General features: G+C 52.1%; 1 protein-coding gene across 1 annotated transcript; it reads left to right on the forward strand.

The window, feature by feature from the left end:
• Positions 1-8,300: 8,300 nt before the first annotated feature.
• Positions 8,301-115,316, forward strand: LOC125171778 (receptor-type tyrosine-protein phosphatase U-like). The gene is made up of 4 exons (XM_047868896.1): positions 8,301-8,327; positions 87,518-87,554; positions 114,479-114,669; positions 115,230-115,316. Exons 1-4 carry the CDS (start codon positions 8,301-8,303, stop codon positions 115,314-115,316), a joined length of 342 nt encoding a protein of 113 aa, XP_047724852.1.
• The last annotated feature ends 28,054 nt before the right edge of the window (positions 115,317-143,370 follow it).

The following is a 143,370-nucleotide window of genomic DNA, read 5'->3' on the forward strand; positions in this document are numbered from 1 at the left end:
GGGGACGAGATGTCTCTTTTTCTCTCCCTCTCACACCTCCTTCCTTCCCCCCACTTTTTCTTCTTGCTGTCTCGTATCTGGGTCTTGCCCCAGTCACACGGGGGACCCTACTGTGTGGTGATCACAAGGCCTTGGGAGTCGGGCAGACCTGGTTCCGATCCCAGCCCCGCCGCCTCCCGGCCTTGCCGTATGATGGGGTCTCTGAGCTTCTCGGAGACTCAGTCCCTCCTTGGGAAACGGGGCTAATCCAAAAGAGACAGAAAGACGGAAAAAGTGCCACTTGGGACACAACCGGAACCAGGCCTCCTGACCCCTCTTCCTCAGCTGCTGTGGTGACGAAGGACCTCCTGTGTTCTGGACCTTTCCTGGGTTGTGTTTAAAAGCCACGTGAAGGACACTGAGGGCATTTTGCTCATTTTAATACCTACAAAGGGGACAGTATGGGCTCGGTGGCTGCATGGCAGTGACAGAGTCATTTTTCAATCCACCCGGGGTAACAGCCCCCTCCCCTCGCCACTTGCCTCTCCCTGAGCTTCTGCTCATTTGGGAGCAGCAGGACCTTACCCAGATGCCCCCCCCCCCATACCAGTGGCCCCTGACAGCCGTCCTGGGACACAGGGGACGGGGAGGAAGGAAGAGGCCGATCTGGAATGGCCCGTCAGTTCTCTCGCTCCTCCCTGTCAGAAAGGTCCGACCCGACCAGCGCTTGTAAAGAGGCGGGAGGCAGCATCCCGTGTTCCGTGCTGCGTGGCTGGCCTTTCACTGGGAACGAATCCCTCTCCAGTGCCAGGCAGCTCGGGGATCCTCCAGCGGCCACAGTGACGCCCGACCCAGGGACGGCCACCCCGTGCCACTTCCTGGCAGAGTGACGGGGGTGAATGGTCTCGGGTGGTTAAGGAAGGCCTCCTGGAAGGACGCGACGTCGGAGCTGAGACAGTCAGAGAATCGCAAGGCTGATCCTCCGGCCCGGGGTCACCCCCTGGAACCTTCCCGAAGTCAAGGCGTGACTTGTTCAGCGGACAGGAACACAGCAGGGGACACGGCCTCGGCCTCAGAGCTGAGGGACCGTGGGGAGGAGTGAAGACGGAGCATAAGCTGAGAGCCGGAGTCCCATCTGGGGGCGGGAGGTGCCTGGCTCCAGCCGAGGGTCCAGGCCACAGCCGGCGCCGCCAGACCTCTTGATCTTTCAGGAGGACAGGAAATCAAATTTTTATGTGTGATATTCCAATGTTTAGACTCTTTTCCAGAAGACATTTTGAGGGAGAAACAGAGCCCACCCTCCAACCGGATACATCCTCCAGGCCACCCTTTTACAGCGCCTGCCCTACTCTGACATCCACACTTTACGCGAGGGAATGAATGGGGCTTTGCTGCCTCTGTCTCTCCGTCTCTCCCAGCCTTTGACACCCCATCTCCATCCCCCGCCTGGCTCTCCCCCTCCTCCCCCTCGGTCCCTGCCTCCTCCCCCCCTTCTATGCCGGGTTTATTTTCAGCACCTCGCAATCCTTCCCAAGCCTCTGACATTTACTCTTTGGAATCAGGAAATTTTCTATTTCTCTCTCCCAGGGTGGGGCTGGCGGAAAAGGTTTCCCCAGGGATCTTACCTGCCCCTCTGGAGATGAAGTGCCGGGGGCAGAGCTGGCTTATGTCAGCCCAGCACGGATTGTGTCAACCAGCAGTTATTAGGCACCCACTGTGCACCAGGCCCTTCTCGTGAGCTACGAGCCACTCAGTGCGTTCAAGAAGCCCGCAGGATTGGGTGAATGTCGGTTGAATGGGGCAGGCGGGTAACAAGTCTAAGGTCACCTGGCAAGTGAGAAGAGCAGGGATGAAACCACACCTCTCGGGCTCCAAAGTCCACTTCCTTTCTCTCTGCTCTGCCTTCAGGTGCTGGCGCCCTTGGGCAGAAGGAGAATTTGGAAGGGAGCCGTTCCAGAAAGGTAACTTCAAAAACAAAGGCACCAAGTTAGGAACAGTAGCGGAGGCTAGGGTAGGGGGGAAGGTCAAGTCCAGGAGCAGGAAGGGACCAGCTCAGCTGCAGAGGTGGACTTGGCCCCGGGCGGGTCAGGGCTCTTTGATCACGAGTGGCGGGAAAGCCAGCTCATCCTGGCTGAGTTTGAAGAGAAACACATTAGCTCCTCCGAGCGGGTGGTCCGAGGGTGACACCGGCAGGGGTGGGGGGAGAAGGGTCTGCTCCAGGTCTCTGTAGCTTCTGGGGGCTCCACACACTCCTTGGCTGGTCGATGGCCGTCTTCTCCCTGTGTCTGTGTCCAAATATCCCCTTGACACATGGACACCAGCCATATGAGATAGGGCACACCCCAACGATCTCGTTTTAACCTGATTGCACCTCTGGGATGACCCTACGTCCAAGTAAGGTTACGTTCTGAGAAGGGGGCGGGACTCAGGACCGGAACACATCACTTTTGAGGGACACCATTCAGTTCATGACTATCGTCGGCTCCAGGTTGTAGCACCACGTGGGCCAATCTCACCGTCCTCACCAGCCACATCGGGGCCTGGAGGAGGGTAGACTAGGTGGTTAAGGGCCTAGGCGTTGAGCCGGAGAAGCGAATTCAAGTCCTTCTTCCGAAGGGGCGGCCACCATGAGGAGGAGACAGCACCCAGGGCAGGGTGAGGGTGGGGGGAGTGGGGCAGGAGGTGCGGAGGGCGGGCTGTGCTCAGAAGAAGGCATTTCCAGCTGGTCTTGAAAGTTGCAGATTTCGAAATGCGACGCACAAAAAGAGAAGATGCTCCATTGAAATGGAGATGTGTTACGGTGGGCATAAAGGGAAGGAGCTAAAACTGCATTTCCTTTCAAGACATGTTTATGTCACTCCTAAAGCAAGTCCCCTAATGAAAGCAGCCCCGATGCTCACTGGGAACGGTGGGGAGGAGGGAGCACCGGGCTCCCGGGTGGAAAGATGCCAGCAGTGATGTGGCCGGTCGCTGGGGGTCCCAGCCGCTCGGGGACACCGCCCGGAGAGGAGGGGAGCCTGGAAGGAGCCAGGAGCCCCGCCGACACCAACTTGCCAAAGTGACCCTGGGGACATCACTCAAGGGCTGCGAGCCTCCTTCCTCACCCGCCTCCAGCAGCCACACTCATGCCCAACCTCCCTTCCGGAGCAGAAGGTCAGGGGTCACCGGACAGCCATAGAGGAAGAAGGGGCACTGGGATTTAGCAACGTGGCGAGCACCTGGGAGGTGGCTGGATGTTTCACCTCTACAGGCATTAGCTACAGGTGCCCTGAGCCCCTGCGGGAGGCCGCAGCACCCAGGGCTCTCCTCCGACATTGCCCCCTCCAGGAAGCCTTCCTCCAGGCGGTGACTCAGGGCCCAGGGAGGAGGGCGGCCCCTTCCCGCCTCTCAGGAGCTGGTGACCCCTACGCAGGACAAAGGGCGAGTCTGTGGGGTTGTTCAGTGGTGAAGTCGGGGAGGGGGGAGGGCAGGAGACTCACGGTTCAGCAGGGATCACCATTTCTCCATGCGGGGTCACTCATCGATCTCTCACAGCAAACCCACACCATCCCCATTCTGCAGATGAGGCAACTGAGGCTGGGGAGGGCCGCGGATGTCACACAGCAGGAGAGTGAGGACGCAGGGCTCAAACTCAGACCTCCCGGCTCCGAAGCTGGTGCCCGGTTCAGCCTCCCACTGAAGGTCCTGATAAGGGGGCATCTCCCCTCCAGCCTGTGTGTTCCGTTAGGACAACGGCTCCACTCCATGCACCTCTGGGTCCCTGTTGTGCTGGTTCCCAAGCTCCAGCCCCACGACCCCCTGCGCCAGCCTCCCCTGGGGATCTCTTTAAAGATTCAGGTTCCTGGGCCCCTCCCGCGGCTGCTGCGTCAGCGCCTCTGAGATGGGGGCCCTACATGCAGTTTTTAAAACCTTCCCAGGGGAGTTGGGTCCAAGCACCGGGGCCCTAAAACCCTAAACGCCACTCCGTCTGACTACGTCTTGGGGCCTGAGGGGCAAGCACGGTCCTGAGTGCATCTCAGGGGCAGGTGTGATCATGAACTTCTACATTCACACAGGCTACCTCCTCCGCCCAAGCTCGCTCAGCTGGTGCTTTTCGGAACAAAGACCTGAACCCAGGTTCTCCCCATCAAATCGCGGCCCCCTCTCGAGCCGCAGACCCCGCTGAATCTTTGCAGGTAAAAGAGAAGTGACGTTTCCTGAGCGCTTACTAAGTGCTAGGCGCACAGAGTTTCTCTCCGCGCTCGCCGAATCGTCGGCCCTCGAACGCGCCGTTGACGGGCTCACTTCCGTGCGCGGGCTCGTTTCAGGCTCAGCAAAAGGACACAAGTGGATCCAGCTCACATTCTACCGCGAGGGAGGCTGAGGCTCAGAGGGGTTAACAGAGGCAGCACCAGGGTTCAACAGGACCGGCGCGGGCTGCTTTGCAAGACACTGGCCAGAGTGGACCAGCCTCTCCCGGGCTCCCAGCCCGTGGAGTAGCAGCGAGGCCTGTATAGACAGAGAGACTTGATCCCATGGCTCAGAGCCTCAATGACCAGCAATGGCCCCCCTGGCTGTGCCAAGGCCCGAGGTCAGGAGCCACGACTGCCGGGAGCGGAAGGAGTCCGGCTGTGTCCGGAAAACCTGTTTTAATGCCTCCTGTGTGCTCCCAAGCTGCACCTTCGCTATTTGCTCCCATCATGGGTTCAAGGCCTGGAACGCCCCCAACCGGCCCGGTGGCCCCTTCCACTGGGGCCCAAGTCCCAGCCACAGCATGGCCCTCCGGGCCTCACGTGGCCGTGCCTCCCACACCCCTCGAAGGGGCACGACTGCTGCCTCGCGCTGGGTAGCTCACCTGATCAGATCGCCCTGCCTCCTGGAAGCTCCTCCTGAAAGTCCCAGCTCTGCAACAGGCAGCAACGCAGAATGAGCAGAATCACCCACCCAGGGGTCCTCAGACATCACCCACATCGGGAGCACCGGTAATAACAAGGGGCGGCATTTACGGAGTGCCCACCGCCTACCACGCCCCAAACAGCAGGATCCTCGGATCGCCTCCCTGAGCCTCAGAACCCCCTGGGAGGTAGGGCTGTTACTACCTGATTATGCGTATAGGGAAACTGAGGCTCCTAGAGTCAGAGGGTTTGCCCAAGAGCATGCCACACGAGTGCTCAATAAGCAGTAGCTGGTGGCACCCCCTTCTCCCTCGCCCCTCCCTCGGATCCAAGCTGACACCTTGCCGGGGTCCCTTTCTGCATCCTAAACTCCTGGGATGGCCCTGGGGCTTCGGAACCGACCGCACCCAGTCCTCACCCCTGCCTGGATTCTCATCACGTCCCGTGATGAATGTCATTCTTCCCCAAGCCATTTTGAGTGTGGTTTCATCGACTCGCAACCCGAGCGTCATCATAGATACGAGGCTCCTGATAATGCGCCGGAAATGTAACGTGATCGTCGCAAGAGATTATCGGTGAAGGAGGCCGGGAGCCGGGAGAAAATAGAAACGCCCCGTCGCCCCGTGTGGTAGGCAGCACCCGCCTCTCCGCCGCCCCGTCTGCTGTCCCCTCTCGCGGCTCTCCGGACGTGTGTTCTGGGTGCCACCCCCCCCCCCCCCCCCCCGCACAGGCGAGGAAACAGATGTTTTAGAGAGGTGAAGCCAGGGGACGACGATGCCCTGGCGAGTGGGGGGGGGGGGGGAAAGGGGGAGGGCAGAGCCCAGAAGCGGCCCCAGGTTGTCTGGCACTGAACCCCGCGAGTGTTCCCCGCATCAGGGAACGTCACTGAAAATCAAACCTAATCCAGCGGCGTGGGGTTACAGAACGACAACGGCCTTTGAATTCACTCATGAGACCGGTCCCTTCTCCTCCCTCGAACGAAAGCAAAGCGGAAGTGGAAGCCGAGGCAGGTGCTTCTGGACAGGGGGGCCGTAAGAGGTGGAGGGTGGGTCACGGGCGGTGGCACAGGTGAGCGGGTGGGTCCTACCTGAGCCCCTCGCCAGCCGCAAGCCCCCCCTCCCCCTCCACGCCCACCCCCACTGGGGAGAGCACACGGGAACACAGAACACAGGCGAAGGAGACGGCTGTGTGCCTGCTCCTGGGAGAGCCCACCCCCGCCTTCCTGGAACAGAGGTGAGCAGTTTCGCCAAAAGAGAAAATGCTTTGGCTCTTGGCGCCCCTGGAGGATTGATCTTTCTCTTTTCATGTGGAGGCTCAAAGGGCCACGTTTAAAACTTTTTTTTTTTAACGTTTATTTATTTTTGAGATAGAGAGAGAGACAGAGCATGAATGGGGGAGGGCCAGAGAGAGGGAGACACAGAATCCGAAACAGGCACCAGGCTCTGAGCTGTCAGCACAGAGCCCGACGCGGGGCTCGAACTCACGGACCGCGAGATCATGACCTGAGCCGAAGTCGGCCGCCCAACGGACTAAGCCACCCAGGCGCCCCACAAAGGGCCACATTTAATCCAGAGAAGGCTTTACACTCGGTTGTTGGCAAGAGGGAGGTCAGCAAGAGCTAATGGGGACTGTCTCTCCCTGTGCGCGTGGTCCCAGCGGCTGCCAAAAGAGGGTGTGAGCGGTGAGAGCCTGTTTGGTGCTTGACCCCGATACCAAGGATGGTGGGGGTAGAAGGGGGGGGCGGTCATAATGGCCCCTAACGCTTTGCTCTGGATTCTTTCTTCCCCCACGAGCTGTGGTGAATCTGGCTCTAACATGCCAGAAGTATGGCCCCCAGGGGTGTGGTCCCATCCAGAGGTGTGGGTCCCCGGGGAACAAAGTCGGTTGAGGACCGCAAAAGAATCCCAAAGGCCTCAGCTCTCTCTGGAAGGGGAGGCGGGTCTGGGAGACTGCCTAACTGTGAGCCCCAAATTCCTCGATTCAAATGCTTTCAAAGGCTTCCTGCAGCCCCGAATGGAGAGAGAGAACTTCTCAACACGGCCAACAAGGCCCTCCCCGGCCTGGACCCCACCTTGTTCCAGCCGCACTGCACCCCGCTCCCCTCCCTTTATCTGCTCCAGTCACACGTGCCTCCCGGTCAGGCTAACCTGCTCAATCCCAGGGCCTTTGCACATGCTGTTCCTTTTGCCTAGAATGCTTTCCTCTCCCCTCTTACTTGACAAAGTGTATCACTTCCTCAGGAAAGTCTTCCCTGACCACTCACTACAGCTGTAATTGTGCATGCATTAGACGGATTGACTTTTTTATATTGTCTGCCCTCACTGTGCAGTCTAAGGTCCAAGGGGGAGGAACCATACCCGATTCTCCTCTCTGTTGTATCCCCCACACCTAGCACAGGGTCTGTCACAGAGTGAGTACCCAATAAATATTGAATGAATGAATGAATGAATGAATGAATTTCAACAGCAGTCACCACATGTAAACATTAATTATCTAAATGTTCAGGCAGTCTCACTAGATTGAGGGATCCCAGAGCTAACGGGTGATCCAGAGAGCACTTTGGGAGATCCAAATTAAGGCAATAAGAGAACCACACATAGGGGCATCTGGGTGGCTCAGTCGGTTAAGCATCTGGCTTCAACTCAGGTCACGATCTCATGGTTCATGGGTTTGAGCCCTGCATCAGGCTCCGTGCTGTCAGCACAGAGCCTGCTTTGGATCCTCTGTCCCCTTCTCCTTCTGCCCCTGCTCTGCTCGTGTTCCCTCTCTTTCTCTCTCAAAAAAAAAAAAAAAAATCAGTATTTTTTAAAAAGAGAGAGAACCACATATCCGTGTCAGGGTGGAGGACAATGGAGGAGAAGGAGGGAAGGTGGAGAGGACAGGTGGCCCATCCCCTTCCCCCTCCCCCAGATTCCCAGAAACACCCCCCTCACCTACATTCCCGGGGGGCAGGGAATCTGCCCGCGCCCGGCCAGTAGATTCTCCCCGTCTTCCTTTAGTAATCGAACCTCAAATTTCAGCTTTGTACCTGGCTGCTCTGACCACATTCCCCAGGGCTGAGGAACCCTTCAGCCCACTCCCGCTCCCTCGAGTCGGGCACAGGTATCCACAGAGCAGGGGAAGGGGGAGGAAAACGTACGGCACCACTGATGGGGATGATGGTTACGAACAGCTGGCTGTCCAGCCACCACCCGTCACACCCACAGGAGAACCGTCGGGCAGGCGGCTCCAGGACGGAGTCCTCCTTACCATAGGGCACGCCCGGCCCTCGAAACCAGCCTAGTGGAGTCGTCAAATAAATCCAACATTTAGAAAAGGGGGGTTGGGTGGGGGACTTCAGCAGACACTTTCCTGAAATGTAACGGTAATAAAAGAGAAAAATGGTCCAGCTTGCTCCAGATCACCGGCGTCGGAGAAGTAATTATTCCACTCCGGTCCTCGGCGACGATGCCGGTGGCCGAGGCACCTGCCCAGGTAATTCATCAGCCTCAGATTTATGGACTCTTCGGAAGCCCCTGTATAAAGTCTCCCCTCCAGTTAACTCGAGACAATGCTATTTAGATTTTGTCAAGATTATGGCTCTTCTCTGCCATCCCTGAGCGGGGAGGCAGGCCCCACGGCGTGTGGCACAACTGAATACGGGTTTGCTGATGCTAACCTCCAGAAAAACATCCGCAAGGAAGCCCGTTGTTTCCAACTGCCCGCAACCCGCCCCCCCACCCCCACCCAGGGCCTTGCTTTCCCCCAGGAGTCGCTGACCTGCTGGTGCCACATCAGGCGAACAGAGAGCCCAGCCGCACGATCATAGACGAAAAGGCTGTGTCGTGTAGAAAGTACCCTGAGCCTCCGTTTCCTCGTCTATAAAATGGGTATCAGACCGTGGGATGCTTGGGGGCTCTTGTTTTCTCTATTGTTTGAAATCTTAAAATGAGTCTATGTTGCTTTTGAACGGAGGAAAGGAAGCACAGGGAAATATACATAAATAAAATGAAGGAAGCAGCCCACACCCCACCAGTCCGCAGCAAGGTCGAACTAGACGCTACTCGGGAAGCCCACGGCACACGGCTGGGCACAGGCTGAGCACACGATGCCTGTTGCTGCCAGGCTGCTCCAATCACTGTGGCTGATGATGGTTGTTGCTGCTGGAAATCTGGGCTCTTGGCAGGTGTTGACTGTGTGACTTTGAACAGAGAGGATGACCTCTCTGATTCATCTATAAAATGAGAAAGACACTGTCTTCCTGTCTAGAGGCAGAGGGATGGACTGAAAGACCTTTTCCTGCCATCGCCAGTCCCAGAAACCCCTTACTTGTGACGGCAGGCTTGGTGGCCTTTGATGTCAGCGCTTCAGGAGGACGGGAGGTCCCGCGGTGGCCCCCTCACTCCTCCGTGGCCCCGCACCTACACTCATACGTTCATCCGTTGGGGCACCCAGGAGCATTTATTTAGCACTTTACAAGCTGTGGCCCAGCCTCCCGGGAGCTCTAAGCCTGGTGGGTGAGGACCACGCAGGGACAGTGGGAAGGGCCGGCTGGGGCTGGGGACATGCAGGGTGGAGGGAGCTCTGAGCAGGGCTTGTCTGCATTGCCCGGGAGGGCGGCAAGCTTCCCAGAAGAGGTGGCATAGAACTGAGAAGGGGGAGGAGGATTTTGTCGGGAGGGGATGGTGGGAGGGGCACTCCAGGCAGGGGGAACAGCCTGCACAGTGGCCCAGAGGCTGGAAGAGTGGGTGGGTGTTCAAGGGGTAGAGCAAAAGGTGAGAGAGGAGGCGGGGAGCCCAGTGCATATGAAAGGGAAACTAAAGAACGCGGCGTGCACTCAGAACGAGGGCCCTTGCTGGGATTTGGGTCGGAGGGGGAGGTGTCCGGGAGGGCAGCCGAGGACGGGGCCGGGGAGGGGACGTCCACACGGGGTGACCAGTATGCGTGAGGGCCTTGGGGGAGGCAGACGGAGGCGTGTTTCGGGACACGGATTGGACCAGTGTGGCCAGAGCAGGTGAGTGAGGGACCAGGGGCTGAACTCAGGGGAGGGCAGGGTCTGAGTGGAGCTGAAGAGCATCTTGTGACCCTGGCTTGACACTGGAGCATTATCAAAGCCCTTGAGGATTCCCGCTGATGAGGCCCCACGATTGCTGGGTGGCTGCTGTGGTGAGTCTAACGGGACCTCTGGACACGGCCACGCCGGCCTGGCCGCTGGGTGAGGAGGCAGCTGCCCAGGGAAGAAGGCAGGACTCCTGCTGCGGGAAAGGGTGGGCTCTTCCTGGAACCCCTCCCTCCGGTTTGTCCCTGTCCCCCACTGCCCCCTCAGGGCCACTCCTTCAACAAGGAAGCACAGGGGCGTGGCTGAAAGCTCTAACTCTGGAGACACACTGATCCCGAATGCTAGCACTGCCTCTTGTGAGCAGTGAGGTTTCGGATGCTTCCGTCACCTCGTAGAGCCTCAGTTTCCCCACCTGTAAAATAAAGGCCGTAACAGTTTCTTCCTCACAGAGTGAAACGAGATAAAGCCTAACACTGTGCAAAGTATACGGTAGGCACTCAATAGTTGTTTGCCATTGTTGGTCTGACAGGAATCGAGCTCCACCTGAGCCCTCTCGGGCCCTCCCTCTGGCTGCCTCATCTCCCCACCCTGAGACCATTGCCTCCCCACCCATGAGGCGGGCTCATGACTTTGCCCCAGAGAAGCCGAGTGTCTCTAGCCCAGCCGCAGGCTTGGCAAAGCTCAGCACCGGGGACGTGGTGGGCACTCGATGCACGTGGGTGAATGGTCTTGTGGGAACAGCCTCCTCCTCCTGCTGCCCAGAGCTGCCTGTGCCTTAGCGGCCACCCTGTTGATCACCAACCCCTCCCTGTCCGAGGTTCCTGTCCCCGGTCTGCAGCTCTGCTCATGGTTCCTTCCCTGAGCCTCTGGCCTGAGCCTGAGGCCTGCTGCCTCCCAAAGATGCCTGCGATATGGACTGTCCATCTGGACAGCCAGGTGCTGCTTCCTGTGGATCCCACCTTCCTGGTTCTCCTGTCTGACGGGACAGCCTTGTCGTTTACCTGGAGCAAACTGTACATTTATCAGGGACAACTATACTGTGAGCTGCAACCAGCTGGTGTCTAGGTCTGAAGAAACCTTAGTCTTCCTAAAGCTAGCTCACGGGCAAAACGTGCCAGCGTCACTCTCCAGATTTCCTGGTTCTGCACGGCATCAGAACAAGGCCATTTCTAGGAAAAAAACAACCAAGGGAAGGAGGTAACAGCCAGACGTGGTGAAAATGAATCATAAACAAATGGCCGTTCACAATAGCATTTTTAATAAGAAAATATTTAGGAACAAATTTAACAAGGAAAAGGTAAGACTTGTGCTCTGAAAACCTTGCCGAGATCAATTAAAGAAGATCTAAAGAGGGTCCCTGGGTTGCTCAGTTGGTTAAGCGTCTGACTTCAACTCAGGTCATGATTTCACAGTCCGTGAGTTTGAGCTCCGTGTCAGGCTCTGTGCGGACAGCTCAGAGCCTGGAACTTGCTTCAGATTCTGTCTCCCTCTCTCTCTGACCCTCCCCTGCTCATGCTCTGTCTCTCTCAAAAATAACTAAAACATTTAAAAAAAAAAGATCTAAAGAAACAGGGAGACGTTTCATGTTCAAGGGCTAGAGGACTCCATATTGTCAAGTTGGCAACTCTCCCCAAATTGATCTACAGATTACATGCAATCCATGTCAATATCTCAACAAGGTTTCTTATAGAAAGTGACAAACTGACCCTATAAAATTCGTATGGAAATCCAAAGGACCAAGAATGCACCAATTTTGAAAAAGAACAAAGTTGGAGGACTTACCCTACCCAATTTTAAAACACACTATGAAGCTACAGGAATCAAGAGAGTGTGACGTTGGGGCAAAGACGGGCAAGTAAGTCAATGGAAGGAAACTGAGAGTCCTCAAATAAGCCATTAAATTCATGGTGAACTGATTTTCAACAAAGGTGCCAAGACAATCTTGGCAAGGACAATCTTGTCAACAAACGGTGTTATCCCCATGAACTCAAACATGCACCTCATGCCATACACAAAAATTAACACACAATGGATCAAAGTCTTAAACGCAAGAAGTAAAACTATAAAAGTTCCCGAAGAAAGCAAAAGAATAAATCTTTATGACCCTGGTTTCAGCAAAGAGTTCTTAGAGATGCTACCAGAAACATGATCCATTAAAAACAACAACAACAACAAAAAATCAGCAACTTTACCTTATCAAAATTCAAAACTTTTGTTTCAAAGGGCACCATTAAGACAATGAAAAAACAAGCCCTAGACTGAGAAAGAATGAAATCTGGCCTTTTGTAGCAACGTGGATGGAAGTGGAGAGTGTTATGCTAAGTGAAATAAGTCATACAGAGAAAGGCAGATTCCATATGTTTTCACTCTTATGTGGATCCTGAGAAACTTAACAGAAGACCATGGGGGAGAGGAAGAAAAAAAAAAGAGGTTAGAGAAGGAGGGATCCAAAACATAAGAGACTCTGAAAAACTGAGAACAAACTGAGGGCTGATGGGGGGTGGGAGGGAGGAGAGGGTGGGTGATGGGTATTGAGGAGGGCACCTTTTGGGATGAGCACTGGGTGTTGTATGGAAACCAATTTGACAATAAACTTCATATTAAAAAAAAAAAAAGAAGAAAAAACAAGCCCTAGACTGGGAGGAGACCTTTATAAACTGCATTCTGTGAAAGGTCTCGTATCCAGAGTATGTCAAGAACACTTATAATTTAATAAGACAAAGGGCCCAACTTAAAAAATGGGCCAAGACTTGGGTAGACATTTCATGAAATAAAATATTTTAATGGCTAATTAGGTAATAATTACATGCTCAAACGTTCGACTAATGACATTAGTTATTAGATAAATGCCAACTAAAGCCAGCAAGGAGGTCCCAATACACACCCATTTGAAGGTCTATAATTTTTTCTGAATGTCTGTAATTTTTTTTTTAAGACACAATACCATAAGGATGCAGAGAAACAGGCAATCTCATATCTAGATCTAGATCTGGGTAGGTAGGAGTGTAAGGTTCACATGGAGGAACCTCGAATCTATTATGCTAAGAAGTCAGATGCAGAAGACTCCATGCCCTAGGGCTCTCTTTATATGAGATGGCCACAGAAGACAAATTTATAAAAACAAGAATCAGACCAGTAGCCGTCTAGGACACCGTGTGAGTGTGTCGCAGGAAGAGGGGAGGGTAAAGGTGGGGCTTAGCTGCAAACACAAGGGCACTGGAGGGGTTGGAAATGTTCTTTTTTTTTAATTTTTTTTTTAATGTTTCTTTATTTTTGAGACAATGCGAGAGACAGAGTGCAAGCAGCGGAGGGGCAGACAGAGGGAGACAGAATCGGAAGCAGGCTCCAGGCTCCGAGCTGTCAGCCCAGAGCCCGATGTGGGGCTCGAACTCACGAACCGCGAGATCGTGACCTGAGCCGAAGTCGGACGCTCAACCGACTGAGCCACCCAGGCGCTGGAAATGTTCTAAAACAGGATTACAGTGATAATTGCACAACTCTGTAAGTTTCTGAAGAATCGTTGCCTTGTACTCTTCAGATGATTTAATTTTCTTGTAAATTATACCTCAGGAAAACAATTTACTTAAAAAATAACTTATGCGTAACTCAGCACCCCACAGAGATGGCTAAATGAAGAAGATGATAAGTAAGGAACACGATTCTCACTCTCCCTTCTCTTTCCCTGCTGGCTCTCATTTCCTTCTGAGAAAAGAGACAGGGGCCAGAGAGCAGCCTCAGGGGTTTGCCCCAGACTTAGCCTGAAGGCACAATGGCGGGACCGTCCCTCTCCTCCTTCAGCTCCCTCTTCTCCCACACCTGATTTCCACCCTAAACGCACTGGCCTTCTTTTGAGACTTCAGAGCGACAAGGTCCTTCCCACCTCAAGACCCCTGCCAGGGACACGTTTCTCTCCCTGTCTAGTTCTGCTCAACCTTCAAACCTCAGCTCAGTTGTCTCTTCCTTAGGAAGGTCTTCCCTGACTGCCCGAGCTGGGCCAGATCCTTCGATGTGTTAATATCATAGACCCGCTTATATCTTTCTCCTTTATATAACACAGGAGCAACTTGGCATTTAGCGGAGACCTCGTTTGGGTCATGTTAGTCCAGTCCCCGTGAAGACAGGGGCCACATCCGCTTTGCTCACCATGACGCCCGAGGGCTCAACACAGTGTTTGGCACATAGCGGATGTTCACTTCGTTGTTAAACGACTCGCTGAGAGTTAAAATTCTAAACTTCTTAAGGTCAAGAGATGGTAGCATTCAACACTTTTTGTCATTCTGAAATATGGTAACCCGTCGCATTAGGTAATTATTACGTTCCGGAACCATCTCGTGTGTGGGAGAGCAAAACAACTACAAAACACTCGCGAAACCTGAACCTGCAGTTTGCGTTTTTATCCTTTGATGGAGTTTTTTTCCCCCCTCGTTAGTCAGGCTAAACAAGGAAAAAGGAAAGAATATACAAATTGCCAATATCAGAATGACCATCGCTATTGGTCCCATTGACATAAAAAAGATGCCAAGGGAACCAGGGAAAAAGTAAATGCACAAACTGGATGATTTACATGAAATGGATTGATCTCTTGAAAGACAAACTACTAAAACCACGGAAAGACAAATAATCTGAATAGCGATGTATCTACTTAAGAAATTGAATCATGGGGCGCCTGGGTGGCGCAGTCGGTTAAGCGTCCGACTTCAGCCAGGTCACGATCTCGCGGTCCGGGAGTTCGAGCCCCGCGTCGGGCTCTGGGCTGATGGCTCAGAGCCTGGAGGCTGTTTCCGATTCTGTGTCTCCCTCTCTCTCTGCCCCTCTGTGTCTCCCTCTCTCTCTGCCCCTCGCCCGTTCATGCTCTGTCTCTCTCTGTCCCAAAAATAAATAAACGTTGAAAAAAAGAAATTGAATCAATAATTATTTCTAAATCCTCCCCCCACCCAAAGAAACCACCAAGCCCAGATGGCTTCACTGGTTAATTCTACTACATGTTTAAGGAAGACGTATTACCAATTCTTCCCAATCTCTTCCAAAAAATAGAAGCTGAAGGAATATGTCCAAACTCATCCTGTAAGGCCAATATTATCTTAATACCTAAAGCTGATAAAAACACTATAACAAAAGAAAACCTCAGACACAATCTGTATATACACAGATATAGACACAAGATGTATATTTGCATCTAAGATAGATGCAAAAGTATCAAGGAAATCCTATCAAATCAAATGTAACAATGTATAATAAGAATTATTGGGGCGCCTGGGTGGCGCAGTCGGTTAAGCGTCCGACTTCAGCCAGGTCACGATCTCGCGGTCCGTGGGTTCGAGCCCCGCGTCGGGCTCTGGGCTGATGGCTCAGAGCCTGGAGCCTGTTTCCGATTCTGTGTCTCCCTCTCTCTCTGCCCCTCCCCCGTTCATGCTCTGTCTCTCTCTGTCCCAAAAATAAAAATAAAAAACGTTGAAAGAATTATAAGGGGCAATCACGTGGGCTTTATTCTAGGTATGCAAGGATAGTTCAACATTTGAAAATCAGTATAATGCCTATTCACCATTACAAAAAAAAAAAAAAGAAGAAGAAGAAGAAGAGAAGAAGAAGAAAAAGGAAAAACGCTTAGCAAACTAGGAATTGAGGAAACTTCCTCGGCTCAATAAAGATCATCTACCAAAAATGCTATAGTTAACATCATACTTGATGCTGAGACTAACATCAAGAATAAGGCAAAGAAATCGTCTCTTACCACTCCTATTCAACATCATATCGGAAGTCATAGCTAGTGCAATGAGACAAGAAAAAGAAATAAAAAGTATATGCATCAGGAAGGAAGAAATGGAATAAAACTGTCTTTATTCATAGATGGCACGATTTTCCTTAGACAAGCCCCCAAGTTCTGCAAAACCCTATTAGAACTAATTAGTATAGAATTAGTCTAGCAGAACCATAGGATATAAGGTCAATATACAAAAGTATTGCTTTCCCATATACCATCAAGGAACAATCAACATTTGAAATATTTTTTATACACCATTGACAACAGCATCAAAAAAAAAATGAAGTCCTTAAGTATAAATCTAACAAAATATGTACAGGATCTTTGTCCAGAAAAGTTTTGAAATGATAAAAGAATTTCTTTAAATAAAAGAGATAGCCGATGTTTGTGGATTAAAAGCCCTGATACCGTTAAGATATCGATTCTTCTCGACTTGATATACAGGCTCAGTGCCAGACCAATGAAAATCCCAGTATGTTATTTTGTAGGTATTGGCAAACTGATTCTAAAATTCATATGGAAGGGCAAAGGACCTAGAATGGCCAGCACAATAGTGAAAAAGAACAAATTTGGAGGATTCACGCTGATTTCAAGACTCGCAATAAAGCGACAGTAACTAAGAGAGCGAAAATTAGACACATAGATCAGTGGAACAGAATGCAAAGCCCAGAAAGACCTACATAAATACAGTTGACTGAGTTTTACAAAGGAACAAAAACAAATCAATGGATAAAGAATAGTCTTTTAGGGGCGCCTGAGCGGCTCGGTCGGTGAAGCGGCCAACTTCAGCTCAGGTCATGATCTCACGAATCTTGAGTTCGAGCCCCGCGTCGGGCTCTGTGCTGACAGCTTAAAGCCTGGAACCTGCTTCGGATTCTGTGTCTCCCTCTTTCTCTGCTCCTCCCCCACTCACGCTCTGTCTCTGTCTCTCAAAAAAATAAATAAACATTAAAAAAAATTTTTTTAAAGAATAGACTTCTCAACAAATGGTTCTAGGACAATTGGACATCCATATGCAGGGAAAAAAAAAAAAGAACCCAGGTGCAGACTTTATATTATTCACAAAAATCGACTCAAAATGAGTCATAAACCTAAATATAAAATGCAAAACTATGAAACTTCTAGAACAAAACACAGGAGAAAAAACCAGGTAACCTTGGGTTTGGCTGCCAGTTTACAGATGCAATACCAAAGTCATCTTACGTGGAAAACAATTGACAAGTCGAATTGGATTAAAATGGAAAATGTTTGCTGTGAGGAAGGCACCGTCTTTAAAAAAATGAAAATATAAAGTAGACATGGGAAGAAAACACTTGCAAAACTCATACCTGGTAAAGGATTTGCATACAAAATACGCAAGAAACTCTTATAAGATGTGTTTTCTTTATTTTTTTTACACTTTATTTATTTTTGAGAGAGAGAGAGACAGAGCACAAGTGGGGGAGGGAGAGACAGAGACAGAATCCGAAGCAGGCTCCAGGCTCCGAGCTGTCAGCACAGAGCCCGACGCGGGGCTCGAACCCACAAACCGCGAGATCATGGCCTGAGCCAAAGTTGGATGCTTAACCGACTGAGCCACCCAGACGCCCCCACAAGAAACTGTTAAAACTCAGCAATAAGGAAATGAACAGGCCGAGGAAGAAAATGAGCAAAAGATCTGACCGGATACTCCACTAAGGAAGATATACAGGTGGCGAGTGGGCATATGAAGGAATGTTCATCGATTGCCACTGGAGAATTACAAACTAACACAACTGGAGATAATACTACATACCTATTTGAAAAGCTAACATTAAAAAGAAATTAAGGATGCCGATTGTTGGCAAAGGTATAGATTAACGGGAAGTCTCACTCATTGCTGGGGGGAATGCAAAATGGTACCACCTCTTGAGAAGGTGATTCGGCAGTTTTTCACAAAGCTGATCATAGTCCCACCTTATGATCCGATAGGCACACTTCTAGGTACTTCCCCAACTGATTTGAAAACGATAACCACACACACACACACACACACACACACACAAACACACACACACACACATTCATACAATATTTATAGCAACTTTATTCACAATTGCCCAAAACTTTAAGGAACCAAGATGTCCTTCAGTAGAGGAGCAGATAACCAGACGGGGCTACACCCAGAAGATGGGAAAGTTCTACAATGATGAAAATAAAGGTGCCATCAAGCCACAGCAAAATGTGAGTGAATTTTAAATACATATCGCTAAATGAAAAGGAGTTTGTCTGAAAAGGCTCCCCTCTGAATCCGTTTACATGACATTCTGGAGAAGCCAAAAACACAGACATGGTAAAGAGATCGGTTTCCTCCTCATACACGATTGCCCATCTCAGAGGCGCCTCAGACTCAGCAGGGCTCCCAGTGTCCCCTCCACGGCTGGGAACCTCCGTGCATGCACCTGCACTCACCCGTCCAGTTCCTGGACTAAAAAACCTAGGGGCCACCTCACCCCCAACACCCAGCCTCTCCCCAGGCCCCGATGATCCTGTCTCCTAAGTGTCTCCTAAGCTGCCTGCGTTACTGCTTTATCTCTGTGTTCACTTGCCCGAGTCCACCTCTGGCACCTCTTATCCACACGGCTGTGCCACAACTGGCGTCCCTGCTTTCTCTCTGGCCCACCCCGCCCCAACGCATTCCCCATCCGTCAGCTGTTGTGATGCTGGGAAAGGAGTTGTGATCACGGCATCCCTCCAATCAAGGATTCTCCCGTGGTATGGTGTTTCCCCCGAGTCAAAACACTCTCTTTGGGCTCTAAAGTCTCACAGGGTCCATCTCGCTTTGTCAACTCACAGCATGATCTCTCTCTCTCTCTCTCTCTCTCTCTCTCTCCCTTGGGCTCTGGCCTCACTGGCCTTCCTCAGATGTGTGTGATTTGAGTGGTGTTATCAACGTTTCTTGACAACGTCGTGCTCCATCCCACCACAGGGCCTTTGTACATGCAGTCGCCTCCTCCCTGACAGGTTCTTGATGGCCTCACCATCATCCATGTCAGCGGCACTCGGGGTTCAGTGACCCGAGCCCGTTCTCCTGCAGGAAAAAAAGAAAGAAAGAAAGAAAGGAAAAGAAAGCTACCGTTGCAACACTGGCCCAGGGACTCACAACCCGCAGACAGCAAAGGTAGCAACAGCTTCTAAAATAAGGAGGACAACTCGAGAGTGACATAAGGGCAGGGTATAAATCTGGTGGGTTCCTGAGAGCTCTAAATCGGCATTATTCACTCCTCACCTGCCTCCTCTGGGTGTCCCCGGGACTCGTTTTCATTAATGCCTTGCTGTGGTAGCTTCAAAGACTGTCACGTCAGTGTGTTATCTGATGTTTTTCAAGACGCTCCACTTTGGTGGAGGATGGCCAGTGGCGGCGGAAGGGGGCAGAGCAGCTGTCCCCCTCCGGTCCCTCGGCCACCCTTCTGTCTGTAGTCAAGCCCCTCCTGGCTGCCTCACCAGCCTGAGGGATGTCAGAGAGCAATGCAGCTGGCAACTCGTCACGGCGGCGAAAACAGAATTCACCCGGGAACTACTGCCCGTGGGGAAAGAGCTGAGCCACACTCAGACCTGCGCAGAGGTGACGGGGTGTTTTAAGGAGAGAATGGGGTGAGGGGGTTGGTGGGAGAAGCAGGGGCTCGAGCAGAGTCAGGGAAGTGGAAAGAAGGAAGGAAGGTGGGTCCCTGCGAACCCCGTCCGGGTGTGCTGAGTGCCATTTATCCAAGCTGGGCCTCTGCCCTCCCTCCGAGGCTGGGAGGCAGGCACCCTGTCGTCAGGTGTCGGCTGGGTCAAAAGTGACTTCCCTGGGCAGCCTTGAGTTTTCTCAGGCAGGCTCTTTGAGAAGGGCCAGGGTCATCCTAGGAATGTGGCCTTGAGCTCTTAGGAAACATGTCAGCGTTTATTCAAGTCTTTATAGGCTGAGGGTGAGGGCTGGTCGAGAGCGAGAGCGGGGCTCAGAGAACCCTGGCTGGTTTGGTCAAGCACAGAATCTTTTTTTAAAAAAATTTTGTTTTCAACATTTATTTATTTTTGGGACAGAGACAGAGCATGAACGGGGGAGGGGCAGAGAGAGAGGGAGACACAGAATCGGAAACAGGCTCCAGGCTCTGAGCCATCAGCCCAGAGCCCGACGCGGGGCTCGAACCCACAGACCGCGAGATCGTGACCTGGCTGAAGTCGGACGCTTAACCGACTGCGCCACCCAGGCGCCCCTATCAAGCACAGAATCTTTATCAGACACCAGGGGCCTTTCCTCGTTCTGAGCTGCCGCCTCGATGCGCTGATGATGCTTAGGACCTGGCTTCATGTCCTGCGGCGTCGGCTCCCCGGATGAAGTTCTTAAACGCCTCCTCTGGGAGTCGACGGTGCGTTTTCCTTGCAACATGGATCTTACGGTTGTTCCCCGACAGGGCCAAGCACGGTGTTCGGCTTTTCGTAGAAACTCGGGAAGAGACTGGCTGAATTGGACAGAACTGGAAACCGAAATGGCGCGTTTTTGAGGGTTGCGTCGGAGCGTGAAAGTAACGTGGTGATAAGTAAAAAATCCTTTACTGCGGGCCCCCGGAGAGCGCAGCCTTTCAAGAAAGGCTTTGGGCAAAGCGTTCCGCAGAAGTGTGGAATTGCCTTCTATTGTAAATAGTCTCTGCTTGTAAGGCTGGTTCACACACACGTGTAAATTATAGAGGTAATATATGATTTGGGTAGAATGAAAACAGGGGAGAGAGAAAGAGAGAAAGGAATAGGGGGTTGGATATACAAGCCTGGAGTTCAGAGAGATGTCCAGGCTGAGAGGTACATTTGGGACCATCAGCATGTGAGTGGCATAGAAAGGCCACAAGTCTGGTGAGGTCCCCAAGGGACCGAGGGAGGATAAGGAGGAGAGAACCAAGGGCAGAGGCCAGGGGACAGTACACAGTTTACAAGCGGAGGAACCAAAAAAAAGAGTCCGCCAAGGAGACATAGAAGGAGCAGCCGGGGAGGTGGCGGGAACCAGGAAAAGTGGGGTCCCAGGAGCAGAGAGAAGGGAGGGCGTCTGAGGGTAGTGAGCAGCTATGCCAAATACTGAAAGCGTCACTGAAAGTTGACAGTTGGGTTCATCGATGCCCAGGTAACCGGTGACCTGGTGACACTGAGCAGATCTGGTGGCGAGGGAGGGGCCGAAATCCAGTTCCAGAGGAATGAAGGAAGGAGGGGAACTGGGGGCTCTTGCTCTACCGTGGGGGGAAGCAAAGGTAGCAGAGAGCTGTGAGACTGACTTACTTGGATTACAGGGTTCGTGCTGGATTTGCACACCGACGGGAATGACCCAGGGGAGATGGGAACAGTGAAAATGCGGGCTACGGGGGCGGGGGGGGGGGGCTGGATCTCGGGCACAAACGGCCTTGGATGAGGCTGGAGAGCTCATGTGGTCAGAGGGTCTCAACACACGAGGAACTTCCCCGAGGCTCTGCCGATACAAGTGGACGTCCCTCCAGACAGTTGTCTGTGCACAAACCAAGATTATTAAAATCATTATCATGCCATTCGTATTTTTCAGCAACCTACTTTCTCTATCCCCAAACGTGCCCTGGCTATTCTCCAAAGTCGGAGCACAGAGGCCAAATTCAATCATTTTAATGGCTGTTTGGTATTCAATGGTATGGATACGCCATAGTTTAAGTAAACGATCTCCTCCTGATGGACAGCTAGATTTCTCCAATTTTTGTTATTACAAACAGCGTCGCCATGAAGATCCTTACGTGGCGTTGTGCTCTGGAGTATTTCAGAATGATCGACTCCTGGGAGTTAAGTGGCTGGGACAAAGGGTACGTGCGTTCTGAATTCTGATAGATGCCTGCTCAAACGTCATCCACGAAGGTTACCCCTGGGAGCGTCCCACCGGCAGGACGTGAGAGAGGGGGTGTCACACGGGCATGGGTGTGGACTTTCCATGGCAGTGGTTCAGCCTGAAGGTGGTGCCGGAACCGTAAGGGGTGAACCACCACAGCTCGGGTCACCTTCGGGCTGCGGGGACGCACCCACCAGGCTGCTCTGGGGCTGGAGGGACAGAGAACTGGATGGAGGGGAGAGAGCGGGGGAGCAGGGGCAGCAGCACAGAACTGGGGAGCGGTGGGTGCCCTGGGGCAGGGAGTCAGGGCTCTGACTGGCCCTGCGAACCTCTCCTGCGGGGCCCCCCCTGGCAAGGGGTTGGGCTCCCCCTGCGCAATCACAACAACCGAGCCCTGCAGGTGCAAGGAGGTAAGGGACGGGAAGATGAGGCCGTAGGTGCTGGGGCAGCGACAGCAGGCTGCCCGCTGACGGTCACCTCCCTCCTCTTCCCTACTGACAAATCCGCGTCTTGTTCATGGACAGAAATTTCCCAGCTTAAAAACCTAACACTCCCCCTCTGCCCGCCGCCAAACCCCACCAACCAGTCAGTCCTGTGACACAGCTCAGGGCCACCGGACAGGGCAGAAGTTGTCACATGGCATCAGCCAGGCTCACCGTGGCCCCCCCACTGCCCGTCCTGAAAGGGACCCCTCGGCCCAGGTGGAGCGGCCGTGCTGGGACCTCAGGGGCCATCCGCACGCGCCGAGGACTCTGAGGGGAAACCGAGGAGGAGGCCGGGCCCCGGGGCATCTTGGAGCTGCTGGGTCTTCCCCGGGGCCCCTGCCTCCTCAGGAAGAAAACCTGATTTGTTTACTCCTGTCGCTCAGGCCCCTCTTACTCTGCGGATTGCCATCCTAACTGTGCCAGTGGCCGTGTGCGGTGACAGGACACCAGACTGGCCTCCAGGAGAGCCGACCCCCCTCCTCTCCACCGCCCGCCAGCTGCGAGGGGCCCAGGGACCCAGCCTTCCCCCGTCGGTTCCCAGGGCAGCGCTCCCAGGACGCCAGCTGGGCGGGAACAAGGGAGGCCAACGTCCCAGAAACTCTTCAAAGGCTTCGGTCCTGGAAGGAGGAGGCGGGGCTGGTCCCAGCTCGGACTGGTCAGCAGCTGACCTTAGACGACCCGCAGCTGACCTCTGGCCCCCCACCGTCTCCTGTTACAGTAGAGAGTGGATGGATATGCCTTGCGAAAGGGCATGCTGTTCAGGGGAGAGGGGCTGTCAGTGCGGAAGTATGACTTCAGGATGGCTGACGGTCCCCCCCGGGGCCATGAGGACCACGGTTCGGGGCTGGTGCAGGCAGCAGGCAGGGGTGTGGTGGGAGAGCACTACCCTGGGAGCCGGGAGCTCTTCTGCTGCATCGCTCTGCCGGCCTTGGAATGCTCCTCCTCTCCTGAGCCTCGGTTTCCTCCCCCGTCACACGCAGGGTTTGGGCTGGATGACCGCGACCGGCCTTGCCATCTCTCGTACTCTGGGAGTTAACTTCGGTGCTTGCGCAGACCAGCAGGGAGGCAGGGCCCAGGTGGACACATCTGCTGAGGCTGCCCATGCAGGGCAGGGGGTGATGAGGGACCCCTTCCCTACTCACCCAGGGCAGGTGCGCTCTGGCCCATGCAGGCTGCCCTGTCTGGCTTGAGCGAGAGTGAAGCTTGCCTTCCAGAAAGTTCTCTGTAATGCAGCAACAGCTCTGAGCAGATAGACCCTCCCGGACGAGCTCTCTCTGGGAAGACCTAAGTCTTCTACTAATGAGCTACATGATCTTGAGATAGTCACTTAGCCTCTCTGGGTCTCCATTGCCTGATCTAGAAACTCGACGAGGGGCGCCTGGGTGGCTCAGTGGGTTAAGCGTCCAACTTTGGCTCCGGTCCATGAGTTGGAGCCCCAAAGCGGGCTCTCTGCTGTCAGCACAGAGCCCACTTCGGAAACGGACCCCCTCTCTCTCTCCCTCGCTCTCAAAAATAAATAAACATTAAAAATAAAACCGCGATGATGTCAGACCAGGTACGTTTCCAAGATCCTTCCAACACTAAAATACAGGATTCTAGACTCGGGGCCAGAACAGCTTTAGCGGATCATGGGAAAGGTGAAATGAGCCAGCCCCGCCCTGTGGATGGTAGGCTTTTCTCCCCCCGTGTTTCATACACTTGCTTTTCTTGTTTCCCACCCTAAGCCCGGCCCCTTTTACTAGTAGAGCTGTGCCTAGAACTTCCCCCTCCCCTAATTTCAGCCCATCCCAGGCTCAGGCTGGGTCAACCTTGCCCCCCCCCCCACCCCGATTGGATGAAACCAATCACCACATTCCCACTCGCTGACCTTCCAGACTGGCTCGGGGGTCGGGACGTGGCCCCTGGAACCAATGGGAGTCAGCTCAAGACTTTGGATCAGGGGTTGGGGACTCTGCCGGCCTCTAGTCTGGATGCAAAACCACCTGCCCCCCCAAGAAGAGGGCCTCAGTACGGCCTTGTGAAGGGGGGAGATGCTAAAACCCACAGAGAAGGCCCCAGCGGCATCATCTGAGCCTCCGAAGCAAGGTCTTGCTAAAGGCCCCTCCACCCATCCCTGAGCTTTTCTCAGTGACATAAAACCAGTTAGTCCCTTCTGAGCTTCAGCCAGGTTGCACTGAAGGTCCCGTCACAGGAAATGCAAGAGCCTGATGGCTGCCTCCCCTCCAGCACCCAAGTCTCCAAGCTGAGACCAGCACAAAACTTTTGCTGCCTCAGCTTCTTCCCCACCCCCGGGGGTGTGAGTTAAATTCCTCTCCTGCTGCCCCTTTTTCTCCATTTTCTCACCTCCCACGGAGGCAGCTGCAGAAACCACCCCGTAATGGCATCTCCAAGGGCGAGGGCACATTATCCCCAGACTCTAATGAACCGAGTAGCCCCGTCATGGCCAGGCCGGCCTCACGCAGTGACCGCGAGGGCTGCCACGTCAGCACCGGGGGTTCCTGGCACGGACGCGCCTTCCTCCGCCTTCCTCCGGCAGAGGCGGGTTTGAGCGAAGAGGCGGCGGGTCAGATTTAAAGCTGGGGGTGGGGTTGGGGGGGGAGAGGGCAGCCACACAGAGCCCCGGAGAGCCAAGGCTCAATCTGGCAGCCGTCTCAGAAACGACCTTGCTCTGCAGATGTGCAGGCCCAGACCTTGTGGGTGCCCTTCTTTGCCCTGAGTCAGGATCTCCCCCCTCCCGGCCCCCAGGGCGGGACATCCCTGCTCTGTCCTGATGCCGGAAGGCCCGGACGACCCTTCTGGCCTCCGGCACCTGCCCCCAGTCTCTCTAAATGCCGAGTCTTGTCTCCCAGCCCCTGTGGTTGGGCCTTTCCCCCGACCCTGAGGGAGAGCCTCGTCCAGATCCTGCGGCTACATCCCTGGTGCCCCCTCCATGTGCACCCATACTCCTGCGGCCAGGTGGTGCCCAGAGCCTCCTCTGATAGTGGGCGATGGGGCCGTGAGGGCTGGAAGCCAGGGCCCCACATCACCCCCCACCCAGCTCAGCACCTCATCTGTGCCCCCCACCCAAGTCACCGGCCACTTCCTTCCCTGAGCACCTACTGTGTGCCGGCCCCATTGGCAGCTTCCCTTCTCCTGTGGTCCTCGCAGCCCCTGTGCAGGAGGACTCATCAGCTCTGCCTTCCAATTGGGGAAACTGGGGATCTGAGAGGTTAAGTCATCACCCCAAGGTCACCCACCTGACCCTAGGGAACCCTGAAAAGCACTCACACACATCCCGGCCCTCCTACTGCCCTGTCTGCAGGGAGATGGTTTTGGGTAACTTCCGGGCACAAGGCCAAATAACAATGCCCTTCTTAAAACCTCCCTGCTGTTGTTCACCCGGAATCATCCGGCTGATCCAGCCAGTGAATGTCAGAGACCATCTCTGGCACCAGAGGTCGGGACCACGTGGCTGGCAGACACGTGTGAAAGCCCAGTCCCACTCCCAAGAGGACCGTAGGGAGGACCGTAAGCAATGGTCGCCTCGCTGTGTTCACAGAAGGCCACCCCACTCCGGACATCAAGGCCATCCTGGGAGGGACTTGCGATCAAAACTGGTTGGTGGAGGTCAGGAGGCTTTGGACGAAGATGTCGGCGGTGGGTGCTAGACTTGGGCAAAAATGCAAGGCCATCATTTAGCTGTTTGGATAAGACACAAAGCCGTCGTGAAATTTTCATTAAACGCTTGCTTGCATAGATAACTGAGCAGGAGACTCAAGGGCACAGACTTCCCCGGGTCTTCTCTGGAAGGAGAGTTGGGGCAGCCTCGGCTTCAGGTGCAGGAACCGTGCGGATCTGCAAACACTCCAGGGTCTGAGGGGCAAAGACGCGTCCCCACCCGTGCCAGCCCCAGGAGCTGCCCCATTATCTATCCTCTCAGGAGAGTCACTTTCTCCCCATCTTCTGCTCTGCTTGGCCCAGCAGGAAATGGCAGGTGAGAGAAGCAGGTGAGAGCAAGAGACAGGAAAGCAAGAGGGGTCGGGGGCTGGAGTCTGGAATCGCGCTGAACCTAAGGTATAAATCGTGAGTCTCCAGCTCGCTGGCTGCGTGATCTTTAGCAATTCACCGGACCTCTTACAGCTCCAATTTCCTGATTGGAAATACAAGGACTGTAATTCCTATATTTTTACAAACGTTGACTGGGGCGCCTGGGTGGCTCAGTCGACCAAGCGTCTGGCTCTTGATTTTGGCTCCTGTCATGATCTCACGGGGTTTGCGAGTTTGAGCCCCGCGTCCGGCTCTGTGCTGACGGTGAGGAGCCTGCTTGAGATTCTCTCTCGCTCTCTCTGCCCCCTCCCCCTCTCACACCCTCTTCTGCTCTCTCAAAATAGAGAAATAAACTTAAAAAAAAATGTTGAGGGGCGCCTGGGTGGCGCAGTCGGTTAAGCGTCCGACTTCAGCCAGGTCACGAATTCGCGGTCCGTGAGTTCGAGCCCCGCGTCAGGCTCTGGGCTGATGGCTCAGAGCCTGGAGCCTGCTTCCGATTCTGTGTCTCCCTCTCTCTCTGCCCCTCCCCCGTTCATGCTCTGTCTCCCTCTGTCCCAAAAATAAATAAAAACGTTGAAAAAAAATTTTTAAAAAATGTTGATTATGTTCTCCCAGTCCATCCCTCCGTGCTCCGCCCACAGCCCTGATAAGTTACTCCCCCACCCGCCCCCAACCTCCACCACCAACCCCTAGTCTGTTAACAGTATTGAGGTGGGCTCCTGGTCCACACTGGACATATTCTCAGGTTTTCTCTCCCTGGAATCTCAGTTTGGAACACGGAGACAGAGTCACTAAGCTACGGGAGCCAGCTGTAGGAGCACATAGCTGGGGGGGTAGAGGCCACCGTTTTGCCACAGCCATGGGAGGCTGGAAATGAACAGAGCCAGTAGACTACATTGAGGAAGAAGAAGATGGGCAGACAGAGCTAGAGATAGGTCATTCTCCAGATGCCGTCAGAGACACAGACAGAGAGACAGGAAGGGTCCGTGTCAGGTGAGCCCAGGCCCCAGAACCCCAGCTATTCTCTCTTCAGTTGGGGTCTGAGGGCGCCCCCGTGTCCTTTCCCTAAGCCATCTCTCCGTGTGAGCTCTTTGGTGGGGGTCTCTGAACCAGCGAGTCTTCTCTGCTCTACATGTCGGAAACCTCAACCCAAACCGGCTCAAACGAAGGAGAAGCCATTGATTCATGTCATGGAAACTCTCAGGGCCAGGGTTGATTTCAGAAATATCTTGAGGGGGGCCTCCAGCGATGTCATCAAGATCCGGCTTCTCTCCATTCTCCTTCACATCGTCTTCGTTCCTGGGCTACACCTAAAATGGCTGCAAGAGCTACAGGCCTTGAACTTCCAAGTTCCAAATTCACAGGTAAGGAGCAAGAGTCTCTTTCTCAGACCCCCCAATAAAAGCCCCATTACATCTCATTGGTTCTGTTGGGTCCTATGCCCTCCCTGAGCCACCCACTATGGCTAGAAAACTACTGCACAGGTTGCTTTGAGCCTTGGTCACATGGCCCACCCTGAGCTATGGGTGCAACCTCATCTACAGACTGAAGGTGGGGAAGGGACTCCACAGGCAAAGTCAGCACAAGTACCCCCAGAGGAGGACGACAAGCAAGCAGAGACGGGCCTTCAAAAGTGAGGCGAGTTCCCCGATGAAGCACATCTGTCTGATTTTCCCTCCTTTTTGCCCCCAAGTTGGTAGCTTTTCTGTACAGCACAGATGAGTACAAGCAAACACTGAGGAAATCTGTATCGATATCTGCTTGAAATGTTGTCCTATGGTTTTACAAAATAGCAAATACCATCGGGGGAAACCGGGTAACGGGTACATGGGATCTCTCTGTATTCTTTTTTATTATTATTAAAATGTTTAAATGAAACGTTAATAAAATCAATTCCCCCACAAGGATGACAAACGCGTGGGGGATCCGTGATGGGATCCCTCTTTCCCTTGTCACCTGGGTGACAAGGAGTCTGGGTGTCCTTGTTCAATGGGCGGGAGGTCTGAGATGCCCTGCCAGTGTGCTGTCCCTCCATTCCTGGGGCCCTTGGCCCATTTGCCGTCCACTCTTCAACATGCTCCTTTCGTTGTTTCTAATGTCATTCCCAGAGTTGATAGCCATACTGAGCGAAGAGGAGCAGGGAAAGACCTCTGTATTATTTCTTATAATTTCATATGGCTCTATAACACCCCCAAAATTAAAAAGTGAAATCAAAAAAAGAAAACAGGGGCGCCCGAATGGCTCAGTGGGTTAAGGGTCCAATTCTTGAATCTCGGCTCAGGTCATGATCTCGGGGTTTGTGGGATAGAGCCCCACGTCGGCCTCTATGCTGACAGCTCAGAACCTGCTTGGGATTTTCTCTCTCTCTCTCTCAAAAATAAATAAACAAACTTTAAAAAATAAAATAAACATATGGGAGAAAAAAGCAATAAAGTTAAATAATACCATCAATCTCATTCGATCGTTGCAGAAAGTAAATTGACATCTGCAAAGGACTTAGCCCATGCCTACCACGCAGGAGATGTGTACTCACTTCTTCTCCAGTTAGGAATGTTGTGTCCCTAAAGGCTTTTGGAACTAAGAGTGTATTTTTAAATATGGTCATTTATTCATTTTGAGAGAGACAGAGACAGAGAGTGGGGGAGGGGCTGAGAGAGAGCGGGAGAGAGAATCCCAAGCAGGTGCCCGGCTCTCAGCACGGCGGAGCCTGACGCAGGGCTCGATCCCACGAACCGTGAGATCATGACCTGAGCCAAAAGCAAGAGTCAGACGCTTCAACCAACTGAGCCGCCCAGGTGTCCCTAGAAAGGTAATTTTTTCATGAAACCCTGAATTTTCTTTTATAGACTGGAATAAATCAATCCAAAAGTCCTCATGGCTGCAGCTGCTGCTACTAACCATAATAACAGCCCTTCTTTGGGAAAATGTAGTCCAAACTCGAAACACCAGCAACACACCCTCCCATCCCTAGGCCACTCCCAAGAATGGGAACAACATTGTTTGGGTGCCCAAAGCAGAGCGAGGCGTGGTCCTACAGACACAGGGGATGGAGAGCCCGGGATGGTGAATGTGCCTCAGGGTCACATGCACTAGGACACGAGTGACGCCATCCACCGTGGGCTGGGGCTCACTGCGTGCCAGGCTCCACGGGTGCGTCATCTAAGTAATTCTCACAACCAATCTCTAAGGAAGGTACTGGTATTAACCCATTTTATAGGTGAGGGGACTGACACTTTGGGAGGTTAAGGAACCAAACCCCAGCCCCTGGCCTGACCCCTGAGCTTACCGTCCCTCTGCTCCCGGGTGTCTGTTCGAGCTGCTTTTAGGGCTCATCTCCTCAACCGCCCCAGGAGGCAGAAGCTGATCAGATCACTGTCCCCCATTGACAGATGAGGAAACTGAGGCTCAGAGGGAGGAGGCAAGTTGCCCGAAGTCGCACAGCAGGGAACTGAAGAGCCCGGCGTGCCTGAATCCTCTATGGTTCCTTCCTCTGCTCCCCGCTTCCTTCCCCACAACACGTCCCAGAGGAAGGCACAGAGCACCCCCTTCTCTCTGGGCGTGCGGGGCAGGGGCTCTCAGGCTCACAGAGAAGCCTCTAGGTGCAGTGCCTCCTGTCCTGGTGGCCAAGCCCCCCTTCCAGGTCTACACCACATCCTCTCTCCTCCTCCTCCCCTGAGCCCTGCGGCTGTTCCTTCTCTGATGTGTCTGCTTTAATTATTACCTTCAAGGAGAGAATCCAGGAGGCGAACACAAAAGACCTACCTCTGATAATTGAAGGTATCATGCCTCCCTTGGATGCAGACAGAGCCAGGGTGGCCCCTGCACTAACATGCCATTAGCCTCTGCCAGGGCGGAACAGCCACCCACACGTGGTGCAACCTCTGTGCCCGCAGAGCTGGGGCCTGTGTGGGGAAGAGGGAACCGTGCAGCCTCAGGGTGGAGGATTAAATTCAGGGCCCTGGGGCTGAGGAGTCAACACTCTGACCGGCAGCGGCTCCAGGTGGCCAGAGAGATGTGGGAGGTGTGGCCACCTTCAGCCCCGGAGACTCAGTCACGCCAGAGCCCGGCCTGGGCACTGCCAGACCCATCAAGGGACGCTACCGGGCATCTCTCAGGACCCCTGCTCCTGACCAGGCACCAGTCCCTCCTGACGTCCTCTGCCTTGGCTATGGGATTCAGTTTTCCTAGGCCTGGCCCTCCGCACCCCCTGGGAGTCCACTGAGGGACAGCCCTCCTGCCCAGTGCCACGCCCTGCTCTGGACCAGAACTGCCCTTCACTTGGCCCTGTGGGACACACCCCTGAGGCCAGCCGCGGACAGGTAGGTCCCAGCTGGCCTGTCCCCTCCCGTCTTGAGAAGAGTTCAGACAGTGAGGTGAGAGTCTGGGCCCCGCCTGCAGGCTCCCTCCAGGCAGTGCCCCCGGAGGGACAGCGGGGACTGCGCGTGGAGGCTTGGGCATCACGCTGCCTGGTGCACATCCTGCTCGATGCTTACTGTCTGTGTCACTCATTCAAGTGGCTAAGCTCTCTGCATCCCAGCTTCCCCATCTCCGAGTGGGAAAAATACCTCCTTTTCCGTCTGTGGACCTCAGTGTCCCCCCTCTCAACTCAAAACAAAGCCCACGTCCACTGGGCAAAATAAAGCCCATGTCACGCTGTCTGTGCTCCCAGCGGGCACGTGAGCTCCGCAGGGCAGGCCAGAGCCCATCCTGCTCAGCACCACGTCCCAGTGCCCCGCACACAGTAGGCTCTCCGTGAACACTTGGAACAGGAATGCACGAGCAAGATGACCTCTGACCGCCCTGCATCCTTCGCGAGGACTCCGTGGCCCAGACGCAGCGGCAGGATTCCCTGGGATTGGCCAGAAAAGCGCAGCGCGGGGACTCCCCTACCCACCCCCCAGCCCTTCTGGGTCACAGCTGTACCCACATGACCTCAGGGTCATGGCGCGTCAGCCTCCTCTCCCCGGCCATCCTCGCTGAGGTTCGTTGGTCAGATCACCTCCCCGAGCCCCTGCCTTCCCTTCTGGAAGCCAGCAGCTGCGCCCGCTTTCCCTGAGGACTGTCAGGAAGATTAAGTGGGTCGTGGACCCAGCGTGCCGGCTCCCGGGAGACACTTCGTAAGTGAGGCTCCGTCTCCTTCCCTCTCCGGTCCAGGCTCGGGCCACTGTAGGAAGTGCGGGAGCAGGAATTTATTCTGCAGCCCGGGCTAGGAACACAGCTGTCAGAGGAAGCCCTGGGCCCTGGTCCCCAGCTGAAACCATCCGCCCTTCTCTGGCAGGATGCGGGGACCTAGTCCTCACTGTGCAACTTGCCTGCGGCAAGTTGTGGCCCCGTCCAGAGCCCCCGCCCTGTGCCTCCCTGTGTGCCACCCTCTGGTTTTCCCTTCCATGGGGATGGTCTCCCCTTCCCTACTGCCAGGCTGCCCCCCCCCGACTCTTGTCCCAGCTGCCACCTGTACCCACTCCCCATTCCCTGCCTCCCCAGCAAGGCTAAGGTCCCAAGGCCCAGTGAGCTCTGTCAGGAAGGCCCATCCGGTTCTGATGCTCCAGGATCCGGAACGTTGGTCCCTTGTGGCTGTCTTCCGCCCTCAGCCACATGGGCCTCAAGCCACCCCTGCCTCTCCCCCGGGTCCCGAGTCTCATCTGCCCACTTGATTCTCCACTTGGAGGATGTTCCGTAAACCCACGCTGAGCAGAGAGCAGAGGGCGGACGACTGGGATGCGGCGCAGAGGCCCCCGCTGAGACCCGTCTCCACCTGCTTGGGGTGGGGGTGGGGCGGCTAGCCGTGGCCGTGCAGATCCGCGGGGCCTGGCCGCGGTGCGAGGGCACGTTTGTCTCTGGTGGCGGCTGCGCTGACATTGGTCATGGGAGGGTGGGGTTTTGCTGGCTCTGATCCGTGCTCCGTGCGCTCCAGGCTCTTCGTGATTGTTGCACACGCCCGTGGCCCCCGTTGGCCGCCCCCACACACTGTGAGAGGTGGGGGAGGGCCAGTAAAGTAGTCCCCAAACTGGGAAGGCATCTCGAGACCGGAGAACGAAGCAGGCGGCTCCATGCAGCTTCCACGGTTTTGTTCGGGGGAACTTACTGACTGGGAGGGTCGGGCGGAGGACAACCCGTGACAGCGGCACAGTTATTCTCCGCAAAATCCGGACCCTAGTGCACAGGTTTCACAGACCAAGGGGACAAGCGGAAGGGTTCCGCGGCGAGATCCAAGGGTCCACGCGCACCGCAAAGGGCTTGCCGTGCTCCTCGTTGACAGCTGGTGGCACCACCTGTGCATCAGGGAGGGAAAAGACTGTGTTCTCTCTACCGGATTCATGGGAGGCCAAAGCAAGTCTTTGGCGGGCAGTTCTAAGGTATGTATATTAATCTCCAAGGCGCCGGGAACATGGAGCCCCAAGAGAGGTCATCGAGGCAACACGAATCAGATGAGTCAGGATTGCCAGCCCTCTTCCACCCACGGAGGAAGGCTGCCCGGGAAGGACACCTGTGACGCTCTGTGCCTCCTGTTCCCTCCATTAGAGCACATCCCATGACATTCACAAAACAGGGTGCCCACTCTATGCCAGGAGCTGTTCCAGCTCCTGGGGACATAGCTCTGAGAGGGACAAAAAAAAAAGACCTATCGCCCTGCAGCTGATGTTCAGTGAGGAGACACACATTAACACTCTAGAGTCACGTGTTGACACGTGCTAAGGGGACACAAAGCAGGGTGAGGGGACAGAGGTGATGGCGTGCTGGTTGGAGGCTGACGTGGCCTCACTGCGTGCAGAGGGAGGGTGGGGACCAGGGCCCGTCCAGCCCGGATCGCCAGCCCAGGCACAGAGCCGGACACGGGCTGGCCCTCAGCAAGCACCTGCTTACCGCACATCTAAGGGAACAGAGCCCCCTCCTGGGGCCCTTGTCCGGGAAGGGGTGGCGGTGGGCAGGGGGGCTGATCTCAGTTCTCCCATCTCCTGTGAGACGTCGCCACACGGCCACATCCCTAGAGGACTGGGGTCCTTGCACCCCCTTTGCCCAATGTCTCCAGGGTTCATTCCCCAGCAGATGGGAAGTGGGAGGGATTGAGGAGAAAGCAGGACTGCCCCCCCCATATCCCTTCTCCAGGCAGAGCCAGCCCCCCCACCCCAGAAGGGAGAAAGCGACTCAGACACCCCCCATGGGGGCAGAGCCGGTGGAGGGTGGGGACCGGAGCGGAGCCATAAATGCTGCATCACAGAGCAGAGAGACTGATCCAGGGCCTACATTCCCCTCTTGAATGCAAATGCAGACATTTGAGGCGGGCAGAGTTCAGCCCCGCACAGGCTCCCGGGCCCTCTCCTGTCCTCCCCTTCATGATGCGAGGCAGCCCTTCATTTTCCTCGTAGTGCCTTTTTCAAGTGCATTGTTTTTCTCCCTTTGATAAAGTGTAATTCATTTAAGGCTCTCATGGCTATTTCATGTCTCCAAAGCATACTTTTCATGGGCAGATCAATTGCAAGGAAACACTTAAAGCTCGGGGAAGTTAGATCCATTAACAAGTGCTAAGTGGCCAATCGCTCACGGAGGGGGGCCTTTGACTAAGACCAAGAAATGATAACTCTGCCGGGAGACCTGGAACAAGGTTTTACGAGCCTTTTCTTTTTCCTCGGTCTGAAATCAAAGCTCGTTTTGGAGACCAAGGAAGACGATCACGAGAGCAGCCAGCCAGCCAACCCTGCGTGGGAGACAGAGAGGCACTGCCAGATCACTCCCCAGAAAGGGGTCTCTGCTCTCAAAGACTGTAAACACGTCTGCAAATCTGTGGCTCCGGGAGCCTTGCCTCATGTGAATCGGTCATGCCCACGCGCACGTGTGGACAGCGGGAACAAGGAAAGGTCACCTCGATGCCCAAGTTCAGTGGGAAGAGGAAGGCAGGTGGGGGGTGGGGGGGTTGTGAATCAGCGGAGACCATTTCTGGAAGAAGAGAAAGGGCCCGGGGGAGAGCAAGAAGGAGGGGCAGACCTCTGCATGTTGGGGTTGGCTCCACAGACTCAAGAGTGCTGCAAGGAGGTAACAGCTAACCCCTCATCTGATGACAGATCCCCTCAATAAAAAATGAAACCTAATGACACAAGCTTCTGGCCACTGGGGTCTTACATGTTCCTGACTCCATGTTAGTGCTTCATATGTATGTGTTGCTTCAGTTAAGTCTATTAATAACCTAGTGGATTAGGTGGTATTATGGCTCCATTTTACAGATGAGGACACTGAGGCTCAGAGAAGGGAAGTCCTTTGCCCTGAAACACACAAGGTGCCGTTCAAATCCAGGTCTGTCTGATGCCAAACCCTAAGCACTGAGCTATTATACCTCCCTCGAACTCCTGTTTGCACACATCCAAGGATGGGGAGCTCCCCACCTTACCCAGTAGCCCATTCTGTCTCTGGACAGCTTTGAATGTTGCAAAAGTCCTTCCTTCAGACTCCACTGAACGCAACTTCTTCCTCTTCCACTTGGCAGTCCGTGCTGTACTTGAAGACATGTTCCCTCCAGAGATGTTTTACCCCAAGGTTGACAAGCCCACTCCTTCAGCGTGCCTTGCCACACAGCCCCCTGACCAAGCCCTGGTTTCCTGTCACCCTTCCGTGCTGTCTGACAAATCTGGACGCAGTTCTCCAGGCAAGACCTGCCCCCACGATCCATCAGGGCCCCGGAACGAGGTTCTCACCCTTTCTGTTGACTCTTCCTGAATAAGGACACATGTGTGGAGATGTGTGGTCATGGACCAGCTAGGTGAATTCTCCTTCATTTCCAACCCTGTTCACCTGATTCTTGTCCGAAATCTACTCTCTGAACTGTAGCTGGAGATCTGGAAAATAAAAATTTTTGAAACCACTTTACCGAGGCATAATTGACATAAAATAAACTGCATTTACTTAAATGTACGATTTGATAGGTTTTGCCGTAAGTTTGCATCACCGCAATCAAGATATGGCAGCTACACTTGGGGTGAACACGGCGTAATGTATAAACTTGTCAAATCACTATGTGGCACACCTGAAACGAATATAACATTGTGTGTCAACTATTCTCAAAATTCTTTCATTATTAAAGGAAAAGGAAAAGACAATGAATTTATCCATCACCGCCGAAAGTTTCCACCTGCTGCTTTGCTTTTTTTAAACAATTTTTTTATTTTTAATTTTTAGAGAGAGCACGAGAGGGGGAGGGACACAGAAGGAGAGAGAGGACAAGCAGGATCCACGCTCAGTGTGGAACCCGACGCAGAGTTTAATCCCACCACCCTGGGATCATAACCTGAGCCAAAGTCAAGAGCTGGCCACTCAACTGACTGAATCACCCAGGTGCCCCCTAACATGCTGCTTTATAATCCCCCTCTCCTGCCTTCTCAGCTCCCCCCATCTCCATTCCCAGACAGCCATGCCTTTGCTTTCTGTCATTAGCGATTCGTTTGCATTTTCTAGAATTGTATGTAAACGGAATCATACGGCCACGTGGTCCTTTATGCCTGGCATCAGTATAATCATCGTGAGATTCATCCGTGCTCTCGCGTGTATCAGTAGCTATCTTATTGCTGAGTGGCATCTCATTATATGAATATGCCAAATTTGTTCATCCACTTACCTACTGATAGACACTGGGGTTTTTTTAGTTGGAGGCTATGATAGTTAAAGTTGCTATAAACGTTCATGTCCCCCTTGAATGAATAGCTAGGAGTGGAAGGGCTAGATCAACTGGCAGGTGTTTCACTTTGTAAGAAACCATCCCACTGTCCTCAAAATTGGTTGTGCCATTTTACATCCCCATCATCAGTATGTGAGCGTTCCAATTCTTCCATATCCTGGACAAAACCTGAGATGGCCCATCTTCTAAACATTAGCCACTCAAACACCCCAGGTCTGTAGAGAGACACTCCATGGTGGTTCTAACCCATGCTTTTCCAATCCCCTAATGACGTTCAACATCTTTCCATGTGCTTACGTATTTACCGTTCATGTGTCTTCTTGATGAAGGGTTCAAATCCTTTGCCTGCTTTTTATTGGTTGATTGTTTGGAGAGTTGAAGAGACACTTCCTCTCTGTCTACACCTCTTTCCCTGCCCTTTGAAATGTGACTCTGCTTCTCCTCTCATCAAGAGATGAGGTCTCTTGGGGCACTTGGGTGGCTCAGTTGGTTGAGTGTCTGACTTTGGCTCAGGTCATGATCTCATGGTGGGGAGTTCAAGCCCCACATTGGGCTCACCTGCTGCTGTCAGCACAGAGCCCACTTCAGATCCTCTGTCCCCTCTCTCTGCCCCTCCCCCCTCACTTTCTTTCTCAAAAATAAATAAACATTTTTTAAAAAGAGAGAAATGAGGCCTCTTTCCCCCAACTCTTTAATCTGGGCTGGCTCTGTGATTTGCTTTGGCTCATAAAATGTGTGTCAAAGTGATATTCCAGTGCCCAGCTATTTTAAAATGTACCCAGTTCAGGGGATTGGGTGGGGTGGGGGAGGGGGGTTGTAATCAGATGTAAGACATACAGACACAGAAATGATTGTCATTAAGAAAAAGGTTTATTTTCCCAAATCGATAGAAACAAGAGGCACAGTATGCCACACAGGGCCACCTGCAGAACCACCAGCATGGGTCAGAAGACAGAAGGAAAAGAGGGGAGATTATGGCTCTGAACCCTGATTTTTTTTTTTTTTTGGTAGAGGTAATGAGCGAGGCAAGACAGGTATGGTGAATGAGTTTAGGATTGGATAATTTGAGTAATTTTGGCAGCTCTGGGCTGTAGGGGTGGTCACCAGGTACACAGTACTAGACCCCTGGGTGATGTAGGGCAGGAGAAACAGTGACTTGGTATATGAGAGTTCAATGTGGTTGGGAGCCTGGGCTCTGGATTGGTTGGTTTTTATAAATGGCACACTTACAGCAAAATCATTTGCTATTTCCAGGAATTAACCCCAAGAGGAGCAGTCTTTCCAGAAGCAGCCTCCAATGCCAGAGAATAAAGAATACAGAAAATAAGAATATATGGTCAATATACCAGCCCAAGAACATATGGTCAAAACATCTTGTGTGCTTTTGCTCCCTCTTTTGAACTTTTCATCCATGAAGATAAGTCTGGGCTGGCCTGCTGTCAGATGAGACCACATGAAACAGAAAGGAGCCATCCCAGCTGAGGCCATGCTACACCAAGGAGCCCCCAACCAATCCACAAGCTGACTATAGGTGCAGGAGTGGGCCCAGATAGAATCAGTCAGATACCACCCCCCAACACGCCCAGATCAGCAGAAAGTGCCCAGTTACCTACACGCCTAGGAACTAAATAACTGCTTGTTATTTTAAGCCAGTAAGTTTTGGGGTGGTTTGTTACACAGCATTAGCTAACTCATACACCCAATCTCTCGCATTGCATAGCTGTTGGACTCAATAGCCTTGTAACATTTCATCTAGTGCCTCGGCTCTTCTCAGTCATCTCTACACCACCATCTTTGTTCCTAAAATTCCGCAAGTATTTCACCCTGAGTAAAGAAATGATAACTGAGTTGTTAGAACTCATCTGCCCCTTTCAGTGCATCTTTCATTCAACCAGTCAACAAATGTTTAAAGTGTGCCCACTGCATGTGCCAGGCACAGAAGAATAGACAGTAAATAAGATAGACATAAACCCTGCCACCGAAGAACTTATAGGAGATATGAAAATTAAATATATAATTGTGGAAATAATTATAGTGTGGCTAATTAGACATAGCATTTTACCCAGAATTGATGACATTTAGTCTGTAAAATACCTGACCCGCAATGCTCGGCCAGAATGTCCACAGCCCACCTTATGAAAGAACAGTTGCTCATGGTGAGGAGAACTCACAGCCACCAGTGATTAGCTGGGCTCCCTTTGCAAGGTGGGAACTCTGCAGCTCCGAATCAGAGGAGTCCCCACACAGCTGTAATTAAGGGATTACGAAGTCCTAGAGAATAGAGTCAGGAGGGCTTTGAAGACAGACCACTAGGAGGGAGAGGTCATGAGGCTGAGAGAGGAAACCTCCATTGGGGTCAGGAAGCCTCAGCACGCCCACCCACACTCTGGTGACCTTGGCCCAGCCCCTTAACTGCTCTGAGCCTCAATTTCCCCATCTGTAGTCCTAGGCCAAAACCACCTGTCTCCCTGGGAATCTGTGAGGGTGGCCTACGTGTAACACATGTGGAAATGCCTAACGCTGTGCTTAGTAAAGATGGGCTGGAACCAAACCTTGTCCACTGCGCCGGGGATGAGACCTGGGACTAGACCCCAGTGTTCTGATGCCCCAACTCCAGCCAGCCAAGCCTGTAGTAGAGGCTCAACCCAGTGTCCCTCCCCTGGGACCCAGCAAAGAGTCATGTCACACATGGCACCTCCCTTAGCCACATACCCTTCGCCACATGCGAAGATGCCAGAATTCACGAGGTGCCCCTCCTGGGGCACGCCTCCCCCAGCTCCTGGCCAGCTTCTTCTCTCCCTCCCCCCACACCCACCGTCCACCCGACAATAGCTGAGGGCATCTGCAGACAGTTGCTAGCGGCTGGTCGGTCCCTCCACGGACACTGTGCATTCCCTATAATGACATCCATTAGTCTGTCTGACATCAACACTGTTCTCAGGTTAATATGTTTAACTTAATGAGACATTATTTTTGGTTAGAAAACTCCTGAAGAAGCATGTTTTCTCCTGATGAGTTAAGCTGATGAGTAGATTAATACCAGGCTTGAAAAGCAGACCTAGAAATGGAGTCTAACCAGCTCCTTTTTCTCCTTTAGGTATGAACTGAGCTTGAATTAATTTAAATTAAACTTGTCATTTCTTAGGGGAAGAAACAGGGAGAAGATCCCCACTCAGCCTGTGATGTGCCCTCCATGTGCCGTTTGTTCCCCTCCCCCAGCCCCAGCTCCAAGGACATGAAAACACTGAGGACCAGTATATGATGGAGGGGCGAGGAGGGGAGGTGCCAGCGCTCGAAAGAGGAGCTCTCACATGGTGACCAAGATGCCAACCACAGTGGACAGAGCTGGGAGTCCATCTGGCTGGTCTCTATCGCTGCCAGCTCTGAGGGGCTCACTGAGCCCAGCACTTAGTAGGCCCTCGATAGATGTTCATTGAATGAGTGCCATCGATGCTCAACAGATGGCTTCTATTTATTCAAGGAATCACATGATCTCAGGAGAGAGAAGGTGCCTGATGTTCCAGATACATCTGGTGGGTGAGCCAGTGTTCATGACTCCTGGTCCTGGGGCCAAAGATGACCCAAAGATCCATGACTTGACCAGCAGACATTCCCACTTCCCTCTCCCCATGGGCACTCAAAGCCACTGCCAGCCGTGAGATGCCAGCCAGTGCACACTGCCCTTTCTCCCAGGAATGTGCTTCTAAGCCACCCCAATTCACTGCTGTGTCTACCCAAAGGTCAGACACAGGAAGAAACCCAGCACGCTTCCTGTACTCACCCTGCTTACTCACCCTGAACAAGTCAGCCCTGTTTCCACTGGACTCAAAGTCAAGAGTAGGGGTGTTTGCTATGAGAGTTTTATAGGCAGAAAGGGATTATTTAAACCTTGTATCTGCCACTCCCCAACTGAGAGAGCTTGAACAAGTCCCTCCTACCACTCTGAGGCTACACTTACTTGTAAAATGGCAATAATGCTACATTCTTCATCAGGTCACTAAAATGAATTAAAGGCAATCACACATATAAACATATTAACACAGTGAGTGCTCAGTGACCATGTGTAAAGACGGATTGAAGGAGCTGAGTATCATCGGGCACGCTGGGATTTTACCTTAAGTCTCCTCTAATCTATCTTCCCTGCTGCTGGTCTGTTCTCCAGCTCAGCTGATTCCACCCCTTGAGCTTGGGCCTTGGGGTTCTCCTGCCCTTTCTGACCCATCTCTTCCACATTCCTGCTCTCCCATCCTGTTGGCTATAGCTGCTCATTCAGGTCCTGACAGCCAGCCCATCTGAGGTTATTATTGAATAATAACCCAACCACAGCTTGAGAATGCTCCAAGAGTTGCCCTCCCCCCAATCATATGGCAATATCAAGGCTGATAGAGAGAGCTTGACTATGATATCCTTGTTGCTGGACCACCCAAGCCTTGCACAGACACAGCCTCAGCACCTTGTCAGTGAGAAAACAAAGCTAGCCCATCATTTATCATTGTTGTCCTGTCCCCAAAGGCACCTGTCATATGTGGTTTCCAAGGCTAAGGTAGAGAGGCCACCAGGATCTGGCACATGGAGAAGTGATGAGGTGGTAGACATGATGATTCCAAGGTGGATGAGGTGAGGTTCTGAAGCCAGCTGAGCCCTCCTCCCCTTTGTTGTGGATGTCTGGTGGCAAGGACTGGCCCTCACTCTCCTCTGGACCTTGGGCAGCAACCATGCTGTCTATACGGCCATGCTGCACCTTGGACAGCAGCCAAGCTTCTATATGGCTTTTATGATGCAAGGAATTGTACATTAATATAGTGGAAAGGAATCTCAAAGACCATCTTAATTTAACAGTCTCTCTTCTCCTTTTACAGGTGAAGAAATGCCAGAAGTGTTGAATTGAATTGTTGAACTTGATAAAATGGTCACTGGACTGAAAGGTCCCAGTCTTAGATCAGCTTTATGTCCCTTTGAGCAAAATAAATCCTTCTATGAGCCAGAGCACTCCTAAAGCCTATGATTCTGGGATGCCTAGTTGGAGACAAAATGCAGGTGATACCGCTGAGTTTCACAGCCCGAATTCTGTCCCCATATAGGGACAAGGGCCCAAGAAGCTTTGAGTCTGCTGACTGGCCCATCATATTTTTGTCCTCGAGGTATTTTATCCCTTCTCTTCTCTTAAGCAGAAGACTCTTGATGAATGGCTACTAAATGTGGCCATATTTGTAACACTAAACTCATTAAAAGTTTTTTTAGAAGACTTTCTTTATCAGAGATCTCATGGGACACTGAAGTGGTATTCAGGTCAAGAAAACTACTCCCAGATTCAAAGAATGTTCCAGCTGGAAGTGCCTTGGCAATTGTTCTATCCAACCCTCTGCATTTTATGGATGAGGACATTGAGAGCCAGAGAGATAAAAAGACCCTTGCCCAAAGTCCATCTGTGAGTTAGGGGCAGAGCTAAAACCAGAGCCAAGACCAGCTCTTGGTCCCCAGCCAACACCCATGTCCACATCCCTCTGCGGGTTCCGGGAAGTCAGCCCCGAACATTCTGATCACATGCCTGGGCTAAAGACCTTAAGATCAGCCCTGCTATGGTGATAGCTAACGGTAGCTGTGATGCCACCATCAACTAGACATCTCTATCTGTCGGCTGCTTTGCACTCATCATTCCACTGACTCCACAAAACTCAACGAAGTAATCCCCAGTATTGTTGTCATGCTACAGGTGAGGAAATTGAAGATCAAAGACAGTTAGCTGGTTGGTGTGGAATATGAGGTACATGACAGTGTCCTTAACTCTGTTCTTCATCTCTCAAGTGCCCTCCCATGCCAGCTCTAGCCTCCCCTTATTCTGTTGACCCCCAAACCTCACCCTACCTCACCTACCCCCAAATCTCTCTTCTCTAGTTGGCGGGGTCCCAAGCATAGCACTTCTTTGAACAATAAGCCAACCTTCCCAGAGTTATCAATATTACTCAAATATTTTATGGGAGATTATTTTAATCCAAGAAAATGCAAATATATAATGGAACTTTTTAAAGATAAGTAAGCTGTCTTTAAAATGTTCTGCCCTGCGGTAGGCTGTTCTGGCCGAGCCCTCAGAGTCCCAGAGCATTCACTACCTCTCTGGGCATTGCATGAAAACTTCTAGGAGCATTACCCTTAACACAAATCGGCATCCTAAAGATCATCCAAGTCCTCGCTGATCCCTAATCCCTAAAGGCCAAATGGACCATAAGACGTGTGACACCTGAGGGACGCCTGGGTGGCTCAGTTGATTAAGCTTCTGACTTCCGCTCAGATCATGATCTCATGGTTCGTGAGTTTGAGCCCCATGTTAGGGTCGGAGCCTGGGGCTAGCTTCAGATTCTGTGTCTCCCTCTCTGCCCCTCCACTGCTTGTGCTCTGTCTCTCTCTCTCTCTCTCTCTCTCTCTCTCAAAATAAATAAACATTAAAATATTTTAAAAAATAATTTTTAAGAAGTGTGACCCCTGAATGTGCCTGGGGAGAGCACTGCAGCCCACAGGAACCACAGCTCAGAGGTGGGGGTGTGCCCAGCGCACTGAGGGTCAGCAAGGAGGCCTGCGTGGCAGGGACTTAGTTGGTAGGTGGGCTAGTGGGGTGTTAAGTGGGGTGAGGTGACAGAGGTCACAGGGATCCTGGGGGCCAATGAAGGACTCCAGCTTTAATCTGAGGAAGATGGGAGCCATAGAGGGTATGAGCAGAGGAAGGATGTGGTTGCACGGGCACTTTTAAAGGCTCTCTCCTTCTCCATGGAGAAGAGACCAGAAAGAGCAAAAGTGGAATTAGAGAGAAGGTTGGGCACCTCCTACCATAATATTCTATGTTTATTAACTTGTCTTAAGAATTATGGGTCCTTTCTGTGCTATGACATCACCCTTGTTCCCCACGCTACCCCCTCCAGTGACTCAGATACCAGCCTCTACAGTCAGATGCCAGGTTCTGTCTGGAGCTCCCCTGTCCATTTCCTCCACTCACATCTGATTCCTTGTCTTTGACTCATAAGAAATGCCAGATCCTATCTCAGATGCTAGTCTGCAAATCCCGAGGAAGCAAGACTACACGTGGTTTATCAAAGACTCTGGGGCTCAGCAGAAGGCCTGACCCATTGGCCGGGTCCCCCAGGAGGTAGACTGGGGTGCATGGGAGGCCTTCCTCCCAACAAAGAGCCTGGGTGGGAAAAGCTGGGTTGGGCCCTGATGACATCACCCAGGGTGGCTTGAGGCTGTGTCTCTGGATGGAGCCAACAGCAAGACTAGGGGGAGGGAGCCCTGCACCGAAGCCCCAGGAAGGCAGCTCTTGGAAGGTAGAATGAGCTGGTGGCCCAGAGGGACCTGAGACCAATCAAGGGTGATGTGAGGTCATGGGGCAGGCAAGAGACTCGGGGACAAGTGTAGGAACAAAGGTGGGCCCCTCACACTGCTACTGGGAACCTAAACTGGCATAACCACGTTGGAAAACCGCAAAAGCCCAATATACGTATAGCTCATGAAATCCAGAAATTCTACTCCTTAAGCATCCACCCAGAAGCTCAGCCACATGTTCGCCAACAGGCGTGTGCAAGAACCTCACAGCAGCACCGGGTGTGACAGTCCCAGACTACTGAGCACCCGATATCATCTCGAGGTACATGGGTAGATATTCGTACCATATGCAAGCGCCAAACATCAATAAGAACGAACAGTGTGCAGCTTAACGCAGCCACACGGATAAACCACACAAACATAATGTTGAACAAAGTGGGAGGAAACAGGACACATAGGAGGACACAACCATGTGAATCCATCTGTATGAAGTTCCAGGACAGACACAGGTAATAGTGTTACAAGTCAAGATGCCGATGACCCGTCCCAACCTGGAGTTACAGTGGCAGGTAGGAGCCCAGGGGGCTCAGACGTACTGGGAACATTCTCTTGCTTGACCTGGTCCCTATCCCACAAGTACGTTTAGATTCAGAAAATTCTTCTAGCCATACACCTATTATTTGTGTACTTTGCTCTACGTAGATTTTACATTACATTTCCTATGACAAAAAGTTTGCTTTACAAAAAGGTAAACCCCAAGGCCTTTTTTAGTGAAATGCCTAGAATATGCCTGAAGGGTAGCAGGGCTGCAGTCGCTCCAGATGGACACGTCCAACATGTGCACGAACCCATCATTCGCTGTTGAATGATGAATGAATGGACGGACAACAGCATGAACCACTGAATAAATGAGCGAACCAAGGAAGAAGAAATGAATGAATGAATGAATGAACGGGATGAAAGAGCGCGTTCATGAGCGAAAGAACAAATGAGCCAATGAAATGAAGAGCAAACAAACGAAGAAATCGCCAGCTGACCGAGTGAGGGACCAAGTGCACAAAGGACCAAGGGAAGAAGAATGAACGAAAGTACAATCAAAACAACGGACCCAGGCACGGAGCAAGGACCAAACCAACATAGGAAGAGGGAAACGAAAGAAGCAATAGATGAATTGGGAAAAAAACCAGTGGAAGAAGCAGTCGAGTGGATATGAAAACCGATAAGCAAATGAATGGATGGATAAAGGATCCCACGTGTCCTGGCTTGCCCAGGGTGGGGAGTGATTTGTCAGAGCAGACATTTCGGGGAAGGTGTCCACTCAGACATCTGGGGCCAAGGGCTTGGCGATTAGCATGTTCCTCTCTGAGAAGGCTCCTAAAGTGACTTCAATTTAGATGTAATAAGAATATGGCTGCACCAATATCACTAAAGCCACTGAGTAGGCCCCTCCCTCCCTGGGATTAACTGTGGGCTCTGTGGGAACGGCTAAATAGAATTGACTACATTGTTTTTCCAATTATGTTCCAGATAATTACCTATTATGTAGCAAACCCCCAGCATGATTTTAATAATCATTATTTAAATAACACATTTTCACTGTCTCCTTACAAATTAACCTCTGGGAGGTGTAATTAATGTCAGCGTGGGAGAGTTTGCTGAGCGGCCCGGGGATGAGGAGAGGCAGAGCTGTGACGGTCCCGAGACCCCCGGGCCGGGTGATGCTGTGGACTCAGGTTTGGGGGGACCTGGGTCCAGGACGGCAGGCAGGCAAGTCACGCCCCCACCTGGGCCTCGCTCACCTGTCCCGTGAGGTGGAGAGGGTTCTCCAAATCCCCACCCTCCTGGGGGCCGGGGTGCTCTGACCGGAGACCCGGGTCAGGGTCAGAGTCAGTCACCCCCCCCCCCCCGACCGTCCTCAGCAGAGAAACAGGGGCTCCTCATGACCTGTGCTTCTCCCCCACCAGACAGAGGGCGGGACCGGTCTGCACACGGCAGGTGCTCAGCACACAGCAGGTGCTCAGCAAACGCTGGTGGGAGGGCCGGCCGGATCCCACCGCGCAGCGGCTTTTACAAGAGGCCTGGAGTCCCTTGCAGGACAAGGAGGTTTGATAAGCAGACAGCAGATAAGCTGATGTCCTCAGGGAGCCTGTCACTGTCGCCCACCGGTCTCTGAGGCTTCTACAGGTGTCACTGGTTCCCTTTACTCCTCTGCAGTCTCCTGTCTGGGTCCTTCTGCCACCTCCTTGCCCCGTGTGCCCCCTCTAACATCCGGGGCCTGAGACGGAGGGACCGCACGGGACGACCGCGTGACTGTGCGGGACGCCAGCGCCAGGGCTCTGACCAGGGGCCCAGGAACTCTGCCCTGAGGAAGAGCACCCGAGGGGGCATCTCGTCTCCTGTCTCCACTACTCTGACCCGCCAGTGACCGGGGTAAATCGTGGGCCTGACACCTGCCGAGTCCCCGCGGGCGCCCGGAAGAAGCTCGTGCCTGACAGTGGGCTCGATGCGTCCCTGCCGCTCCTGCGGACTGAGTGCTGCGGCTGCACCTGTGAGTCGGCGATTTCTGCCTCCTCCCAGAGGGGACAGTCGGAGAAGGACAGTCCAAGAGGGAGGCAAGGCTCCTGTCCCAAAGCTTACATTCGTCCAATAATCCTTGGTCGTCACAAATTGTCCTTAGAGGAAGAAGGTATAAAAAGAAGAGAAAGAAAGGTGGCTCCTTTGAAATGAGATCGGTTTTCCTTTTACAGGGTTGGTGGTGAACAATGAAAATGCCCTTGACCCAGGGGAGGCCGGGTCTTCAGTTATTAAGTGGCTGGAGGAGTCTGGCCATGCTGGTGGTGCAGGGACCTCGGCTTCCTAGACGTCTGTCCCCAGGAGAGTCTGCCCTTCACGGGCTAGGAAGCAAACCTTTGTCCTTTCCATGTCTGCCTCCTGAACGGGTGAGGGAGATCAGGATGGAATCCCCAGGGGGGCTCCAGAGATGACCAAAGGGGAAGAACTTCCTGCTCCCGCTGGAAAAATGAAGGTGGCATAATGATATTTGTATTACCATAAAATTAATTAATGAATACCATAACTGCCATGGGTTGAGAGACCGCTATGTACCAGTGTTCTGTGTATTCACTTACTCAGTCCTCACCACAAGCTCATGAGGTTACTACCACTATTATTCCCATTTTGCATACGAGAACACTGAGGCACGGCATCGAGTCGATGCGAGGAAAGGGAGGTGGGTAGGCTGAACGGCCTGGACCTGGGAGTTAGGCAGGTCAGAGCTCACAGCTGTCTCCGTTTTGCCCCTCACCACCCGAGTGGCCTTGAATAAGTGACTCCGTGCCTCTGAGCCCCAGCTTCCGCTTCTGTGAAATGGGGAGATAGGATATGACCCCTGTAGGGACTGGGGGTAGGGGCTGCAGACATGAGATGTCCATCTCCTTCCCTGAAGCTGTAGTCGATGCCAGGCACCCCATCTGTTGGCTCTGGGCACATTCAGGGCTGGACACGCCCAGAGGAGGATGCTGGTCCCTTCGAAAGAGACGGATTGGCTGAGCCATTCTGCAGGCTTCCCCCCAGGCCCATGGGGCACAGAAGTCCCGGGCACACGTAATCCCCGTGTCGTTTCGGAGCAGGGTCCCGTCCCAGCAAAGGCTAGTGGGCACGCCTGCATTCCAAACATCTTTTCAGCAGCGCAGCCGACTTCTCTCAGTCGAGCCGGGGTCTTGGGTGAATGGAAAGGCCAGATCATAAGGTCACCATTTTAAGAAACCACCAGACTCTGTCCCGCAGATACGGTAACATTCCACGTTTCCACCCGCGATGCGCGAGGGCTCAGTTCTTCCACGTCCTCACCAGTACTTGCTACTTTCAGTTTTTTTCATTTTAGCCATGCTAGGGGGTGTGTGATGCCATCTCATTGTGGCTTTAATTTGCATTTCCTTGATGACTAACGCTGTTGAGCATCTTTTCTTGTGCTTATTGGCCATTCATGTATCTTCTTCTTTGATTACTTTTTAATGAAAAACACATTTGCATCCACACTGAAATTATATTGTCAGCAGTTAATTATCACTTGTCATACAAGTGTGTGCCCAGATTGCGGGTTTAATTTCCATATAGGTTTGCAAATGCCTCGTTCCTCATATTTGACGAGGCCCTTATGAATGAGAGACAGTCAGTGCTGGGAATGATGCTTTTTTTTTTTTTTTTAAGCAGTTTTAAAAATAAATAGGTTCCCTTCGTGTCTGAGTCAGGGTTCCTTGCAACTAACAGAAAACCATTCAGTCTAGCTGAGGCAAAGAGAAATTGTGTGTAGGGGGGCATTTTACCAGGCTTGGGCCGAGCGGAGTATTTCATGAAACCTTACAGAAGACCCAGCCTCACCAGAGCCTGGAACCAGGGCCCGGAAGCCCCGCTGGGACCCTGCGCCCCACCCCCCCCACACACACCGTCTTGGCTTCTCTCTCTGCACCTGTTCATTCTTCTGTCTACAGCCAGCCTCCCTCTCTGTCCTCTTAATGCCCGTCCCTCGTCTCCTGAAATCACATATCCGCAGGTCGAGGGCCAGCAGAGACCGACCTCTGAAGTCAGAATCCATTCCTGACTGTGTTCCATCACCATCTCCTGTGATAGGATTTTTTTTTCTTTTTTTTTCTTTCCTTTTCCCCCCCGGGGCCCTCAGCCCCCAAAACCCCAATCGGGGGGAAAATGGGACCAACACCAGTAGAAAATTCGGAGGCTGCTCAGTGTAAAACCAGAGGCGTTCAGAAGACTATTCCATCCATGCTGGGAGCAGAGATACAGGTATGGGCTCTACAGGTCAAGGGGTGACCACTCATGTCTGACCCTCCCTGCCCAAGACCTTCTTCAGCCCCCCTGCCCCTGGTCAGCCTCCTCGGGAAGGGGGCAGACTGCTGGTCCCACGTGGGCTCCAAATCTCCAGCTAGCGTTTTCACGCACAAAATGCCCACAACGGTCATGGATGGGCACCTGGAAGTTGGTATGAACATTTTCCTCCAACCTGGGAAGAGCCTGGATCCATTAACATGTCCCCGAGATGCCACCAGTGAGCAGCAGGGTACCTGACAGAGGAGAGGCCTGGGCTGGACAGAAGACTGCCTCAACCCTGCCCCTGCCCCTGCCCCTGCCCCAGCCCTGCCCTGCCTCTGTCCCAGCCCTGCCCCAGCCCTACGCCAGCCCTGCCCCTGCTCCTGCCCTGGCCCTGCCCAGCCCCACCTGCATCCCCACCCCCGCCCTGGATGAGGGTCATCCAGGGAACAGGCAACCCAGCCCCTCACAGACCTGTCTCCCAGAGGGTGGCTAAGAGAGAGAACATCACAGCCCCGTTCTACAGCAGGGGCTCAGAGGTCCAAGAAGCAAGTGGCCCAATTCACATCACAGCGGGGCTGTGGGACAGCGCCTTTCCTGACCCCAGGGTGGAGGTGCTCCTTCCTTAGCCAGCAGAGCTTCTGTGAGGGACATTCCTGTGACCCCATTGGCCGGACCAGGAAAGAGGGCTGGTGACTTGATTACTCACCACCGCCCGGTAACCAGTGCACGCCGGGCCTTCCCCGCCGACGGCTGGGACTTCTGGCAGCTTCTGGTTGTCCGGGCAGCTGCGAGCAGGACAGGGAGGCCCTGTTCGCTTTCCTCAGGGCACGTGGGGTGCCCCACACTGGCCCTGTCATTGCCCCCCTCACCCTTCAGGGGCCGCTTGCCTGCCTGATGGGATGACAAGGAGAATGCTGTGGGCAGGTGCTAAGGCTCAGAAGAAAGACCAGTGTCACGGGACCACCTTGAATTGGGGGGGTGGGGGGAGGGATCAGAGGTGAGGAAAGCCAAACCTCCCTGGGCCTTGGAGGATGCATAAGGAATTCAGGACTCGAGCTTAAGTGCCACGGGAAGTCACCCTTGTGTTTTGTAACCTTCTATCCAGCTGCCTTGTGCTGAGAAGGGATGAGGTGGAGAGGTGAGACGGGGCCACCATCCGTGTGGACTGTGCCTGGTGCGGCGGGGGCCTGGGGCCGTGGAGCAGGACAGGGACGGCTCTGCCCTGAGTCTCCCGGTCACCTGGCTGCTTTGGGGAGAGTGACAAGAGCAGGGTCAGGGCAAGAGGCCCCTGCACCGGTCCAGGCAAGACGGTGGAGGGGCCGGGGGGTGGGGGGAGCCAGCAGAGCGAGAGAACGTCCCAGATCTGGGAGTAAGTGAACGGAACCTGAGGATTATTCCCTCCCCAAATATTAGCCGTTATCGGTTCTTCAAACGTCATGCTGTTTCACCCAACGTCTCACGGGAACCTCTTCTAACAAAATAGAAATTTAGAGGATGATGAAAGAAGGAAGAAATCCCTCGCCGTGTTACATATGCTAGAAAGAACGAAACCATCCAGACGTCGGTGGTGGGAGGTTGGTGGGGACATCAGTCCAATGGACTATTTCCAGGAATGGAAGAGACAGAAAAGCAGTCAGAGCGGAGTGTCGGGTGAGGACCCAAATCTGCGCGTGCAGCATGTGGAGGGAGGTCGCGGCCGGGGTTCGCTGAGACCCGCGTGTCCTTCCGGCGCCCCCACAGGACAACCCCACGTCCCCGTCGCCTGCGTGGCTGCGTGGCCGCGAGACCCGCATTGGCCAAGGAACAAGAATAGAGGCGGGGAGAGAACCTTCCAGGAGGGAGCATTTAAGGGTCAGGGCTCAATTCTCCTGTCCGTTCGTCCCTGTCACCAAGACCCGGAAGCACACGAGGACACGCTGACGCCCCAGGACAGTGGCGCCCCGGCAGCCTGGCCCCTGGGTGTTTGTGGTGAGCAGAGCCCTCCCGCCGACCACAGTGGACGTGTGACGGGAGCAAGAAGTGACCCCCGCTGTTCTGGAGGCTTGGGTGCTCCCGCCACACGTCCTAGCTCGCCTGAGGGACGGTGAAACCATGCACGTGGAGAAACAAAGAATAGAGAAAGACACCAATGATTTCATGGCCACCGTCTCTGGGAGGCAGGGGCATCAGGTGACCTACGCGCTCATATTCACCGCTTTGCACTTTCCAGAAGCCTCCCAGCACCTGTGCCTGACTTGCGTCGCCGGGAACGACGAGCATCCTTAAGGAGAACGCGGCCACCGAGGCCAGCCCTGCCCCCGGGGCTGTGGGCGCCTCTCCCTCACCCCTGGCTCCTGCGCCCCGAGCCTCTGTCCTGCCCGATTAGCCCTTCATCATAGACCGTTTCGTTCTCTAATCGTCTGCCCTGCATAAGTTAGCACGGCGTCCACTGTCTCGTCCCCAGACGTTTCATCTCGTGTCCCTTGGCCTGGCTTTCTCATCTCTCGGTGCGGCGGTGGCAGGAAGGGAGCCCGTTAGGGGCCGCTCGGCGCCGCACTCCCTCGGGACCCGGAGTGAGAAGAGCTAATTCCGCGTGCCAGGCGCTGTGTTGAGCGCTTTGCCTGCATTAACCCACTTGATTACTCCAACAGGCCTGCGGTGGAGACGCAGTGGCTATCCCCGCTTTTACAGATGCAGATACTGTAGCTCAGAGAGGTTCAGAAACTCGTCCAAGGGCACACAGCTCAGAAGTGGTGGAGCTGGGCCTTGAGCCCGGGCGGCCTGCTCCCCAGTCCCTGCTCTCCCTGCTTTATTGGTGTCTTTCTATGCCCGGGCCTGTGCCGGGGGCTCCGTGCCCAAAGACAGCACGGGGGCATTTCCCTGCCAGCTGAATAGGGACGGTGACGATAGTCATGGTGACCACGCCCTTTAACGCGCATCGGGGGCTCACCCGGCAGCGGACATTTACCGCACGCGAGGGCGTGGGGTCCGCACACCATCCTGCCACCAGGGACGGTCGCGGTCCCCGCGTGGCAGAGGAGCATCCGGGACACTGACCCCCTGGGTGCCCAGAGTGTCCCCCCGAGCACTGCCCGCAGGTGTCGCTCGAGCCCCAGAGTCTGTGTCCCGCTGAGGCGGCCTCATCCCGTCCTCACGGTAACCCCGTGTGGTCGGTATTACTGTGCCCGCTTCACAGCGGGGAGCCCGGTGAGGCTCGTGGAGGTTAAGCCACTGCCGAGTCGCATGACGAGTGACTGCTAGAGGCTGAGTCTGCATCCGGGCTGGGGGATCCGAGGCTGGTCTCCGCTCATGGCTCTGGGATGAGCAGCCCAGGCTGGGGGTGGGGGCGTCCTCCAGACGCGGGAGAAGCTGCGTCCCTGGGGCAGAAGACATCACAGCCCTGTCACCGCATGCCAGTCCTAGTGAGGGAGTCCCACACTGAGCGTGTCGCTGTGTGACCACATCTAAGTCTGGCCCCTGCCCCGTAAGATGGATGCTTTTCTTACCTTCAACTCACACACGAGGTGACCGGGCTCAGAGAGGTTAAATAACTTTCCCGAGATCCCACAGCAAGGAACCGGCAGAGCCCAGACTGGAAACCAGGGTCGGCCAAAGCCAGTGGCTTAGACGCTGGGCCACACTTCTTCCTTCCACCATGCGTGGGGACTGAACCTCCGCAATCGGGGTTTGGAGTCAAAATATAAGATCACAGGACAGCACTGCTTGAGACGGGGAGAGGGCCAAGGAAAGGAGCCTCAGAAGAGATCAGGATTCAGGTCTTTCTATCTTTCTATCATCTAAGTATCCATCACCTATAAACTCAGGGCTGGAAGGGATCCGAGGTCACCCACACCGGGGGTGTCATCTCAGGCTATCCATTTGAATCATCTGCTTTAGAACAAGCCTGATGCCTACACACCTTCACCCACCCATTGTACAGATGGGGAAACTGAGGCTGGGGAGCCGAAGAAGGAAGAGTCAGCACCAGGACGTGTCTGGGGTCCACCCTGCACTGCCTCTGCGTCTCTCAGCTCCTGGGACATCCCCCCATCGTCGCGCTGACCGCCCCTGAGGGGGGCCCTGGAGACAGGACCCTCCCTGTGTTTGTGCTCCCCTCGCCCTCAGCCCGGTACCTCGCGTGGGACCAAGAGCCATAAGTGTTTGCTGAACCCAACAGTGGGGACAGGGATGCCCTCCCTGGGCAGGCTCGGTCCCCCACCCCACGTGCCTTTGCACACATTGTCCCGGGATGCTTGGTTCTGCCTCACCTTTTTCACTTCTGCACTGAGGTCACCTGCTTCCTGGACTCCCAGTCCCACTCTCTCCCACACTCATTCGAGGCCTCTTCATGGTGTTCATCACCACCTGGCATTGTCCTCTGTGTCCCCCCCCAGACAGCAGCAGCTGAGTCCCCCTAGTCTAGACCAGAGCCTGGGGCACGTCAGACACTCGGCACGCTGTTGGCTGGGAGAGGGAATGAGGGAATGGGCCTGTTTCCCCAGCTGGAAAAGGGGGAAGTCACCGTCTGTGGTCTTCAGGGTCTCTCCCAGGCCGATCCCCCACGGGCTCCGTGTCTCTGGGAAGCCGGGAGGACCGGAAGGCTGGAGAGGTGGCAACGGGCGCAGGCCCGAGTGCGTGCAGGGCTGGGCCGCACGTTTGTCCCACACCGGGCGCCCCGGCTCACGTCGTGGGGCTGGCCGGCAGCCTCCAGTGCAGTTATTAAATCGTGATGCGCCTGTAGGTGTATAATTGTCAGAAGCGGCTTTGCATATGTTGGTAAATCTATAAACGTGGAGTATAATTATCCATCGTTAACATACGCTTACGTTCTGCGTAAGCACATATTGTTTCCCCACGAATGCAGGCTGCCAAGTCGCGACCCGGACACCGTGACACCAACCATCACTGATGTCACAGAAGGGGTCCATTCGTCGTCCTGGAGGGGAGGGGCAGCCGGGACGGTGGCAAATCTCCCACCAGGCGCCCCGGGGCCCTGGAGCTCCGGAGGGACAGAGGGCAGGGTAAGGAGATAGGTCCGGCCCCGCCACCAGCCTGGGACCCTGGTCACAGCCAGCCGGGTGGGGAGGGGTTCCTTGAGCACCTGCCTGTGCCGGCTCCACGGGGCCCTGCAGTGAGACAGGGCACGGTGGCTGGAACCTGACGATCCTGGAGCCCCGTTTGCCCTCCTTTGACCTGGGGTCACCCTCCCGAGCCTCAGTTTCCTCGGCTGTGAAATGGGGATGCAAACAGCGCCCTCTTCACAGGCGGCTGAGAGGATTAAGTGACCGAGGACGTGTGAAGGGCGCCCGGCACACACAGGAAGTGTTCACTCGTATGAACTCATCTTCCTGCCATTGTCACCCCCAGGACTGTCACAGAGGAGGCTCCCTGGGCCCATTTTGCAGATGGGGCTAATCACTGCAAAAACCCATTTAACAGCTGTTAACATCCCTTCACACCAGGCGCCTACACACACGACCCTTGTCCCCTTCACGACCTCCCTGCTGGGCAGGTGCCGTCACGGCCCCCACTCCACAGGGGAGGAGGCCGTGCCAAGGACTAGATGCCACAGCCCATGGAGGACAGAGACTCAGTGCAGGGCCTTCTGCCCCCAGGGCCTGGGCTTGGCCCCCACCCCAGACCCCACACTGCCCGGGACACTGAGTCACAGCACCGATGAGAAGGTGGTGCACACGGGTGGCCACCTGCCCAGCAGCCCGTCCCCCCTTCCTTCATTCACAGAGCCCTGGGCTTGTTCTGCAGCCACAGGCTCAGACCCGGTGGGCCTCCCCAGCCCAGGGTGAAGGCAAGCCTGAACACCCCCTCCTTGTCCAGACATGGTTTCAGGAGGGGCCTGTGACCCAGATCTGGACATTGAGGAGTGAGGGAAAATCTGCTGGTGCAGGGAGTGCCCCTGGGAAATATTCTGCCTCACTCTGCTCCCCTCTTCTAGACTTGAATGCTGTTGGGTGAGACGATGTTCGGAGCTGTGGCAGCCATCTTGCAACCCCGAGGTGGGAAGCTAAGGAAGAAGGCCACCACAGCTGAAGATGATAAATAGGAAAGAGGGAAAGACTCTGGCTCATTAGCATCACCGAGCGTCGGACCAACCCCGGAACTGCCTCCTTCCAGAATCTTTTTGTGCACAATCATTACATGTCTCAGTTGCGTGAGCCATTGTTGCTGGATCTTTCGTTACTTGGTGCCCAGCACTTCCTCACTGACAGAAGCGTCTGCTCTGTACCCGGCTCGTGTCTCTCACAGCCCTCCACACACAGAGTCACAGCTATTTGTCTACACTTCTGTCTCTGATTTCAGACCCTGGACCAACGGGGCCAGGGATGATGGCCAAAGAAGCGGGAGAAAGTGTCTAGGTCTTTGTTGACATCTCTGACCTTCTGCCCAACCCCAGAACCTCTCCAGACATCTGCTCCCTGGAGCTCCCTTCGTATCTCAATGGCTTGAGCCACTGTCGCTGAGTTTTTTTTATTACTTGGGGCTCAAAATATCCAAAGTGATGGCAGCACCCCACTATATGCCAAGCACTCAGCCGTTTCTCTACAACTGCACCCCCTTTCCCAGTTCCTGAACTCCTACCACAGAAGGGTTGTGTCTCGCTGACCCTGTACCTCTCCTGCCCCGGGGGACTAACAGGGCAACGGCACAAGGTCCACCCAGTTCCACAGGGTGAGTGCCAAGTACATAAGGAGCAAATGCACAAATGGATGAGAGAACAAATGAATGGATGAGCAACATGGATGTGAAAATGCTTTGCAAACTATAAAGGGCTGGACCCAAGTGCAGGATTCAGATCCGAAAGGTGGGTGGCGATGGGGGACGGAAGAGGGGCCGGGGCGGGGAGCAGGGGTCAGCAGAAAAGCGACATCGGGGGTGAGGCACCGCCATCCCCCCAGAAGCTCCCCGTCTCTCCGTCCTGCCGCACGGCACACGACACCGGGTCTGTAAATCCCCCTGCCTACTCGGTGCCCTGTCTTCCATCCCCCGGGCTGCTGGAGCCGCTGACAGCGAGCGCCCCTCCCCAGACAGACCCCGCGAGGCCCGCTTTGTGCTCTGTCATTTTCCCCTAAAAACTGTCCCGAGGAACCAAACGGTCGTCGTCACCCCAGCTGCGCTCCTTTGCTGCATTATCCCGTGAGACCTGGAGGACGGGGCACCCGACGAGGAGGCGGTGGGCCGTTGAGGTTGACGGGGAATAAGGACCAAACATCCAGGGTGCACAGGCTTGAAAATTTCAGCTCCCAGTTTTGCAGTGATTAAAGAATCATTTCAAATGAATTTTGCCATCAGAGTAAGAGATCTGTCTCCCCCAAAACGTTTTACTTCGACAGTTGGCTTCAAGGGGGTTGGCAGAACTCGTTTCGCGAGCAGACAAGATCAAAGAATGAAAGAAAACACAGGCCGCCCTGAGACCTCTGTTAGCCACTTGACATAATTGTGTTTCTTCCAGAGTTGGACTTTGGGCAAAACTGAGAGTCATTTTCTTGCCGCTGACGTCTGATATTTGTGGAGTCTGGAAAAGGTTCTGGGGGTGGCGGTCAGCAGGCAGGCAGAGGCCTCCCTCCTCTCCCCTCCTGCCCTCAGAGTCACCCAGGGGAAGCCAGCAAAGGAGAGCACTTCACAGTAAGAGGCCTGGGACCGACCTGTGTTTCCAGCCACAGCCTCCCCAGGGTCTGCCGCCCGAGTCCCCGATCCCTGTGTCAGAAGGCGCATTTGGAGCTGGACAGGGACCCTTCACCACCATTCTGTCTGCCTGATCAACAGCCCCTGTGATACATACACACACTTCCAGCATCACCCTGGCAGCTGGGTGTTCCGAGTGGGGCCCGAGCCCTGTCCCCACCCCCATCTCCCCACTGTGGCGCCTTCAGGTCCATTAAACAGGCAATTTATGGGCCTGACACGTAGATTTGTATGAGCTGCACCGAGATCAATTTTAATGCCTCCTCTGACTAAGATTATGCCCTTGAACAACTCCTTCCCCTTAGAGAGACCTGTGCGCTTGCCCCTTGTCAATTACCTGCCTGCCCCCCTCCTTGCCAACATACAGTGACTGTATATTCATTCATTCATTCATTCATTCACTCCTCAATTATTATGGGACGGACCAGATGAGTAAAATAAAACTGTCTTTGCCCTTTAGAGGTTTATAACCTGTTTCTCATTCTAAGGCAGCTGGTCTAAAGGTCAGGAGGGAGGAACTGGGCTGGACCTCAAGAACTTTGGGGGGAGGGGCCACAGGGTGCCGTGGCTACAGGCACAGGCTGCAGGTGACAGACCTGGGACTGAACCCCGGCTCCACGGTTCACCGGCTGTGTGTCCTCAGGCAAATAACTTCACCTCTCTGAGCTTCAGGCTCCTCACCGGAGCAGTGGTGGTGAAACAACCCACCGCCTAGGGCCTTGGGACAAGATGGGGGAGGAACCGGCGACGGAGGGGGTGAATCGGACCCTGGAGCGTCCCCCACCCACGTGGTACCTGCTGGTTCCCTCCGCCTGCAAGTCTATGAAGGGCGGGGGAGGCGTGCAGAGTTCAGGTCCTGGTCACGGCCCCAGCCCGGGGCTTCGTGCCTCAGTTCCTGCAAAGCGTGGCCCAGGCTCTGGCGACCCCGCTAGTGACGGGGAGCTCACCACCCCCTGCACGGGATGGAGAATCCCAGGGCTCACAGGAGAGGACGAGGCAGGGCAGCCCCGGGCCGCCTCCCGACAGGTGCCCTCAGCTCTGTAAGAGCCGCTTTCCCGGTACCTCCCGCTGCCACGGGAGACGGGGAATCTGTGTTACTGAAATAGCAAAATATTTTTGTAAGAAACCAATGATTTCATTTATCAACTTCTCTTTGAACCATCTTTCAAAAAATCTATAAACACAGTTGCCTTTTAATTTCTGATTCCAGGGGTGGTCCGGCTGTTGCGTGGGGCTCTCAGCCAGCCAGAGAGAGCGGCGACCTCAGCCACTCAGCGGTCATGTCTGGGCAACGCTGCGTGATGAGAAGACACCTGCTCTGGGATCCCCATCCATCTTGCTGTGTGGCCCTGGGAAATCAAGCTCCTTGTCTGGGCCTCTAAAAGATGTGATCGGCGTCTCACCGGTTCATGAGTTCGAGCCCCGAGTCGGGCTCTGTGCTGACAGCTCGGAGCCTGGAGCCTGCTTCAGAGTCTGTGTCTCCCGCTCCCTCTCTCTGCCCCTCCCCCACTCACACTCGACCGCTCTCAAAAATAAATAAATATTTTTTAAAATTAAAAAAAAAAAAGATGTGATCGGCAGACAACACAAAATTGTGTTGGGAGTGGCTATGGAAGGGGTGTTGTGTAGGGAGGGTGGAAAAGATACCAGAGGTAAAAAGGCAAGAAGAAACCTCTTGTACGTGGAAAGGTGAGGAAGGGAAAGACAGACGAGGCGCAGCCTCTGACCACAGCCTTCCGCCAGAACTGGCTCCCGGATCCTGACTGCCCTGGAGCCCCCGTCCTCCGCCAGGAACCCTAGGGGGTCATCCTTGTCCCCTCCCACTGCCTCCCTGCACCCAACAGCAAGCCCACACCCAGTCGCTGTGACCCAGACTCTCTCCGAGCCCACGGCCTCTTCCCATCCCAGCACCGCCCACTTGGACCTTTCTGCAGCCTCCCCCCTGAATCCCACACCCCCCCCCACCCCCCTCATACTGGGCGCGGACGTGTGCCCATATTCCAGATGGGGACACGAGGCTCGGGAGGTCGGGACGCTCACCCGAGGCCCCGCGGGGAGAAAACTGAGGCAGGAGAACCCTTCCCACCACCTCCGTTCCATGCCTCTCGCTCTGCTCCTGGGCTAAGCCCACGCTTCATGGCCACGTCGGTGTCCCTGCCTATCCCGCCACTCACCGGGGACCCACGACGGCTGCTTTGGTGGGAAGTCAGGATCACAAACATCCAGGCTCAGTTCTGGAACCCCAAAGAAGGATCCACCAAGAGGGTCTGCAAACGTGTGTCTAAGAAAGTCTCCGCGTCCACAGGAGGCCTTCCTGGTCACACTCGTGGCCCCGTGACTGTCCCCGGCATCAGTGGAGACCCCTCTCGAGCCCACACAGATGCTGACCGTTCCCTCTCCTCGGCCCCAGGGTGATCTATGGATCACAGGAACACGGATCTTTTGTGTGTCTGCATTGATCAGGGGCCACAGAGCCATTCAAATCCCAGAGGTTCCAGGGCGGGGGAGGAGAAATCTCAGAGAAAAGCTAAAGGGGGGAAAGGGGAAACAGGGATGTGTCGGGGAGATTAATCTGCGGCTCAGACATGAAAGAAATATGTTCAATTATATTTTGTTTCGTTTCATTGGGATGTACGCATCGTAGTTAGCTGTCTGCAAGCCTCAGATTACCCAGAGAGAAAGCACAATGAAAGGCAAGAGAATAAAAACACAGACGAAACAAGATCCTGAAATCGGAATGACGGAGAGAGAAATCAGAGAGCCCGGAAACAAAGGCACCCGGGCCCTCCCGGCACCGACACCAGGGCCCCGTGGCCACACTGCCCGCCAGCCCCGCGTCCCCATCACTGGCGGTGGGGAAAGTCCCTGCTCCGAGCCAGAGGCCAGATTTTATCTTTTATCTTCTCCGCAGGAGTCACTGCCCAGCCCAGCCCGAGTTCAAATCCAGCAACCCCTTACTCTGTGGCCTTAGACAAATTGCTCAACTTCTCCGACTCCAGGGTCCTCACTGTGAAATGGAACCAATGGTCCTGCATCAGAATGAGATTCTGGGAAGCTTTTCCGATGGGCCCGGCTTGGTCAGGGGTCATTCTCTCCTCTGTCGCCCCCCACTCCTCACCAGACTGTGAGCTCCGTGAAGACAGGGACTTTGTCTTACCCACCCTGGGGTCCCCAGACCCAGCCCAGAACCTGGCCCCCAACGCCAGCAGCCATCTACTAATTTCAGGACTTATCAGCAGCCATTCCCACAAGTAGTAAATGGCTGAGTGGGGATTGACACCTGAATTTAGGCTCCGAGGCCCTTCCCTGTAGTCTGGGGAGGCCAAGTAGCTGAAGCACTTAAACCTACCCTATGCGGACACCTGCAAAGCCAGACCTCTGAAGGTGGCCACCTAGGCCCAGGGTCCAAATGCACAATCCCTGCTTCTCATCGCCAAGCCGCACGGCACGGAGACACCCTCGTCCCCTCCCCCTCCCTGGTTAGCACGGGCTGATGTCTCCAGGAGACACAGGCAGGGTTCCTGCCTCGAACGTCACTGACTTCTTTGGAGCTGCTCCAGGTGTGAGGGCTCGGGTTTTAGGGCCGGTCCAAACGTTCTGATATCGCCCCAAACCGCACGGCAGACGCTCCTGCTAGCCCACCGAGAGAGAGAAAGATGCTGTCCCGGACCCGCGGCACAAGCAGGTGTGAGCAGCAGACCCCCACCCGCAGGGACGGGGAGCTCCGGGTGCAGGAGAGCCTCGGCCCTCTGCCCCCACCAGGGCTGTGCGGGGGTCGGGGCTGGGCACCCGCTCGCTTCGGGCGTTTTGCTTCGGTCCCGTGCTGGTTCCTCGTGACGCTGCCCCAGGAAGGGGGCGTCAGACTGGGGTGGCCGTCGGGGGCAGCCGGGGTCTCTGAGCTGGGCCCTGGTCTAAGGGCTCATTTGTATTCACCCATTAGAGCCTCACAATTACCCCCGCGAGGCTGAGGTGCATACTACCGCTATCCCCACCTGACAGGTGGGGAAACCGAGGCACGGGAAGGTGTAAGACCCGATCATCACCCAGTGAGCGGCAGGACCAGGTTTCAGGCTGAGAGGGTCCGGCCCCCTAAATGCTGTGGACGGGGACAGGGAACAGCAGCTGCAAAGGCTCAGAGGCAAGCGCGAGGGGCATGGCGGACTCAGGACCTGGAAGCGGTTCAGCCTATCCTGGAGCAACAGTGTGGGGAGCAGGGGGGCTGGCTCATGGGGGGCCACACGCCGAGTTAGGGAGCGTGGACCCACTGTCACTGCCCTGGGTGGAAGGACAGGGACAGAGGGGTGCCCGGCGTGTTGGGTGGGTGACCCTTCTGTACGTGTGACCCGCCCCTGGGGGCTGTGTCATTGTCATCCCCCCAGGCCCTGGCACAGGAGGGCACGAAGCCCGGGCTGAATGAAGGGCATCTGCTCTCCCCCTCCCCAGGCTCAGCCCCGGGCAGGCACCGCGGGGCCAAGACGTGATGCCCGGCCCTCGCTCTGGCTCTCGGGGAGGGGGTTAACTTCCTGCCCTTTGAAGGCAGATGTGGCCTGTCACTTGCTCTGGCCAAGGAGATGTGACAGGCAGTGTCCGTCACTTGGAGGGAACTTGGAGAGCCAGCGCCCAGGTGGCTAAGGCGGTCACAGAACCCTGTGTCAGCCCCAAGCGACCTTGCCGAGCAAAGCCCGCGACCTGCCCCCAGCGTGTCACCGTGGAGAGAGGACCCCCTCTCGTGTCGGGGGTGCTGCGGCCATGGCTGCACTGCAGCCCAGCCCAGGCCTCCCGGCTGATGTCACCGCTGGACGCATGTGACCACGAGGAGGGGGGAGCCCGGCGCTCCCCAGGCCCCACGGATGCTGGTCCCTGTGGGACGGGTCACTAGACGCCACCCCAGTCACAGGCGTGGGAGGTCCTGCCCGTATCTGGGAGGCCGACGGCCTCGGCTCTGACTTACCCAGACCTGGGCCAGACCGGCACGTTCCATGACAATGTGCAGATCACCCGAGAGCCTCTGGGCTCCCCGCTCCCCTCTGTTTACACATCTGCCCAACAAAGAACCCCTCAGGAGACTGAATCTGTGACCCACACAGACCCTGCCCCCCTGGAGCTCACGGACGAGTGTGGGTGGTGGTACCAGTGAACGCCCCAAGAAAAGAATTACAGATGATGCTGAGGGGGCCAAGGGGAACAACCAGGGGTTGGGGAGAGGATATCAGGGAAGGAAAACCAACCTGGCAGGTAGGGTGGGAGGGTCACATTTAAGGTGAGACCCAAAGATAAGAGGGAACAGCCAAGTGGAAAGAGGACAGGAAAAAGTATTCTAGGCAGTAAGAACTGCATATGCAAAGGTCCTGTGGCAGGAAGAGGCCTAGAGAGAAACAGCAGAGAGAAAGGGAGAGGGGAGGGAGTTGAGGTGCCGGCGGGGAGATAGGCAGGGGCCAGACCACACAGGCCTGCTGGCCTCGGAGAAGAGTCTGCACTTGATCTTGGCGTCACGGAGAAGCCTGAGAGTCCTCAGCTTCAGGAGTCAGGAGGAGAGGGAAATGACCAATTCATATTCAGAAGAACATCCTCTGGGCCCAGGGCTTAGCACAGGGCCTGGCATACAGTGGTGCTCAATAAATGCTTGCTAACAATGACACCACATGAAAGAAGTGGAGAGACTCTCTTCAGGACAATATTGACTCGTCCTGGTCAGTCTCTGTGCTCCCTACACCCAGTGAGGAGTATCCATCGAGGACGGGGAGTAGCTGGTGTTTGGGGAGAAGCTGCCACCTGCCTGGAGCCCCTGGCTTCTCACACGACCTCAACAAGGCCCCCACGAGAGTGTGCACCAACGTGCCCAGTGAGGAAGTGGGGCTGTTTTAATAATAAAACAGGTCCAAAATGAAACACTCTAAGTGTGGTGCCAGCACGGGTGAATCAGGAATCTCATTTAAAAGGGCATCAAGCAATATCTCAATATGGAAATCAATGGACACTCATGGAAGGAATTACTAGCTGAATAACGAGGAAGGACAAGTCAATGGAAGTAAGTAAAGGCAGAGGAAAAAAAGCCACAACTCACCCCTGATTATAGGAGAGGAGACACCAAATTGATAAAACCATGACATTGAATTATGAGAAAACAGGCAGCTTCTTAACAAAGGAGGCAGAAACCAGCTAATGTGATAACAAACCATGCTGAGGAGGGAACATCAGAGCCTGCGGCTGGGTCTGAGCATTTTCCAGCCAGTAAGTGATTTCCAGAAGCCCGGCCTGCATCCCCAAGCGGGCCCTGGGGCGGGACCCTTGGCCTGGCCCTGCCCTCCCTGTGCTCCCTGAGCTCAGCCTCCCCGACACCTTCTCTGGACTGCCGGCCAATATGTCCCACCCACCTCTTCACCTCCTCCAGGAAGTCTCCCCTGATTACTCTAGGCCCCAGCAACCCCCAGCTCTGACCTCAACCCATCTTCCACTTAAACAGCAGGTGAGGTCTCAGCAGTATGTCCTGAATCCTGTGCTGATGTTTAGTAATAAGGTAAAAAGTGGCACTTTCTGGCAGGTAAGAAGTTGGACTCCAGAGTTAGAGAGACCTGGATTCAAACCCTCTACCACTTCCTAGTTGCCTTTGATCAAGTCATTCTCCCTATTTGATCCTCAGTTTCCTCACCTGTAAATGGGGCAAACGACAAGATCTCCTCGTAGGATTATTGCAAAGCATGTAGAGTAGTGCCTGGCCTGTGAAAGTCCCTCAGTCGTGCCTGAGACCTTATCAGCCTTCCCATCTCACAGGTGAGGAAACCGAGGCGCTAAGAGGGGACATGACTTCCTGTGTCCTCACAGCCGGTGGCTGGGCCAGGATTCAGAAGGTTGTAACTTCTGAAGTATTGTAACTTCTCCAGTGGCAGGGAAGGGGGGGGAGGGGGGAGATGCTTTACCCCCAGCTTCATCCGTGCAGAATCCCTCCTCCTGCCCAGGCCACGCAGTGCTAAGCATAGACCATCATTCTATTCCCACTTCACAGAGGGGCGAACTGAGTCTCGGGGCGGGGGGGGGGGGGGGTGCTCAGGCACATAGTCCAGGATCGCACAGCTGATGGCCAACAGAGTCAGCTCTCTACCTGAGATCCGTCCCCCCGGGGGCACCATCCACTCCCCCACCCCGCACACCATCTCATTTCATCCCGCCGCCACGCTCAGAGGGAAGTCTCCTTGTCTCCCATTTCACAGGTGAGGAAACTGAGGCCCAGGGTGCTCACGGAGCTGGCCTGAGGCCCCACAGCCGGCGGGTGGAAGAAGCCTATGGAATTCAGATCCAGGGCTCCCTTTCTCAAACCCACCGTGAAGGTGGTTCCCTCCTCCTTTCCTTGTTCGGAGCCCGCAGCGACGGCCAAGGGGTCCGGCTGAGGGGAGGGGCTGCAGGACAGAGGATGGTGGGGGGGGCTGGGGGGAGGCGGACCGGACAGCCAGCCCCCAGGTCCCCAGAGATCACCGCTGAGTTCTGAAGTTGCTAGAATTTTGCAGGCCTCAATCCTCAGCAAAGCCAGAGGGCTTAAGGCAGAGGCAGTTCTCAGAGACCCTGGAGGGGAGGCAGCGAGTGGAGCTCATTTCCCGGGGTTTATGTCTTCTGTTCCTCTTGTCTGCGCCACTCGGAGAGCTGCGTGTCTGCCCCGAGCCACATCTCCAAGTGGCCAGTGATAAACCCTGTGAAGGAGGATTTATGATAAACTCATTATCTTGCCCTCCCCAGGGTCAGAGGTCACGTCAATAACTTCCTGCCCACTCTCTCCTGCAGCGCTGCGGCCAAAGGCTACAAACCTGGTTTGGGGGCTGTAAATCCAACCTCCGTTCCCCCTGGAAATCAATCGGAAACCCAGTGGCTAAATTAACCCTACCTGTAAAAGCTCTTAAGCCACAGGACTTATCTAGGCCAGGATGGGGCTACCTAAGGACGTGCCCCAAGGAGACGCCCTCCTCGAGTCAGACCCAGGTTCTATCCAGGGTCCGGGGGAACGGTGGGGACCCCCCGGGGCCAGGCCCAGTCAGGGTCACAGAGAGCAGACGGCGGTACAAAACCTCAGCTGGGTGGGGCTCTGTGCTCAGTGTCTCCCTCTCTTCCTACTCAGGGGCCCATTCCGGCTGCTAGTCTCTCTACCAAAGAGGGGAAGTTCAGTTCAGAAAGGGCAGGGGTCTCACCAGCGTCCATTGAGGGCCAGGCCGAGGGTGGGGACCATGCCTGACGGTTCCACCCAGCCTTCAGTCCCGGAGACAAGGCTTTCGGACCGCACTGAACATGGAGTCTCAAGTGCAGGCTTTTCCTGAGGATACTCTGGCTCTGAATTAAACCAAGGGGCATCATCTCCACAAGCTTCTCTTGCTGCTTTTGGAGAAGAGAAAGCTTCCGTGTGAACGCAGAGCGTTGACAGTCAGTCCTGTGTTCCCAGAAACGGGGTGGCGGCTCCCGGGAGAACTGCTGGGGCTCTAGTCTCCTCCTGTCGTCTTGGGTTCTAGAACAGAAGAGAACAAGGCATGTGTGTTTGCAGAGTGAAACGACTGACCGATTTGGGTGGGCCGGATCCACAGGGGGAGCCTGGGACTTAGGGGTCAGCTTTGAGCGGCTTGCCGCAACGACAATATTCTCCGTCGTCAACCGTGGCGATGTTCAAGCGAGATTCACAAATTCTTTGATTTCCCTTCCCACGAGTCTTTGCTGTACAATGGTGCGTGGTGAAAACCACAGGACCTCCAGCGCCGGATCCTAAAAGCTGCCGTGGGAGAAGTCCAACCACCCCCAAGGCGGCCATGCTGTGAGAAAGCCCAAGCCACATGGAGGGGCTCCGGTCAACATCCTCAGCTGAGTCCAGCCGTCGAACCCACCCCGGCTCAGCCGTCAGACACGTGCGTGCACAGCCCTCCAGACGCTGTCAGCACCCAGCTGCTCGGGTCTCTCCCAGACACTCAGACCTTTCCAGCCGAGGCCCCAGTCACGGTGCCACGGGCCCCGAACCATCCGCGCTCCTGCGCCTTGTCCAAATTCCTGAGCCATAAGCTCTGGTCGTTACTTCACAACATTCACCTCTGCGTGGTTCGTTAGGTAGCGGTAGGAAACCAGACCACCAGCCTGGGGTACCAAACAGTATTCAAAGTGGTCTGGCTCTGAGCCTTCCCCTTGCAGTGGTCACGAAGTTGATTTTCTCACCCTGGGAAAGACCCCCCCAAGGCTGAGTGTTTCAGCTAGCCTTTGCCGTGGAACAAAGCACCCAAACCTGAAAACCTTGAGACAACCACAAATGTATCGTTTCTCACAATCTGGAGGTTGGCTGGGTAGATTTGCTGCTGGTTTCACCTGGACCTAGTCCTGTGCTGCGTCCCATCCGGCCAGAAAAGCACAGCCTGGCCTCGCTCACTTGGCTAGTAGTTGGATGTTGGCCCGGGTGCCTCGGCTGTCCACATGCCCACCGGGCCAGCTTCCTTATGTGGCGGTCTCAGGACAGCAAAGCCCCGAAGCTGACTCTCAGGAGGCACAAGGCACCCTTCCACTGCATTTGTGGGTAAGAGCCCGCTGTGGGCCCGAGCAGATTCAAGGGGAGGGGAAGGAGAGTCCACCCCGGGAATGGGACAAATGACATAGTCACGCAGCAAAGGCACACACACGATGGGTGGGAGGAAGTGTGGCCATATTTTATAATCTAACCCCCCCACTGAAGAAGAGCCAGGCAGGCCAGTGGGAAGAGAATGTGCCTTCCTTGTGGAGACAGAGGATCAGGGTGTGCCTACAACCCCCAAGGGGCTTATTCAGTCCCACGGGACACCACTGTGACCCCAAGAAGAAAGCAGTCATGTGCTCTCTCCCCATGGGCTCCGTGACCTTCCAGCCAGTCCTGCCCCTGGCGTCAGGGAGCCGGGGGGAGGCGGGGCGGGAGTTACACACACACACAGAGACAGCGCCTGGTGAGTGTGGGTGGCAAGGAGGCCCGCAGTGGGGTCTGGCTGTCAGGCTGAGGGTGCCAGGCGGGTCTACCTCACGGAGGTGGGTGGCATCCAGTTCCCAGGGGTAACCCGGGAGGACAACGGAGAGGGAGATACAGTAAAACCTTGCTTTGCGAGCGTCATTCGTTCCGGAAACAAGCTTTGGGATCCACAGCACTCGTAGGTCAAAGCGAATCTCAAGAACAGTCGGGTCAGTTGAGATCACGTGACCTTCGGCACCGCGTCCTACTCGTATCGCCAGACATCACTCGTTGATCAAGTTCAAATTGATTCGAAATGTTTGCTCGTCTTGTGGGACACTCGCAGAACACGGTACTCGCAATCCAAGGTTTCACTGGTAAAAGCGAAAAGACAAGCTGGGGGCTGGGGTAGGGCTACAGCAGGTTGGGAAAGGGGGTGTCTGCAGCGTCCCTGGAAGCTGCTCGGTGGGGTGAGGTAGCCCCCTCCTCCACAGCGCCCACCCTGGGGATCCACCACTGCATGGAATGGGGGCCCAAGTCAGTCTTAACCCCCGTCTTGAAGGTCTGTGAGCTGGGGGACCAGGATCGGCCCCACTTTGGTCAGGCACCAAATCCAGACGAAATCACCGTGGCCAGGGGAAGGGACAAGGTCAAGCAAGACCTTGGGAGCCCCCGCGGCACCATATGGAAAGGGACGGGGCAGGTGCCCGAGGAGAACAGGGAAAGCTGCAATCCTCCTGAGGAAACAGGAGGAAACTGAGGCTCGGAGCACAGGAGCTTACCCGATGGCATCACAGAGGTCAAGCAGCAAAGTTGGAACCTGAACCCATGTCCTCTGGGCTCTGGCCTGTCTGCTGTAACCACGAGGCAGCAGAGCCCCAGGCTGCAGACTTAGGAGACCCTGCAAAAGCTGGAGTGGTTGCGGGGGCCCCAGGGACCCAGAATGAGAGCCCTGGGGGGGTAGGGGGGCGCCTGGGTGGCTCAGTCGGGTAAGCATCCAACGCGGGAGAGTTCAAGCCCGCGTTGGGCTCTGTGCTGACAGCTCAGATCTGCTTCGGATTCTGTGTTCCCCCTCTCTCTGCCCCTTTCCTGCTTTCTCTCTCTCTCTCGCTCTCAAATATAAAAAATAAAACATAAAACATTTTTTTAAAAAAGAGTCCTGAGTCCCAGGGCACCAGGGAAGGCTGGCACTCTGCCCTCGGTCCCCCCCACCCCACCCCTCTCAGAGGACTCAGCTTTGTGAGCACATCTTAGGGGGGAGTGGCTGAAATGGGGGCACATCTGGAAGCTTCCACTCCTCGAAACCAAAGCTGGTGTCAGTAAGTCACCCCCAAATAACGGGGCTGTTTGCTCAGGAAGCCAAGGAGGCAGTGAGCAGTTGCTGAAGTAATTAAACACAAACGCGGACGAGCCAGGCTTCTCCAGGCGGCCCAGCTGTTCCCACGGTAGCCTCCCCTCCGCCGGGTGAGACCAGACTCCTGGGCTGTCTGTCTGCTGAACTGAGAAACTGGGAGCCAGAGAATCAAAGAAAATCCAGAAAGAAGGAAGTAGAGGGTAGGGTGCCTTGGAAACCCCTGACTATAAACCCCTTGGTTTACAGATAGGGAAACTGAGGCCCAGAGAGGAGGACAGACCCGTCCAAGGACACACGGCAGACTAGAGGCAGAGGTAAGTCTGGAATGCTCCTAGCACGCCTGAGGTTAGGGTCAAGGTCATGGGGACAGGGTGGAATCTGACAGGTGGTAAAGAAGGAAACTGAGGCTCAGAGAGGGTAGGTAAGTAACCCAAGGAATCACCTGGGTCTGCCCGACAGGTTTGAATTGTGCCCTGCGGCCTTCCTGTCCACGGCTTCTGCATCAGGACTTAAAGGAGAGGGTGGGAGAGGCCAGGGAGAGCAGATTTCCAGGGGCAAGAGAGGGTACTCGGGCTGAGGGAATGAGCAAAGGCACGGAGGCAGGACGCTGTGTGATATATGAAGTGCCAATCCCTCGCTCACCCGGCCTTCAACAGTCGAGGGAATGCACGGGCTCATGTAACCGAGGAGGCCAGACAGAGCCAGAGCTAAGCCCGTGTATCTCCCGAGCGCCCATCGGATCCACCACATACTGCCCTGCACCCAGAAGGATGGCCTGTGTGGGTTACTATTCCTCTGGCTTCCAGAGGGCTCAGTGGTGAGCACCAAGGGGTGGAAGGAAAGAGTGTGGCCCGGATATTCGCTGCCTCTCTCCTACCGCCCGCACAGCGCCTACAGGGGGCCCTCTGCACACAGCCCTGTCTCCAGCTTCTCATAACTGCTCCCGTCCCCTCACCCTTTTCAGGCCCAGAAGAAGCGGCCCCTCTGTTACTTCCCCTGTGGTGATGAACTCTCCCTCATGGTGCCCCCCACCACTGCCCTCACTCTTATAATTGTCCACTTACTCAACTTCCTTCCAGTTTCCCAACTGTGTTTCCTCCTGAGGCCCGGACTCATAAAATTGGCTTCAGGTATGGCTTGATCCAGTGGCTCCAACGATGCCACCAGAGACCCAGGCTCTCTACATCTTCCGACTCCGCCCGCTGTGATACCAGTCTCATCCGCAAGCTCTGCAGGGTAGCACCCGCCTCCCTCCCCCCATCCTCCTCCCCACCCACTCTCACCTCGATGCCCCACGCTCTCCAAGTCTCACCTCCGTGTGTCACACGAGCCATGGGGAAGAGACAGCCTCCTTGGGTAGCTGAATGGAAAAAACCATTTGTTTCCCTGAAGCCAGAGCAAACATCTTCACATCTCATTGCTTCTGAATTGATTTGTTCCAATGGCTAACTGGCCAATGGCTAACTGACTCAAGCTAGTCAGGGCCCGCCCTGAAGCTGAGAGTGGGCCAGGCCTACCCAAACCACATGGTTGAGGACAGAAGAGGTGTCAACTCCAAAGAAGGGAATCCAGGAGAGCCTGGGGGTGCTGAGGTGGAGGGAGGGAGGTCAGGAGGCCATTTGCAAGGATCCAGGGCCTGGTGCGGGGCTGGAGGCAGCGAGAAAAAAGAAGTTTCAGGGATATATGTATCGACATCCGCTCCTGCTTTCTAAGGGCCCAGGTGAGGAACTGAACTCCAGAGAGGGTGTCTGGCCCTGTATGATTCAGGACCGGCCTCCCTGGCCTTCCCAGACCATGCCGATGGCTAAACAGCAGCTGTGGGGAGCCCAAGCACAGAGCCAGATCCCAGCAGCTACCCACACCCACAAGTCGTGGGGATCGGACCACAGATGCAGCACAATGAAGCATGTAGATGGGCCTGAGTCTCTCCTGGGGACAGACAGACAACCATGCAGGACAGGGGAAAGGCCTGGGCGCTGGAATCTCAGGCTCCTGGGTCCAAATCTCAACCCTGCTACTCACTTAGCGTGCAATCTTAGGCAAGTTCCTGATCCCTCAGAGTCCTGGATTTCTTATCTGCACAAAGAGGGGTTAGACCTAATTACAGGAACCCACCATTCAAGTCCCATCCTGGGAGCATGCGGACTGTGGCTCAAAGATGGACCCCTGAGACAGGGAAGGAGAAGGCCCTTGCCTAGACCACTACCCTCCCAACCTGACTCCATCTCCCCCCCACACACACCACACCCTACCCCCGAGCTACAGGCAGCACAATAGGGCATCTCAGGGCTGCTGCCCCTGCGACCTTCAAACCCAAGGCCCCTGGTTCATTCGAGTGTGGCTGCCGATTGGAGCTTCTCGCAAAGGGAGGTGAGCCCCACCTGCAGGTGCTCCTTGGGGATTTGGATGCCTTGCCCCCCCCGACCCAGCTGCCCCACTACACTCTGCTGGAGAAAGCGCTTCTGGTCTGCTATGGGGCACGTGTGGAGACTAAACACCAGACGCAGCCCCTCCAGGTAACACTGCACCCAGATATTCCCATCTCGGCTTGGGGCCACTCAGGTGCTGACCACGGTGTTGGAAAGGCACCGAGGTATCGGCTTGGGAAATAACAATGAAATATTCCAGAAGGAAGCAAGGGTGGTCCCACAGGCGTGTCCCCCAATACGAGAAGGCGTAACCTTCAGGGGCCGCTGTCCCTCTGTTCAGTCGGCCACAGGGGCACCCTTTGGCTACCTGGAGATACCAGCTCTGGTTCCAGGAAGCCCCTCAGGATGCTTGGGTTTGCTTTACTGACAGCTCAGCCAACCAGCAGCTGATGGTTCCACTGTGCAACTGTCCGGCCCTAACAACTCTAGAAGCCCAAACTGAAAGCCATCACCCTTGTCTGTGACACTACTCCTAAAGGCCAGACATGTTATAGTTTCACCAACTCTTGGGCTGTAGCTAATGGCTTAGATATCTGGTCAAGGACACAGGTGGTGGTTGACTGATATATTAGACACCCTTCTGTGGAACCATGAGCTCACCAGACTTGGGCACATCCCAAGAGGACAGGGGAGGTGGCTCCAAGCAGTTAATTTCAGCCCCACCATCCCAAAGAAGGGAAGTCTCTGGTGAGCTCCAGCAGAAAGTCCCAGAGAAGGCTCTGATTGGCCCATCACTGAGCCAATCACTGAGCCAATCACTGGGGCCCAGAGTGCAATACTCTGATTGGCCAAGCCTGGGTCACATGTCTACTCCCGGGCGGGAGGGGTGGGGGGGGGTGAAGTGAGGTTAAGGAATTGAGAGTTTTCAGAATCACCTGGGGCTGATGGGAAGTTCTCACAAAGAGAGAGATAGGGCGCCTGGGTGGCTCAGTCGCTTAAGCATCCGACTCTTTGTTTCAGCTCAGGTCATGATCTCACAGTTTTGCGAGTTCAATCCCCACATGGGGCTCTGTGCTGGCAGCTGGGAGCCTGCCGGAGATTCTCTCTCCCTCTCTCTGTGCCCTTCCCCCACTTGCACTGTCTCTCTCGCAAAATAAATAAATAAACCTAAAAATAATTAAAAAAAAAAAAAAAACCAAGGGCCTGTTGCTGGAAGATGGAGGGAGGATAAAAAAGTAAACTTTTTAGGGGTGCCTGGGTGGCTCAGTTGGTTGGGCATCTGACTTTGGCTCAGGTCATGATCTTATGGTTTGTGGGTTCGAGCCCCGCGTCGGGCTCTGTGCTCCAGAGCCTGGAGCCTGCTTCGGATTCTGTGTCTCCCTCTCTCTCTGCTCCTCCCCTGCTTGTGCTCTGTCTCTCTATATCTGAAAAATAAATAAACATTAAAAAAATTAAAAAGTAAACTTTTTATTCATCCCCCACACACTCTCAAACTCTGTTCCACCTGGTTAATTCCCACTCATCCTTTCGGACTCGGGCTCACCTTGGCCTCTGCCAGGAACCTCCCCTCACCACCTTCAGGCTCTGTCCAAAGCCCCGCTTATGTGGCCCCACAGCATCCCGCACCTACCACCATCACAGCCCTGACCAGCTGCTACAAGGGCATATGCCCCACCGGACATGACTCCTGGCGGAGGAGGGGGGCAGGGCCCAACCACTCTGACACAGGGGAGGCTTCAGAAACAGTTGTTGGTTGAATGATTTACCCACCTCCTCCTGACCTTTCCTAGGACTCACTAGTAACATAGACTGAAATCCTCCAAATACCTGGTCTGACCTGGATTGGTCAGTCCAAACGTCAGTACACGGAGGAAGAGAGAAGGAGGCGCATAGGGTACGGCGCTGGCTGCACAGGTGACCCACAGGGCTGTTCTGGCTTCGTGGCCAGGAGCTCTGTGTCACCAGGTGCTGTTGGAGGACTTGACCACGTAGAGCAAATTATGGTATACAAAAGAGATCTCCTCTCTCTGGCTGTTTGCGCAAAAAGCCACCTGGGACCTGCAACCCATGTCTTTCCCCAGCCTCGTGGAGTCTCAGACAAGATTTAGCCTGGCAAACCCCTCAACCAGGCAATTCTGCCGATTGCCACCAGAGAAAATCCCGCATACCAATGCTAGAGAAAAACTCCCGTGTGCACACAGTGAAGCACACACAAGGATATTTGTTGCAATAATTTGTACAGGGAGAACAAAAACTGGAAACAACCTGAATATCTAGAAAGGAATGATTTAGGAAGGAAGAGAAGGAGGGAGGGAAGAGATCCAAGCAATTGAACGTGACACATGCCTTGTGAAAGAAAAAAAAATGAGATAGCTCATCTTTTTGGAAAGATGGCAGTGATTTCCAACGATAGAAAGTCAAATACACAACAATATATATGCTGTGATACCTTTTATGCTCTTAAAACACACAGAGCAAGCATGAAGAGGCCAGCATACAATTAATTATATGTGCAGAAATGCATATTAAAAGGATCTGTGTAGGTTCTGCAGCACATTGACAACATGCACTATGGGGAAGAGATTGAAATATGGAGGTGATTATGAAAGAGGAGAGAACAAAGACCCTTTTCCTTTATCTGAATTCTTGAACGTAAGACAATGAGAACGTCTGCACGCAGCGCTTGCATAATTAAAAATAAGTTTAAGTGAATGGGGGAAATGGCAGGATACACTTACTGCAACATTTTTATACTAGCAGAAAAGCCAAAAACAACCTAAATATTCATCTATAGGGAACTAACTGAATAAATGATGGTGCCTATGGCAACATGATACCAGACAGCTAGTGAAGGAACGGAGCAGGGCCATGTGGGAAGATATTCTTAAATGAAAAGGCAACTCGAACACAGTGTGTGTGTATGATCCCATTTTGGGAAAAGAAAGAATATGTAAAATACATTGTTCCCCCCCCCACACACACCGCTATCCAAAAGTAGAGCGTTACTATGAAACCCCTCCTAAGCCCAAAGGGTGTAAAGTGAAGAAGTAATTACCGTTCATTTATATGGAAAAACGTTTGAATGTTTCCAGACCCCCAAAATAACCTCTCCTAGGCTTTGCTGATACCTCAGGACCCATCTTGCTGATGGATGCACAAAATAAATTAAGATAAAGCACAGATGCTCCCAGACACAGTTCAAAGCCATGGCGGCTGGATGCCGAGCGTAGCTCCAGGGGAACGAGCTTGGAGGGACCACTCTCGCTGCTCAGGGTGTGCACTGCTCGCTGCAGAATAAACACCAAATGCTAATTGCACTTTTCACCTTTTCTCATAAAAGTGAAAATCCTCTTGGATTTCTTTGGGTCAGCGAAAACAGGTGCTAATGTAGGTCTTTCGTAAAAGCCAAGTAGCATAACGGAAGGGCACTTATACTGAAGTATAACTGAAAGGCAATAAACTGAACGTATTTAAAGCGTAAAATTGCATACGTTTTGATATACAGACACGCCCACGAAACCATCACCGCAATCAAGATAATTAATAGATCACCTTCAATAGTTTCCTCTTGCCCCTTTGCAATCCATTCCTCCCAGTCCCCAGCTCCAAGCAACCAGTGATTTGCTTTCTGTCCCTATAGATTAGTTTGCATTTCCTAGAATTTAATATGAATGAATTCACACAATATGTGTACTTCTTTATCTACTCTTTCCTCTCAACATAATTATTTGGAGATTTAGCCATGACAATAAATGTATCAAGAGTTCATTCCTTTTTATTGATGAGCAGTATAACGTTGTCAGATTTATATAAATCTTTTGGTAGATTTATTCCCATGCATTTTGTATTTTTATGCCACTGTAAATAAGGTATTTTCATTTAAATTTCTGATTGCTCATTGCTATTGGAATAATCTTTTTTAATTGTTAGGTTACTGTGTTAATATGTTAATAATGTATTAATTATGTTACTATGTTAACATGTTAAAATGATGAGCTACATTTGTATTTCTATAATAGATGTAGGATTACTCGAGTGATCTATTTCTTCTTGAGTGAGTTTTGGTCATCTGTGTCCTTCAGGAAATTGGCCCATTCCATCTAACAAATCTGTGTGCATAGTTATTCATAGTGTTTCCTTATTATAATTGTCTATAGGCTCAATACTCCCAATATTGGTGATTTGTCCTCCCTCTCTCTCTCTCTCTCTCTCTCTCTCTCTCTCTCATTGGCCTGACTATAAATTTATCATTTTGTTTATCTTTCTCTTTTTTTAATGTTTATTTATTTTTGAGACAGAGAGAGACAGAGCATGAATGGGGGAGGGGCAGAGAGAGAGGGAGACACAGAATCGGAAGCAGGCTCCAGGCTCTGAGCCATCAGCCCAGAGCCTGACGCGGGGCTCGAACTCACGAACAGTGAGATCGTGACCTGAGCTGAAGTCGGACGCTCAACCGACTGAGCCCCCCAGGCGCCCCTGTTTATCTTTCTAACAATCATCTTTTGGTTTCGTTGAGTCTCTCTACTAGTTACCGGTTTTCAATTTCATTGATTTCAATTGCTATTATTTCCTTCCTTCTGCTTGCTTGTTTTAGGTTTAATTTGTTCTTCTTTTTCTAATTTCTTTTTTTTATTTTTTTAATGTTTATTTATTTTTGAGACAGAAAGAGACAGAGCATGAGCAGAGGAGGGGAGAGAGAAAGAGAGAGAGACAGAATCCAAAGCAGGCTCCAGGCTCTGAGCTGTCAGCACAGAGCCCGATGCGGGGCTCGAACTCACGAGCTGTGAGATCATGACCTGAGCCGAAGTCAGACGCTCAACCGACTGAGCCACCCAGGTGCCCCCTTCTTTTTCTAATTTCTTAAGGTAATTTTTAGAGCTTTCTTCTTTTCTGACATATATATTTAGTGCTATAAATTTGTCTCCTAAGCACTGTTTCAGTTGCATCTCACAAATTTCTCTATGTTCTATTTTCATTCTCATTTAGTTAAAAATAATTTTTAATTTTCCTTAAGATTTCCCCTTTTGATCTATGGGTTATTTACAAGTGTGTTGCTTAAGTTTCAAACATTCGGGGATTTTCTAGAAATCTTTCTGTTACTGATTTTTAGTTTAATTCTACTAAAGCCAAAGAACATACTTTGTATAATTTCTTTTTTTTTTAATTTGTAAAGATTTGTTTCATGGCCTTAGATATGGCCTATCTTGTAAATATTCCAGGTGTACTCGGGAACATATATTCTGCTGCTGTTGGGTGAAGTGTTCCATAAATGTCAATTCAATTAAGTTAGTTAATAGCATTGTTCAAGTCTTCTATATCTTTATGATTTGTGTCAATCATGGATCAGTTTCAATCGGTTGGTTTTTCTCCTCATTGTGGAACATATTTTCCTGTTTGTCTGTGTGCCAGGTAATTTTTGATTGGGCGCTAGACATCTTGAGGTACATTGTCTTGGGTGCTGGACACGTATGTATTCCTATGCATAGTTTTGTTCTTTGTTCTGGGATGCAGCTAAGTTGCTTTGAAGTCGTTTAATCCTTTCGGGTCTTGCTTAAGCTTTGCTAGGCAGGCCCAGAGAAATGTTCAGTCCAAGGATAATTATTCCCCATTCCACTTAGTGTCATGTGAGCCACGAGGTTTTCTAATCTGGGAAATAGCAGATGCTATTCCCAGCCTTGTGTGAGGGTGCGGCACTGTTATCTGGGTGATATTTGCCCCAAGCCACAGGCAGATTCTGCACATATTTATCTCGACTAGAACTCAGTTGAAGGTAGATCTTTGAAGATCTCTCTGTGTGTGTCTCTCTCTTCTCTCTGGAGCTCTGTTCTGTGGACCCCACCCCCATTGTTCTCCCCTGACTCTCAACTCCATCTTCTCAACTCAGGGAGTCCACTGACCTCTGTCCGGGTTCCCCTGCCCTGTACTATATACAGCTGAAAATTTCCCAAGGGAGTAAGCTAGTGCAATCATAAGGCTCACCTCATTTATCTCCCATCTCTTAGGGATCACGATCCTTCATTGCCTGATGTCCAGCACTTTGCAAACTGTTGTTTTATAGATCTTGCCCATTTTTTGGTTCTTTTGGATGGCAGGAAAAAGCCAGTCCCTGTTACCCCATCTTGGCCAGAAGCAAAGTCCCTCGCTTTTATGCTTTACACACTTTTATACCGTGTGAATGTTTGCGGTATGCCTGTATTATTTTCTAAATTTAAAAAAAGAAGGACATACCAATTAAAATGAAGATGAAGTAAAGGAATAACCCCAGCCCAGCAGTTGCCTGTGATGTGTCCTTTCTGCTGGGTTCTATATCCTTCCCTCACCCTGAACGGGGACCCTGGGGCCAAAGTGCCAGACATTGCTGGCTTCAACTTCTGGCGAAGGCACCTGTCCATCTCTACTCTCATCTCAAGAAAATTGCTTTCAATCCTGCAACAATGATTGTGGAAAAGTGGGCATGAAATGAGCCGTGTCCTTAGAGCACAGCGAGACAGGCTAAGATGCTCCTTCCCTGGCAAGGGCTAGGATGTGGGTGACAGGTGTCCTCTTACCGCTCACACATGCCTTGTGATCTCACACTGTTTTTGAAATTTCTCCAGCTGCGCAGTGGCTGGGGCTCCAGCCACATGAAATTGTGCAGATAAAAACTTAAGCAAAGGCACTGAGACCTTGGCTCCCTGACATTTTGCCGCTGGTTCTGCCAGAGCCCAGCTGACGCACTAGACCACGGGAGTCAGTAATGAGATGCTGCAGGGACTGACGTCAAGGGGAGAATAGGGAGAAAAATTGGAAGTCTAGAAAAAAAGGTTTCCCCTTCGAGAGTTGTACCGTTCTGTTGCTGTTGCTTTGGGCAGAAGGGGACATCAGGTAAGTTCTGGGAGGTTCCGTAGTTGTAGAGAGGAGACCCTAGGCGACGGACAGCATGACAGGGTGCTTGCTTCACAGAAATGCAGACCGCTGCTCTGTCGACCTTCGACATGCAGGACACAGGTCACTTTTAGGTTTTGCTTCATGTATTTTGAAACTCTGTCCTTCGGGGCAAAGAAGTTTAGGATTTTATGCCTCCTTGAAGAACTGACCACTCTAGGGTTTATAGGACACACATGTAGCTTCCCGCAGTCTACCTTCAAGTGAGATCACACCCCTTCATGTACAGCGTGAGGACCTTACGACAATATAACTTTCTCTTCTCTTTCTCTGGCCTCTGTGCTGTGTTTTCCCACATGCTTATGTCTCTATACGTTATCAAGCCCACAAGACGCTGTCATTACTTTTGCTTAAGACGCAGCCAATCTTCTTTTTTTAATCACGATTTAGTTAGTATTCCTCGAATCTTTTGGTTTATAAGTACTGAGGGATCTATAAAGTATACGTGAGTTCAATTCCTGATTTCTGCGATCAGGCACAAACACGGGTCCTGGTATCATATGTATTAGTAACTGACTGTTTTTCTATTGCTTTGAACCACCTTTTTTTAACTGAAGTATAACAGGCACACAACGTCACAGGAGTTTCAGGGGCACAACGTAGTGACTCAATAAGTCTAGATGTGACCCTGCGTTCAACCCCAGTGTAAATACCTATTTACGATACCACTGACATAGTCCCCATGCCGTACTTTTCGTCCCTGTGTGGAACCAGTCAATTATCTCTTAAAGAGATTGAAATAATAAGAAAAGAAAGTCTTTAATTATCACCCCCATGTAGTTATCATTTCCAGAGATTGCCTTCCTTTGTGTACATCCCTATTTCTGTGTGGGGTTGTTTTCTTTCTGCCTGAGGGGCTCCTTTTAAACATTTCTCACAGTGTGGGTTGGCTGGTGATAAATTTTTCCAAAACCGGGTTTTCAGAGCTTTGGTACCCAGCACTGCCTGTCTACCTGGGTGGAGGGCGGTGGGGGAGACAGCTGGATGGAAACACCACTGGCCACTAAAGTTCAGCCATGTAAGTTTCTCTTTGCAATTAACATCGATGGGTGGGGGGCCTTAGAGCTGATGTTCTGGAGACAGATGGGGAGAGTGGGGCTGCGCATGTGGAGCACCTACTATATTCCAGACGCTGTGTCACAGGTACCTTGTCGGGTCTGGAGAGGACAAAAGGAGCCCAGCACCTGGTACATACCAATCCTCCGAAAAGGTAGCTACTTTGATCATCTTCCTCCATCATTTTAACCACCTCCTGGTACAGGCATTTTATTAACAGAGTTAGAGATGAGTAAGCCAGGCTTAGACAAGGGAAAGGGGTGGGGGGATTCAAACCCAAATCTGCGTGACTCCAAAGCCCGGCTCCTACACCCCCTGCTCTGTCCCAGGCCTCCGGGGCCAGGAGCTGCCACGGGCAGGGCAAGACTGCCCTCCGTGGCCAGAGGAAGCGTGAAAAAGAACGTCCAAGAAACAGAGCTGCGTGGAGCCAGACTCAGCCCAGGAATCAATCCGAAGGGTCCAAGTAGGGGTGAAAAGAGGCCCCACCCAGCAACAGCAGGGGGAGGGGGCAGGTGGGAGCCAGCACCCGGGAGCACCGTGTCTGGGGCTGTTTGCACAAAACCCGCTGCACGCTGCCTATCCGGATTTGTACCCAGGACACGAAGAGTTCGGGAGTACATTTGATCTTTCTCTTTTAACAAATCAGTACGTTTTTGCCGCAGCCGAGCAGCGTGGAAAGAACAATGTGTGCAGGCATCAGGGGTAGAAACACAGAACTCCAATTCTGCTGGTTTTATTGGTCTCACGGCCCCCGGCTGCCACTCCCCACTGCCCCCACCCCGCCAGTGGTCACCCGGGGACTGGCTGCCTGCCCTCAAAGTCCTGTGCTTCCAACACCAAAACAAACAAAGAACATCTGTTTTCTCTCTTTTTTCTTTTTTTCTTTTTCTTCTCTCTTTCTCTCCTGTTTTCTTTCCCTCATCCTCCGGCCGCTGGTCATGTCTGAGGACAGGGAAAAGCATCTCAGAACGGTGTGGCCTTCCTTTACCCAGGACGTAATTCCTTTATCACGGAGCTCAGAGACAGAGGGTTGCAAGAAGACAAGGAAGGCGCTGGTGGTGATTAACATTTCCCTGCTCTCTGCAATGATTCCAGGGCGTGGATTTCTTTTTGAGGAGTTTTAGCACGTGAGATGCTGGGACGCCAGCCCCTGGATTAGCTGATACCCCATCAAGCAAAGCAAGAATTCAGAGGAAGGGAGGGTCACCACACCGAGACACAAGACGGTGAGCCTTGCAGCAAGGTTAGGGAGACCCCAGGACAGGGGCTGGAGCCAGCCTGCCCCCCCCCCATTACCAGGACAACGGGATGCTGGGGGAGGAGAGCATCTGGACCAATTCTGCCAAGTTTGCAAGACTATTCCAGTCTTAAAGCTGCCCCGATTTTCTTCCCTGCCACCTCCCATCACACTGAGTAGAAAGGTCCCCATCCCAGACGTGTTGAGAGAGGACCCGTGGTCCCAGTGGAGGATACTCTGGGGAGAATCGGTACCTGAGGCCAGATCAGGCAGACCCAGGGAGAAGCTGCTGTCATCCTCAGGGGAGAGACGTGGCCCAGAGGAAAGATGGAGACGGACTTGGTCCGGAGGCACAGATGGTCAGGGGGGCTTGGTGGCAGCAGCCGCGTGGAACAGAACTTAGTGAGAACCGTGCCTGAAATCTCACCGACTGAGTGGCAGGGCCACATCTAAACCCGGACTGGGCTGGGAGGATGCTGCTTCTGAGGCAGAAGTGGCCGTCTCCCCAGCGATGGCCCGGACATGGAAGGCAGGAGCGGAAGAGCAGAGAGGTCACTTCACATGTTACTTACCCTTCTCCTGCCGCACTTTCCAGCCTGGGCCACTTTGCGGCACGACTGGCCTGTCTCCTAAGGCTGGCCCAAAGTCCAGCGCTGGGCCCCTCGGCCCCTCTCTGGCTGGCGGCCTTGTCTCTGGGACTCACTTTCCTCGTCCACCGAGTGGGTTAATGCCCCCTTCCTCCCACACTGTTGGGGCTGCAGTGAAATCGTAAAGGAAGCCAGGAGTGGCCCAGGACCGAGGCGTCAGGATCGGCGCCTGGACCCATCTGCCGTGTGCCCTTACGTGATGTTGGGTTTTACCGGATCCAGCGCAAAGTAGGACCCTGATCAACAAGCGTTTCATGTGAACACCCTAGTTACTGGTTCGAATCCTTGCTTTGACGTTTAATAGTTGCATAACCACTCCCTGGATTCTGAGTGCAAAATCGTAGTAAAACAGACCCAGATTCAGGAAAGGAGCTGGGGGCTCAAAGACAGGAATACTTTCGAAAACACCGTCAGGGAGACACGGTGTGGAAGCACCAGCTTAGCCACGCGGAACCCTACATACTTGCTTTAATTCTCTGGGATCACCATCTTGAAATTCCTAATAATTTAATCCTGAGCTTGTGTTTCGTAAGTCAAGTCCAGCGGGACAGTGGAGTACAGGCTCATGAGCAGAGAGTTACGTGTGTCGCCCACCAGTTCTTCCCGCCCCACTCAGACAGAGAGCGTTGGCGTTACCCCGTGGGCTCCCAATTCCAGCCCACCCACCGTGCGTGTGACTTCGGCAAGACTCAAAGTGGGTGCGAGGACAGAGTGTCCACAGTGGAGTAAGCGGGGGTACTGACAGCCCCGAACGGCCAGCCTTCCCATTTGAGCCTGGACATTCTCCCAAGTGCAGACAGACATCAGTGGTATTAGTCGAAGAAACATACATGATCAAGGAAACTCATCAGATCCTTTCTTACCTGTGTCACTTTCCCGTTATTTGCCAACCCCTCGCCTTGAAAATGGGGACGGAGGAGAGGAAACAAATGAAGTAATTCTTGGTTCCCTTCGTTTCGGGCCCTCCTTGCTCACCAGTTAGCCGGACAGGGAGAGGAGTGGGAGCGTGGACACATAGCAGGAAGTGACACGGAGGCTGCAAAGCTGGTTTTGTGTAGTTCCCCCTCTTCCCGCAAGAACGAAATACGTCTGCATTTGCGCGCTGCGAAATACGAACTGTGTAATTTCTGCGACTCGAGATGCAAATTAAATGCCCTCGTATCTGCATTTAAAACTGGCATTGCACAATATAAAGACGAACGGGAAAGTTCATGCTAATAATTTTAAATTCTGATTTTTCTTTTCTTAGAGCCACATTAACTAGGAAATAAAATACACCACGAAAGATGAGGGAGAGACTGCGGCAGAAAGGAAAGAGCTTTATGTTTTTGTGTGTTTAACGGCGTTTTTTTCCCCAGCTTTTTGAACAAGAACACCACATACGCATTTTTCACCGAAACTGCAACTTATGTAGCTAGTCCCGCAGGGAGAAGCCAGGCGCCTACACGCTTCTCCTGGGCAGAGAGGCTGGGTTTCTGTTAGGTAGTTCCTCTGCCCACAAGACTGTTAATTAAACACGCAGCATCAGGAAGTGTGAGTCCTGAGGACGCTTTTTTCTCATTCGCTCTGAAGGTGGGGAGAAGCGGGAGGCGGGGAGCCCTGCAGAGGCTGGAAAGAAGGGAGGCGGGGAGGCGGGGAGGCAGGGGGAGGCAGGGAGGCAGGGGGAGGCGGGTGTCCACCACTGTGCCCGGTGCTCTCTGCACGTGTCCCATTTTGTACCACAGCGATCCTGGGAGACGAGGATTGTCATCCCCTTTCACGGATGAGGACACTGAGGCTCCGAGTGGTCAGGAGATGTCCGAGCCCCACGGCTAGCGAGCCGGGCGCAGAGCCATCTCTCCATGAGCTGACAGAGGCAGGGCCCTGCACCGCCCGCGGGGACCGAGACACCACCCTCACGGCCCCCCAGGCCCCCCGTCCCATGGGGGACAGTGGATGACCACACGGTGGGATCTGATGGGGATGCACAGGCCATGTGGGAGCCAGAGGGGGGTCCTCATCCAGCCTGTCTGCCCTGGGGCCTGGGGGCGAGCAGCAGGTACACCTCCCCCACGCAACATCAGCAGAAAGGCTGTCCTCCACATCACAGGCATCACTGCTCCAGGACCTGCTGTGGCTCCCGCTGACGGCTGCCTCAAGCCATCGTGACTCCCTGCTCGGCAGCTTTACCACCCACCACCTCTCCCGTCCCTGCCCCCCGGAAACTCCAGGCAAAGCGGGTCTTCACTGGGCTCCGAATGCCCTCACCCATCCCCACCCTGCCAGGGCTTTGTTCCTGCGGTGTCCCCTCCCTCCTTGCCCTCCCCCCTACTCGTCCTTCAAAACCCACAATTCATCTCTTTGGTGAAGGCTTTTTTCCAGACAGAACTAATCACTCTCAGCTCTGCCCCAGAGCAGCTGGTAGAGAACATGTTCTGAGCCCGTAACTCGTGCCAGGCTCTGTCCTCACCCATTCCGTGGGCCACCTCACTTAGTCCTCACCACCGCCCTGCGAGGCAGAGACCACGGTCACCTCTACTGTGCAGATGAGGAAACTGAGGCTCAGAGAGGTGATGTAACTTCCTGAGGCCACAGGGAACCCCTACCTTTCATGTTATGTCAATAAATATCTGTGTGATAGGTGGCTTGTAACATGGCCCCAACATATCCACCTTTGGCCTTCCCCAAATGCCTGGGCCTGCGATTCACAAGAAATTGCTCAGCCAAATTGAAACTTGACCCTCCTAACTCAGTCCCATTCGGATCAGTGACAAGTCCCACCACTGATGCCTGGAGTCCCAGCTCCCCTGAAGCACAGATCCCCGTGTTCCTCCTGCACAGGGTCAGGGAAAGAGCAGGGACTCAGGTCAGCCAGGCCTGGGCTCACACTTGCCACCAATGAGTCGAGTGACCTGGGACAAGGCAGTTCATCCCTCGGGGCCCCAAACTCCACACCTGGGGGACAGAGCGAGGGATGATGGAGTCCAGCATGTGCACGGCCCCGCACACAGTAGGTGCTCAGCAAATGTCAGCACCCCCCCCCCCCCCCGCCCCGCAAAGGTGGTCAAACCGTAAGCTGCATCCAATCAGAGCTTTTGAGTGAATCCTCTATCCAGCAAGCAGCCTCACCCCTCCCTCCGAGGCCCCAGCCCGGCCTCCAGCCACCCCTGCCCCCCTGCTCCCGGCATAATTTGTGCGCTTTCTGTGGGGTCGCTCCATTATTACACAGAACGAATCTTTCAGGATGTTTAAATTCCGATCTTTTTTCCTAATTCACCCGCACCGGAAGAGAAATGGCCGCGTTTGGCAAAGGTCGTGCGTAAAACACAGAAGGGGGGACAGGAAGCGGAGGCGAGGACCGGATTAAGGAGCAGGTACCATCCATTAGGGGGATCACGGCGCTGTCCTCCCCGGGAGCACGTGCTCTTCCGGGGCCGCGAAGCCGAGCAGCCGCTCTGAGCAGGAGCACTTCTCCCAGGAGTGACGTGAGTTCAGTGCATTGAGCACCCGCTTCAGGGTCCCCCCTCCCCGACACCCGCACGTCAGCCCCGCACGATTGCGTCCTCATCCCTGCTGCCCGGACAGAGTCACTGGGAGGCGAGGGTCCCGCCCAAGTCTGCACGTGGCAGCGAGAGGTGGTACCAGGATCCAACCCAGGCTGCTGGCTCCCAGGCCCCTGCTCCCCTCCCCACTCTCCTGCTCCCTGGGAAACCGGGGCAGGGGCAGGGGCAGGGGCGGGGGCTCAGTTACAGCAGGAGAGGCTAGCAGAAGAATCAGCCCAATCCAGGCGGACACCCACCGGGGTTTGGGTTCGGCCTTGGCTCCAGAGGCCCTAAGTACCGGCCGTAAAACAAAACCGAAACAAAACCCGTTGAGAAACGAGTGCCCCCAAGTGGGTGTTTGGAAGCGGGAGCCCCGGGAGCACAGTGACAGCAAGGGGTTCTGCAAGGAGCCACGTCAGTGCCCCCAGCAGCGCCCACCAGCCCGGGACCGGCCCCCGACCCTCTTCTGCTGCTGCGTCCTGGCCAGGGGACGACTCAAGGGGACAGACTTGAGTCTGTGTTCATCCCCCTCCGCACCTCCTTGCCTTCACCTGTGCTCTGTGTTCTGACGCCGTGAAACCAGCACCCCGAGTAGGTGTCTAGACCGCCTGCCCCCTTCAGGGTGTCCCAGCCGAGGCTGAGTGCCCCCCGGGGCGGGGACACATGAGGACGGACGGGAGGGTAGAACCGGGGCTGACCGAGCGAGCGCAGGGGTCCGGGATGGACGGTGGAGGGAGGGAGGCCACAGCAGCGAATGACCCGAGAAAGGATGACAGACCCAGAGGGCCTCCCGCGGCCTCCTTCCGTCGCTGTGACCGCCCTGTACGAGCTCCAAGTTCCACTTCACGTCCCGTGGGAGGATGTGGGGCCCAGAGAGGTTGGGTAGTTTGCCCCATGTCACACAGCTTCTGCGACGGAACTGAGGCCCCGGCACAGACGCTGGGCCACCCCCCCTGCGCCTCAGGCTGCTTTCTAGAATCTGCCCTGGGCGGGTGCTTTGGCCCAGAGTCCTCAGGAGACTTGGCCTCCTCGATTCCCCAGCTGACATCTGACTTGATCCAATCCAGCTCTTTATGTCAGGATAAAACCTTTCCAGATCCTTCTGACTTGCTCCAATGTTCTGGTGCTGGACTTCATCCCCAGATGGTTCCGCGCGGCGAGGGCCGGGTGCTGGCTGCGAGCGGAGCCTGTCTTTTCTGGTGATCGTTTCTGACACACTTTAGTTTGCCCGACTTCCCTGCCCCGCCTGGCCGATGGGGTCCCAGGCGGCCGGCAGCTGCCCTCTGTCCCCAGGCCGTGCCTGCAGCTTCACCCCACAAGAACCCCCCAACACCACAAGAACACCACGGGCCGCTCCCCAAATCCTCCTGACACGCTCACGGCTCCAGATTTTGCACAAGCTGCTTCCTTTACCGGGAGTCCTTTCCACGTCTTCTCCATCTGGAGAAATCCTGCGCATCCCCCAAGGCCAAAGCACCGGGGGAGGGAGGGAGCTCACCCATTCGGCCCGCCGGCCACGTGCCCAGGGCCATGCGGCGGGGTCGGGGGGCACTACTCTCAGTGAGTCCCCCTGCAGCCCGGGCGCCAATCACAGAGTGGGCCTCACTAGCCCATTTTACAGACGGGGAAACACTGAGTTACTTATTCAATGTCCCGCAGTGGTCAGCAACTCGGACCAAGTCGGCCGACACACAGACCAGCCCTGTCCACGCACCCCTGGCTCTGGGAGCCATCCTGACCCCTGAGAGGGGGCTCCTCTCCTCCTTCCCTCCGGCACCGGGCATCATCGAGCGCTCGAATTCTCCTTCCATCCCCGTGGTTCTCAGGCTCTTTCCCTCCCTGCCTTGGTGAAATGAGGTGGGTTGAGCGTCCCCGTGGCCCGGTGCCAGGCTCCGCCCTGGAGGAAGACAACCCTCAGCCCGAGGGCCGATCCCATCCCTGTGGCCAGGAGAAACAGCTTGCGCGATGATGTCAAGTTCACCAGTTTCCATATTTAGCTCCTGGTGGGGGCGGGATGGCCGGGAAGTGGGAGGCAAAAAGTGTGCAGGGTGGTGGGTGGGTCACGTGGGGGTACATTTAGGCTCAGTATCAGCAGAGGTGCTCAAAAATCTCCCGGCAGATTCCTCTGCCAGGTGGTGAGCTCCCTGTCCCTACAAGGGTTCAAGTTATTGCAGGACAGTGAAGGGAGAGCGTCCTGTGTAAGGAAGGGGGGAGTTACACCAGCATGGCTCTCTGGGCTAAGATTCTGATCTCAGGCTGTCCGTTTCTACTCCACGTGTCCCCCAGTGGTCGGGGGAGGGGGGGCGTTGGGGGAGGGGGGTTCCAGATCTCCTCCAGAGATTCCTTCATTCTCGGACCGTCAGGCCTGTGAGTCCACGGCTGATTCTGTGATTCTAGAATTCTAGGATTCTGTGAAAGGGACCAGATGCTCACATTCTGTGATTCAAAGGTTTTCCGAAAGCGCCTTGGAGTCTATGAAAGACACTGTGATTCCCACTCCTGTGCGTCACAAGTGCCGTGAAAGGACTGGCGGACGTGAAAATGGAAGAAGTTTCCGCGACCCTCCGCCCGCCCGCGTCCGCGTCTGCAGAGGGAGGACCCTGGGCCCCTGACCCGCAAGGTCCTCTCTGCGCTCAGTGTGGGTCCCCGGGGGCCCCTGACCCCACGTGCCCGTCTCCTCACCTGACTCTCCGCCCCCCCAGGTCCCCTCATGCCGAGAAGTTACAACGGGTCCTGAAGCCCCAGGTGACAGAGCCGGCGGAGCCAACACCTGGGCGGACGTGTTCACAGATGCACACATTGCTGTTCTCGTGTCATTTTCCTGCTGGGTTGATTATGAGGCACGCGGTGGGGACACAGCCTTTGCTAAGTGGAATTTTCTGGTGCGTCTCCTTCAGTACAAGCCGCTTGAGGATGGGAATCAGGAGCCCGCTTACGTTTCAGTCCTGTTTGTTTTTCCTGATGCACTCGCCCTGCTCTACCGTGGAGGTCTCTCCCCGTTCACTGTTCATCTGGGGGCGCTCTCCATGGGCTCTGAGCAGTGGCCGCCCTGAAGGTTCAGCTGGGTTTCTCAGGAAAGGAACAGGATCCGGGGAGGGAAGAAATGGAGACCAGGCAGGTGGGGCTGGAATCCTGGAGGAGGCCGGATCATGGTCCGTCCTCCAGGATGGCCCAGGGGCCCCTCCTCACCCACCAGGAAGGCTGGGGTCTCTGGGCACCTGCAGCAGATGGACCCCAGAGCTCAGAGCCCAGTAGACTTGGCCGTGGGGTTTGGGACAGTCCCCTCCCTGAGTCCCAGGAGCCTCCCTGGAAATATCCTGAGCTGGTGGGGAGCCTCTGTAGCCCTGAGACACTGATCTGGTGGAGGCTACTCTCCATCTGGACATTCCCCACCCACCCCCCTTTATTGTGGAACCCCTCCTGGCCCCGCAGGGCCCTGCTCAGATGCCCCCTCCAGGCAGACTTCCCTACTCTTGCAGGGGACACCACAGCAGCCTTTGCTCCTCTCCATAGATGCCTTCACACTTCCTAGTGCTGTGTGCTCAACACCGGTTTCTCTGCTCCGCTGGAGCACCGTGAAGGTAGGACTTTGGTTGTTTTGTTCAGCACCGTCTGCACCATGGCAGTTGTTGACATATAATAACTGGTCAACTGCCATTTGCTGGATGGATGGGTGGATGGATGGATGGACTGATGGATAGACGGATGGATGGATGGATGGATGGATGGACAGATGCACAGATGGATGGATGGATGGATGGATGGATAGATGGACTGATGATGGATGGATGGATGGATGGATGGGCTGATGGATGGACAGATGGACGGATGGATGGATGGATGGACAGATAGATGGACGGGTGGATGGATGGATGGACAGATGGACGGACAGATGGACGCACGGGTGGATGGATGGATGGATGGATGGATGGACGGATGGATGGACAGACGGACAGATGGACTGATGGACAGATGGATGGACGGACAGATGGATGGATGGATGGATGGATGGATGGATGGATGGACAGACAGACAGATGGACAGATGGACGGATGGACGGATGGATAGATGGATGGATGGACCAATGGATAGACGGATGGATGGATAGATGGATGGATGGACGGGTGGATGGATGGATGGACAGATGGACCGATGGATGGATGGATGGGTGGATGGATGGATGGATGGATGGACGGATGGACGGGTGGATGGATGGATGGATGGATGGACGGATGGACGGGTGGATGGATGGATGGATGGGCGGATGGACAGATGGATGGACGCACGGGTGGATGGATGGATGGATGGATGGATGGACAGATGGACAGACGGATGGATGGATGGACAGATGGACTGATGATGGATGGATGGATGGACAGATGGAGTGATGAAGGATGGATGGATGGACTGATGAAGGATGGATGGACGGACAGACGGATGGATGGACGAGCGTGTCAGGTACAATACATGTCATACTCAGAGCTGATTCAGATTCAGATGGTTCTCCAGATTTTACCAAACTGTGTCTGCCTGACCAGTAGATCTCCCCCCCGCCGTGAAGACAGAATCTCTCAGGAGATGAAGCCCTACTGCTCTGGGGTCTTGTACCTGCTTATTCTTGTTGTTCCTAACAGCCACACCCCTGTGAGGTAGGTCTCTTGGTGTCAGTCCACAACCAAGGACGTGGTGGCTCCAAGAGTCCATGTCGCCCCCCCCCTCGGCGGGTGGCCCGGCTGGACACACACTCAGACCTGCCTGAGGAGGGTGCCTCTGGTGGGGGCTGCTTGGGGGGGCGGGGGGGGGCGATGTTCATTGGGTGACAAGCCCTCTTCCTTGACGAAAGCCATCGGTCCCACACCAAAATGAGCTCCTGGTGATAACAGGGCTGCTAATGCTAACAATAATAAAAGCACCCGCGGCCACTGCCATAGCAGGGCGCTGACCCCACGGCAGGCTCCGGGCCAGCACTCCACCTTTCTCACCTCATTTACCCCTCTCCACAGCCCCGAGAGCTGCGTGGCATCCCGCGTGACAGAGGAGGTGAGTGGGACACACAGGGGAGCAGTGGCCTGTCCTCGATCCCTTAGCCACAGACAAGGCCAAGGTGGACCTCCAGGGATCTCACATGTGGCTCACGGGCCTCCAGTGTCTCCAAAGCTCCAAAGTTTCTCTGGCTTCTCCATGCTTTGACCGACTCCACCGTCCACCTCCCTTCAGATTGACTCGAAATAGGCTCCCTTTTCAATTTGTCCGCCGCTAAGCAGTCTTCCCACATCCATGGTCTCAGTCAGCCTTGGTCAACTGCACTCTGGAAGCCAGATGATCCTCCTTCCTTTCTTTTTTGTTAAGAGAATGTGAGCCGGGGAGAGGGACAGAGAGGGAGAGAGAGAGAGAGAGAGAGAGAGAGAGAGAGAGAGAGAGAAAGGGAGAAAGAGAAAGAGAAGAGAAAGAGAAAGAGAAAGAGAAAGAGAAAAAGAAAGAGAAAGAAAGAGAAAGAAAGAAAAAAAATCTTGAGCAGTCTCCACGATCAGTGCAGAGTCCAATTCAGGGCTCAATCCCACAACCCTGGGATTGTGACCCGAGCCAAAATCAAGAGTTGGATGCTCACCCGACTGAGCCACCCAGGCGCCCCTCAGATGGTCCTCTGATTCCTCAGATTCCGACGTATCGTCAGAAGGTCAATGGTAGCATACTTGAGGACAGTACAGTAAGATGCGTTATAATTGTTCTGGCTTACTATCAGTTATCGTTGCTAATTTCTTCTTGTGCTTACTTTGTAAATGTACGTTTATCATAGGTGTGTACATATAGGAAAAAACATAGTATATGTGGGGTTCAGTACTATTCACGGTTTCTGGCGTCCCCTGGCCGTCTTGGAACATATCCCCACAGGAAAGGGAGGAGGGCTCTAACCATGAAACCAAAGGTCCAGTGCACTACTGCCTGTGGGTTTTTTTTCCCCTAATGCTCATTAAAATAAACACACGACTGGTAAATATAAAACGTTCTTCCGGGCACCGCTTGTCCTCGTCGTCCTGTCTCTGACTCACCCAGAGCAGATGCCCCTCCCTGGGAGGCACCAGGAGGGGCGGGGAGGAGGTGGATCTGGGCGGGTAGACAGGGCGTGGCCTCCCCCAGCCCCGCCCAGGACCGCCGAGGAGTTTCTCCTTCTGCCCGGGAAGCCCCGCCCCTGCCTGCTGCCCTGGCCTGGGCCTCCCAAAGGGAGCCCCGTGGCGGCTGGAGGGGGCTCGGCTGACCAGGGCCCCATGAGGAAGGGATCAAAAGGCTGCAAAGGCCCCAGTGGCCCCTGAGAATGGGATGCACTTGGGGGTGCTCACCACATGTCCCTCCTCTCTTCTAAAGAAAGCCCCAGGCACCCAAAAGCAGAATCCCCAGCTCTGCGCCACCCCAGGGAGAGAAGCCAGGAGGTGCCTTCTGTTCATGTGCAAAGGGTCCTGCCAAAAATGAAGACAGGAAACTGCAAAGGAAAATTTGGCAACCAAAAAAAGGAAACAGAACCTTCTAGAAAGGCAGTCGCATCCCCAGCCCAACAAGGCAACTGTGATGGGTTGAAGAACAGACAGACAAGCCTCCAGGCTGGAGTGGGGGCTGCACGAGTTGGGGAAGCGAAGGAGGGCCATCTGCCCCGGGCCCCACCCCAGAGGGGTTGTGGTCAAGCCACAGGAAGTCCCGGTACACAGCACCAGCAGCACCCGCGGAAAGAGAAGCACCAGGGCTCGTGTAGGGCCAGCAGGCCTGGGTTCAAGCCCCAGCTCCTCTTTCCACTGCAACTCCCTTCCTCCTCCCTGAGCCTCGTTTTTCCCCACCTGTAAACTGGGAGGGACTAGAACCTATGTCCCCAAGTCATGGTGAAGAATAACAATGCTTAGCACACAGGAAGCACTCGATATGTGTCAGCGATCAGAAGTTTTCTGTTATTAAATATTTTATTTACTATTGGTTCAGCTGACGGTCTGTGGGTAGCAGAGGGAGCCGGTGTGTTATGTGTGGCCCCAGATATTACGAACTGATTTATTCACCAAGCGTGTTTACTGAGCACCTGTTTTGAGCCAGCTGGGTGCTGGCCATGGGTACAGAGCAGAGCTGGGAAGCAGAGTTGAGTTCAAACTGGGAAATAATTCACCTGCAGCCATACTCTCCCATGGGGCACCTTAGGGCAGATGATGGCACTGGAGGGTCAGGGACCTTCACACCGATGACGTGTCCACTGCGTGTCTAGCCCAGGCGGAGGCGCATCCTGTGACAGCCGGTCACGGAGCCATCCGTGGACACCTGGGGAGGCCAGAGGCCAACCCCCACCCCAGAGACAGACAGGGAGCCTCGGAGAAGGGGAGGGGCTGCCCCAGCGTCCCCCGTGCTGGCGCTGGAGCTGGTCTCGCACCCAGGCCTGGGCAGAGGCAGGGTGGCCTCTGGAACCTCCCGGGCTCAGCTTAAAATGCAGGTTCCAAGGCTCCCACCCATTTGCAGACTTAGGATCCCTGCACCCAGGTCCGGGAATCCCAGGGGGCTGGGGGACAGCCCACACTAGGGAGTCCCAGAGAGGGAGCAGCTGGGCACCGCCAGGGTCTTCTCCAACCTCGACCTTCCCGGAGTGTGAGATCCCGCACCTGCATGGAGCCAGGTCCCAGGCCCAGCACCGAGGACCGGCCACACGGGCTTCCGGGACAGTTGGCACTCTCCCACGTGCCACCCCCACGCTGCTCTCCCACCCCGTCTGGGGTGCTGGGGCATCCTTCCCGCCACCTGCCCTGCCTCCCTGATGCTCTCTACACCATTCCCCTGCAGATCCCACGCTCCCCGGCTCTGTCACTGAGGAGGGCAGCCACCCGCACTTTACAGGAGGGGACAGACAGGAAGGAGCCACTTCAGGCCCTGCTAACCTGAGGGGACCACGGGAGGGGACACGTTCCGACCTGTTGGGAGGTTTGCCACGAGGGAGGAGAGGACAGCTCTTGATCTGGAGGAGGTGCTGTCTCTTCCTCGAAGCCCCGGTGGGAGACCTGTGGCCGGGGGGTCACCTGGTCCCAAACCCTGGCAAAGATGGGGTTCCGTCCTGAGCCCCGACGACACCTCGTCCTGCCCCTGGTGTCTCATTTCAGGCTGCATGCCCCAGAGAGGTGGGAAACGTTCTCCCCATTTCCTAGGTGAGCAAACTGAGACCCAGAGGGGCAGTCAGGTGCCCCAAGTCACACAGCACATCAGGGAGGGTCCTGGGACTCACCCCCAGCTCCTTGGATTGTGGATTTCAAGTTCTCTTCATGGCACCTGTTTTGGGGGCCCCTCAGACACCTCTGCTTGGGTGTCTCATATCCTCCATCCCCCACCATGCGGTAGATCTTTTTGGCTCCAAAGCACTTATATCCTGATTTGGGGACAAAAGACTCAGCCATTTGCAAAGAGGAACAAGAAGGAAGGGGACAGGAAGATGCCCCTCAGTGCTCCTGCTCAGCCCCCAGGCCACTCCCAGCAGTCAGGTCTGGGCCGTGCCCTTGACCGGCAAAGCCTCTGAGCATAGCAAGGCCAGGACAAGCAGACGGGCCATCACACAGACATGCCAGAGTCAGGGACGCAGAGGGTGGCCCAGCGAGAGAAGGGAGGATGGTCTTTCCTGGGGAGACTGCAGACACATTTGCCCCCATGAGAGGTCACTGCCTCCCTGGGAGGCTTTGAAAGGAAGGGCTGAAGGGGTCAAGTGACAGGGACAAAACCAGCTGTCTGACCAGGTCTGAGCCCTACTCCCGGTGCTGGACGTGGATGCCCCTTGTCCCCATACCACAGAGGTCCCTGGTGCCAGACCCCTCAATACCAGCCTCAAGTCAGCCATTCCAGGCCCTCCCCAAAGCCTAAGACCACCTGTTCCAAAAACCCCACCCCAAAGCCTAAGACGGCCTGTGCACTCATCGTGTCCTGTCTCTGGGGCCCATTTCACAGATAGGGAAACTGAGGCCCAGAATGAGCTGCAAGATGGCAGCAAAGAGGGAGTGGACACAGCAGGAAATCTGGAGATAACAGGCCCGGCTTCCGATGCCAGCTCCAGCTCAGATGCCTTGGCAAACCCCGCACATCTCTGAGTCACCATGTGACACATCTGCAAATGTTCCCTGCTACCCCATTGCCTGTGCACATCTGTGAGACTCAGCTCCCCTCTGTCGGCACAGTGGGTCTGTAATACGATCGCTGTGAAGTTTGCTAGAAAATCCACGTAAAGCCCTAGCACATGTAGATGCCCAAGAAACAGTGGCTCAATAGAGGACCAAGGCTGCCCTGACCTAAATCCCCAGGGACTACATCCCGCCCGTCCAGTGAGCAGAGCGCTGGGCTCCAGTGGCGGGGTCTGTCCGCCAGGAGCGGCTCCCAAGAGGGGGGAGGCTTGTCCTCCTGGCACAGACGCCCCCTCCCGATGCCTGTCTTCTCCCACATCAATTGCATCTAGAACAGATGGGTGTCAGGATTTTCCCCTCGCTGTTCACAGAGCTCCGGGCCAGGACCTACCCGTGCAATCAAAAGAGGAGAAATGCGAAAACACCCTCTAGCAGGACTTCCGCCACCTTCCCTCCCTTGCAAATCCATCAGTGAACTGTAATTGCAAAGACAGACCCTTGATAGAAATCTCTTCCCCAATTCACTGTGGGACAAAGAGGCTCCTGACGCCTACAGAAAGAGAGAAGTGTATATTTGTTAGGTTAATTCTTTATCTATATACAAAGCAAGAAAACAAAAATATTGGCTAGAAAGCACCTTGACAGTAGACCGTGACGGCCCTGGGGACATGCTGGCTTTCTTTTTCCTGGGACTTGTTCCATTAATCAAAGTGAGATCTGAGAAGACGCGGGAATTACGTGGAGAGGGTGGGCTGCGGGGGGGACCTACAGCAGACGTGGGGAGAATTGGGAAGAGGTGGGGGCGGGAGTTGGGGTTTGGAAGTCCCCAAGATGCCGGCCCTCACCTTCCTCTGAGTGTGACGAGATGGTCCCTTTCGGACGCAGCCCTGCACAGGCAAGAACGTGGCGGGGGGCTCAGGGCAAGGCTGTTCCAGGCAGGGAGCCAGTGCAGGTGGGGATCCCTAGAAGCAGAGTGAGAGGGGGACCCACGGGCAAGTGGCTTCTGGGGGGTGACTCCTCAGGAGGGGGAGCAGGGGAGGGGTGTGGGTTCAGCTGGAGTCCAGCCTCCGTCTGAGCACACCGGGAGCCCTGAGCACGTCCGCCACCACGCGGCTGTGCCCCTCGGGGACTGAGCCGGCCCTTCTGTACCCTGCATCAGCCAGTCATTAGCTGGAGGTCACCAAGGGGGAGAGTGTGACCTCAGCCTTTTCAAGGTGAGTGGCACCGTCATCTGTCTTCAACTGAGGTCAGTGCTCATCGCTGCTGATGGTGTGCTGGCCCCGGAAAGAAGGACTGCGTGTGTACCAGCTTCTACACATGTGATGGGTGGAACTGTGTGCTCCAAAAATTCATATGTTGAAGTCATCCCCCCAGTACTTCAGAACGTGACTTCCTTTGGAGAGCGGGTCTTTACAGGGGTACCGAGTTACAAGGAGGTCATTAGGGTGGGTCCTAATTCCATACGACTAGTATCCCAATAAAAAGGGGGATTTGGGCACCGATATACCACCCAGGGGAAAAGGACACATAAAGATGAAGACAGAGATGGGGGTGATGCTTCTTTGCTCCAAGGGACACCAAAAATCGGCAGCAATCCGCCAGAAGCTAGGGCAGAGGCATGGAACAGATTCGTCCTCACAGTCCTCACAAGGACCCCAGTCCAGCTGACACCTTGACCTTGAAGTTCTAGCCTCTGGAACCAGGAGACAACAAACTTCTGTCGTCTAAGCCACCATCCACTTTGTTACGGCACATCATCAGTAACATCCAGTGATTCTGCTCACCCGGCATCCAGGCCTCACCTCTGATTATAGCCTCCTGATGCTCCTGGAGGGACCCCTGGGCAGCCCTCTGGTCCCTGGGGGTCCTGCAGAAATCACTCCACACCCAGGCCGAAGGGTGTCTGCATCCCCCGGCCACAGTGATCATTTCAGAAATGGGCATGTGACACAATCCAAGTCAATGGGGCTGAAACCTGGGACTTTCTGTGGACTTGGAGACACTATGGGGTGAGAGCATGGTCTCCACTGCGGAACCATCTAGAGGAGAGGGCCTACCAGAATGTGAGGCCATCCTAGCACAAACCAGAGCAAAGAAGAGATATAGATCTAATGACTTCATTTATTTAATTATTGGGCTTTGATTCGTCCCCACCTGTATATAGGTATATTGGTATATATCATCAAATATATAACTATAGTTATAACTATAACTATAATTTTTTTTTGTATAACTACAAAAAAAAATAAGTTGATTCAGACTACAGTCCAGAATGACCTTGAATTAGAAAGGGAGACTATGTTATTAAACAAAAATTATAGTGATCATTTATCAAAGGCAAATTATATACTCCGTGTGCCAGGCATTAATGCCTTTTTTCACATGTATTACCTTAAGCCTCAGAGCCAACCCTAGGACGTGGGGCCTGTTATATCTCCATTTTTTTTTTCCAGTTGAAGTTGAAATTTTTTTCAGTGTTACTTTCAACCAGCCACGCCTCTACTCTGAACAAAAAACTGGCAGCCCACAGAAAGAACATTACAGACCAATACCCCTTATTTCCTTCGCCTGCCTTCCTGCCGACTTCTTGAATATTTTCAGACTTCAATTTGTATTTAGCTGTATTGTGTGGGCATCGATCTCTTTGTATAGCTCCTTTAGTGTCTGTTCTGGGTGTTACGTTATAACCACATAACTTATCCATTCTCCTGATGTCATCATTTAACCACTTTGAGTGGAATAGAGAAAACTTACCTCCCTTTACCCTCCCCCACTTACAATATAAATGGCTTAACTATCTCTTCTATCGACATTTAGAACCACACCAGACAATGTGGTTCAACCATAAAACACAATTTAGAAAACTTAAGAGGGAAAGAAAAGTCTACTGTATTTACCCATCTCTTTGCTTATGTTTGTTCTTCTTCCTGATGTTTCGAGAATCCTTTATTGTTTCTTTGCCATTTAGACAATTTTTTAGCCATTCATTTAGGGCGGATCTTCTGACAACAAATTATCTTAGTTTTCCTTCATTTGAGAATGTTTTGGTTTCCTTTTCATGTGTGAAGGATATTTTCACTGAATACAGGATCGCTGTTGACAGTTCTTGTCTTTCAGCACGGAGATACGTTGTGCCACTTCCTTGCAGCCTCCATGGTTTCTGATGAGAAATAACCTGTCATCCTAATATTTCACCTTGTACACAAGGTGTTGATTCTCTCTCACTGCTTTCAAGATATTTTCTTCGTTTTTAATTTTTAGACCTTGTTTTTAACTTTTAGAAGCTTGACAATGACGTGTCTTGGTGTGTATTTCTTTGGATTTTCCTATTTCAGATTCACTCAGCTTCTGGAATCCATGGGTTTATGTCTTTTGCCAGATTGGGGGAGTTTTCGGCCATTGTTTCTTTGAGTTTTCCAGGTCCTCCCTTCTCTCCTCCTTCTGGGACTCTGATGACACAAATGTTAGATCTTTCATTATAGTCCCATATGTCCCTGAGGATTTGCTCTTTTTCTTCTACAAGTACATTATGTCTTTGCTGTTCAGATTGGGTAATGTTTGTTGTTCTGTCTTCAGGTTGATTGGCTCATTTCTCTGTGCCCTCTATTCAGCTGTTAAACACATCCACTGACTTGTTTATTTTGATTATTGTTGTTTGTGTCACAGGATATCAACTATCTTGGAGAATTTCCCATGAGCACTGAAAAACAAATGTGTGTTTTGGATAAAGCCTTCTGTAACTGTCAATTAGATCCTCTTGATTATGTCGTCCTGTTCTTCTATATCTTTACTGATTTTCTAATAGTTATATCAATCGCCGAGAAGTGTGGCCTTGAAGTTTTCCAGCTACAATTTTGGATTTGCCTATTTCTTCTTTCACCTTTATCCATTTTTGTTTCATGTGTTTTGAGGTTCTATTATTTGGTACATATATCTTTAAGACTCTTATGTCTTCTTGGTGGATTGACCCTTTAATTATTGTGTAATACCCCCCTTTCTTTCTAGTAATGCTTTTGTCTACTCTATCTGATATTACTATGGCTCTTCCTGCTTTTTAATTATCATTTTTTAATATATCTTTTAATTACAACCTATTTATGTTGTTGTATTCCAAGTGAGTTATTTGTGTACAACACATTGTTGGACAACACATCATGTGTTCTTCTGAGTTTTTGCTTGTTCTGTTTTGTTTTTGAGCCACTCTACCAATCTCTGTCTTTTCATTGATGTATTTAAACCATTTACATTTAATTACGGATAAGTTAGGGCTTAAGTCTGCCATTTTTATTTTGTTTTATTTGCTTCTCATTTCTTTGTATCTCTCTTCTTTTATTCCTCTGGGTTACCTGAACATATTTTCTGAATTCCATATTGATAATCATATAGTATTTTTGAATATCTCATTTTGTATAGTTTTCTTAGTTTAGCGTTAAGTATTCTACACACATAATTTATTGCACTCTACTGGTATTGATATTTACTGCAATATAAATATAGACACTGCAAGTTATATACAGACACCTTACTTCCATTTAGATCCCTCCACACTTTAAATTAGTCTTAAATACTTCAAGTTAAATATGGATGTCTTACTTCCATTTTAGATCCCTCCACATTTTAAGCTAGTCTTAAACACTTCCTTTACACACACTGGTTACCACATTTGATGGTTTTCAATTTTTGCTTCCACCACCAAATATGATTTTCTAAACTTATAAGAAAAGGGATTATCTATTCTATTTACCCCATCCATTCTAATAGTGTTCATTCCTTTCTAAAGTTCCAAGCCTTCTGTTATCATTTCCTTTCTATTTAGACTACTTCTTTTAGCCATTCTTTAAGGATACATTTGCTAGCAAAAAAACCAAATCTTTATTTTCACCTTAATTATTGAAGAATATTTTCACCACATACAGAATTCATGGTTGATATTTCTTTTTCCTCAGTACTTAAAAACTGTCATGCCATTTAACTGGAGCCTCAACAATTTCAAGAGTCATCCACTGACATTCAGACTGATGTACCTTATAAGTAACATGTAGTTTCTTCCCGGCTACCTTCAAGATTTTTGATTGTCTTTAACTTTTGAACATTTAATTATGATGTGACCTGGCATCAATTTCACATCATTTTCTTTGGGCTTATCCTATTTGGTGCTCACTCAGCTTCTTGAATCTGTAGGTATATGTCTTTCACTACATTTAGAAGTTTTTAGCCATAATTATATCTTCAAATACATTTTCAGTCCCACTCTCTCTCCTCTCCTTCTGAGATTCCAATGACATCACTGTTAGTTCTTTTGCTAATGTCTCATGGGTCTCTGAAACCCTGTTCATTTTTTTAGTCTGTTTTCTCTCTCTTGTTCAGATTGAGTAAATTCTATTGATCTACACTCGAGGTCGCTGAGTCTGTCATCTACCATGTCCATTCTACTGTTGAGCCATCTACTGAAGTTTTTGTGTGTTTTTTTTTTGTCATTTTATATTTTAGTACTATAATTTCCATTTGGTTATTTTTTATAACTTCTACTTTTTGCTGATGTGTTTTTTTCATTTGTTTTCAGACAATTTATAATTGCTTATTGAATCATTTTTATGATGGCTGCTTTAAAGTCCCTGTCAGATCATTCCAACATTTGATTCATCTCAGGGTTGCCACTTATTGATTTCCTTTCTCATACAGGTTGTGATTTCCCTGGTTCTTGGTATGATGAGTGATTCTTCTTTTATTGTATCCGAACATTTTATAAGACTCTGAATTCTATTTAATCTTTTTTTCTTCTTTTTTTTCTAGCAGTTTGTAGCAAGAGGCCAGATGGCTGTGTGTGCCCAGCTCCCCCCCCCCCCCCAGCATGCCTGCAAAAATAGGGCACCAACTCTACTTCCTTGTTTTTTCTGAATGGGGACATTAGACTCAGCTTCCCACTGTGCCCTACTGACACCAGGGATGGAGGAAGCTGAGGGCTGACTCACACTACTTTGTTACTACAGGGTGAAAATAGGAGTTGAGCTTCCCCACTGGACCCTGTTGACACTGGGTGGGGGCAGGGGGAGAAGAAGGTAGAGTGTCAACTAGCCCTGCTTCCTGCCACTTCATTCTGCCTCACTGCTGGCAGGCTGGCATAGAGACTCAGCTTCCCTCTAGGGCCTGCAGATACCAGTTGGATGTTGGACAGAAACATCAAATGTTAATAGCCCCACCTTCCATCACGAAGTAAGTCTCGTTGATGCCAGGTGGGAGTGGAGGCTTAGCTCATGGCTACACCCATCTGACCCCATCCTGGCAGGGGGACCAGGCCTGCTTACACATGGTGGGGGAGAGTGGAATAGAACATTAGCTCCCTGAAAATGCAGAGCAGGGAGACTGGGAGGAGAACAGGTTTTCTGTTGCTTTTTGGCTGGTAGAGGCAGATTTTGACAAAAAGGTTTTCTGTTATTAGGCCACACTTTACCTTATCCTTTGACTAGAATGAAAGGTTTTTCTTGGAGCAATTTTAATCTGTATCTGTTAGTGATTCTGGATTGCAGGCTTCAGCAGCACTCTGTCAGGATATATAGGAGGCAATAAGAAAACCCAGGGAACTCACCATCACATCATTCCTCAACTTCTGAACTCCCTAGACAGTCTATCTTCTTTCTGCCTTTTGGGGTCTTCCTGTACTTGGTGTTGCATTATGTCCAGGATTTTTTAGTCATAAATGGAAAGACCTGGGAGGACTGAGAATTCTCCCACTTGGAGGAAACAGAAGTCCCATCCTTTAGAGTTTTTAATGTTACTCTTAGAAACAGAGAAGTCCTCCCTAACTCACAGTAGGTCAGTCCCACCAACTCATTACCTATTTCCATGGCAACCTATGTGTTTCCTGGGTGGTACCATCAGTTGCATTTCTGTGTGTGTGTGTGTGAGTGTGTGTGTGTGTGTGTGTGTGTGTGTGTGAGAGAGAGAGAGAGAGACAGAGAGAGACAGAGAGACAGAGAGACAGACCCAGAGAGACAGAGAGAAAGTCATCAACTAATATCAGTTCCAATCCTTTCACTTTATCAATAGAGTCACAAGTGTCCAAGGACAGGGACAGGTCCTGCTCACTTCTGTGTCCTCCATAAATAACACAGAGCCTGAAAAGGAAGTGATGGGCTATACTAAGAACACAGGGATTGGTGCACAGAGGACTCCTTTAGATAGAAGTTCAGGAAAGCCCACTCTGAGGTGGTGACATTTAGGCTGAGACCAGAAAGACACAACAACAGAGCCAAGCAGGTGAAACTCCGAGCCCCCCTGGCACAGGGAGCATCGAGTGACACAGCCCTGTTGCGGGTGTGGGTGTGATGTATTCCCAGAGCAGCAAGGAGCCCAGTGACTGTGGAGGGAAGCAAGGAAATAGATCAGGTAGGTCTTTGTAGGCCAGTGGAGGAAGGTGAGAAGCCATTAAAGAGTTCAGTGGATGAGTAAGAGGTAGGATCTGACTTGAGTCATAGGGAGGTCTTCTCTGTCTACTATGATCTGCGGGGGTTGCAATGATGCCCAGGGCAGAGGCTATTGAAATGCTGGATGAGACATGGCATTGCATGGGGGTTGGGAGGCTGAGTTAGGTTAAGGGAGGAAGTTAAGGGGTGGTTGGATTTGGGAATGAATTACTCTATCTACAGAAGGGTATAGGGGGTAAATACGGGCAGGGTGTTTAAAGCATCAGAAAATAGTTTCTACCCTTCTCAGCTAGGATATTTCACCCCTCCCGAGGCCTCTGCAGAGCACAGGATCTGCACAGACAGCTAGAGCTCTATGGGAAATGCTGTCAGCTGGCTCCTGCAAAAGCAGTTGGGGGTTCCTGGGTGGCCCAGTCGGTTGAGTGTCCGACTCGGGCTCAGGTCATGATCACACAGTTCGTGGGTTCGAGCCCCGTGTCAGGCTCTGTGCTGACAGCTCAGAGCCTGGAGCCTGCTTGGGATTCTGTGTCTCCCTCTTCCTCTGCCCCTCCCCCATGCAAGCTCTGTCTCTCTGTCTCTCTCTCTCTCAAAAATAAATAACCATTAAAAAAATATTTTTTAAAGAACCAGATGGTGTTTGTGCGCCTACCACCTGTGACTTGTTGTGGCAGGTCTCACTTGGGGCCAAGTGCACTCCAACACTGGGAGTGTCTGCGGAAGTGTCTCCCCCAAAACCTTACCTGCTCAGTCCGGCCCACCTCACTCAGGCCACCCTGCCAGCCACTGCCTGCCAGATACCTTGCATGTCCTTCAGGGCCTGTCGATGAGATCGGGCTCCAATGTACAAGGGAGCCCATGATTTTTGAAGTGTGCTTCAACTCTGAAGCTCCGCAGAGAGTCGTGAAGGCCATGAGTTTTACACTGGAACCCTAGGCATCACCCACTCCAGGCCCTTAAACTTACAGATGGGGAAACTGAGGCTCACTAGGGCGAAGGTCCCGAGGCTTAGTTAAGGAGAGTACTTTGGGGCCAGAACAATCTTAGATTCACATCCTAACTCCTCCACCTCATCGCCGAGACCCTGGGCAAGTGACTTTCCTTTTCTCTCGGTTTCTTGGTCTGTAAAATGTGGACAGTACTAACAGCCAGTGCTTACACTGGGCCAGACATTGTTTTAAGCCCTTTCTGTATATTCATTCTCTAAATCCCTAGGGGCAGGGGCTGCCATTATTCACTTCACCCTACATGAGGAAGCTAAGGGGACAGAGAGCTCATCTAACTCCACAGACATTTACCCAAGCAGCAAATGCAGAACTGGGTTCAAATCCAGCAGGCTCGGCCTTCAAGTGGGTGCTCCCAGCCCCGATGCTGTCTCGTCCCCAGTATGTCCTTGACAATGACCTTGAAGGTTAACTGATACAGCTCTGTAGCGTAAGTGCTGAACAGAGTCCCTGGCACACAGTCAGCACTCAGTACATGCTGGCTGAGGTATTAGGCTGCACCTTGCATTTTGGGGAAACAGTGGTGACTGAGCCAGACGCAGAGGCCTGAGGGGCTTTCGGTCCCACGCAGGGGATGGAGAAGAGAACTGGGGCTTATAGCACGGAGTAGAGCCCGCCTGGAGAAACTGGAGGGGCAGCGGGAGCCCAGGGAGGGCAGTGGAGTCAAAGGAACAGCTGTGGGAAGGCCTGGTGGTGAGGAGACCATGGTCGCCCCTGGGGCCCAGACACGAGCAGCAGGAGAATCACTGGCCCCAGAGGGTCCAGCAAAGGACAGTGACACCGGCGGTGGTTTGGGGGTCAGTCTGGGGCAAGACAGGGATTCAATGGGGAGAGGTCAGCCTAAAAGTTGGGGAGCCAGTGAGCAGCTTCTGGGATGGGGCCCAGACGTATCTTCAGGTCCTACATTTCATGGGCAAGGGGACTTTCACAGTAGGTGGCGGAGCGTGGGGGGATGCCCCTCACTCCCCTTTGATGATCGCTCAGGACTGAGGCGACTGATTCTGGAAGCTGCCAGGCTGAAGGGGAGCCAGGCTCCCCTGTCTCCTCCCTCCTCCCCAACCCGTCCCTCCAAGTGCCTCCAAAGGCTGTTCCAGCACATTCGGTGATGGAGCGGCCTCATTAATGAAGCCTGAGGCTCATCAGCAGGCAGCTGGAGGGGCTGGGGGACCCCTGACGGAGCAGACACTGGACGGGCGGGGGCGGGAGGGGGAGCCGCGGAGACTGGCTAGGAATACACACTCAGCGCATCGCGCTGACTTTGGTGTTTGGATCCGCATCAGACATCCTGGGCTGTTTTTAATCACTCACAATCCCGTTTGATCTTCCCAGGGACCTGTGGTGCCGCTGTAGGAATGATCCTCATTTTGGGCTGTGGATAAGGGCGGGGGGGTCCGGGGGGGTGCATAGATGACTTCCTCAAGGTCAGGCAGCTGGAGACTGCACACTGGCCCTAATCACTGCAGCCCACGTTTATTGGGCTCCTCTGTGTGCTGGGACCTTGACCTGCAGTACAGGGTGCTTACAACAACCCCACGAGGGAGGGGCCGTTATTATCTCATTTTACGGACAAAGAAACCGAGGCACAGAGAGGTCAAGGGACTTTCCCAAAGTCACACAGCTCCCTTTTCTTACTCTCAGACCCCGTTCCTTCCCCACTGAGATAAAACTGGGGTCTTCTGGGGGAAAGGCCTAAGCCTTATAGGGGCCCCAAATAATGGCACCTTCCCCCCATTATATCACCCTCTCTAGGAGTTCTGGGGTCCATAAAGGGCCAGAGTGTGGAAATGACCATGCTGCTGAGGCTGGCTCAGGGCCCCAGTGAGCCCTTTAGAGGCAAGAGAGACGAGGTCCTCTTCCTAACCCAGAGCCCCTACCCAGGCCAACTCACCTTGCCCTCCCTCGTCCGCCCACTCAGGGCTCACCGTGTCTGAACAAGGACCTGTGTGATCCCGGGCACCTCCTCCGAGGCCATACGCATCTGATGGTGACTGTCACGACCCCATTAGCACATGTCCTGCCAGGAGATATGACTCGCCAGGCCCACCCGGAGGATCCTCCCCTATGGAAGCAGAGGGCTTTCTTCTTCCCGGCTTCTCTCTGGAGGGTTCTGCTCAGAGACACATTGGGATGGGCTTGCTTGAAGACTAAGACAGCTGGCCAGAAAGACCGTCTTGCCAACAGGACCCAGAACACGGCTCCTCCTCCCCTCCTTGGCCTCCTGCCAGGTAGAAGGTGCTGGAGGCAGGAGGGGCGTGGGAGAGCATAGGTGTGTATGGGGCGGCGTATGTGCAGGCCCACGTGGTGTGTGCAGGGGGTGGGGTGGCAACGTGTGAGCATGCGCCCGAGATTGGGGTGACCCAGGAAAGGGAGGAGTCGGGAAACCCAGCAACACCTCCCTTCTTTGACCGCTCTGGGAGCCTGTGAACAAAAGCCTGGCACACAGGAGAGGCCGAAGGCAATGGGGGAAGCAGAATGACATCAGTGGAAGGGCTGGGAGTTCCAGTCTCCAGAGGACCTTGCTCTGTGACCTCGGACATATCCCTACACCTCTCTGAGCTTCCCTCTCCTTATGCGTAATGGGGAGCACGCCAGATCAAGATGCTTTGTTCACAGCTAATGTTGGTTATTAACACCTCCTGGTGGGACGTGGGGCGGGAGCAGGGGGTGTTCGCAACAGGCTAGTGACAGGGACAAACCTGTGTGGCCCGAATCCCAGGGCGCTGGGGTGATTCTCCGCACAGCTTCGAGGCGCGAGAGAAACAGCTGGAGAGCCAGGAAAAGGCATTTCTCCTTCCCAGAGTGCAGCTGCCAGTATGGGTGTCACATGCCGAGACGTGACCGAGGCTGTGACTGGAAACACTTAAATTTGTCAGCGCCCATTTATTTACTCTCGGCTTTGTTCCGCAGAGGATTTGGAGGAGCTCACAGCAAAAGCCATTCAGTAAAGTGAGAAAAATAAATAGAAACACACAAATCGGGACCGGGAGACACAAATCAGAGGGAATACAGACGAGGGAACACAAATCGGCTGTCAGGACCCGGAGATGACAGGCTCAGAGTTGCAGACTCGAGCCCCAGAGCATCCTGGTGACCTGAGGGAAAAGGGCACAAGGTCAATCCCCTCCATCCCATCTCTAAGCTTTTCTCTTCTTCTCAGGCTCAAAAGCAAGTGTCACAGTTGTTGTGGCCGAACCTCTGAAGGGGCCCTGGTCATGTTTGCTCCAGAACTATGATAGGACGGAAGTGCCAAGGGATGGAAGGAAGGCCTGCCAAGTCCTTCCAGAAGGATTCTCAGAGACCCTGCACTTCTCCTCTGCAGGCCTCCCCACACCAGGCAGGCCCAGAATCAGGTGGTGGTAACACTTTGGGATAAAGAGACCAGACCTCCGAGAACCTCGGATTAAGTCCCCCTGTCAAGGACTGTGGACTTTATTGTAAAATTTCCTGGGGTCCAGGGATGGGTTTTAGGCAAGACAGGAGAGACGGGATCCAGGTTTATCTTTTATAAAAATAATATGTATAGAGTGAGAGACAGAACCATCGTTGACCCAGGTCTGTCTATCTCCAAACCCATGCCCAGCCACCTCCACACGCTGTCCTCTTCAGCCCACCCGACTCCCAAGCCAGCCTCTGTGACCTGCCACGGGGCCTGGACCCTCCCCTAGCTCCCGGGATGGATGACAGGAGACGTGCTGTGCGAGCTCCAGCCACTCTCTTGCCCTCGCTGGGCCTCAGCCTTCCACACTTCTCTCCTTCCCTTCCCCCCAGTCTGCAGGATTCCCTTGTGGAAGGCCGTTCATTGGGGTCCCTGCTGGCCGGGTGGTGTGGGGGCAGGTGAATGGAAAACCCCCGGATGTGCCTGGATGAGGCCTCAGGAGGGAGCTGGCTCTGGGGGGCCAGGGTCCCGGGACCGGCATTGGCCCTCTGCCCGTGGCCCCCTCTCTGGGCAGGGGCGGACCGTGACCCTCTGGGACTTGTCTTCCCCGCCCGCGAAGTGGGACAGACCCAAGCGATGCTTCGGGTGCCCAGAGGGGGTGGCCTGGCTCCTTCGATGGACCCCACGCTCAGGGGCAGTCTGGGTGAGGGAGGGCCGGCCTCCCCTTTGCCCCGGAGTCCGGCTGGAGCCCTCCACGCCTCCCCCTCCGCCAGCCACCGCTCCCTCCCAGGCACAGGTGTAGGCAGAGGGGCCTGCAGGTGTGAGTGGCACTGGGACCGAGGGGTGGGGCTGCAGGGGAGAGCCAGTCACCTGTGAGCATGTGAGGGCGTGTCTGTGCGTCAGAGGGAACGCATCTGTGCGTGAGTGTGTGTGTGACTGTGTCTGTGTGTCCTGTGAGTGCGTGTCGTGGTGCGTGTGTGAGTACGTGTGCACGAGGATGTCTACCTGTGTGTCTGTGTGAGTGCACGAGTGTGTCAGTGCTTGTGTCTGTGTGTATGCGTGAACACGTGTGTATCCACGTGAGCGCGTCTGTTTACGTGCGAGCGTGCACGTGCGTGTATTTCTCTCTGTGTCTGTGTGTGTGTGACTGTGTGTGACAGCTCTGCTTCCTGAGGCCCTTTCCCCACCTCCCCCTCACTCCAGCAGCAGGCTCGGGGAAGGTTCTGGAAGGGTCTGGGGTCTCGGTTTTTAGCGACCGAGCCCAGCCAGGCCTTGGGACAAGGGAGGTCCTTCTGACCTGCCCGGTCCCTGGCCAGCGCCCCCCTCGGCACAGAAAGCACCAGGCCCCTCCCTGCTGGCCGGGTGCCGCCCACCTTGTGGCAGGACCACGGGCCCAACTGTGCTGTTCTCTTTGCACGCTGCCAGGAGGGACCACTATGCCTACTCCTACTACCCGTAAGTAGCTCCGCCCCGCCCCCTGGGCCCCGCGTCTTCCTCCTCGGCCCTCCTCCCCCTCCTCCTCCCCCTCCTCGCCCCTCCTCCTCCTCCTCCACCCCCTCCTCCTCATCCCGCTCGTCCTCCTCCTCCCCCTCCTTCCCCTCCTCCTCCCCCTCCCCCTCCTCCTCCTCCCCCTCCCCCTCCTCCTCCTCCCCCTCCCCTCCCCCTCCCCCTCCTCCCATTCTTCCCTCTCCTCCCCTTCTTCCTCCTCCTCCTCCTCCTTCTTCTCCCCCTCCTCCCCTCCTCCCCCTCCTCCCCCTCCTCCTCTTTCTCCTCCCCCTCCTCCCACTGCTCCCCCTCCTCCCCCTTCTCCCCTTCTCCCTCCTCCTCCTCCCCCTCTTCCTCCTCCTTCCTCCTCCCCCTCCTCTCCCTCCTCCCCCTCCTCTCCCTCCTCCCCCTCCCCTCCCCTCCCTTCCCCCCACCTCCCCTCCCCCTCCTCCCCCTCCTCCTCCCCTTCCTCCTCCCCCCCCTCCTCCTCCCCCTCCTCCTCCCCCTCCTCCTCCCCCTCCTCCCCCCTCCTTCTCCTTCTTGTGTGGAGGTCCTCATGCAGATCCTCATTCAGGTCCACAGCCATGCACATGTGTGTGCCCACCCTGGCAGCTGTCCCCCACAGTGCACACAGCTGTCGGGTCGCCACGAGCTCATTCTCCAGCCAGGTAGCCCCAGGCTCTTCAGACCCACCGTTTCTGGGTGCTTCCTCTGGGCTCTGTCTGTACACAGGATCCTCACAGCCACCGAGAGAAGCAGCACCGTGATCACTCCCGTGTTACTGATGCGGGGACAGAAGCTCAGAGAGGTCAAGGGACTTGTCAGAGGTCCCAGGAAGAGCCAGAGCTGGGGTTACCACCCAGGCCCCATCGGCCTCCTGATGCTACTGTTTTCTGCCTCTGTCTTCTCCTACTCTGCCAGCCTTCCGGAACATTCCCTGCACCTGTGCTTGTTCTCCCTCCTTACAGAGCAGGCTCAGGAGGCCCCAGGACAGCCCAGAGGATGGTGGGCTCTCACCTCCTCCTCCCTGAACCCTCCTCCTGCATGGACGTCCTCCAGTGTCACCAAGCCCCCCTTCCCCCGGCAAGTCAGGGGGAGCCTCCAGCCGGGCTTTTACAGGAATCGCTGACAAGACAGGTCTCCCTCCCCCTCTACTTGTGCAGTTAATGTCCGAACAGAAATGCAGAACTTTTCCAAGTGTCCGTATTACGTCCCATCTGCTGCACGAATCTCGCCCTGAGATCAGCTGGAGGCCGGCAGTGTCCGTGTCCCTCCGGCTTCTGTCCTCTGTGGATCTGCTCGGTTGGTGGCTGTAGTTCTTCCCAGTGAACCAAGAGGCCTGGGTGGGGGACAGAGCCCTGTGGTACACCACGGAGACTGCCTTCTAGCGTGACCGGCTGTCCTCTGGCCACGGCCCTCTGTCTGCCCTCCTTGTGGTTTCCTGGCATCTGCCTGTCCCTCCCTCTCTCTGTCCCCTTCCCCATCTCTCTCCTTGTCATTGTCATTTTACTGTCTCTCCTCTTCCCCCTCCTCCTTCTCTTACCCTCCTGATTCCCTTGCCCTCTCCTCGGCTCCCTCTCCCTACCTCCTTCCTCCCTTACCTTCTCTTTTTTTTTTGATGTTCAAGGTCTTGCCACAGAGGCTTCTTTTCACCTGCCCCCAAAGGGGTCCTCAGCTCTGCCACTGGCCACAGTGAAGGTGATGCCCACAGCCTAGTGGTTGTGGCATTCAGGGGTCACCCTGTCTTCCCCTGCTTCAGACAGCTCTTAAGCCCAGGACAGACTGGTTGGAGTCTGCGTGTCTGGGAAAATCAACTCATTAGCTTCCTTGTCCCTATGGATGATCAGTGTCCCTGAGCCCACACATCCTGGGATCCCTTTCTCAGGTCTACCCCACATCCTTCATGCTATAGGGCTGAGCAGGGGAACAGCTGTCTCATATTGAGCCTTTCCTGTGATTGGGCCCCTGGTTCTAATGCTGTCTATTTGGGGTTCCATGTCATTTCCCCTTTGCTTATTGCTAAGTCTCTGATCATGGAGCCGTGCCCCCTGCCTCCCTGCTCCAGCCCTCTCACTCCTTCCTCCTGGCCCTGAGTTCCCTTCCCCCAGCCTCCTAAGTGAACAGGGTCAAGCCCTCTCATGGCCCTCTCCACATCAGATGAGCTCTGTAATACCCCTAATCAACACTGAAATAGCTATTGTGCTCTGGCTGGCTACCAGTACTGGCATTTGAAATATAGAGAAAGCACAGGTATTACCTCTGTACTGAAGGAGCTTTAGAACAATTGAGGACTTAGACACAGACCTGTACAGGGTTATGAAAGAAGTGAGGAATAGTTAACCCCCTCCTGGGCATTGCTCTGGTCCCACCTAATATGAAAAACAAGACCCAGCAGGATCAAACTGTTTCCAAGTAACTTAACCATGTCCCAGAGCAATGCTTAAGAATATTTATAGGAATACAAAAATTTCTGGCCTCCAACAAGGCAAAACAAACAATGTTTGTCATCCAATCAAAAATTACCAGACATGCAAAGAAGCAGAAAAATATGACCAATAATGAGGAGAAAAAGCATTCACTTGGAACTGATACCAGATAGAGAACATGGTCAAAGATAGTGTGGCTGGGAATTCAAGCTGGGTTCAGCACCTTTTGTGGTCCAGACACCACTACTGTCCTTTCTTCTCTGAGGAATAGATAACCTAACTCTGTGGTTTAGATATGAAACCGACATTAATTTTGACACTTCATCAGTATGCAAGTCATTAAAAATGGACTTATCAAGCACACTTAGCACCAAGATTTGGGTTCTCATACCATTTTCCAATAAAAAGAACCCAGGATCCTTGAAGAAATGGCTGATTCTAGGACTAGGTCAGAAAATATACAAGGTGAGCCTGGAGCACCTTGTAGTGCCAGAAACTAAGCAGGAGGTGCTGAACACATAAACATACAAAATGATGGGAAAATGTCAAAGAAACACAAGAGACATTGGCCATAGCTGGAAACAGTTGAGCAACCAAGTAAATAGTGTAGTATCAGATTATAACCCCAAGTATAAAATATATACTTGTGAGTCCAAATTGATTTAAATACATGATTGAATAAATCAGCAAATAGGGGAGAAGAGAAAAATCTCCCACACAGAAGAATTCGAAATAATTTAAGTTGGATGCTTAGCACTCAAAGAGGTGAGGCTTAACTGCTCCTTAAGTATGAGCTACACATAATGACTTCCTTCCAAAGTGCACAGTATGAAAAAGAGAAAAGAGTAACTTCATAGTGGAGAAATCTGACAAAAACTACTTTAGCCAGGTGGTCAAGGTTAATATTAACAGTGATAAGTCATGTTAATAGCACGTGTCATTGACATGATGTGACAAGAATGGCACTTTACCTCTGTGGTCTTCTGCCTAAAAAACTGTAACCCCAGTATAACCATAAGAAAAAAAAATCAGGCAAAACCCAGCCTGAGGTTCAATAAATGATACTGAGACTACTGGGTATCCACAGGCAAAAGAATGAATTTGGATCCTGTGATGTTGTTGTTTATGAGAAATATATATTTGGTCATTCAAATGACCAAAATATGCTTCTCATATACATATGATCTTCATCCACAGTTCCTCAGGGTTCACAGCTCCCAAAACACTTTGAATTTCCAAAAGTGTTGAGAGTGGCAAAGGTGCCTTTTGTTATATTATGTGAATGAGGTGACTTTTGGACCCACAGAAGGATACCAGAGAACCAACCCTGTGATCAGTGGGTTAGAACTTTTAGTCCACCTCCCTGACCTGTGGAGAGGGGAGAGGGACTTGAGGTTGAATCAGTCTCCAATGCCAATTTATAATCAATCATGACTATGTAATGAAGCTTTCCTTAAAAATGCAAAAGGGACAGGGTTCAGAGAGATCCCCAGTTAGCGAACATTTGGAAATGTGGGGAGAGTGGTGCTCCTGGAGAGGGCGTGGACATTTCATGTCCTTTCCCAACACCTTGCCCTATGCAGCTCTTCCTGAGTTCCATCCTTTCAAAATAAACTGTTAATCTAATAAGTAAAATATTTCTCTGAGTTCTGTGGAGCCACACTAGCAAGTTAATTAATTAACTCACAGAGAGTTCAGAGAACCTCTGATCTATAGCTGGTGGGCCAGAAATACAGGAAACAACCGGGACTTGAGACTGGAGCCTGAAAAGGACAGACTGTCTTGTGGGACTGAGCCCTTAACCTGTAGGATCTGATGCTCTCTCCATGTAGATAATGTCAGAATGTGTTGAACTGTAGGACACACGGCTGGTGTTCCAAGAACTGTTTATTGGTGTGGGGAACCAGTGTTGGAATTGGGTCCAGGAACCCCAACGAGACCCCTACCTCACACCATATATAAAACCAACTCAAAATGGATCCAAGTTCTAAATGCATGAACTAAAACCATAAAACTCATAAAAGAAAACTTAAGTGTAAATCTCCATGACCTTGGCTTAGGCAATTGTTTCTCACATATGACACCTAAAGCACAAGCAGCCAAAGGTGGGGGGGGGGGGGATAGGAAAATTGATTTCATAAAAATTAAAAGCTTTTATGACTCGAAGGACATTCTCAAGAAAGTGAGAAGACAACCCACAGAATAGGAGAAAATATTTGTAAGTCAGACATGATAAGGGCCTAATCTCCAGAATATATAAAGAACTCTTACAAGTCAACAATAAAAAGGCAATCTGACTTCTAAATGGAGAAAGGATTTGAAAAGACATTTCTCCAAAGAAGATACACAAATGGCCAATAAGCACATGAAGAAGATGAGCAACACCATTAGCCATGGAGAAAAATGTGCAAATCAGAAGCACAGTGAAACACCTCCCCACCCGCCTGGATAGTTATAATTTAAAAATGAATAATAACAAGTGTCATTAAGGATGTGGAGAAATCAGAATTCTCATATACTGCTGTGGGAACATAAAATGGTACAGCTGCTTTCAAAAACAGTTTGATGGTTCTTCAAAACATTAAACAAGAAATTTGAAAACATATATTCAAGCAAAACTTACACACAAATGTGCACATCAGCATTATTCATAATAGCCAAAAAGAGAAACAGCCCAAATGTCCATCAAGTCCATTAAGAAAACGGGATATATTCGTATCACACAGTTGAATATTATTCAGCCGTAAAAAGGAATGGAGTCTTCACATCCATTAGAATGGCCCCTAACAAAGCGAACAAACAAAAAAATAACAAGTGTTGGTGAGGATGGGGAGGAACTGGAATACTTTTGCACTGTTGGTAAGGATATAAAATGTGGCAGCTGCTACAGAAAATAGGGTGGCAGGTCCTCAAAAAATTAAAAATAGAATTACCATACGATCCAGCAATTTGGCTTCTGGATACTTACCCAAAAGAATTGAAGGCAGGATCTCCGAGAAATATCTATATACCCACATTCAGAGAGCATTATTCATAATAGTCAAGAGGTAGAAGCAACCCAGCGTTCACCCATTCAGGGATGAATGGGTAAACAAAATGTGGTCCATACATACCGTGGAAGGAGATTCTAAAAGATGATACAACATGGATAAACCTTGAAGGCATTATACTGAATACAATAGGCCAGTCCCCCACCCCACTCCCCCCAAAAAAAAGAAAAAAAGAAAAGATTCTGTACGATTCCATTGATGTGAAGTATCTAGAGAAACCAAATTCACAGAAACAGAAAGCAGAATGGTTGTGGCCATGGTCTCAGGGAAGGGGGAAGGGGGAATGGTTGTTTAATGTTTAATATCAGTGTCGCACGATGAAAAAGTTTTGGAAATTGATTGCACAACACTACTGAACCATGCACTGAAAAACGGTTAAGGTACATTTTATGCTATGTATATTTTACCACAATTAACAATTGTTTTTTAAACGAAGTCCTGGGGCGCCGGGTGGCTCAGTCAGTTAAGCGTCCAACTCTTGGTTTCGGTTCAGGTCATGAACTTGCAGTTCGGGAGATCGAGCCCCGTGTCACGCTCTGTGCTGACAGTGCAGAGCCTAACTTGGGATTCTCTCTCCCTCTGCCCTTCCCCCCACTCAAAATAAATAAATAAACGTATAAAATAAAATAAACATAAATGAAGTCCTGTACGTGCTACAACACGGATGAACCTTGGCGACAATATGCTGAGTGAAAGAAGTCAATCACAGAGGCAACATATTGCATGACCAGTTTTATACGAAATGTCCAGGAAGGGCAGATCCATAGAAACAGAAAGTAACTTAGCAGTTGCCAGGGGCTGGGGGAGGAGGGAATGGCAACTGACTTCTAGTGCATACTGGGATTCTTTCTGGGGTGATGAAAATGTTCTAGAATTGGCAGTGATGGTTTCACAACCTGCGAATATACTGAGAACCACCAAAATGTACACATTAAAAGGATGCATCTTACGGTATGTGAATTATATCTCAATTTTTCTTTATTTTATATCGCAATCCCACTTGAGAGACATCCTACACATTATCTGACCAGTAATCTTCAAAACCCTTAAGTTCAGGGGCACCTGGGTGGCTCAGTTGGTTAAGCGGCCAACTCTCAATCTCAGCTCAGGTCTTGATCTCAGGGTCATGAGTTCAAGCCCTGCCTTGGGCGCCACACTAGGCACAAAGCCTACTTTAAAATTTTTTTTTTTAATTAAGCTCATCAAAATGAGGAATGTCACAGCCAAGAGGAACCCAAGTAGCCATGGTAACTAAGTGTAATATGGTATCATCTGTGGGATCCTGGAACAGTAGAAAGGACACCAGGTAAAAATGAAGGAATAATAAAGTATAGACTTTAGTTAATAATAATGTATCCAGGGACACCTGTGTGGCTGTCAATTAAGCGTCTGACTTTGGTTCAGGTCATGAGCTTGCAGTCTGAGTTCGAGCCCCACGTCAGGCTCTGTGCTGACAGCTCAGAGCCTAGAGCCTGAGTTGGATTCTATGTCTCCCTCTCTCTCTCTCTGCCCCTCCCTTGCTCACGCTCTCTTTCTCTCTCAAAGATAAATAAACATTAAAGAAAATTTTTTTAAATAATAATGTATCCATATTGGTTCATTATTTGTAACAAATACACCATTTGGAAGAATGTTAATAATGGAGAATTGGGTCTGGAGTCATGGGAACTCTGTGCCCTCTGCAACTTTTCTGTAAATCTAAATCAACCGCAAAACTAAAAGTTTATCTATTTACAAAAGCGGTTTACCCTATCGGGCAGGTAGTGGCAGGCTGGCCGGAGGGGGCTTGCTGGAAACTTCCCACACTAACTTTGGAGCCCCACTGCCCCCAAAGCACTGCCTAGAAGAGCTCTCTGGGGTTCTCCTTCTGGGCCCCAACCATCCTGAGCTCTTGATTCGGACGGGTACCAGTGGGTTCCACCCAGACAGTTTGCCACAAAAGTGCCTGTTTCTTTCATTGCCACAAATGCTCCTTTATCAGGGAGCAGGACAAGGGAAACCTGATAGGCCACAGGACCCCACAGCGCCACCGTCCGGGGTGTGAATCCTGGTGCTGTGTCTCTTCTCTGTGTTGTTAGGGGAGAGAGCCCATCTTCCTGGGCTCGGGGTATGCAAGGCCAAGGGCAGCGTCATCCTGTACAGTCCTGGCCAGGCCGCTGGCTGTATTTGCATTTGTATTTGTATCTGCCGGCTTGTGTTGTCTTTGGACTCCGCCCGGAAGCTGCCCAGATTTGCTCTGGCCCCCTGACATTACCATGACCAGGTGGTGCTATTTGCTTATGCTCAGCGGCCCTGAGCTCGTGCTGGTCCAACGCTGAGAGCGGCCCACCCTCCAGGGGGCTCTCACACCTCCCCTTCCTCCACCTGGAGAGCTCTCCCTAGGGCTGTCAGCTCAGCTTCCATAAAGAGCATTCGTGATCCTTTGTCTCCGCAGCCCTGCTTTTGGAGGTCCTGAGCGTTCTCTGAGCAGGAAACAATTCTCTCCTGAAATCTGAGCGCACGTTTTACGTGTTGGCTACAGTCGCCTCTTCCGGATCCTCTCTCCACCGATGCTACCTTTCACATCCTGGTCCAAACCCTCACACGAAGACGGATGAAAGTCAGGTCAAGCCCCCCTCTTGCTGGCTTCCTCTTTCCTCAAGAAGCGGCCCCCAGCTTTCGGGACTCAGGGGATGTCTGACTTCTCAGTAGATTCTGTGGGCACTCACCATGTGCCAACAGTAAACGGGGCATTTCTCAGGCATCGTGCCATTTAATAATTACAAAATCTCTATTGGATAGTAAGGACTTTATCCCCTTTGGCATATGTGAAAACGGCGGTTCAGAAAGGGTGAGTACCCTTCCCAGGAGCAACACACTCCCATCCTCCTCATGGAGGTTCACAATGACATAAGCGTGTTCAAAGTCCTGAAATGTCCTGCAGAGAACAGACCTGTTTAATTTTGTTTCCATCAAAATCTCCCGAACTCACTTTTCAAAAAAACTGAACACATACATATTTTGTTTATGTCGTAGATGGACGACCCACCGCATCATCTTGTGTCAGTAGTGTTCTCCGGAAGAGACTTGGCGACACTACATTGGGCAAGTCACTTGTTTCCAAGCCTCCGTGGCGCTTCTGGCCATGATGGGGTGACAGGTGGCTTCCTTCCCACTGTCAGCAACGAAAAACAGCACAAAGTACATGAAAAACTGCTTTCAAATCTTGGCTAACAGGCAGCTCAGGACTGTGATCCCTGAGAAGAGAAACAACATAAACTGAGTCCCACGAATGCACAAGCAAGTGCCCTGAGTCGGGTGTCGGCCAAGTGAGTGCGGAGTGAATGGGGCACTTCACTCAGTCCCGCGACCTGATCTGGGGGACCATGGTGGGACGCGTGTCCTGGGGGAGGCTGACTGGGAGAGCAGGGAGTCGGTGGGCCTGGGGGGAGGGGATAGTTTTCCCTGGGTGTGTGTCTGTGTGCGTGTGTGTGTCGCTGTGAACCCCTCGACCTGTTCCCGGATTGGCTGAGGCCGCTGCACAAGCTGACAATGGAAATGCTTGCGCAGGAGAAACGCCTCTATTCAGGTGCCTCATGTCGATCTGCAGAAGGGGTAGCAGAGGCAGCTAATTTGGGGATTTGCTTGTCTTTGAATGGGGGTAATTACTGGGAGTTGCCAATTGTTCCAGATTGTTCCCTGGAAGAAGGGGAGGGGGGGGGGGTACTCTCCTGGGCTCTGCTGAGCGCTGCCCCCTGCAGGCAGTGTGGTGAGGTCACAGAGGGGTGGTCCGGGCTGGGGAGCCACAGGATGGAGTCAGGGGAGCCCAGGATCCCAGCAGGCGGGGCTGGGCCAATAGGGCCCTCCGAGGTCACGTGACCCAACCTGCTCATTTTACAGCCGGAAAAACCGAGGCAGAAGAGAAGGGACTTACTTGCCCAGGGGTGCGCCACGTGGGCCCAGCCAGGCTGCTCGGCCCCAGGGAACGGCCTCCATGTTGGCCATGCTCCCCCGCCCCTCCCCCATCCCCAAGTCTGTCTGGAACTCCCCAGCCCGGGGGCCGTGCGCGTCAGGAACCCCCTGTCCTTTTTCTGACTGCAGGAGACCAGCGCAGTGGTGGGGTCACTGAGGCCAGCAGCCTCCTGGGGGGCTCACCGCGGCGTCCGTGTGGCCGGAAGGGCTCGCCATATCACACGGGGCAGCTGCACCCCGCAGTGCGCGTGGCCGACCTCCTGCAGCACATCAACCAGATGAAGACGGCCGAGGGCTATGGCTTCAAGCAGGAGTACGAGGTGCAGGGCCCCAGGCCAGCCGGGCCCCCTCGCCAGGGCCTCGCCTGGCTCCCCCTCACTGTGGACCCTGACCCTGGTCTGACTTCAAATCCACTCTCATGATCGACCTACTTCCTTTTGGCCTTCACCCTGAACCCTCAACCCACCCCCCAAACTAACCCGGACTCTGGCTCTCATGCTCGGACTTGGATCCCAAACCAGTCTCCATAAGAATGTCGACCATGACCCCTAATTAGACGAATCTAAAGTGACCCTGACTTTACCTTCTGGACTTTGACCTGGAGCCTCATCCTAATACTTCCCTGGTTTTGACTCTAATCCTAAACCTGACCCTTATCTGATCCTTTCTCTGAACTTGACCTGCTTCCTAACCCCATCACTCCCCTCTCCCGCTCTCTGCCTTTGTTTTGAACGCTGGTTCCTTGCTGATTAAAGGTAAATGCAGTCATTCATGCCAAGCCTCAGCGTTGGCCCTGACCCAGCCTTCACCGTGACTCAGCCCTCCAGCTTGCCTACTTTATCCCACATTAGGGGCTAACCATCTTTTTCCTTCTTTATAGGGCTTCTTTGAAGGCTGGGATGCCATGAGGAAGAAACCGTCTCAGAGACCCATGCCTGAGAGTCCTGAGGGAGGGCCTGAAGCCTAGGGGAGCAGGGGTCTCCAGGGTTCTAGCTCAGCCCAGCCATGAAGAGCCATCAGACCAGATGATCTCTGGCATCCCTGAGGAAACTGATTCCAGAAGGAAGGGCAGAAGGCTCTGGAAACAGGGAGCTGGGTAGCCTGGACTTCTGAGGTCTCTCTCAGTGTGAGCTTTGCCAAGGCCTGTCTTTCTGGACCTTGATTTCTCCATCCATAAGACAAAGCTAATAACCCCAATGGGGCGCCCCTCATGAGGCTATTAAGAGACCATTGGCCTCATTCATCCCCCAAGTCCCAGGAGACGCTGAATTCGGTCATGCCAGCACTGGATGTGGAAAAGCAGCGTGGCCCTCTTCCCCAGAACCTCAACAAGGACCCAGCATCAATGTCCTGCCACCTGACCGCCACCAGCCCTCCCTTAGCTCCGCTGATGGGGAACCCCCCACATCTACCTCAACATGGCCCTGGTGGATGGGAGGGCTGCAGGCAAAGCACACCCTAGGGACCCCCAAACCCCACCCAGAAAAATGCCAGGGATGGAGAAAGGAGAGCTGGAGACTCTGGGAGACTCTGTGCCCACCTTCCTGGGGACCAGGTCTGTGGGATGATCCCCTCCCCTCTGGTGCTTTTCAGTTCAGAGACATCAAGGCCAGTGCTCCTCCTCTGTGTGCCCATCTGCACACTTGGGGGCCTGGAGCAGAGGCTCTCTGGGGGTCCTGCCAGCCCTGTGAGTCTCTGAGCTGGGAAGGGCCACGTTGGGGCTCCCCGGTGCTGTGTAGAGAAGCTGCTGGAGTGGCCCTGCCCCCTCCTGCGGTCCCTGACACCTGATCCCAGCCACAGGGGGTCAGCCCAGGAGCCAGAAGGCCCTGAATCTCAGACCACACTGAACTTGTCAGGATCTGTTTGGAGTGGCTGAGTCTGCAGAGAGCCCCATCGGGTGCACGAGCCTGAGTTTTATGGTGTGGCTGGGACTGGCCTCCAGCCGCTGTTAGTCAGGCTACATCTGAGGCTTCAGAAAGTCCCAGGGTGGGGGGCTGGTGGATCGGGGAGGGATGCCCTGTATCTCTGCCCTTCCCTTTGCAGGATTACAAAGGGCAAGTTCAGGTTTGGTCAGAGGGTAAATCAGGGGCAAGGCCAGAAGAAGCAAGACTAGTGCCAAGGCTCTAGGAGCCTGTGTTAGCCGCTGAGGTCAGGAAAAGAGTGGGGGTCAGGTCAGGGAACTGGGTTTTAGGAGAAAAGCATCAGGAGAGGGAGACGTGGCACAGGTGGAACAAGGCAGGACACCAGGAGGAGACTTGGGGCAGGGGCACCGATGGGGAGAAGACCAGGTACCAACACACCCGGCAGGTCAAGGTCAGGAGAGAGGAGCAGAGTCCGTGCCCATCACTGTCTGGGGAGCTAGGGTTGGGGTCTCAGACCCTCTCAGTCATGGAGTTGAAAGGAATTCAGAAACTTCCTTCGTGTATTTAAATGCAGTGTCGAACCCCTGCCATACACTGGGTGCTGGGGATACTGAAGGGACAATACAGGCAGAGAGCCCTACTCTCCTAGACCCTCCTTACACCGGGCATGAGCGATAATCAGGCAAGCGTGAGATGGAATGTCAGCAGCTGACCAGGGCTATGAAAAGCCATCAGGCAGGAGAAGTGGGTTGTGGGGCTCTCACTCACCAGCTGTGAGACCCCGAGCAAGTCAGCTGTCTGCTCTGGGCCTCAGTTCCCATCTGTAAAATGAAGATCATCCTGAAAGGATCAGAGGAGTCCATGATTAGGTGCCTCACTTGGTGCCAGATGTGCCTAAAGGGCTCCCGTCACAAACACACAGCAGAGACAGACGCACCCGGGCTGGGATGACCCAGGAGCGTGAGTGAGCCCAGCCCAGCCCCAGGCTCAGGATTCCACAAGGGGTAGAGTGGGGAAGGAGGGGGTCAGTAAGGGGTCCCAGTCACTCCTGGCTCTGTCAAAAACTTGCTGTGCCCCTGGGTAAGACACTTCCTGCTTCTGGGCCTTAGGTCTCTCCACATGAAAACGGACTGGGATATACTGACTCTGTTTGCACGCTGGCTCAATCTTGCTTCCTCAGTCTCTCCGGTGGCCAGAGGACACAGGCTATTCCAATGGCTTCACAGTCCAACGTCGTTTCATCTGAATTACGAACTCATGGAACAGCACTCCCCCCCCACCGACTCATGCTGTTGACACATCGCTTGGATCCTGGCCTGGCCCTCTGGGCTGGGCCTGGGGCTTTCTGGGAGAACATCTACTGAGGCGGCAGCTGCCTCCTGGGAGCTCTCGGTCCATCAGGGAGCCAGAGAACCACAGCACCACTCGCGGTCCCTCCACCGACAGTTTTGCGGATGACAGACTCTTGGAAGGAAAGCGTGTTGGACCAAAGGTGGGAGAGAAAATCTCCACGGGCCAGACCTGCAGACTGAGACTCACATGATGGGATTTCATATGCCCTAGTGAATTAAACATGCAGTGCAAAATAAATCAGCAGCTCAGGAACAGAGGAGGGAGACAGGCCTTGAGACGGGACTGACAGAGAGCTCAGTGTGAGCCCGTGAAGTGACATACCTCTCATGTCACCTGCCCCATCCAGCCCCGTCCCAACCAAGGCCCGGCCTGCGAGATGGAGGGAGGGCCCCCAAACCTGGTCAGTTTAGTAATAACAAGAACAGTAGTGATAGTCTCTGCTCCAAAGGCTTACTCTGTATTATGTACTCACGTTAGCTCTCTGTCCTCACAAGTTCACATGGTTGGTATTATTAGTACCATTTTATACAAAAGAAAACAGAAGCTCAGGAAAGCTAAGTAATAAAGAGCTGGTAAGTGGCAGAGCTGAGATTTGAACCTCATTCTATCTGACTCTAAAGGCAGCATTCCTCTGTGCACATCCTGCCACTTTTTAGGCCATGTAAATAGAGATACGGAATCTAGGAAAAGGGAGGAGAGAACTCTGTTCAACCGGGAGGCTCAGGCCCTTGAACCATCAGAGGCACACTTCAAGAGGCTCACGGATAAGCTGAGCATGGCCTAAAGGCAGGGCCTCCAAGCTGAGAAGGGCATGGGAGCAAGGTCATATTGATGAATCAATTAATCGAAGAAGTATTTATTAGAATCCTACTATGTATTAAGTGCTCTTCTAGGTGCTTGGAGGTGGAGAGGTGAAAAGGTGGACAAAATCCCTGCATTCCTGGAGCTTGCATTCTGGAAGGGAAGACAGATAATGGTCACACAACTGCATGTTAGAAAGCGATGAGCATGGAGAGACTAGAGAGGAGGGGCTGCACTGGAGCGGGTGGTCAGGGAAGGCCTCTCTGAGGAGGTGATACTCGAGCAGACACCCGAAGAAAGTGAGAGAGTGACTGTTGTGATCATTGTCGGGAGAATGAGCCAGTCACAGGGAGCAGCAGGTGCAAAGACCCTGCAGTAGAAGTGAGTGTGGTGGGTGCGAGGACAGTGGAGAGATCCATGTGCTGGGAGCACAGCAGGTGGGGGAGGGCGGGAGGAGACAGGTGTGAGGACTCAGCAGAAGGAGGACCCTTTGGGGTCTGCAGGCCAGGCGGAAGTTGGGGTTTCCTTTCAATGTTGAGGGGATTCATTGCAGAGTTTTGAGCAGGAGGGTGGTGTGGTCTGATTCGTGCTTTCAGATCGCCGTAGCTCTTGGGGAGTGGGGCCACTGAGGCTGTGGAGGAGGAGGGATCACGGAAGTTCGGGAGAACCAGGGTGGGGCCAAGCAGGGCATGAGAAACAAGGGGTCATTCACACATGGAGTAACTGAAGGAATGGAATGTACATCCAAAAAAAGAGGAGGCCCAGGAGGATACAAGATCCCACCTCCAACTTCAGACGGGCTTTCACGTGGACTTGAAGTTGGGCACGTTCTGCAGCCAAGTCAGAACCAGGACCAACGAGTGAGGCCACGGACAGCCGTCTCCACTGGCTGAAGATGGAGTGGCTCCTTGGCAGCCCCCCCCACACTGAAGGTGCACGGCAGAGGTCAGCTCTCAGAGCTGTGAGGTAGAATAGGCAGAGGTCAGCTTTCAGAATTGTAAAAACCTGATTTCAGATCATCCTGCCTTTTCTGCTGGTTATCTTTGCTGCCTTAGGCCACTTTTACCTCTCTGAGCTTCAGTTTCCTCATCCATAAGTTAGAACCAGCACCTATCACACCGGATTGTTCAATAGAGTATGTGAAATGCCAAACACTGTGCCTATGGGCCCTACCTCTTAGAAGGTACTCAGTAAGTGGCAGTGATGATGATGGTGAGGGTGGTGGTGATGTTGGAGATGATGATAATGGCGGTGGTGGTGCTAGTGATGATCATGGTGACAGAGGTGATGGAGATGATGATGGTGCAAAGGAGAACGGTAACGATGATAATGGTAATGCTGATGACAATGGTGGTAACAATGGTGATGGAGGTGACGGAGATGATGGTGGTGATGATGGTGATGATGATGGTGATGGAGGTGATTGAGATGATGATGGTGATGGAGGTGATTGAGATGATGATGGTGATGGAGGTGATTGAGATGATGGTGGTGATGATGGTAATGATGGTGATGGTGATGGTGGTGATTGAGATGATGGTGGTGATGACGGTAATGATGATGATGGTGATGAAAGTGACTGAGATGATGATGGTGATGGAGGTGATTGAGATGATGGTGGTGATGATGGTAATGATGATGATGGTGATGGAGGTCATTGAGATGATGATGGTGATGGAGGTGATTGAGATGATGATGATGATGATGGAGGTGATTGAGATGATGGTGGTGATGACAAAGAGAATGGTGATGATGATAATTTACCAGCATTAATGAAGGTTAAATTATTTCTATGGTTGGCAGTGGTTGTGTGGAAGGCATTCCACCACCAAGCAGACAAGAGAACTAGAAGGCCACTAAGTTCTCTTCAAATACTAAATTTTGATGAGAAAATGCACTACAAGGTAGCTCACTCCCTCCATTGACATCAGCGCCCCCTCTGTTGATTCTCCCACCATGGGAGAGTTAGACAGAGACAGCGCTATAGAGACAGTGGGTGGCAGACTCTTGTGTCACCAGGCACAGCCTCTGGACGGGGAAGCCCTGGCCCAGATGGGGGCTGACACTGTGCTTGCCCATGTTCTGGGTAACTACAGGAGTCAGGGAGGCAGTGTATGGTCAGCTTGGAGTAGGCTCTTAGTTCTGTCAGCATTTACAGACATAACTACCCACGCAGTTATAGTCAGTTGTCCTTGGATCAGAAAGAAACAGACATCTTCTCATTCAACTAACTCTTCTCATTTAACACAAGGGAAATTGAGGTCCTGGAGGAAAAGGGACAAGCTTAAGGTCACAGGTGAAGTCCAGGTATCCTGACTTCCAGTCTCACTCTTTCTACTTCAATAAGGTGGATCTGTTGTGCCAGTTATCAACTGATTGCCTCTCAGCTCCAAGTTCACCCTTCAGTATCTGATCTATAATAGTGGGTTGAATTCCTTTCAGCCTTTCTCCTTTACAGCAAGTATAACATTAAGCTTTCTCAGTGGAAAGTGCTGAAGGAACACAATGAGAGAAAGGGGCTTCCCCTTTCTGGTTCTAGCAGCTTCACAGTCAGCAGCATGGATCTGAGAACATCTGGCCATGCCTGGCCCCAGCTAGGTGCCCAGAACATGCATTCTTTGTGGCCTTGTAGCCCCACCCTGACCTGGTGATCACCCTGTGGTGACCTCCCCCACCAACACCAGCACCCAGATTCCCTCTGCATGGCTTCATACCCAGCCACCACCTGCAGCTGGCTGCACCAGATGGTTGCTTCCTGCTTGCCTGGTGACTGCAGACCAACTCTGGCCTGGACAAACCACCGAATGTCTCTGCCATCCAGTAAGCTACAACTCCACCTTTTCTATGAGGTTTAGACCATCCTTGAAGAGCGGGACCCCTTCCAAGCTTGTCCTTCCTTGGGTACTCTTCTTCAGTCCTAGGGTAGCACATGAAGTTTCTTTTATTGTGCAGTTACTCTTTTTTTAAATTTTTTTAATGTTTATTTATTTTTGAGAGAGAGAGAGAGAGAGAGACAGAGTCTGAGTGGGGGAGGGGCCAAGAGAGAGGGAGACACAGAATCCAAACAAAGCAGGCTCCAGGCTCTGAGCTGTCAGCACAGAGTCAGACACAGGGCTCGAACTCACGAACCACAACATCATGACCTGAGCCGAAGCCCAATGCTTAATCATGTCATACGGTTACTCTTTATCATAGTTTGATCGTGTTTTATATCACACTTGCCCTGCCTGAACCACCGTGTGGTTTCTATCTCCTGGTTAGACCCAAGTTAATACACTGTCAAAACTTGTGTTGGCACGAGTAATCGACAGCAATCCTCTTGCCTTCCCATGTGGGGCTGACCTACATTTACAAGTACCCATCTGGCTACAAAAGCCAGCTCCATCTAGCTCTTATTTTCTAGAATATTTTATTTAGAGGTCTCTGTTCACTTTATATCAGCCCTGTCCCGCTCTCCCTTGCACTAAGAGAAGTTGCTATTTTCTTACCAATTCCATTAAAGTTCCTCTGGATTATCTGGGGTGTTGCCAGATCTCAGCCATCCATTAGCCTGCCCCAGAGTATCTGTTAGAATACGCACTCATCTGCCAGAAACAAGGATCCAGAAAATAAGGTCTTAAAGCAATTATTTATTTTTCTCTCATATAAAAGAAGTCTGGATGTAGGAAGTCCACAGCTGCTACAGTAGTGTCAACCTTAAAAGTAAAACAGTCAGCTATTTTACTAACAAAGTGGGTTTATTCGGGAATAGCAGGGGAATTGCAATTCGGGACATGCAAGCTATAGCAAAGCAGAGCTCAAAGGAGAGGGAATTTACAGAGAAAAAGAGGAAGTTGGGAGGGGCTGCTTTAAATGACAGCCCATTGGAGGAAAGCAGAGTTCCGGGGTGATAACAATTTCTCATTGGCTAAATTGTATTTTCTTATTGGCTGAGCTTGTTGCTGGGCAAAGAGAAATTCTTCCTTCCTCCTGCTGGAGTAGTAAAGTAGGATTCTTCCTATTGGAAATGCAAAATACTTCTCTTCTCCTTGGTGTCTGTAATTAAGGACGAGTGGTATGGTGTGAGAGCTCTCCCTTCAGGGCTTCCCAACAACATTTTTTAAAAGGTTTTGTGTATTCAGTTTCACAATAGATACACAAAGCTGTCAAATCCCCAAGTTCCCTGTTTCTGTTCCACCATCCACAGTGGCACATGACTTTATCCTAAATGTTACCTCATGGTTACATGATGGCTGCTGAAATTCCAGCCCTTGAGAGCTGTTTTTTAGGCAGGGAAAAAGTGGGGGGGGGGGGGGAGGGTAGAGAAAGGGGAAAGAGCCTCCTTCCAGCTGAAAAAAAAAAAAAACTCCCAAAGAAGAATTTTCCTGGAAGCTGCCTCTACCACTTCCACTCATATTTCATTGGTCACTGCTATCTGCAAGGCAAAGCCACCCGAATGGCACTGGCCTCTTGTTACTAATAAATAAGGGAACACTGGATTCTGGGCAGATGACCAGCAGTCTCTTCCACAACCAGCAACCAGGAGATTAAACACAGAGGGAGCCTGAGATTAGAGCTCCAACCATAGAACTTCTTCCAGAAATCGCCTGAATGGGAGAAGAGAATCCCTTCTTCCTTACATCTGCTTTTAAAAATAGTTAAAAATAATAAAATAGCAATAGATATTCATTGCAGAACAATTTAAAAAAAAAAAAAAGCCAAGGAGTGCCTGGGTGGCTCAATTGGTTGAGCGTCGGACTTCAGCTCAGGTAATGATCTTGCGGTCTGTGAGTTTGAGCCCCGCGTCGGGCTCTGGGCTGAAGGCTGAGAGCCTGGAGCCTGCTTCCGATTCTGTGTCTCCCTCTCTCTCTCTGCCCCTCCCCCGTTCATGCTCTGTCTCTCTCTGTCTCAAAAATAAATAAATGTAAAAAAAAATTTTTTTTTAATCCCTCTTAATCCCACCATCACTGTGATATTGTGGTTTATAATAAATATATATATTTGTTCTTGCCCCACTGTTCCAGGCACAGAGTTTCTAAAACCCTTGTAATTTCCTATAGAAGAGCCTAAGGGGCAGCTTTTGTTACAATATTTAGTTTCCTTCTTAGTTCCTGAAATAGCTCCATAGCATAAAGGTGAAATAGGTGTCTTTTGTTATTCATAACCAGCCCCCTTTCAATGGCACCAGAGTTTATGTTAATGAGGTGACTTTCGCAAGGCCCCTAAGGATGGGGGCTGGTTGCCAGGGGAACCAACCACAAGATTAGAGGATAGGAACTTTTTCTTGAGTTTCTGTATTTATTTTTTTGAATTTTTTTAATGTTTATTTATTTTGAGAGCGAGACAGAGCGCAAGCAGGGGAGGGGCAGAGAGAGAGGGAGACACAGAATCGGAAGCAGGCTCCAGGCTCTGAGCTGTCGGCACAGAGCCTGATGTGGGGCTCGAACCCACAAGCTGTGAGATCATGACCTGAGCTGAAGTCTGGCGCTTAACAAACTGAGCCACCCAGGCGCCCCAGTTTCTTTATTTATTCTGAGGGAGAGCACGTGCAGGGGAGGGGCAGAGAGAGAGGAAGAGAGAGAATCCCAAGCAGCCTCCACACCACCTTGGCAGGAAGCCCAACTCGGGGCTTGATCTCATGAACCGTGAGATCATGACCTGAACAGACATCAAGAGTCGGACACTCAACCGACTGAGCCACCTCCTGGGAGGGGAGAAGGGCTAGAGATTGATTTGATCACTAATAGCCAAGAATTTAGTAAACCGTGCCTACAAAATGAAGCCTCCATAAAAATCCCGGAAGGGTTCTGAGAGCTTCCGGGTTGGTAAACAGAAATGCCACCAGGTGCTGGGAGGGTGGTGCATGCTAAAGTTCCCGGGGACAGAAGTTCCTGTGCTCTGCCTTCTGTATCTCTTCACCTGGCTCTTCGTTCATATCCTTTAATATCTTTGGTAATACACCAGTAATCTAATCTAATAAGTAAACTGTGTTTCTGGGGTTCCATGAGCTGCTCTAGCAAATTAATCAAACCCAAGGCAGCAGTTGTGGGAACCTCTGGATGTATGACTAGCATCTGAAGTAGGGGGACAGAATTGGTTGGACGCTGGGACTGAGGCTTTAACCTGTAAGATCTGACAATGTCTCCGGGTAGAGAGTGTCAGAATTGAGTTAAATTGCGGGACACCCCGCCGGCTGATGGTGAAGAATCGCTTGGTGTGGAAAAACCCACAATGCGGTGTCAGAAGTGAAAGAGTGCTACAGCAGAGGATTGAAGGCAGAGGAGCCTACTGGAGGGTGCTTTTCCTTTACATTAAAAATTGATTCAAAACTGTTGGTATTCTTGCACACTTCCTCCTGGGATTTCTTTTTCTCTGGGTATATTTAGAAAGTACTTTATATCCAGATCATCTATATGTTGGGTTTTTTTTTCCCCTCTCACCCCTATTTTATCAGTATCTCCCCCGCATGAATTTCTTTTTGACTGTCTCGTTTTTAATGGCTACAATTACATTCCATCACGTGGTTGTTCTGTAACGGATGTAGCTAATCCCCCATTGTCAGGCGTCTAGATAGGTTCTATCTGAATGTGTCTCTTAGCAGGGATGTTGGATGACTGACTCTTCACATAGATCTCTGCCTCCATCCGATTATTTCCTTATAACAGATTTGTGGACTTATCGGGGCAATAGGTATGGGTATTTTTCTTTCTTTTTTATTGAGGTATAATTGAAATACAGTATCGTATTAGTTTCAGGTGTACAACACAGTGATTCGATGTTTATATACATTGGAAAATGATCACCATGATAAATCTAGGTACCATCTGCCACCATACAAAGTTAATACAGTATTATTGGCTCTATTCCCCAGGCTATGCAATATATGCCCATGACTTATTTATTTTATAACAGAATTTTTCTAGGTGAGTCTTTTTAAGGCTTTGGGATTTTTTTTAATGTTTATTTATTTTGAGAGAGACAGACAGACAGACAGCGTGTGAGCAGGGGAGGGGCAGAGAGAGAGGGGGTGACAGAATCTGAAGCAGTCTCCAGGTTCTGAGTTGTCAGCACAGAGCCTTCTGCAGGACTCGAACCCATGGAACTGAGATCGTGACCTGTGCTAAAGTCAGACGTTTAACTGATTAAGCCAGCCAGGTGCCCCAAGCCTTTGGATTTGCTTTGCCAAATTGCTGGCCTGGGTTCTGCTCCCCATGCGGGGTTAGGAACGTCCTCAAATGGTTTCTGAGGCCCTCCTCACCTCCTCCCAACACCAGCCTCAGCCTCCTCTCCCCTGCTTCTCTAAGGAAACACAATGGAAAAGTTTATATTCTGAAATATTTAATCAGGTATTTATCTCTAAGTACTTTAAAAAGTCAACATAATTACTCTAGTCCCATTAAGTTTAATTTGTAGCAAATTAAGCATTTAGCATGAGGTTGGGGTTGCTTTGCTGGTTTCAGTGGAGCTAGGGTTTGGCTGTTGACAGCAGGAGCCGAGATGCCAGCACAGGCTGGGTGGGCAGTTTGGGGGGTGGCAGGGGGGACCCTCAGTGCCTTGGATACCCTGCCCCAAGTCTCCTGGGCCAGCTCGGCATCCACCTGCAGCAAAGAAATGCAGTAGTGGGTCGTTCCTGGCACACTCCCCACTCAGATCCTGCTTCCCGAAGCTTCTCTGCCTGGGGGATTCCCCAGTGCTTGGGGGTTTCTCTCCGTTGTCTAGGAGGGGCTTGGCCACCCAGGCACAGGGCAGCCTGGAAGTGCCAGGGACTTGACACCCCATGGCACCCCTCAACCAGTGAGGGATGGAAATGAACAGATAAATAACCCAGCTTCCCTTTGAGGGACAAGTCTAGGGCACATCCCACACACTTCCTTGGAGGTTCTCCAGCAGGACTGGGCCTGTGGTGGGACCTGCTCTCCAATTCAGGCTTTGGGGCTTTTCTCCCTGCAGGCCTCTGTCCCTTCCTCACTGTGCCTCTTGGGATCACCTCCCATATAAGCCACCCGCATTCTCAGAGGAACCCAAACCCAGATAGGGCTGGATCACTCCAGAAGGATGGAATGGAGGGTCGGAGAGGGCAAGACAGAAGAGCAGGACAGTGATGGGCAGAATGGGGCATGGTGAAACCAGACTTTTCCCCATTCGAGCCTTTTGACACCCTAAGCAGAGGAGGCAGCTAACCTGTGGCCAACCCCTGGTTCTAGGCACTGAACACCTGCCTTTTCCTGAGGGCGTATTATCCCTCCCAGCTAGTGTCTGAGGCTCTTCCTGTTTGCATGATCACAGTTCTTTTGCCTCTCCAGCCTCCATCTGGGGCCCAAAGCCTACTGGGAGGTCTGCTTAATGTCACCTTCCAGCCAGGTGGCTGGGGGTGACATTAGCCCCATCTCAACCATTCTACGGCCAGGCACCGGGTGCTCCTGGACAACTCTTTACCCCCTAGCCTGGTCTGACCTTCCTTCTCCTGCCTTTAAGACCCCTGCCCCACATATCCTACCATGATAGTTAATTTTATGTGTCAACTTGGAGGGTGATTTGGGTAAGAGTAATGTATAAAGCAGTAAACTTTGAGCAAGCAGATTGCCCTCCCAAGTATGGGTGGGCCTCATCCAATCAGTTGAAGGCCTGAACAGAATAGAAACACTGACCTCCCCAGGCAAGAAGCAATTCTCCATCAGACTGCCTGTCCAGGCTGCTGCTGGTCCCCATGGCAGATATTGAACTTCCCAGCTTCAATAATTGCAGGAGCTAATTATTTATAATGAATCTCTTTATACCTATGTATATGCAACCTATTGGTTCTGTTTCTTTGGAAAAGCCTGACTAATACATCTTCCCAGACCAAGAGCCCAGGGTTCCCAGGGCTGTTCTGATATTGAGCAGGTAGCCTCCCAAAGCCAGATGTCCTGGGTCCAGAGGCCACATCTTTGCTTGGCTCCCTCCCCTGCCCCAGAATTCTCCCCTCACCCCCTCTTCCCAGGGAGCCACTTTCTCAAGAATCCTCATCTCAGGCTCAGTTTCTAGGGAAGCCAACCCCAGTTGATTGGTAGTGGGTATGGTCCTAGGAAGACTCTAAGATGAAATTGTGCAGTGAGGACCCCATCACTGGGGTCACAAGGAGTAGCAGCAGCTCCTGACCTGTGGTAGCAGGTGCCATTAGTAAGACATCTCACTATAGGGAACAGGTGGAGGGGGGACACTGGCTGAGGGCAAGGTCTCTGGCACCAGAAAGTGTGAGAGGAGCATCATTCAAAGGAAATTGGAACTGTGAGCTATTGTTAAGTACCATTGATACATGAAGACCGAGAATTATAGACTCAGATTTATGAGTCTACAATTTGAAGCAAAATGTTCATCAGAAAACCTACTTGGCAACATATAAGAGACCCCAGCTCTGTAGCAGAGACCGGGCAAAGGATGTCTTTGTAACGGTTGCCGAGCTTTAAAGAAGGATGAACTCTCTGCCCAAGAAAGTCTTCTGATAGGCCAGGAGTAAGACGCTGAGACTTGGAGTGAGGTTATCTGGAGGGATGGACTCGAGAACCCAGATTCCCCTGCACCTCTGAGGCCTGCAAAGTGACCTGTTCTTCCTTTGCTGGAAGACTGTGCAGAGGCCTCAGGTGTAGGGGTACCATATGCCCTAACACAAGCCTTCTTCAGGATCTGCGCCCTACCTTTCCTTTGGCCACCAAACCCATAACTAGGCTCAAATCTGAGCATAAGCTATCTGCTGAAGTACTTGGCCTGCCAGGGGAGGAGAGAGATTATATATCCAAGCTGCTGCAGGACCTGGCTGCAAGGACCATCAGGAACCCAGGAAGTGAACTGGAAATGGGTTGTGGAGGTGTTGGATCAAGGAAGGCAGAATACAAAGCCAGACAGAACAGCATGTTGATATAGGACTGCCTTGTGACACCGGGTTTAACATTCTGGGGAGCACCTGTTCCAGAACAGGCAACTATAGGGATGATAGGACCCCACAATGGTAGATGCTATAACTGTATAGTGGACAGCAAGTTTGGATGACAGCCTCATGAAATTTAAAAACTGTTGAGCATTAAAACACACTGGTAGGAGATTGAAAAGACAAGCCACAGACTAGGAGCAAAGATCTGTAAATCATATATCTGATAAAGGACATGTTTCCAGAATATATAAAGAACTCTCTCAAATCAACAACAAAGAAGATAAACAACGTGATTTTAAAATGGGCAAAAGACTTGAACAGGTACGGATGGCCAATCCATACGTGAAAACACAAACGGAAACCACAGGGAGATATCACTGCACATGCGAAATGGTGACAGTCACAGACTGAGGATGTGGGGAACCACGGCTCCCCACGCGGCAGGTGGCAATGGAATACAATGCAAGCCCTTTGGAAACCAGTCTGGCTGTTTCTTAAAAAGTTAAGCATGCCTCCTACCACATGACCCAGCCATCCCACTCCTGGGTATTTACCCAAGAGAAATGAAAACATGAGCTCACTCAAAGACTCGTACTCAAATGTTCGTAGCAGTTTTATTCATTAACATCAAAAACCTGGTAATGACCTAAATGCCCATCACCGAGTGAAGGGATTAACAAACTGTGGTCTATCCATATATTGGATCACCATTTAGCAATAAAAAGGAGCGAACTATTGATTCACACAACCTCAGTGGATGAAGCTAAAAATAATTAGGCTGAGTGAGAGAAGCCAGGCTAAAAAGCACCTGTCCTAGGATTCTAGCTACATAAAACTCTGGAAGATGTAAACTACAGTGACAGAAAGCAGAGAAGGGGCGCAAAATGGGAAAAGGGAGAGGAAAGTAGATGGCTCTCAACTTGTGGTCCACTGGGGCTGGGAACTCTCTCTCATGTTGAGCTGAGCCCCTGCCTGTCTCAGTGTCTTTCTGGACTGTCCGCTCCTGGAGTGGGTGTCTGAGGAACCAGGCGAGATCTGACGGCAGGGATGAGAGAACCCCTCCTGCACTGAGGCAGCTCTCTGGGACAGTTACAGCTGCCGGCCCAGGGCCATCCTGGGTCATGAACAGTCTCTCCTATGTCAGCTGGGAGATGGGCCCCTCCCGAATCTGCTGCAGTGTCATTAAGACAGAAAACATTTGTTCCATGGGGCTCCTGATGGCCTTCAGAAACTGCAAGTTAAACACCAACCAAGAAGGGCTGCTCAGGGCTTAACCCTCCCCTTCCCAGCCCAGGCCTCGGCCGATGGGGCCACAGATCGCTGGCCTGGACTCTCAGGAGCCTCTCCCGGCTCTTCTCCGCCTGGAAGTGAATGGGTGGGTGTGGGGGCAGGGGGGTGCACAGGGAGAAGAGGAACCTTTGAGGCTCTGGGTTCAGGTGTTTGTAGCCTGAGGCCGGTTGGAGAGCAGAGCACTGGGGGACCCACCTTGGGGGCTGGGCAATTTGGAGCCACTCCCTTAACCTCTCTGTGCTGGCTTCCTACAGGGTGGAGGGGCCTCCCAGGTCTAAGTTTCCAGGGTCCGTGTTCCACAGCAGGTAGGAACCTGCTGGTAGGGCCTGGTGGTCTTCCCCGAGAGGCCTGATGCATCCATGTCCCCCAGGTCCATGAACTGAAGCCTGTCACCTGTGGCCCCAGTGGGGAGGCCAGCCCTGGGGACAGAGGAGAGCAGGTGACCTGGGTGAGCTGACAGAGGGGAGGGAGCCCCTGTTACCCAGCGTCCCCTGGAAGCCCAGCACTGTGCTGGGACACCCCCTAACACACACACACACACACACACACACACACACACTACACTGCCCCGGGGCCAGCCTCACAAGACAGAGTGGTCTCACCTCAATGCCTTACCTCCCACCTCCCTGTGTGTGCACATGCAGTCTCCCTTCCTAGCCTGCCTTCCTCTCCTCCATCCATATCCTACACAGCCCAAGGTCTGCCTCCTTCAGGAAGTCTTCCCTGATGTCTCACATCCAAACCCCTCATGTCTTCACCCAGCTGGCCCTCTGGTTGTTTCATTACACCACACAGTTTTGGATTTTGTGCCATGAGGCCCAGATCCAAACATGAGCTCATTTCATTATCTCACTGGGAGATTTCCTGGGTGCTAGCTTGGAGCCAGCCATGTGGCAGACACAGAGGGAATGAGAATAATCATCAACCAAGCACCTGCAGATGCCCCCGTGCCTGGTCAGCCCACGTGGGGTCCAGGCAGGCTCCTCGCCCTGTTGGGAGGGCGAGAACCTGAGATCCAGAGGCAGGAGGCAGGTGCTCAGGTCCCACAGTGAGTCGGTGGCTGGGATTTGAACCCAGGCCAGACTCCAAGTCCCACCCCCGCCCCCGTTACCTGCACCCAGAACTCTCTTTTTTAACTATTAATTTTTTTATTAATTTGTTATCCATTCATTACTTCCTTCATTTGGTCAACTAACATGTACAGAACAATATTACTGTCTGTATTCAATAAACTGCACATGAAATTTCTGGCTAGTTTGGTAACTCATCACAAGTCCATCACCCTAAACGTCGTCAATACTCTACCCCGACCCCCGACCCCTAGTAACCCCCATTGAAATCTCTGTTTTTATTCTTTCACGTGCTTGATTACTTTTACATTTCAAATATAAGTGAGATCATACAGTACTTGTCTTCCTCTGTCTGGCTTATCTCACTTCGCATAATGTGTTCGAGGTCCCTCCATGGTGTCAGAAATGGCAAAACAGCCTCCTTTCTCACGGTTGATGAATATCAACCCATTGTGTACGTGTACCACATCTTTTGTGGCCATTCGTCCATCGATGGGCAGGGGGGTTGCTTCCGTATCTTGGCTATTGTCAATAATGCAGCAGTAAACATGGGGCACATACATCTCATCAGATTCCTGTTTTCATCTCCTTTGGGTTCATTCCCAGAAGTGGAATTGCTGGATCAATATGTATGGTAGACCTATTTTTAATTTTTTTTGAGAAACTTCCATGTCGTTTTCCATAGTGGTTGGGCTGCTTTGCATTCCCACCGACAGTGCCCAAGGGCTCCCTTTCCCCCTCATCCTTGCCAACATTTGTTACTTCTTGTCTTTTTGATACTAGCCATTCAGAGACGTGAGGTGCTCTCTCACTGTGGCTTTGATTTTCCTTTCCTTCACTGATGATGAGTGACATTGAGCGTCTTCTCATGCGCCTTTTGACCCTTTGGATGTCCTTTTTGGGGAAATGCCCAGAACTCCTTAAACGCCCTCAGCTGGGGGAGGATTCGTCCTGGATCCTGGAGATGTCTGGTCATACAAGTGGGGCTCAGGTGGCCACAGCTGTGCAGGGGAGGGGAGAAACATGGAGCAGTAAAACAGGGTCCCTTGGTGGAACCAGGGCAGGGGGACAGAGGCAGCTAGGGAGAGTGCAAACTCTTTTTTTTTTAAGATTGTTTGTTTGTTTAAATGATTTTGTTTTATTTTGTTTTGTTTTATTTTGTTGGAGAAAGAGAGAGAGCACAAACACAGGAGGGGGAGAGAGAGAGAGAGAATCCCAAGCAGGGTTCCACTCTATCAGCGCAGAGCCCAATGCAGAGCTCGAACTCACAAACTGCTGAGATCATGGTCTGAGCCGAAATCAAAAGTCGGACACTGAACCGATTGAGCCGCCCAGGTGCCCAGAGAGTGCAAACTTCTACGGGGGCGCTCACTCTCTGGGCATGCAAAGGCCAGCCTGCGGCTCGCTGTCACCCTCTGTTGGCTCTCCAGTCTACGATCCACCAAGGACTCCAGGCCCCCGGCTGTATCCCTGCCTGTCCCCTTTCTCCAAACTGTCTCCGGGGCCTGTCTGTAACCACAGGACATGATTAATCTGTCTTTAGGCTTCTGGTTCCAGATCTTTTCTCTTGCCTTGCCGGCCTGGTCTCCCCTCACCAGTGAATTTCTCAGAGAAATTCTAAAGGAACAGATGGTGGTCGCTGATCCCAGGTGGTAGAAGGGCCAGGCCTGGCCCCAGGAATGGCTCTGGGTGATAAATCCCATCCCTTCGAGCTGGTAGTAACTTCTCCTGCAGATGTGGCTCAGCGTGAGAGCAGAGCGTGCCTGGGTGTCTGCGCGTGTGCATGCGGGGGCAGTAAACCCCTGCTTTTGCAGGCCCGGACTCCATCTCAGGCTCTGTCCTGGGGCTCCTAGTGTAAGTTCCCACTTTGTTAAGGAAGACTAATAATGACTGTCAGCTTGTGACCACACTCTGTGCTGCCCCTGGGTCAGAGAGAGACCGACAGACAAAAGAGAAAATTAAACCCCAAGATGCCACAGTCAGAAGGGTCCCCGAAAAACTGAGTCTAACTCTTGTTCAGATGAGGAAAGTGAAGCTCTGAGAAAGTGCCAGAAGTTTACACATCTGGGAAGTGCTGGGATTAGCACACAGGACCCTGAGTGTCGGTGCAAAGTGTGAGATGGTGTGTGTGTGTGTGCATGTGTGTGTGCGTGCGTGCGCACACACACACACACACCTGTCCTCTGGGTGTGTATTCAGGCTTCATTAGACATCTGTGTGTGACAGTCTTAAGTTGTGTATATGTGACAATGTCAAGGTACCCATGTGCAGGTCACAAGCACAGCTGTGTGCACTAATATCAGGGCATAGATACGTGTGAGCGTGATGTGGTGCAAGAGACAGGACAGTGGCTGTCCTTGAGGATGAGAGTGATGGTCTCAGGATAACGAGGCTCTTTCAGAGCATGTGGGTGCATGTGGGACCACACAGAGTGGGATTCAGTAAATATTTGCAGGATGCAGGGAAAGCTACGGGGGCTGGGGGCAGATCAGTGACAGTGTGCACAAGGTGCCCAGCACTGAGGCCGAAGCCCAGAGTCACCCCAGGGGTGAAAGTAACGCCCACCCTCTCCCACTACAGGTCAGGACCAATCCAGGGCTCAGACGTTGAGCCTACAAGTGGGGCCAAGTGGCCTCAACTATTGTGGGGTGGGAGGCCAGGCTGCCAAGCTCTGTGGGCAATGACTCACATGGCTCAGATGGTAACCAACATGCCTGGATGTAGGTTACAGATGCTCAGGATGAGTTGGGGTGGGCCCAAGCGTCCCCTCCAAGGGGTCCTTGGCCAGTGACCCCACAGCACTCTTGCACTTGCCCTGGCATTTTGCCTTCTCTGGTTTCCTAAGATCATTCCCCATCTTTGTTTATGGTGAAAGAGACTCCGTGATTTAGGACATAGATAGGACGCACCATCAGAGAGGGATGTGAGGAAAGGTTTGTCCAGGAGGCCAGCGCAGGGAGCAACACCCTGATCCCAGTTCCTGAGCCCCCCCCCCCGGGTCCCATGATGCTGGGGAAAGTACAGCCCACTGATGCCACACCCAGGAGGGAAGAAAAGGGCAGACGGCCCAGGTGAGACCAACAGTGTGATGGTTAAGAGTTCAGGTTCCAGAATCAGACAGACTGGGGTTCAATTTGCTTGTGGTATGACCTTGGGCAAGTCTCCCCACCACTCAAAAGACAGACAACTTATCTGAGCAAGCCCCACTCTGGGCTCTGGGACACTGGGGCTGTCTCTGAGACTCTTCATATTCCCAGAGAAAAGAAATTATTCTCCATCTAATTAATCTAATTAGAAGTAATCAAGTTGTGGAGACGTGCACAGCAGGGTGAGTGATTACAAAAAATCACCTCCATGCAAGCAGTTTAAGTGTAATTTTTTTGGTTCCTCAATCTAAAAACCAAATAAAGAAGAGTGCGCTCTCTGTCCCAAATCCCTCTGGCAGAGGGTTCTCTGAGGTGGGGGTACCAGCCCAGAGAGAGGGTGAGACTACTACCAGATCAGCAGGGGGCGTGGCCAACTTGTTTGAGACAGTCACCCACATGCTCTGGAAGAGATGCCCAAGAACACCCCCCACACATTTGCGGACAACCCCAGTCACACCCCGGGTCAGGCCTCTCTCTTACACACTCAGTCATGTTCATACACACTTTTATCCTGAGACAAATGACATGTCTGTCCTTGAGCTTCAAGGTGTTCTTATATTTACTTCAACAGACCTTCCCTCAAGAGAATGCAGAATTCTTGTGAGCCAGAGATGGTTATATCGTGTGTGTGTGTGTGTGTGTGTGTGTGTGCGTGTGTGTGTGCGTGTGCGTGTGTGTGTGTGTGTGTGTGTGTGTGTGTGTGTGCTGGAGGAGGAGTTGCACTAACATCACTGCACTAACTTCACTGTCTCTGTCGGGTTTGTCTTAGATGGAATGAGGTGGGTAGAGTGGATTACCAGTGACCTTCATCAGAAGAATCTGGGGAAAGCAGCCTGAGGGATGACAGTGGGTCACAGCAATGCTTAATCCAAAGGGATGAGTCCCTGATGGTGTGCAGTGCCTTTAAGAGTCCATTAATTCAGACTCCCTCCTTCTTCTTCACTAAGGAGAAAGCCCTCAGGTTACTTCAGGACTCAGGACCTCTTTACTGAGAGCAGTGCCCTGTTCAGGCCATCCATCACTTAGGAAACTAAGTGTCTTAGGCAGAGCCTAGAGACAGTTATGTTTACCCCTGCTGAGTCAGGTGGACTGGCCCTTCCATTCACACCTTTCTCATTTCTCCCTCAGTCTACCTGGGGCACCTCCTTGGGAGCAGAGAAACTAGGAAGAGAACCTTAGAAAAGGGTGGGAAGGAGGGGCTTCACTTGGCCAGTTGTCTGTTGGCAGGGAAAGGGAGACAACATTCTTCAGAGGAGCTGGAAGGATATCAGGATCTCCTCTTCCCTAGCATGTGCTTTTGGGTTTGAAGAATAATCTGATAGTACTCAGAACCATTAAGTCCAGAATGCAGTATCCAGAATTATATAACCCAGAATCAAGACTGTGGCATCCCAGACCCCAGAGGTACAGATTCTAAAACCCAGAACCACAGAACCTAGAGGTAGAGATCCCAGATTCACAGATTACTAAACCCAGAAATGTATAATCTAAATTCACAGAATCCAGAGCCATGTAATCCAGAATTACAGAGCCCAGGGTCCAGAATCATAGACCCTGGAGCACTAGAACTAGGATTTTATTCTGTCTAGAATGCTCTCTGCATCCTATACTATCTTAAATCCTTCAGTGCCCCACTCAAATACGCTTTCCCACAGGAAGCCTCCTTAGTGCCCTCAGCTTTGGCAGGGCCCTCCTTCCTCTGAGCTCTCCAGGCCTTTTTGGATCCTGTGCTACTGTCCATGCCTATCCTCTCCTGCCATTCAGATCTGATTCCCCTCTACATCCACTCCATCCTTGCATTGGATCTGACCCAGTTCCTTCCTCATGGTAGACACTCTAAGCATGTTTGTGGAGAGAGTGAATTCTTTTTTTTTTTTCAACATTTATTTATTTTTGGGACAGAGAGAGACAGAGCATGAACGGGGGAGGGGCAGAGAGAGAGGGAGACACAGAATCGGAAACAGGCTCCAGGCTCTGAGCCATCAGCCCAGAGCCTGAGGCGGGGCTCGAACTCCCGGACCGCGAGATCGTGACCTGGCTGAAGTCGGACGCTTAACCGACTGCGCCATCCAGGCGCCCCGAGAGAGTGAATTCTTGAACTCCCTATTGTTTTTGGAGGGAATGCCTGAAGCCCAGAGAGAGTATATTTTCCTGTGGTCATACAGTATATTTGGGAAATCCCAGGGAAGACCTTAGTTCTCTTCATTCTAAGCCTAGGACTCCTTCTGTTCCCCAGAGTAGGTATAAAGGACTGGAGCACTGACATGGAATTCTATCATATTTTATTGTTTTTTAGTGTCCCCATGTTGGTTTAACTCTCAAAAGCCTCCAAAGTTTAGGATAAACTTCTTAATCTGGGAAAGGTGGTGATGGTGGCAGGGATGACAGTAGGCTTCCTGGAGGAGGTAGCACCTGAGGTCAGCAACAATGTAGGAAGCTATGTCAGTCAAAGAGCAGTATGTGAAAAGGCCCAGTGGTAGGAGATGCATCCTATGTTCAGAGACTACAGGTGAAAAATAACCATAGAGACAAAAAGGTCTTATTAAAGGAGACCCTGTAGGGTTGTGTATGCCATCCTAGGATGTTTAAACCTTACTTAACATACATTTTACACTATATATATATATATATATATATATATATATATATATATGTATATATAATCCCTAGATTGCCTATAGCTCCTTGGGGGCAGGAACTATGTCTTCCTCCCTAAAGCCCAAGGACAAACACAGATTTGACCAAGAGAAAAAGCAAAAGGTGTTCTGGCTTGGGAATACTACTCATCTAAGTTTCAACTGGGGAAGTTTATAAGAAAAGGAATGAATGCCAAGTTAGACCAAGTGGGTGTAATCAAGAGTAGCCTGAACATGCTGGATGGTAGAAGATGAGTTGGAGGGCAAGAGAAGGTGGGTGAAGGTCAGGAGAGTGAACAGAAGGTGAAGAAGATTCCTGTATCTGTTAGTGTCCGTGGTTTCGGAACCATGGACAGCTCCCAAGACTGCTAGATGGCTTTTCTCTTCAGATTCCTGGGATCACTTACTTCCCTCCGTGTTTTAGATGGAATTATCTGGATTGTTACCAGGAATGAGGGAATGGGCCCTAGAGCCAGACTGCCTATAGTCAAATTCTGGCTCTGCTCCTTGCTAATTACACAACCTTGGACAATTTTCTTAACTTCTCTGGGCCATAGCTGACTTGTCTGCCAAATAAGGAGAATATTGGGACCCACCTCATAGGGTTGTGGTGAAGAATAAATTAAAAATTATGAACGTAATAGTTTAGCAATGTGGTTGAACATAGGTAGTGTTAAAAGGACATGTGAGCTATTATTGTTATTATTATCCTCAGACCTTTCTGTGCAAGACAGGACTTCTTGGACTCAGTTCCCTTTAAAATGATGCCATTTGTTTCATCTGTATCATTAGACTTTTTTACTATGTGTTTTTACATTACTTGGTCAGTTATTTAAAATAAAACAAAATAAAGAGACTGGACTAAGAAGCATTTGTGTTCCATAATTGTCCATTCAAAATGGTTCCTGGGTCTTTGATTCTGGACTTCCTGAGTGGATAAAGAGTTGGGCATGAGGCATAATGAGAGGTGAAGACTTTGGAACACATCATGGGGTACATCCATTGTAAAGAATTAGAAGTTCTTACTAATATGTTTAGCCTCTACATTGTTCCTCTTCACTTTCCTCAATGTATGCTCAGGTTTCTTGACACCTTTAGCTATGATATGCACATGTTCACCACTCATCCCTCACATACCACACTTCAGTCCCATTGGCATTCTTTGGATTTCTTGAATAGACCATAATCCTCTCCTCTGAGGCTTCTCATATGCTTTTTCCTTTGTCAGGAAGCTATGCAGTATATATAGGATTCTTTGCAAATGGCAAAACCATAATTCAAAACCCAATTCAACCTGGCTTAAACAAATTAATAAAAAAAATGGGGGGGGGGCAATCAATTGGTAAATTTCCTGAAAACTCCGGGAGTTGATGACTTCAGGCATAGCTGGATCCAGGAACTTAAGTGATGTCATCAGGACATCGTCTTTCTACCTTCTGCATTGGTGACATTCACAGTCATGCTCTCCACTCTAGCATTAGAACTGTTAGCATTAGGATTACAACACACTGATTAGCATCTCTCCTGATTAGCAAAAGTTCCGTATGATTCTCATTGGTCTGGTTTAGGTCATCTTCCCATGACTGAAATCATTATTACATCCAAGAGGTGAAATTAACTCAATGGCCAGCCTGGGTGGCTGGAGCCAGGAGATGTGTCAGTCACACCTGGATGGACTGAGAGTGGGTAAGAGTTGTTTTCAAAGCAAAATTGGGGAGTAGTCCTACCAGAAAAGGAATGAACTCTAGACAGGCACAGAAAAAAAAAAGAGCCCATTACAACATTATGACTTGGTCTCTCTTCTTCTTGACATGTAGATCACCTTTCAGATCTCAGCTTAAGACACATCTCTTCAGAAAAGACTGTCCTGACCCCTGAGCTAAACCACAGCCATCTAATCCTTTACTTTACTTTCTAGATCTTTTGTATTCAAATTTGGAATTTTTTTAAGCACTGTTAAAGAGAACCTGAGCCAGATGCTAGTTAAAGTGATACAGAGAGATTTTATTCAGAAACTACTGCAGTAGGGAAAAAGAGACTTCAGTATAGAACTGAGCACAATCTCAAAGACAACACAAACAAGTGGGGATTTATAGCCAAGGAGCAGGGTGACAATATCAGTGGAGACACCAACCTTAGGGGGATTTTTGCTACACTGCCCAAACAAAATTCTTACTGAAGGCATACCAGTGTGATCAGATATCAAAGATGAGAGAGTCTCTCTAAACTGACTAAGCAGGATTCTTGCTAAAATTGAACTTGGCAAGGATGGATATGCAAGCTCAAGGTCAAGGTCTGGTGAGAAGAAGGCTTAGAAGGGCCTGTCCAAAGTTCAGTCAAAGAGAATCTTTGCGGGGCGCCTGGGTGGCTCAGTCAGTTAAGCGGCCGACTTCGGCTCAGGTCATGATCTCACGGTCCGCGAGTTCGAGCCCCGTGTCGGGCTCTGTGCTGACAGCTCAGAGCCTGGAGCCCGTTTCAGATTCTGTGTCTCCCTCCCTCTCTTCCCCTCCCCTGTTCATGCTCTCTCTCTGTCTCAAAAATAAATAAACATTAAAAAAAAATTTTTTTTAAAAAGAGAATCTTTGTCATTAGTGAGTAAGCACCAAGCACTTTCTAAGTGATTGAGACATATTACCTAATTTAACCCTCTCAACTTCCCGATAGAATATGTAATTTAATCTCCATTTTGGAAATGAGGAAACTGAGGCCCAGAGAGGTTGAGTAACTTACTCAAGTTCCCAGAGTCAAAATGTGACAGGGCTGGGATTCAAATCCAGCCATTTGTTTCTCAGAACTAACTTCTTTAACTACCCTGCCACACTCCTTTTAAACATAATTGTGCAAATAATCACAAGCTCAATGGTACTTAGGTTTTCTTGATGTGATTACTTACTGAATGAATGCCTGTTTTATCCACTTAGACTGTGAACCTCACAGAGGCAGAGACATTATCCTCCTCGTCCATTATTGGATCTTGTCTGTCTTGTCCATCAGCTAACACTGTGTAGCACACAGGAGTACTTAGGTGTCTTCACTTTTCCAATGGGAATAATGAACCCACACAATGTTCTCCTCCCTACAAATGGGATTTGGAGAGTCAAATCCAAACTCAGACGCCATCTTGCCTTTCCCCCCTTCCTGGCTTACTCCTTTCCTTCCCTCACCTGCTTCCCTCCTTCTTGCCCTCCCTCATCCTCTCTGCCCTTCCCCTATACCTCTCTCCCACACCCTCAAGCTCTCCCCTTCCTCTGTCTTTATCCCATACTATCTGCTCCCAACTCTGGCCCCCAGCTAATTATATAACACTGTGGAAGTGTTTTATTTGCACTTGGCTCTGGGGCTGAGGAGGGTGGGCAACCATGTGTTCATTAAGCAGCTCTGTGCAGAGGAATTTAAAGAACCAGTCCATTGTCCCATCTTGGCTCATTCTATGAGACAATTACATATTCAAGGGCGGGGTGGGAAGAGAGAGAACCATGAGTGCTTAACACTTGAGAATGGGTGAGGGGAGGAAGGCCCAGCTCTGAATCCAGGAAGAATTCACCTGCTTGCGTGTCTGGGTGGGGGAAGGGTGCAGGGGAGGAAACGAAGCTGGACCCCGGATACTCCCAAACTCCTGTTATTGCAATGTCGCCATAACTAAGCACGTCAGAGATCCCCCTTGGCTTTGACTAGATCCAGGACAAAGTGTGGTTATCAAAGTCCTGGGGGTGGTTACTGCAGGAGTCTTCCAATCTATCTGTTGTATACCTAGCACCTAAGAGCACCAAGCACAGCACATACATGGAATATGTGCGTTAGCACACAACAATCCACTATTTTATTATACTAGGTGCTACTGCCATTATAGTGACGGAGAAATTCATCGAAAACACTTCTGAATTCCTGGTAGCTTTTGCCCATTCTGCGTTTCCCAGTCACTAGTATTGAATAATAGCAGTTGTAGCAGTGATAATAGCAGCCAGATTGAGCACTTAGTGAATACAGGCATTGAGCTTAGTGATGGAGTAGATTATTTGTTATTGTTATTGTTCCCCTTTTATGTGTAAGGGTTAAACTGAGGCTCAGGAGTAAAGTACTAAGACCAAGACAGTGAATATTAAACAACGGAAGTCAGTGATCCCTGAGAGATGGGGCACAAAGCAGTGAGAACAGTGAGTCCCCAACTTCTCATCTAGAGAGAATTCTAGGCCATGATGTAGGAGAAGGAGCCAGGTGGAGCTAGGTTAAAGAGACAGAGCTGAGAAAACAGGAAGAACAAGACAGAGTTTGTAGGACAGGGTAGCAAGAAGAGAGAGAGGAAAACAGAAAGAACTCTGAAGATGTGCATAGAGTCCCTTTTGAGTATTCAGCTGAGTACTGATGAATGCCTCCATTTCAGGAAACTGTCAAATACTGGGGAAAGAACCACCTTAAGGGATGACAGGTAAGAGTGCCAGCACTCCCATAGTGCTGGAAATAGTGCCTGTTCCCACTAGCCGGACTGGAAAACCTTATGGTTCACAGGGATTTGCATAAAGTGCACAGAAGGGTCTTTGCCTGGACAGTGGGAAGAAAATAGCCCTAGATTAAAGACTACTTCAGTTCCTCCTTGTTTTTAATTCTTAAAACCAATACCTGAAAAGATCAAACTGTTAACAAGTAACTTAACTACACCCCCAAAAATAGCTTAAGAAATTTTATAGAAATACAAAACTATCCAGCATCCAGCAAGGTAGGATTCACGATGCCTTGAATTCAAATGAAAATTAGCAGGCATTCAAAGAAGTGGGGAAATGTAACCCATAATGAGTAGATAAATGAATCAATCAAACCAACTCAGAAGTGACACAGATAATAGAATTCGCAGACAAGGACTTTAAAAGTTATTATAATTGTATTCCATATGTTTGCGAAATGAAGTAGAGACATGAGAAGATATTAAAAAGATCAAGTGGAACATTGAGAGGTGAAAACTACAATGTGTGAAATGAAATATACACTGGATGGAATTGATAGCAGATTAGAAATTGCAGAAGAAAAGATTAATGAACTTGACACCATAGTGGTAGAAACTGTTCAAACTGAAAAAGAGAGAAAAAAATAATTTTTTTTGAAATGAACAGAGCAGCAGTGAGTTGTGGGACAAATTCAAACTCTCTAATGTACACATAGAATTGGTTCCTGATGGGAGGGTGGGAAGGGGGCAAAATACTTGAAACAATAATAGCAGCAAATTTTCCAAATTTAATGAAAACTAAAATCCCACAGATCAAAGGAGCTCCAGGAAACAAAGTACAAGAATTATGAAGAAAGCTTTTTTGTAGAAATTGACAAATAGATTCTAAAATTCATATGGAAACAAAAAGGATCTACAGTAACTAAAACAACCTTGAAAGGAAAGAACAAAGTTAGAGGACTAACGCTTCTTGATGTCAAGACTTATAAAACTATGGTAATTAGGACAATGTGGTATTGGCATAAAATGAAACAAATAAGTAGGTCAGTGGAACAGAATTAAAAAGTCCAGAAATAGACTCACAAACATATAAAGACAATTGATTTTTAACAAAAGAGCAAAGGCAATTCATTGGAGAATGGTTAATCCTTCCATCAAATGGTGTTGGAACAATTCAATATCCACATGCAAAAAGTGAACTTCAATCCATACCTCATGCCATACGTAAAAAATTAACACCAGGGGTGCCTGGGTGGTTCAGTTGGTTAAGTGTCCAACTCTTGGTTTCAGCTCTGGTCATGATCTCACGGTGAGTGGGTTCGAGCCCCACACCAGGCTCTGTGCTGACAGTGAGGATCCTGCTTGGGATTCTCTCTCTCTCTCCCTTTCTCTCTACCCCTCCCCTGCTCATGCCCTCTCTAAATAAATAAATAAATAAATAAGCATTTAAAAAAAAATTAACTCTAAATGGATCATAGACCAACATGTAAAACCCGAAACTATACAACTTTCATAAGAAAACGTAGGAGAAAACTTCTGTGATCTTGGATTAGGCAAATATTTTTTAGAGACAACATCAAAAGCAAGATCCATCAAAGAACTAATTGATATGTTGAACATCAACATTATGCACTTCTGTTTTTCTAAAGACACTGGTAAGAGAATGAAAAGACAAGCCACTGACTGGGAGACAATATTTGTAAACCATAATCTGACAAAGACTTGTATCCAGAATCTATAAAGAACTCTTACAACTCAACAATAAAAAGACAAATAACCCAATTTATAAATGAGCAAAACATATGAATAGATGTTTCTCCAGTGATATACAAATGGCCAGTAAGTACAGGAAAAGATGCTCCACACCATTAATCATTAGGTAAATGGCAAATGCAGGTCAAAACCACAATGAGGCATCACCACACACCTATTAGGATAACAAAAAGTAAAAAGACTGACCGTTAACAAGTGTCTCAAGACTGTGGAGGAACTTGGGCTCTCATACTGCTGATGGAGTGTGAAATGGTGAAATGGTGCACGTACTTGGAAAAGTTTGGAGCATCTATTAAATATGTGACCTAGCCATTGGACTCCTAGGAATTTGCCAGGTGAAAGGAAAGCGTATGTCTATACAAAGACTTGCACACAGATGTTCACAGCAGCTTTATATGTTGCTACCCCAAACCAGGGAACAACCCAACTGCCCATCAACAGGTGATTGCATTAACAAGTTCTGGTATATCCCCATACAGTGGTAGTGTACCCCTCAGCAGTAAAAAGGAATGAACTACTGATAACAGGCAACAACTTGGAGGAATCTCAAGATTATTGTATTGAGTGAAAGAAGCCAGACAAAAACAGGTAAATACTATGTGTTTCCAGGTACATAAAAATTTGGGAAATTCAAATTAGCCTATAGTGACATCAAGCAGATCAGTTGTTGCTTGGGGACAGAGCAGGGGGTGTGAGGATAGGTTGGGAGGGAAAGATTATGAAGGGGCACAAGACAACTTTTAGGATGATGGGTATGTGCTTTATC

This window comes from Prionailurus viverrinus, chromosome C1 (assembly GCF_022837055.1).
Source record: "Prionailurus viverrinus isolate Anna chromosome C1, UM_Priviv_1.0, whole genome shotgun sequence".
NCBI lineage: Eukaryota > Metazoa > Chordata > Mammalia > Carnivora > Felidae > Prionailurus > Prionailurus viverrinus.

Excerpts from the sequence above, each read along its gene's own strand:
- LOC125171778 (XM_047868896.1), top strand. The coding sequence starts at position 8,301 with ATGCCGGTGGCCGAGGCACCTGCCCAG. Across the intron at positions 8,328-87,517 it reads TGGCCGAGGCACCTGCCCAG|CCCCGAGAGCTGCGTGGCAT; the intron begins GTAATTCATCAG and ends CCCTCTCCACAG. Across the intron at positions 114,670-115,229 it reads GCTTCAAGCAGGAGTACGAG|GGCTTCTTTGAAGGCTGGGA; the intron begins GTGCAGGGCCCC and ends CCTTCTTTATAG.